This window comes from Heteronotia binoei, chromosome 8, assembly GCF_032191835.1.
Source record: "Heteronotia binoei isolate CCM8104 ecotype False Entrance Well chromosome 8, APGP_CSIRO_Hbin_v1, whole genome shotgun sequence".
In the NCBI taxonomy this organism is placed as follows: domain Eukaryota; kingdom Metazoa; phylum Chordata; class Lepidosauria; order Squamata; family Gekkonidae; genus Heteronotia; species Heteronotia binoei.
The window spans coordinates 30,678,515-30,822,693 of record NC_083230.1 but is presented as its reverse complement, the minus strand read 5'-3'; the positions used below and the strand labels follow the sequence as shown (position 1 = coordinate 30,822,693).

General features: G+C 43.3%; 1 protein-coding gene across 1 annotated transcript; it reads left to right on the top strand.

Moving 5' to 3' along the window:
- The first annotated feature begins 33,745 nt into the window (after positions 1-33,745).
- TES (testin LIM domain protein) lies at positions 33,746-89,800 on the top strand. Its single transcript, XM_060244859.1, has 7 exons — positions 33,746-34,054; positions 57,110-57,195; positions 74,157-74,409; positions 75,617-75,952; positions 77,952-78,167; positions 80,453-80,611; positions 88,993-89,800. Exons 1-7 carry the CDS (start codon positions 34,028-34,030, stop codon positions 89,182-89,184), a joined length of 1,269 nt encoding a protein of 422 aa, XP_060100842.1. The 5' UTR covers positions 33,746-34,027; the 3' UTR covers positions 89,185-89,800.
- The last annotated feature ends 54,379 nt before the right edge of the window (positions 89,801-144,179 follow it).

Genomic DNA, 144,179 nt, shown 5'->3' with positions numbered 1-144,179 from the left:
TCCAGATTAGACAACGTTCTTCTTGCTTACTGACTGCCAGCGGCCTATATAATAGTTCTTAGTGGCTATTGGTGTCATTGGCTTCCATTAATGAATCAAGTAATCTGTACTTTAGTCACTCACATTTCTAAAATATGAATCTATATAATTTTTGTACACACACACGCACACATATGAAATAGGAAGGGGGATATGTTCAACTTCATCTTTATCAGTCGCACCAATGGCTTGGAAGGGGATAATTCTGCTTAAGGACTGCATTGTAAAGAACATTAAAAACATTTCATAGCAGTGTTAGGGTCTTATCATTGCAGTTGTGACAGCTCCTACATCTTATTTCGTTTCCACTACAATTTAGCCTTTGCTACACAATTTCTTAGCGCTAGGACTAGCAGCCTTAGTGCATGCTGTGGTAATATATCTTATTACACAAAGCAGCTGCTTAGAGATATTTTGCCAAGCTTCCCAAACAACAGATGGTGAATAATAATTAAGGCCCTTCTGTATTTAATTGTTTTAAGTTCAAGTTAGCAATGAAATATAATGTTAGAAGTTACCTGCATAGTAATGTCTTTTGGATCTGATCTGAAGCAGTTATTGTCTCTGCATGTTGAACGCTTATAAGACATGACTCAGTTTTAAGTGAGCAAGGAAAGGTTAATTTGTACCACCAGAAGAGCAGTTTCCCCTTTCCAATTCATGTTCGTCTATCCAATAGGTTTGAGCTAAAATATTAAACACAGGATGACCCTGCAGTGTCAGAGGACTGACTGAAAGAACCCTAAACAGAAGTAAGTCCCATTTTAGTCAGTGGGCTTAACTTCCAGGAAAGGGTTCTGTGAGTATATCAGCATTTATCTCTCTTGGGGAAATGTTATATTTTTAAACACATTGCTCCCTTGAAGGAAGCTTATTTTGGAAAAACTTGAGGAGACTAAATCCCAACCTACCCCACTCATACATTTTGGAGCATCTACACTAAGGTTTTGAAATGACATTGAAATGTGGTCTACATCTAATTCAGCATGGAAACATACACCTGTGGCTTCATGTTAAATCCATGTATCTGTTCATGCCACAGGAAGTGGACATTGTAGGAACTGAAAAGAGGACATCTTCACAGTAGGAGTCATGCATGGAGAAAAGGAGGCACTTTCTATGTAGGGCTACCAAGTCCCCCATGGCTGCCAGCAGGGGGAGCCAGAGTTGCCAGATCCAGGTTTGGGAACTCCTGGAGATTTGGGAGTGGAGCGTGGGGAGAACAGGGACCTCAGTAAAGTACAATGTCATAGAGACCACCCTTCTCTGGACAATATCATAGAGACCACCCTCTAAAGCCAGTTTAGTGTAGTAGTTAAGAGCTCAGACTCTAATCTGGGAGAACTGGGTTTGATTCCCCACTCCCCCACATGCATCTGCTGCGTGACCTTGGGTCAACCACAGTTCTCACAACAGCAGTTCTCAAAGAGCTGTCTAAGCCCCACCTACTTCACAGGGTGTCTATTGGGGGGTGACAAAGGAAAGGAGATTGTAAGCCACTCTGAGGCTGATTCCGCACTCACCTTGGTCTGGGACAGGCTTGTTTCTGCATGGAGCAAGCAGGCGATTTTGCACCAGTTGCTCCGTGCCACCATTTTGCATGGGGCAAACCTGCAATTTGCCCCATTGCAGCGCAAACCTATTTTTTCAGGTTTACACTGAGGCGGGGCAAATCACGGGTATGCCCCGCGCAAAATGGCGGTGTGGAGCAACTGGTGCAAAATCGCCAGCTTGCTCCGCACAGAAACGGAAGTCTGCCCTGGACCAAGGTGAGTGCGGAATCAGCCTGAGACTACAAGTGAAAGACAGGGTATAAATCCAATCTCTTCTCTTCTTCTTCTTTAAAACATCCATTTTCTCCAGGGGAACAGATCTGTGTGGTCTGGAGATAAACTGCCATGAGATCTCAAGGATCCACCTAGAGATTGGCATTCCTATTACTATGGAAGAAGAAGAAAATGTTGGATTTATATCCCGCCCTCCACTCTGAATCTCAGTCTCAGAGTGGCTCACAATCTCCTTTACCTTCCTCCCCCACAACAGACACCCTGTGAGGTGGGTGGGGCTGAGAGGACTTTCATAGCAGCTGCCCTTTCAACAACAACCTCTGCCAGAGCTATGGTTGACCCAAAGCCATTTCAGCAGGTGCAAGTGGAGGAGTGGGGAATCAAACCCGGTTCTCCCAGATAAGAGTCTGCACACTTAACCACTACACCAAACTGGTACCGTACAAAGAAAGCCCCATGGTGCAGAGTGGTAAAGCTGCAGTACTGCAGTCTGAGCTCTCTGCTCATGACTTGAGTTCGATCTTGGTGGAAGCTGGGTTCAGGTAGCTGACTCAAGGATGACTAAGCCTTCCATACTTCTGAGGTTGGTAAAATGAGTACCCAGCTTGCTGGGGGGGGCGGAGTGTAGATGAAGGGAAGGGGAAGGCAATGGCAAACCACCCCATAAAAAGTCTGCCGTGAAAATGTCATAATGCGACGTCACCCCAGAGTCAGAAACTACTGGTGCTTGCATAGGGGACTACCTTTACCTTTTACGGTACAAAGGGGAAACTTACTATGAACTTCCTTCAGCTGAATAAAGGTAAAGGTAGTCCCCTGTGCAAGCACCAGTCAGTTTGGTGTAGTGGTTAAGTGTGCGGACTCTTATCTGGGAGAACCGGGTTTGATTCCCCACTCCTCCACTTGCACCTGCTAGCATGGCCTTGGGTCAGCCATAGCTCTGGCAGAGGTTGTCCTTGAAAGGGCAGCTGCTGTGAGAGCCCTCTCCAGCCCCACCCACCTCACAGGGTGTCTGTTGTGGGGGAGGGAGATAAAGGAGATTGTGAGCCGCTCTGAGACTCTTCGGAGTGGAGGGCGGGATATAAATCCAATATCTTCTTCTTCATCATCTTCTTTCAACTCTGGGGTGATGTTGTTCACAACGTTTTCACGGCAGACTCTGTGGAGTACAGTGCCATAGAATCCACCCTCCAAAGCATTCATTTTCTCCAGGGAAACTGATGTCTGGAGATGAGCTGTAACTCAGGTGGAATCCCCAGGTCCCATCTGGAAGCTAACATCCCTACTTGTTGTTTGCCCTGACCTGGATAGCCCAGGTTAGCCCAATTTCATTAGATATCAGAAGCTAAACTGGGTCAGCCAAAGTTGGTACTTAGATGGGAGACCACCAAGGAAGTCCAGGGTGGCTGTGCAGAGGCAGCCAATGGCAAACCACCTCTGAATACCTCTTGCTCTGAAAACCTAAGGGGTTTGCCATAAATTAGCTGTGACTTGTTGGCACTTTCCACTACCAAGGTTGTTGGTTGTAACGTTGACTGAAAATAATAAAATATAACCTGCCTTGAGTTCCAGAAGTGCTGGAAGGTAGGCTAAAAATGTTACACAGACACACAGATAGACAGACATTTAGAAGGAAAAGGAAATCACAGAATTCCCAGCACCAGCTCAAGATTTGCTCAAAGAGAAAGATGTAAACAGAGTTCAAACAGCTAGGATAATCTTCTTCAGAGGGGTTACATGAAAAAGCAATTTCCCCACAGTATTTCTGGAATGAACATATGTTCTGGTGTTAGACACAAGTTTCATGTGATTTATATTGCAAACATGTTACAAATTATTTCAGGCTAAATTGGAGAAAATAATGATTAGCAGATTTGATTGGTTAGTATAATCTTGAGGAAGAAAAATAACCATCCCAGAATGGCTGAATTGTCTTTGAATGAGATCACAGTTCAAAAGTTCAGAGAAGCATCATGTCTAACCACCCTAATTAATCCTATCAGAAGCAAAATCTAAAGGTTTCCCTGGAAGTGTGTCAGTTCCTCAAGCACCAGTTTCACCACCCCAGACAAGACAGGCCTTTTCACAAGATTTTCTCGAAAAGTTTGCACAGTAGAAAGTAAATTATTTTCTTTTTGATTCTATTTTCAGCTTAAAGAAACCTTGATTTCATATCAAGCTTTCATGTGCTTGATCCTTTCAGTTAGCGAGAGCTGTTGGCTCTTAAGTAGGAGATCATAGGCTTTTAATATCAAATATTTATTTATTTAAACTTTTTATGCTGTCTTTCCACATAAAAAGGGTCCCCATGGGCCATGGAAACATTTGAACACAGTATTTAAAATAATATATGAAATAATTCAAGGAAAAGCACATAAACATCAAAAACAGGGAGAAGGGCCAATGACAGTTATCGGATGTATGGCAAACAAAATGAAAAGGTCTTCATTCCATGAACAGAGGGAGATGGATGGATTTGCTCCCCCAGGATGAAATAGTCAGCTGCAATAATTGGATTAAACTAAGGGCCACTTTATTTAATTTATTAATAAACAGCAAGGGCTAAACAGAACCTGCGGCCTGGTCAGGGCCAGGAGTCTCAACAGACACCTCCCCTGTCATTTAACGGGTGAATAACCCAGCCCCAGGGCAGCTCAGCAAAAGGCAACAAACCGGGAAAGTCCAACCATGAGCCGGGCAACTCAATGAAAGGAACCTTCCAGGTAAGCCCCAAAGGACGACCTGCATTCTCCCATCCTGGGCTGGCAAACCCAAAGGTTCCCAGGCTTCGTGGGAGGTTGTTGGTCCCAGATGGGGATTTTTGCCCTTTAGGGTTCAGTGGCCTATCTGGTACTAATTAGCAGAAGTATTTGGCAACAACAGGTGGTTTTCTTATGTAACGGGGGGGGGGGGGGTTAGCCTTTCCAGCCAAAAGATGATGGAATCTGGCTTTTGGCTTCTGATTGGATAAAAGGAATCTGGCTTTCTGATTGGATAGAAGTAAAGGGGTGCTTTCTGGATTCTGATTGGATAGACGGAAAGGGGTGCTTTCTGAATTCTGATTGGATAAATGGAAAGGGGACTTTCTGAATTCTGATTGGACAGGAAGGGAAAAGGTGGATACTATGGAAAAGGTATAATTGGGTTTACCAAGGAGGGCCCGGTTAGTTAGTCAGTTAGCTAGTTAACAGTGAGTTTAAGAGAAGCCTCCTGGGAAGCAAAACCACTCCATACTTCTGCATAGGCAACCACCTGAAGCCATAGGACAGGTGAGAATGAAATGCTTTTTGCTATCTTTACAATGGCTTTGCTTTTACTAAATGTAATAGGCTAAGGAACCTAAGCATAGGAAAGACTATAACCATGTAACTAAGTAGCTATGTAACCATGGGTCATGTAACCATACACACCCATGAGTCCATGTAGTCATGTAATCATGTACTCCTGTCAGAATGCTGCAGTAACTAAGATTTAAATACATTTCCAATATATATTTCAGAACCTGAAGTCTGGTGTCTTTGTCCCTGAGGGGTGTTCTTCCCAGAGTATCTGAATAAAGATCCCCTATTATTATATAGCAGCAGAACCCCGTGTACTTTATCTGGACGGCCAGTTGTGGCTCCCAGAGGTCACGTTTGACAGTCCTGCTTTAAATCACTTCTCCATGCCAAGCGAGTTGGTGGCTTGGAGAATGCATTTAAAGTTAAAGTTGCTTTCTTTTCACCACTCCCTCCCTTCCCAGTGGCCACACCAATCCTACGGCGCTCACAGCAGAACCGAGCACCTCCTGGGTACCTTAAAGACTATGTTTGCTAACTTGTGTATATAGTTATTGTTGGTTGTACCTTACTTAGGGGGGAGGGGGTTATGTATTGTATATAGTTGCTAGTAATTAAGCATGCTTCTGCCCTCCAGGATCCTAATGCCTATGCTCCGATTGGCCATTCCCTGCGAACCGGCCAATCGGGGCTCCGGGCATGTAACTACTGTATGCAAATAATAGGATCCTCACTGCTGACTCCCAACTCCAAATTATTAGTGAACAAGTTCAAAAGCATGGGACCCAGTACTGAACCCTGCAGCACCCTACTGCTTATCACCCTCCACTGCGAAAATTGCCCATTTATACTCACTCTCTGTTTCCTATTAATTAGCCAGTTTTTGATCCACAAGAGAACTTGTCCTTTTACTCCATGACTCTGAGCTTAATAAGCAGCATTTGATGAGGAACTTTATCAAAAGCTTTCTGGAAGTCAAGGTAAACAACATCTATTGGGTCCCCTTTGTCCACATGTTTGTTCACCCCCTCAAAGAACTCTAACAGGTTAGTGAGACAAGATCTTCCCTTACAGAACCCATGCTGAGTCTTCCTCAATAACTTTTGTTCATCAATGTGCCTATTAATTCTCTCTTTAATAATGGTTTCCACCAACTTTTCCGGTATTGAAGTCAGACTGTCTGGCCTTTAATTTCCCGGATCTCCTCTGGAACCCTTTTTAAAGATGGGGGTGACATTTGCTACCTTCCAGTCTTCAGGAACGGAGGCAGATTTCAATGCAAGATTACATATTTTTGTCAGGAGATCCACAAGTTCACATTTGAGTTCTTTCAGAACTTTTGGATGTATGCCATCTGGGCCTGGTGACTTATTAGTTTTTAATTAGTGTATCAGTTGTAGGACCACCTCTCTCATCACCTCAATCTGACTCAGGTCCTTCAACACCCCTTCCAAAATTAGCGGATCTGGAATGGGCAAACACTTCTCATCTTCCACAGTGAAGACGGAGGCAAACACACTTGTGAACCAACAAAAGAGGATTTTAAAAGTTTCATGTTCATAGGAGCACAGATTACAGTAGTCAAATCTAATATTGGCAAAATAATCCAAGATTAAAGTGCCTTGTACTAGGTTGCTGCGTGCCACCCAAGAAAATTGGATCTCATGGAAGATTTCTGCATGGACAACACTCCTTACTAAAATTACTCCTTGGTCTGCTTGCACTAAATAAAAATGATTGTATTCTACTATCTTTTCAGTGCATGTGTGACAAAACACAAGTTATTTCTTCAACACAATTTCAAAGCCAAATTAAATGAAATCACATGAGCCATCTGCTGTACATTCCTTTGCTCCATATGTGTTGTTATTTTGTTAAAAATTAAATCAAAGCACCATGTGTTGCTTGCACAGGCAGAACTCTGCTAAGTGCATTTTCCTTTCCACTCCTGCATCTTGGGATCCAACTCACAGGCGTTAGATGCATATTCTTACTGCAGCGTGGGTTGTCCAATCCTGTCTCTCACATGTAGTGCCAAAGGTACAAATGCACATCTCTGTGCAAATATTGGATGTGTGCATCTGCATCCAATCCAGCAAAAAATCCAGTAGAGATCACAATCCAGCAAAAAAAAAAAAGTATAAGTGAAAGCTCTCTCCAAACCTGATCAGATTTCAAATGCTATTTTTAAATACTAAATAGAGTTTATTAGTAAAGAAGGTCTTTCTCTGGAAGATTATCCATAGATAATAAACATTACAAACTAAATTACCAGTCAAGCAGGTAACTCGCAAGGCAACTTCTGCAATGCCAGTTCAAGCCCATTAATTTCATAGCCATTAGTTTTATTTTGAGTTAACTCCAAAAATATTTATTTTTTAAAAAAAGTCTATGCCACTTCCCAGAGAATCTGCTTCTGGCACCTTACAGAGCAAGACTTTATAAAAATATAACAAAGACATAAAAGTCATGAACAATTAAAATAGTGGCAGGAAGACTGTTTAGACTGGAGACCTCCAAGCAACTTCTGTCTGTCTGGTTAAGAGTTCCCCAATATGGTGCTCACTGCTACTGTCACTGGTGCCTCCTGGGCTTTTTAGGAAGTGGGCAAAGCCATTGTAAGACAGAACTTGTTGCTGGCTGCCCTGTTTCAACTGAAAGGGTTTTCTATGACTGCAATGGCAGCTACAGCCATTTGAGGACCAAGAGGACTGGTAAGCACCCAGACCTTCCTTAGCCTGTGTCTGGTTCCATATCCACTTCAGACCTGACCCATGACCATCCTTTGCAAAGCAGAGTGGGAGTTTTGTTCTGGTCTTAAACTCCATGGAGCTGGGCTGTTCCATGAGGGAGGATAAATATTCATGAGTGAAAGGCCACCCTCTCTTTCTCCAGTTTAGCTGTGGTTGAGCCATGTTTCCAACCAAAGTACAGATAATGCTAACCTTGACAGACTAATTGTTCTACTCTGAATAAAGCAATTTCATGGGTTCAGCATGGTTGCCGTATAATTCTTTTGCAAAGCAAAGATGGAGACATTCGTATGCCTCTGCCTCCTGTCACAATCATTTTAGTTTGGGCTCTGCTTCCTGTTGCCACCATTTTGGGTTGCATTCACCACCCCCTCTCAAAATTACAAAGGTGCCTGAAGGTTCAAAAAAGGTTGGGCAACCCTGGTCCAGTTCATAATCTTCTAAGAAACGTCACATACCATTCTGAGTGTCAAGTCCCTAAGTTCACTCAAATGAAGATGCTCTCCATATTTTTAGATAAGCATTTAATAGAAGGCTATACTAGGTGTTCATAACACTGGGTCAGTGTTGAAACTGACTTGGTTCAAAATGGCAAAGGTTGTATAGTTCAGTACAAGCAGTTAAAAGCATGCCTTATTTTGGGCACGCAGGCAGTTCAAACTTCATGGGTTCCAGTCATGTCTCACACTAACAATTACTACAAAGCTCAAGCAAAAGATAAGAACATTCTAAGGTAGGAGGCACAGCCTTGGGGTTGTGATTTCCCACTCACAGAAGACACAGCAATTTAGCTTTTGTTTCTCTAGCTACATTCTACACACACATTCAATCAGATACATATACCAGGCATAGGCAGTAAATAAGGGACTTGTCCAGAAATGTGAAGGCCCGGAAAAAAACCGGAAAAATTTGGGGGGAAACTGGTTTTTTTCTGTTTTTTTCCTGAAGCCTTTTTTGGTTTTTTTCTGAAAAATTGGAAAAATTGAAGAAAAGAAAAGAAATTGATTATGGAACGTTTTATTTTAACATGATGGATAAAATATTTTAAGACAAGGTGTTCAAATATTTTCCAAATCATTTCTAAAAAATATGTATGGTATCAGATTGTTCTAATCTTTGTGCACTGAGGACAAGCAAGTCCTAGGTCACTTCCCCCCCTTCAATTCTTTTTATGAGAATGAGTTTTTTTTATTTTTATTTAACACTGTGGAGAGGAAATATGAATAATTGTCACTTCTGGATTTTTAAAAATTGTTTTATGGAGGTTTTTTTGTCTGTTCCACATAAACTAGTAAGCAGTTCAGGAGATTGTTGCTCCATTTGTTACAATTACAAATAAATATTATTTAAAAAGTAAATTCTGTTTGTAATAATTGTTTGGATACAGTATGTTTTTAATATGCTAGTTGTGATAATTTCATGCCAAGTAAAATTGTCCATGGTCATATTTTATGTTCCTAAAGTAACAGAATGACTTTCAATCTGGAAAAGGAAAAAGAAGTGCTAATGTAGCATTTCCCTCCCCGCCCCCCCCGCCCCCAATTTTTCTGAATTTTTTTTCCAGAAAAGACTGGGACAAAACTGGATTTTTTTCCTGAGCTTCAAAATTTCTGGAAATTTTACATCTCTAGACTTGACACTGAGGGGCAAGCAAATCTATTGTTCATTCTTTGAAACATTTGTGTCTGTGTCTAGTTACTATTTACAAACTAGACATGCCAAGATTTAAGACCCCAGTGTATTATAACTGACAGTGATGAATCTCAAAAGTCTATATGTGAATCTTAAAAAATAACAGAACTGATCTTAGGCATTTTTTTTCCATCTGCAGACAAGATGGCATTCAAGAAGCATTTTCCATAGAAAAGGTAGAGCTGGACCCAAACACAGAATTACAGCATTAAAAAAATACCAATTGTGGTGTTAACCAATAAAAAATGTAAACAAGAGATTCTAACTTTGTTTAGATTTTTAAAAAATTCTTATTTAACCAAAGACCTAAAGTACATTTTGCTTATAATCTTGGGTACAGTTATACAAGTTGTCAAAATAATATTTGTACAGAGAAAAGTATATGATCCATTTCGCAGCTGATATTTTAGTAATAAGAAATCAAATGAATAGCACTATCATCTTTCTTCCTTGAAACTCCAAGCACAAATCAAACATTTCTCTAAATATCCATGAGGGGGCAACATGCACTAAATAGTCATCTTGCAGAGAACTGGCATCTGTTTGAGATCTTCTGTCAAAATGATGCAACAATTCATTGCAGTCTGCAGTCCGCCCCAAGTAATAGATGCATGCCCCTGAAGGACCACTTCAGGGTTTTGGAAAGCCCTGGGCAAAGAGTGCCCCCCTTTCCTACTATCATGCCCCCCATTCACACTTCCCTTCTTACCCTCTTGTCTGTTTACAAGCCCTGTCACCACACTTAATCATAACTGCCTACACTGTATGCAGACCCTTTCCCCAATGTCACCAGGCAGTGTGTACAGCAGGGAATACCTCCATTGTGGCTTTCAGGAGTGTGCCGGCACCGTACATTACCTGCACACCTGCACCAGTGGCATCGGGCAGCATGTGCAGCCAGCAGCGCAAGTGGTGAAGAACTCACAAGCAAATGAACAGGCAAGATTGCAGTAGGCCTTACCGCCAGTCCTGTCCTGAGGCACTGACAACAACTGGGAAGATGAGGGGCATGGTTATTGTCACTTCTCAGAGGCATGCAAAGTAAGCCCTGGGATTGCTTGCATTCATCTTTTTCGCATGTGCCTGGCCAAATACAAATTTCTTCCCCCTCCCACATTAACATCTTCAAAACAGAAATAGTGGGGGTTTGGTGCCGAGACAGCCAATGATGTGGCATAGTGGTTTGACCATATTCAGCTTTTTACTTGCCATAAAACTTACTGGATGACCTTACCAGTCATCCTCTCTCAGCCACACTTGTCTCATAGGGTTGTTGTAAAGATAAAATAAAAGAAAGGAGATTCATGAATGCCAACCCAAATTCCTTAGGGAAGGGCAGAATAAAAATGCACAAAAGAAAGAGAGAAAGGCAAAATGGCTGCTTACCTTAGTTCTAAAACACACTTGAAGTTTAAAAGGTCTGGGTATGCTTATCGACTGGATGGCAGATATTGTGAGAATCCTACATCTACTGCCCTCCCTGATAAATACTCCCCCCAATAAATAAAATATTAGAAGGGTTGCGTCACTTATGACATGATTATGACATGATTACATCATAGGGTTGCCAATCCCCAGGTGGATAAACCAGAAACCGCAGTGTAATGGTTAGTAACAAACAAGGAAAACCACTGCGTAATTACACGTTGCAAACATATGCTAAACAAATTTCTTTTATATTCCGTTACACATATATATATTTTCTCTCTCAAACCAAAGTTCTTCACAAATGAAAATGACTGCATTTCTCACGTATATTATTGTAAGGCGGTACTATAGTCCACTGTCAAAAAAACTTCTTGATTTGAAAAATTAGAGAACCATTCATGTGCTAACTGAGGAGAGAAGTTGTATCATATGAGCAATTGCCTAAGCATGGGTTCCAGAATGTAAAAATGGCGGCCAGTGAAAGGTGAACGATACACAGACTGAACCTAGGACCTGTGTAGCTGCTGCACCTGCCAGACTTCGGTCTGCTACCCAAAAGGAGAAGTTATTTTCACTGCAGGACTGTCTACGACTTTCAAATCAAGAAGTTTTGTGACAGAGGAATATAGTACCACCTTACAGTATACGTGAGAAATGACTTTATTTTGATTTGTGAAGAACTTTGGTTTGAGAGAAAAATATATATATACGCATAACGGAATATAAAAGAAATTTGTTTAGCATATGTTTGCAATGTGTAATTACACTGTGGTTTTCCTTGTTGGTTACTAATCCCCAGGTGGGGGCAGGGGATCCGCCAGTTTGGAGACCCTCCCCCTGCTTCAGGGTCATCAGAAAGCAGGGGGGGAGGGAAATGTCTGCAGACCAATTTCCATACGGTATAATGGAGAATTGATCTGCAGATATCTGGGGGGGGGGGCTGTTCTTTGAGAGAGAGGCACCAAATTTTCAGCATAGCATCCAGTGCTTCTCCCCAAAATATTCTCCCAGTTTCAAAATGATTGGACCAGGGAGTTCAATTCTATGAGGCCAAAAAGAAGGCGCCCCTTTCCTTCATTATTTCCAATGGAGGGCAGAAATTTAAAAGGTGTGCGGTCCCTTTAAATGTGATGGCCAGAACTCCCTTTGGAGTTCAGTCATGCTTGTCACACTCTTGCTCCTGTCTCCACCCCAAAGTCTCCTGGCTCCACCCCCAAACTCCCCAGATATTTCTAGAATTGGACTTACTTGGCAACCCTATTACTTCATGGTCTAATGTCAGCCTGCTTCAGCTTTGCAGCCTGTATCCTTGTGACAAGAAAAACACCCACACCAGCTTTACATGGTATGTATCTTTTCATTCTGTGTAAGGGAGAACAAACACCATGTGTTAACTCTCAACTTTTAAAAGATCACATGTGAACTATCCTACAGAACAGAACAACATTCTTCTCTTTGCAGGGGATTAAATTATGGTTTCCTGATTTTCATGCAGGTGTTTCCAGCACTTTGATTTCTATTGATTTCCTGGTTTTATGTAGCTTGGAGCTCCTACTTGTGTCCCACTTCCTCCCCATCAACAAACAATGGGTGAATGGGATACAAAAACTCTGCAGGAAGACTTTTAAAAAAAGATAATAGATGTGAACCAGGGAGAGGGAGGCAAGGAGACTGAGGTGCACAAATGGTGCAAGGGCCAAATAGAACGTCATCCCCCACCCCTTCACCAATTAAGGTAAATTGCTCTTTGCTGAGAAGTGTACTGGAAACCATCTGTTTTTATTCTGGTCAATTTTGGGGGGGGGGGGTTATAATAACCATTAATTACTTTGTCATGTGCAAGGCACCACTGTTTTTACTTTACATATTATTCAATGTTTCAAAAAGAGAGAGAGATGATTATTCACATCTGCTGAAGTACCTAACTGGATAGTCCAGAACTAATTTTCTTTTTGCTGGAAAAAAAAAAGTTTATCCATTAAGATTAAAAACAATACTCGGAAGAAATATGTCTCTTGTCAAGCAATTTACAAAGTTTATCTGGATCGGAATGGGGGAAATCTACACACTAAATGTTACAGGAGAATTAGGAAATAAAATGTCTTACTTGTACAACAAAAAGAAATGTCTAAGAGCTTAAGAAGACATTCCCACCATTAACAAATATATGTATTTTTGACATGCTTTTAAACAAATAATTAAAAATGCCATATATCAACTCGGAAGTATTCTTTTAATAGTTGGTACACGAACAGAAGCAAAAAATATCTGAGAAATTGCCATCAACCAACATAAAGTTCAAGCTATTTTAAGGATATTACTGTAGTGGGGACCAGATTCCCAATTATGGTCTGTCTGCCAACAAAAGAGGAACAGAGCCTAAGGACAGGAAGTGCAACTCCTTAGTTTCATAGTGTTTATTACAAGAAACATGAGACAAAATTGCTGGCAACTGATTTAAAGTGTTATAACAAAATGACCAGAATACAGGGCATTAGTATCAGATTCTTCCATTCTAGAAAGGCAGCCATGTTGGTCTGTGCCTGAGATCAGGCATTCACCAGATCTCATCTGGGCCACAACAGGAGGCAACAGCCCCCAGCTTTGGGCTGCCAACACTCCTATGGTTACCCTCACTGCATAGCACTGCCTGACCAGGAGACACATAGCTCCTCCACACCACCAAGCGGCCCCTTCAAGGAGTTCCCCGCAGCAGCTGTGCCTTGGCCAGACCATCTCGGCTACCAGGCAATTTTTTTTCATATTTCAAAACTTTATTTATTTTCTATATAAGAGCAACAATGCAGCGTAATCATATATGTTTTTTCCACACATTGGGCGTTTTCGCACTGACCTTAATCGGCAGCGACACCCCTCTTCACCACGCAGGATCTGCGCGGATTTCGCACCAATTGCCGCGGAGCACCCGGAAGAGCCGCAAAGTCCCGCGGCTTTTGCGGCGCAAATGGAAACCGCCAAAAACCAGTTTCCGTTTGCGCCGCAAAAGCCACGGGACTTTGCGGCTCTTCCGGGTGCTCCGTGGCAATTGGTGCGAAATCTGCGCAGATCCTGCGCGGTGAAGAGGGGCATCGCTGCCGATTAAGGTCAGTGCGAAAACGCCCATTGTATCGTTAGTGGATCTTCCAAGTATAACAATTCAAAAGTAGATTAAGTCATTATACACAGGATTATCAGGTAGTACATTATGCTCTAATAGGTATGTTATAACAGGATACCATATCTCAATTACTTTCTTTTCATATGTTGTGGGTGATAAATTGTGAGGAGAGTAGGAAAGCTTACAAAGAATAAAGTAATCCCAAATATTCCTCCTCCAACAATTTATTGAAGGTGATATAGAAGATTTCCAATTAAACACTATGAGAGTTTTTGCAATGGAAAGTAAGACTGAGGTCATTTCTCTCTTTCTTTGCTCAATTTCTAAGCATGACCAGGTTTTCTAGTAAAATATTTATTTTTCTGTATTTAAAATTCCTATGTTTATTTTTATTTTCCTATATTTATTTTTCTGTATTTAAAATTCCTATATTTAAAATTTGGTTTATGTGTTATATAATGGATTTCCAGTAGTTTTGAACATGGGAACATGACCACCATAAGTGAAAATATGCAGCAATATAACCACATTGCTTGGCACAATTTGGTGATTGTGATGCATTGAATCTATACGTTGAAGGACCTCGAGATTAATTTAAAAGATTGGAATCTAACTGCAAAAATGTTAGAGTTGATGCCCAGGGCTGACCAAATTTCCCTCCAGTCATCTTTTGTTAATTGTTTCCCTAAATTCCTAGACCAATATTTTTGATATATAGTTTCTTCCTCTTCCACAATTGCAAGCAAAATTTTGTATAATGAAGTGGTTAGTTTGGGGAGATGTTCTCTGTTCTTTATGTATAATTAATTCAAACGGGGTCATTTCTCTATCTATAGCTTGTTTTAAAGGTTTAGTTTCTAAAAAGTTGGAGCCAGAGTTGGAAATAGTGACACCAATGTACTTTTTGTTTTAATTTTTGTTCTAAAGTTGTTTTGTCCATGAGGGAAGCTTTATCCCAAAAATAATTAATGCACTTAAAACCAGCTTCTTTCCAAGTTTGGAAGTGTGAGTATTTCATACCAGGAATAAACCAGGTTTGGTTAGTATATTAAGATACTGGGGAGATCTGTGGAGCTAATTTGTCCCTTCTCTTCCTCCATATGCCTAACAAGTTCTCCAAAAAGTTATTTTGTTTATTTATCTCCTTTTTCATTTGGTCAAGTTTCCAGAGGATATCATAAAGCATATTAGGGTGCATTGGGTGTAATTCAATCGATACCCAATCTGGTGGCTCTTTCTCTGTAGCTGCTGTTATTAATGACCCAATATTAATTGCCTCATAATACATGCTCAGGTTAGGTAAATCTAAACCACCTCTTTGTAGAGGTCGAGACAACGTTTTGTAGCTAATCCTAGGTCTTTTTTGTGCCCATAAAAACTTTGTAAAAAGTTTCTGCCATGGTGAAAATGTCTTTGACAATTTTAATAGGCAAGGTACAAAACAAAAACAAAAAATTTAGCAAAATAAAAGACTTTAAAATACTTATTTTATTTGCCTAGGTCAAGGTTTTGGCATTGCTTTTGTTCAAGGTGATTTCTATTTCCTTCTGCAGTCTAATAAAACGAGCTTTAAAAAGGTCTGAAAAATTATTAGAAATGTGTATCCCTAAATACCTCCATGGTTTAGTTGGTAGGTAATAATAATAGTGATTTTTTATTAGGTCCAGTTTATGTTGAGAGATATTAATTGGATGTATAGTGGATTTTTGTTTGTTAGAGGACAGGCCTGAAATTATGCTAAAACTCCTAAATACTTGATGAAGATCTGGGTAGGGGATTAGTTAGATAAAGTATCACATCACCTGCATGCAGCGCTAGTTTATGGAGTTTTTTCCCTATGCTGATTCCACCTATCTGTTTATTCTCTCTAATTAAAATTGCTAAAGGTTCTAGAGCAGGGGTGTCGAACATGAGGGGCCGAATAAGGCCCCCGGAGGACTCCTATCAGGCCCCTGAGCAATTGGCTGTCATCTGCTTCCTTCTTCCTCTCTCTTGCTTCCTTCTACATAATAGCTTGCTTTACAAGGCTTGTTCAATTGCACAGGAGCTACAGAGCAAAACCTCTATTTTCTCCATTGGCTGAGGCTCCTCCCTTGGGGAGGAAGAGGGGAGGAATAGCTTGCTTTGCCAGGCTCTCTCAATTGCACAGCAGAGCTACTGAGCCAAGCCTCTCTTCCTTCTATTGGCTGAGGCTCCCCCCAGTCCCCTGGGAAAGGAAGGAAAGAGCCTCCTTTGTCCAGTTCCATGGATCCCATGGGAGAAATACAGAGAAAGCATCTTCAAAACCAGTGAGTGCTAATGTTTTAAGTTTTTTAAAATATATATTTGTGTTTGTCTGTGTTCTTTATAAAATGTATATCTCTGCTACCTAATCTTAAATAGGTACACACATGGCCCGGCCTAGCATGGCTTGGCTCAACCCAACATGACCCAGTCCAACAAGGTCTCATTTATGTCAGATTCAGCCCTCACAACAAATGAGTTCGACACCCCTGCCATAATAAATAAAAGTGGGGAGGGGGGCATCCTTGTCTAGAACCTCTTTGTAAGAAAAAGGGATCCAAAGTTGTATAATTAACCCTGTGGCCCTGTTTAGACGCACAGTATGTTGCTGCTGTTTCCTTCCGGATTTAAAGGGCTGATCAGATAGCAACATCTGCCTCCCGGTATTAACTCATGGTAGCCCCCCGCAGTCCTTCTCAGAACCGGATTTTTTTGTTACCTGCTCCTTTGTAGAGTTTTTTTGAGTTCTCCGGTTTCACCACATAGTTTTCTCCATCTGGATAGTTTTGCTGCGATATTAACCAACTTCCGGATGTCTGAAAGCTGTCCCACAGCAAAAAGAGTCTCAGACATCCGGTTTACAGTCACCATTTTTTTTACTACTTAGCAATATGCTCATAACCGCATAACCACATAATGTTTTCACCCATGTGCATGTGAATTGGAAATTCAGGGACCAAAATGCAGTACACAACACCAGTAAACTGTCCTTGGCTCACATCCTGTGAACTAGGAAGACGTGACTGTGACCAAATTTCTAGGGTTGCCAATCCCCAGGTGGGGGCAGGGGATCCCCCGGTTTGGAGGCCCTCCCCCTGCTTCAGGATTGTCAGAAAGCAAATTCCAAAGGTATGAGGCCGTGGTGGAAAAGGCCCGTGCGCGGGTAGTCTGAAGTTTAACTTCTTTTGGCCCAGGGATGGTCAATCTGTTTTTCCTTACTGACCTCAGTGCTCTCTGGGGCTCGTACAGGGAGAGACGGTCACCCCCCCCCTTTTAAGCAATGTGAGCTTAAAAGGCTGGCCTCCCTAAAAAAGCAGTGTGCCAACCAAAGCTGGTTATACAAGCCTGAGCAAACATGGGTGGAGGACTCACATGTCCAGGCAGAGATTTTTTTTTACCATCACCTGAAAGCTACTACAGTTGGGGCACCCAAACGCATGCCACAGAACCCATCTGAACAGATCAACCGTTGGCTGGGGAAAAGCCCAGCTATCAAGCCTTGTTTTGCATACATGGCAACACGCTCCAATATTTATCTCTCTGCAAAAAGAAAAATCTGTCACCTAATTTGACTGCCATTTGCAAAAAAAACAAACAAGCCCGACGCCCCCACAAGCGTTTGCAGCCCACAGACCTTCGCCTACTCATCCTTCCAGGAATGAAAGTGGGCGGGGCTTCCTGACTCCGCGAGCGCGCACGAGCGAGCGGAGCCCTTCTTTGCCGAGGGGCATGCCGGGTCTGGTAGTCTTTTGAGCCTCCTGCCTGCTGCGCTACCGAGCGCAAGGACTACGAGTCCCAGAAGGTGCCGCGGTGGTTAGCTTGAGCTGCTTTTTCCTCGGCGCCTGGGTTTTAATCACACGTGGGAATGGTGAAGCTGGAAGGGGCTGGAGGGAGTGAGACGCAATTCCTGGCAGGGCGCGCGTCTAACTTGTTCGCTTGGGCTTTTTTGCAGTCTGGTGGGGAAAAGAAACTGGTGAGTTTTAGGCACTTACAGGGGAAAGTCCCCATTGATCCGAGGGTGCCCGACCAACAAACGGTTCTATAGAACCGATAGCGCATTAGGTAACGGTTCCATAGAACTGGTGCGAACCTGCTGAATCCCACCACTGACGGTCCCTCAGGTAGGTCGGTCCTTGGCCTTAAGTAACTGCAGGAAAATAGCTGCAATTCTAGTACAGAATAGGAGTTCAATTATGCTTGTCACAGCCTTGATCTTGGCTCCACCCCTAATGCCTCCTGTCTCCACCCCCAATGTCTCCTGGCTCCACCCCCAAAGTCCCCAGATATTTCTTGAATTGGACTTGGCAACCCTACAGATTTCTCCAGAAGCAGGCCCCTCAGGTTTGAAAGTAAGCATGCATAGAATTGCAGAGAACTATGCCAACTTTTTTTAAGAGAGTGGGGAGAGCTCACAGGAATGCTGCTTACAAGAACACAAGGGAAGTTGTTAATTCATTCATTGACACACAAGAGTAAATGGAAATATCATCTCAAATGACATGGCTAGACTAAGACATAGGCTGATAAGCAGCTTAGGCTGCTCACTGTGGAGAAATGTATCCGCTCTGGAGCCCCCAAGAGAAGCTTAATAGAACTTGAAGAATTCAATATTTCACTGAGCAGTAAAGTGTATTAACAGGGCTTACAGTGTCTGGAATAAAAAGCTGCTCTGCCTTTAAGCATCATTTCATGAGAGAGGTCTCTATTGCAAGGGCTGAGGCAAGAGAGATCCCCAGTGTCTCAGAGTGCCTTCGTGCTCAACACTTGAAATACCAGATCTTTGGTTACGTCAATACACTGGTATTTCCCATGACAACTGGAAGGCTGTTCTTTCTCCCACCATTATTTTAAACAAATGCTTTCTTGGCACATTAATGTAATCATTTATAGACATTATTACCATCTTAAACCCTTAAGTAACTGCAGGAAAATTCTAGTACAGAATAGAAATCTTTTTTTAAAAAATAAAAAACATGAAACATGAGTTAAAGGACAGTCTGCAGAAAGACCTTCTGGGGAGGGGGTTTCAGTGATGGACAGTCTGTGCCAGGCAGATTCACACTGATCCTACTGAGAGACAGTCCAATTGCTACAACTTTCACTACATTTTTTACTAAGTAAAAGATGACTGGGAGCAAGGAGTATGTTGGTGGGGGGAGGGAGTGCTCCTAAAATTACGCATGGAAAAAAAAGTAATAGGTACTACTTTTTCTCCCTTTACTCAAATATCAAATGATTATGATGGGTTCAGAACAAACAAAATAATACTTCTTGACATACGAACTTGTGGTACTGACTCAGTGCTATAGGGCAGAGTCAGTCAATCAATCTTTTTGATGGCCCACAAGTCATTCAGAAATAGGAAAAAACCCAGGAAGGACCTTTATTGGACTGTATCAATAGCAGCAGCTTCTAACTCTCAGATAGGGCCATAGCCAGGATTTCATGTTTGGTGGGGCCCACAGCAGGATTTGTTATTTTGGGGGGCCGGGGGGGGGGGCACCTGGTTTGGTAGTCTGGGCTCTCAGCACTGTAAGCTGGCTTGAGTTCCACAAGCCAACCCTGCCCCCCTTTGCTCTGCATCTATTAGTAATCCCTGGATTAGTGATCTATTAGTGATCCTCGGGCCGAGGGAGGCAAGATTTAAATCCACCAGAGAGAGGGCCTTCTCGATTACTGTCCCCTATTGGTGGAACCAGTTGCCAGAGGAAAGAGGGAAAAGCAAAAAGACCAGCAGCAATGCTACTGCTTGTTCAGAGTGGTGGTGAGCAAAGGGTCCTCTAATGGAGGGGCCATACAGTTGGAAGGGGGGTGTTGAAAGGATGAGCCTGACCCTCCCGAGCCCCACTGTACCTACGGGCCTGTCTCAAGGGCACTGACCCTGCAAACAATATTAATACCAGAGGTTTTGGGTAGCGGGTTGCTAGGTATTATCTGCAGAGAAAGAACATGAGGCAATGGGACCACTTTAACAGTAGAGGACTAGCTGGAGCAGCATCAAGAAGCACTTGTACAAATATTGGTGTTAAAGTTCATCACCAAGTTGAAGTTCTCACAAGATTGCACTCGCCAAGGAAAATATGAGGACTTATTGCACAATTGATTTCCCCCCTCACAGAGCCAAGAAATATATCTGACCTTATTAGGTATTTTTATAGCCATTCACTTGCCTTGGCACGTTTTGCCCAAATTATAATGCGTTTAAGATCTTGATCTTTGTAGGAAATTTTAAATACGTCAATGTATTGATTTTGCTCTTGGGTTCCAACTGGAATCTAAAGAAGGTGATTAAAGTCCCTAGTAATGAAATTTCATTCCGTTCTAAGGGATATTGCATCGACTGTGGTATCAAAAAAGATAGAAAGCAGAAAATGCAATGCTTTGGGGTCTGAACTGGCTTTCTGAATGCCTAAATATGCTTTCTAATCCCAAGTGAGGTAAAGCAGACGTCTGTATTTATATTACACTTAAGATTACTCTCTTTTAAAAAATCCTAACGACAGTGTTTGTGCTCTTAAACCATAACACATGAAGCTATAGGTAAACAATATAACCAAGGGAGCTGAGTTCTCAGTTCACAGGACACTTGATGTATCCAAATTCAACATTTGGCTTAGAAATAAATATCACTTTAGCTAGAAAGAATGTTAAACTTTCCCCGTATCTTATTACTTCATCTCATCTGAACTTCTTAGCAAGATTCACATGTACTTTATCTTACCGCCCCATCACAGCAATGCATCTATCCATCAGCTTCCTTAATAGGATATTCATCACCATGGCATCAGAGTTCAAATGCCACAAAAAAAAATAAGTATTTAATGTGCTTTGCAAGGGAAAGCAACAGAATCTGTAATATATTAACATTCTTTCATGTGGATTCTTATGCTTACGACAGTGCTGGGAGGTGGCTTGCATTTTATTCAAAAGTGGTAACTCAAAAATCATGCTAATATGGGTGGAAAGAGCAGAGGAGCTTGATGTGCTCCTCAGATCACAGGGCAAATAGGAGGGAAAGGGGCATTTGTCTCTCCAAAACAGCTTTTTGCATTCAGAAGAGAATCCTCAAAGTCATCAGCCACACTAGGAACCTTTAAGATCAGCTCATATGGTCTTCAAAATCAAGTGGTCAATTTTTCCTCAACTATTGTTTTACACTGTAAGTTAGGGAACTGAATATTTTTATAAGTTCATGAGTAAACCTCTTGGCACATGAAAACTGGGATGTCAGGAATAAAGGTTCAAGTTAGCCTTTTAAGGCAGTTTACAAATATGATCAATAGAATGGAATGGAACTAAAGTCACATACTCTACTTTGGGAAATCCCTGGAAATTTAGGGGTGGTGCCTGGGGATGGTGGAGTATGAGAAAGGTACCATTTCTTCCAGGGGAACTGTGGTCTGGAGATCAGCTGTAATTCTCAGAGAACATAAGGTGCCATCTGGAGTTTGGCAATCCTAAATGATAGATGACATTTTGAACAGCTTAAGAACATATCCACAGATCATTGAAAACAACACAACAGCAAAAAATTAGATAGGAATCCAGCAGAACCAGTGTTTTCAGCAACAGAACATCACAGAATTTAAGGCCAGGCTGGAATCTGTCTAGAAGGTATTACAAGAATCTTTGCAATTCACAGACATCCTGTGGCAGATGTGAAGGGGTTCCCCAGCAATAGAGTTGCCAGGTCCAACTCAAGAAACATCTGGGGACTTTGGGGGTGGAGCCAGGAGCAAGGTTGTGACAAGCATGATTGAATTCCAAAGGGAGTTCTGGCCATCACATTTAAAGGGACTGTGCTTCTTTTAAATGCCTTCTCTCCATTTGGAAATAATGAAGGATGGGGGCACCTTCTTTTAGGGCTCATAGAATTGGACCCCCAGTCCAATCTTTTGACACTTGGTGGGGCGGTATTTTGACGAGAGGCACCAGATGCTATGCTGCAAGTTTGGTGCCTCTACCTCAAAAAACACACGCCCCCCCCCAGCACCAGATATTCATGGATCAATTCTCCATTATACTCTAAGGGAACCAGTCTCCATAGAGTATAATGGAGTACCAAGCAGACTTTCTGATAACCCTGAAGCAGGGGGAGGTCCTCTAAACCGGGGGATCCCCTGCCCCCAACTGGGGATTCATAAAGGGAGAGAGGTCACTTGTAGGATAAAGACAGCACAACCGAAGTTATAGTGACCAAATAACTAAGAATATATTGAAACAAAATCATACAAATATGTATTTAGTCTTCTATTAAACATAGTTGTATGATTTTGTCTCAATACATTCTTAGTTATTCAGTCACTATAACTCCAGTTGTGCTGTCTTTACCCAACTGGGGATTGGTAACCCTAACTATTTACTGAAGGCTCCTGGAAGACAGAAGATTTGAAAATAACTTGTTCAATAGAGATTTTTAAAAAATGACTAACCCATAACCATGTGTTGGATTCAAAGATTTTTCCCTGCCCATCACAAATTAATTTTAGATTCAGCATCAATATACTCAGGAGAACTTGGGCCTCAATGACAGAGCACATGACTAGAAGAGCAGCCCTAAGAATCATTTTCCGAAGAGAAACAACTACTTAAATAGACCTGAGGAGGATTCTGAGTAGAACTGCTTAGGATGGCATTGCAAAAGCTAAAGACTAGCAACTATATTCCCAGTCCCAAGATACTAACTAAGTTATGATTTTTGGTGTTTTTATTTATCCGTCCTCCTATGATATTGTAAGGTATTTATTTACACACTATGTACATTAATCCAAATAATTTAAAAATCCCTAGGTTTCAGGCATTTTGCTAGGTGAAGCCAACAAGTGAATTAGCTATAATCAAAATAACACTGGTGTAGTCCAGATCACATTACACAGCTGTTAACAGTGCACTCCTAAACCCTACTACATCCAGTGAAACCAACAGAATGGCCCTGCAAATCCTACTGATTCCCTGCATAAGGCTGAAAACCAGTGCATGTATCCTTGGGGGTAAGCTCCACAGAACAAAGCCAAACTTTCAAGAAAACAATATGTAGGATAGACTGCAGTTCTCTCCCACAGAAAGCAGGGAAGTTTGAGATGCCTAACCACTGCTGATCCAGGCTGCTAGTTCATAGCTGTGGTGTATTATCAGTACCATGTGGAACAATGTTCTGAAACTGCTCCATCTTTGTTGGTTGCCAGTTTTTTTTCCCAAGCCAAAATCAAAGAGTGAGTTTTTGACTTTTAAAACACAATATAACTGGGGGCTAGGACAGGCTGAACATCCTCAGACTAATATCAGAACTCACCTCCATGTCCTTTCCATTATCTGACAGATGACAGGTGGACATGAAAGTTTGAGCCATTTGCTTGCAGCACCTCAGCTATGGAACCCCTTCCCAAAAGAGGCCTGACTGGTCCCGGAACTGTTTGACGTTCATGCATAGTGAATCCTGCCTATTCCAGAGGATTTTGGAGGTAATCTAAGCTACCTACTAATTTACTAGTGCTGGTATGCTTGTGTTGCTGTGCATTGCAAATAAATCTGGCAGAATGTTTTATGGCTTAAAGCAGTAACAAAAAACATGGAACATATAATCCCCAGATAGAGATACCAGTAGTGAACTGTAATGCTTTAGGTTGCTGCCAGGTGGTGGGAGGGGACTATAGCCTTGAGTGGTCCCCAATGTCCATACCCATTGTATTGGCTTCTACCAATCAGTGACAGCTTCTTTGAAGTGTAGGGCAGGTTTGGGATGCAGAGAACAGAAATGAGCAGGGAGGGAGAGAAAGACCAGAGCATTGATCTCCAGCAAGGTGTCCATAGGCAATGTGTTTCTTGGGGCCGATTTGCTCTTACTCCAAATGTTTCTCCTCATCAAAACAAAGAACACACCCTATATTTCCTCCATCTCACTTGAATGTGAGGGAACCTGGGAGACATCACCTTTATACATCTAGAACCAGGGAGACATCACCTTTGTGGATGTAGGTAGCACCTATTCAGAAATAGCAGCCTTGGGTTGGAACCTCTTAACATTTTGTGGAACCTTGCAATGTGTATGTCTCTTGTTTAGGCTTTGTACTGGGTTCTGAGAAATTTTATATGTGCCTCACATATCATATCAATCCTAAGTGCTTTCCAGTAACAGGCAGGGAAGTCAAAACAATCCTGGAAAAAAGACATAGTAGTACCCCGTTTCCCCGAAAATAAGACCTACCCAAAAAATAAGCCCTAGCAGGATTTCTATGCATTTATTAAATATAAGCCCTACCCCGATAATAAGACCTAGTGATGGGCGTGGCTATGCAGCGTATCTGCATAGCCATGCCATGCATTTTCGGCGCGGAGAGGTAAGGAAGACTGGAATACCTTTTATCTGCTACAACTCCTTTCTCCGAGCCGTTCGCACTTGCGTGGGTGTGCGAGTGGCAACCACATCACTCCTTTCGCCTAGCCGTTCGTGCATGCGCAGGTGCGTGTGTGGTAACCGCGGTCGCAGGCATCCTAGGGGAAAGGAGTTCATGCATCACTAGCACCAGCCCCACTGTATTTGAATAAATGTAGATTGTTGTATTATACTTAATAAAACTAAGATATCCCCTGAAAATAAGCCCTAGTGTGTCTTCTTGAGAAAAAATAAATATAAGGCAGTGTCTTATTTTCGGGGAAACAAGGTAGCTATCCAGCTTCCTCCCCCATGGAGCCAAGGCAGGAAGAACTCCTGGTCAGCTGGGGGAGGGTCACTATCCTCATCCTACACAGCTACAGAGATAGCATTAAAATTTCCTATATAAAATGCTAATGGCATTTTTTTAATCAATATGTTGCAGCTGTAAGGGTTGACAATATTGATGCTTGGAACTAGTTATTAATATGCCCACTTATGCAAAGACAAATTTACTTTGTTGCTTGGTAGAGTGTCATAAATCAGAATCTGGATTTTAAAATAGTTTTATCAGTTCTAGTTAAAAAGTAACCTGATGGCAAAGTTTCACTTGACCCCACCCTTTCCAAAAAAAGAATTGAAGTTAAAAGTTTCACTTCTTACACCAATGTTGCCTAAACAGGAAGTCTATAAATTGATCAACACCTCAACTGGATCCCAAATTTTGACATCTCTTGCTTGCACTTAATTCTGTGAATGCTTTTGTGATGGACTGCACTTTATAAGATGCTTAGAAGTGCTATATTAACAGCTAAAGGACCATGAAGAGTTAATTCTTCACAGAAACAGAAAGCCTTGAGTGACAGGCTGGCAATCTGCTCGGTTAGCATCAGCTGAGAACAAAAAAAAGTCTTGTGAGAGCCATAAAGTAAGATTCCTGCCTTAACTGAGAATAGAAGTGTACTGAGACTGTTTGAGTTTAGCCCTGACAGTAAAAGGGTTTAGTGCTGATGGACTCAGATTTCAGCCTTGACTGAACACAGTCTAAATTCAGTGTTAGGTGAGAGCACTTTGAACACAGGCAGAGACAGGCTGGTAGCTATGGTGGGGCCTCCTGGGTCCTGCCCACCTCCTTCTCACCCAGTGACGCCCCTTGGATTCCCATTTTTAAATTCTGTTTCTCTTGCTTGTCAACATCGCAAGCTTCATGCTGCCATCACCCTCTCTCACTGCCAGCTGGCCCATCATGCTCAGGTAGGCACGTCTGTCTGTTGCCCGAGACAGACAGGGATCGTCATGCCTTCCTGCTGCCACCAGACATGGCTGAATCTACACTCCCCTGGTGCCGGTAGGCAAGCAAGGTGCTCTTTCTCACCTGATGCTGTCACCCTGCTGCATCTCTCAACCCTTCCCCGGCCCTGCCATAAGACAAGCTTTTTGCCTGGAGTTGGACATGGGCAGTGGAGGCACCGCCTAACAGGAGCTGCAGGAGTCCTGCGGAGGATGAGAAAGGGTGCCCCCAACTTTTAAAAATGCCCCCCAACTCTAAAAATCCTGGCTATATCCCTGGACAGAGAACTGGGGAAAAGTTTTGCAATAAGGTTTGGGTAGTAGAGAAGACTCCATTCAAGTCCAAAGAAAAGTAATAGATCTTCTGGGAGAGAAGACAGTCAAACAGGGAGAGTTATCTCTGAGGAATATGGAGATCCCTGGTCTGGTGTAATTAAAAACTGCCTGTAGAGACCTTAAAAGTCAGTCAATAATTCAAGAAGAGTACTGGTGTTAGATTTTAGCCTAACCCAGTCATTCTAAATGTAGGCCAACATATAAAATTGGGTTCCAGTTCCCTGGCTGGTAAGCAGAATGACTTGAGGCAATGGGAGGAACAGCATGTGCTGAGAGGAGGCTGAATGGATGGCAAATTTAGGTTTACCTCTGTATTCTGCGAAGTGGCCACAAAATAAGCACATTGCTCAGTAATGCTATGTATTTATAAATGCTGAAGAATAGATTCATTTTAAGCCATGAAAGATTTCATGCTGGGGAGGTAGTGTGGAGTTATTTTGCAGTGGCTTTTGAAAAGTAGAATAAGTTTCAGTGCAACTTTTGTGTCATGTCATGCCAGTAGTTCTGAATCTCTTGGGAGTAATGTTCTATTGAATAAGGGACTGAGCAGAAATCAGTAGGGTTCGGTTGAAAACTGGAGGACAGTTCTATAATGTATTCATGTGGCCACGGCTGGTGCTTGGTAAGCGAGGTAGGCAGGTGATTAGGGTGCCACTTCACCAGGCACCCCTCCTTACACTGCTCTTGGCTTCCTGGGAGCCAGGAATCTGAGAGTGGGGGGGGACAGCACATCAGCATGTTCTCTCCTCCAAGCCCAGTTGTCCATGGACAGAGCTTGCACCACAGAAAACAGGGATCCCCAGCTTTGTGGCAGCACCACAAAGCCAAAACATGGTTTTGAAGCACAGATCCTTCTTGAACTTAAAGGTTTTTGCGTTGGGTCAAACAAAACTCAACATTAAACCACATGTAATGCCCATGGTCACAGCTTGCTGTACAACCAGCACACATCCACAATTTTCTTGTTCACCACGTTCATTACCCATCCAGATGCCACATCTATGGCCAGGTTTTGCAAAATACAAATTGGATTTCAAGCACTTTGTGCACTGTCATAGTGTGCAGACATACTTTGGAACCATGAATCTTAATGGATCCTTTGACTTTTCATCTTTGAATCCTTAGGCTCATCAAGTGTGGTCCCCCTGAAGTCTCCTTCACATCACACAGCATGTCCATGACCACAGAAGGAACCACAAAAGCCTCAGAACACTGCCAAGGTGCAAACACTGTTTCAAATACTTTGAGGCTTGTGCATTATGATATCACACCAATGTCCACAGAATGACCAAACAAAAAAAAATATCTGAAATGGTTCTGCCTTACCATGAACACCTCAGTAACATGAGAAATCAAATTCATGTCCACACCTTTCACTGCAAATAATTGCAATTTGAACTTTCTGATGCCACCAAGTTGCAAAACTATCCAAGGAGAGATTGTAATGGTCTTATCTTTGATATCACACCAATGTCCACAGAATGAACAAACAAAAAAATTATCTGAAATGCTTCTACCTTACCATGAACACCTCAGTAACATGAGAAATCAAATTCATGTCCACACCTTTCACTGCAAATAATTGCAATTTGAACTTTCTGATGCCACCAAGTTGCAAAACTATCCAAGGAGAGATTGTAATGGTCTTATCTTTGACTGCAAAATATCTTGCTCATGAGACAGATACCATCAAATTAATAATGAAAAGCTATCATCTCTCTTACATTAATTCAGCTGTAAATGGTTTAAGGGGGACAGTTTGTTGTTTAGGGGTGGGTTTGTCTTGTACTCGTGAATATAAGTGCAATCACAACTGTTTATGGTCAACAGATTTTGTTACTGCAAACTTCTAAAGCAGATGTCTCCAAACTAGTGATGCCTGTAGGTGCAATGGTGCCCATCAGCACCTTTCCTAGTAACAGTGGGGTGTTTTTTTGGAAAGTGGGCAGGATCAGGTGGCAAACTGTGCCCATCTTGGCTTCTGATTGGTTGTTGTACGTATGATTGGCTGTGTGGATTTTGGTAGATGTTGCTTTGGCAGCAGCTGCCTCCAACAGTACAAGAATATTCTCTGTGTGACTGAAGGTAAAATGCGACATCTATTTTCTTTCTGGCTTTGCCCCTGCAGCAGTTGTTTTGTGACAGCCATTTTGTGGTTGCAGCCACCATGCTGTATCATGATTCCAAAGGTGCAGACAGGCTTAGAGAAGTCATACACCCTCGTTCAACATGCTGTAATCTTGGCTCGCCAGGTCATTTCCAGTATTCAATACAAGGTCAATAATGTGCTGATAACATCATTTTCTAATAATTAATGTTATGATGGCCACCAAAGTATGAAGCATCCCCCCAAAAAGATTAGACAACTCTCTGGGATAAGTTGTTCTAAAAGAACGAATGAAAAATGTGAATTCAGCATATAACCCTGTTTATTATGCTTTCAGGTCTCCATATGATTATGTGAACAGAAACTTGAGAAGGCTGTGCGATGCCGGTAGCACGTAACAAGACAACCAAAGCAAAAATAAGAGTTGTGCGTGTTTGATCTTTTGGAGTGTTACGAAAATGTTCAAACTTTAGTTTTCTGATATCCATCACAAGCTCTGATTGTCTCAGCTCTCTCCTCCCCCAAGTGTACTGTTCTAGTTCAACCCATTCGTTCTTAGTATTAACACAACTGTATATAAAGGTGTCAAGGGTTAAAGCTAAGCTTTAATACTGTGTCTTTGTTTGTATCCTTTCAGCGTGAAGGATCAAAACTGTCACCAAGGAAGCACCATCAATTAGGTGGTCTCTTCGGATTGTGAAAAGAATCCGCAAATTAAATTATTGATGGGTGTGAAAGACCATCTAATCCATAATCTAATTTCACATAGTGGCCATACAACTACACTGTGTGGCCAACAAATGCAGTAGAGACACGAAGTTCTGTATCTGGTGCTGCCTCTTGGCACTGGGTATCACAGGTTTCTTGGCTCGGTATATGAAAGTGCCCTTCATTTAAATTGGCTAATAGCCACTGATAGACCTCAACTATGGCCGTTTTCCCACTGAGCTTACCTCGGAGCGACGTCCCTCTTCACCGTGCAGCGTCTGCGCGGATTTCCCACCAACTGCTCCGAGGCTGCTCCGAGGAACCAGGAAGTTCCCGACCTTTTGTGTCGCAAATGGAAACCGCTAAAAACCAGTTTACGTTAGCGACACAAAAGCCGCGACTCTACTTGGTTACTCGGAGCAGTTGGTGGGAAATCCGCGCAGACGCTGCACGGTGAAGAGGGCCGTCGCTCCGAGGTAAGCTCAGTGGGAAAACGGCCTATGGCTCCTTTTGAAGTCTTCTTCGCCCATGGATATCAGTCAATCCTCAGGTGGTGAATTCCATGGTTATGTCAGTCATGGAGTAAATTGGTGCTTGCTTTAGCTGGCTGCCCCTGAGTGCAGTATTATGGCAGGTGGAGGAACAGTTATCTCTATGCACGTTCTGCACTCCATGCATAACTTTAAAGCCTCAATCATCTGCCCCCGCTTAGTTAATTTTTTCATAGACTGAAAATTTTCAAGACTCTTCAGCCAGTTTGCTGTAGTGGTTGAGTATGCAGACTCGTATCTGGGAGAACGGGGTTTGATTCCCCATTTCTCCACTTGCAGTGTTGGAATGGCCTTGGGTCAGCCATAACTCTCGCATAGGTTGTCCTTGAAAGGGCAACTGCTGTGAAAGCTCTCTCAGCCCCACCCACCTCACAGGGTATCTTTTGTGGGGGAGGAAGGTAAAGGAGATTGTGAGCCACCCTGAGACTCGGATTCAGAGAGAAGTGTGGGGTACAAATCTACGGTCTTCTTTTTCTTCTTCTCAGCTGAAAAGTGCCACAACCTCTTAATCATTTTGTTTGCCAACTTCTAGATGTACGGTCAACAGATTTGATTTGGCTAATATGACTTGCAAGGAATGTGTCTGCTTTCTCCATCATTGTGCATCCCTCCCTAAACTGCATGTTCTAATCCCCAATTTACGTATGATTGTGCCAGATTGCTGGCAGCTGCCAGGAGAATTCATGAAAATTTTGTAAAGGAGGGACTTAGAAGTTGACCGTTTTTATCCTTTTTGTATATTTTAAATTTTTGTAAAGCTCCCTTTTTTTCGAATACTTTTATTCTACTGTAACAACCATGTCTAAATGTTTGAGTACTTTGTACATCGGACTTGAATGGATTGGCTTCTTAAATTGTTTTTGTTGGTTATGTACCATAACAATGAATAATCTGAATCTGTTCCAAACAGGACCATGCTACACAACTTTACAAGGGCATAACAACTGTGACCATTTTGTTTTCATTTTCCGTCCCAATGATCTCCAGCATGAATTCAGCTTTGTTCACGGAAGCTTCACACTGAGCTGATACCTTGTCAAGGTACCACTGCACAACCAGCCTGTTTTCACCATCCTGGCATAATTTGCATATGTGGCAACTACACAGCTCACCACTAATCCCTGCTTACAAGTGAATAAGTGAAATAATAGTGGTTCTAAGCCTTGCATGGGCCCCACCATTCACTATCTTCCAATGAGATAAATGCTAATTTGTTCTAGCTCCCTACTTGCTGTTGCTTGACCAATCTGTGATCCATCTGAGAGCCCAATATTTCATCCCATGACTCATAGGGTTACTCAGTAGCCTGGTGAGATTCCTAGCCAAAAACCCCTCTGGAAGTCCAGGCACATAATGCCTACCAGCTCACCTTCATGCACGTGCCTGTTGACATTCTCAAGGAACTCCAAAGTATTGCTGGACAGGACTTCCTTTTGCAGTGAAGCCATGGAATGCACATGTCACAGTTTGAGTCCAGTGACATCTTTGAGTGTGTATGCACATGAAAGATTATACCCGGAATCAAACCTTGAAAGACTCAGAAGTGCCACTGGACGTAAACTTTTTCTCTACTGCTTCAGACAAATATGGCTCCCCCATTGGAATATATGATACAGAGACCATTCCTTCTGAGGAAAGGCTGAGCATTTGGGAATGTTCAGTCTGGATAAGAGAAGGTTGAGGGGGGACATGATTGCTCTCTCTTTATTTCAAAGGCTATCACTTAGAGGAGGGCATGGAGCTGTTCCTGTTGACAGAAGAGGAGCAGACTTACAATCAGGGTTTAATATAAGGTTGTCAAGGTACTGGACAGACATTGGGACAAACTTTTTACCAATAACAGTTGTCCAATAGTGGAGTCAGCAACTGAGGGAGGTGGTGAGCTCCCCCGTCATTGGCAGTCTTTAAGCAGCAGCCAGAAAAACACTTGTTGGGGATGCTCTAGGCTGATCCTGCATTGAGTGAGTGTGTGTGTGTGGGGGGGGGGGGGGGTTTGGACCAGATGGAGTCTATGGTCCCTTCCAACTCTGTGGTTCTATGATTCTACGTTAGGATGCTGCTGCAAAATCAAGTGACAGTAATGTGGTGCTTCAGAAGATTAAGAAATTTATATTTTACTGTAAAACTTCAGCAACCAGCAAACTTCTGGGCCTCTCACTAGGACTGTGTGTGTGAAGTTCCATCAAGTTGTTTCCAACAGCTGACAACCCTATGAATTGATGTCCCTCAAATTGCATGCAAAGAGCCCCGTGGCTCAGAGTGTTAAAGCTGCAGTACTGCAGTCCTAAGCTCTGCTCAAGACCTGAGTTTGATCCCCGGCGGAAGCTGGGTTTTCAGGTAGCCGGCTCGAGATTGACTCAGCCTTCCATCCTTCCAAGGTCGGTAAAATGAGTACTCAGCTTGGTGGGGGGGAAGTGTCGATGACTGGGGAAGGCAATGGCAAACCACCCCGTAAAAAGTCTGCCATGAAAACATTGTGAAACATCACTCCAGAGTCGGAAACGACTGGTGCTTGCACAGGGGACCTTTCCTTTCCTAACATGCATACTTGGGTCTTGCAAACTGAAGGCTGTGTCCTCCTCAACTGCTTCAGTACAACTCATGTTGGGTCTTTCTCTTCTCCCACTGCCACCAGCATTTCCTAGCAATGTCATAGACCAGTTTCACAGTAGACCTTTAACCCTGGTTTAGCCCTGTCCCCAAACTGACATTCTACACTAGAATCAGAAAAACCAATTCTTCAATTTATTATTTTAGTATAGAATGTCACCTTAGGGACAGGGCTAAACCGGGAATAAAGGTCTACTGTGAAACTGGTCATGTTTTCCAAGACTCCTGTTTTCTCATAAGAGGATCCATGAGGATCCGTGCTTCAAAACCATGTTTTGGAGCCATGGTGCCACCACAAAGCTGTGGATCCATGATATTTGTGGTGCAAGCTCTTTCCATGGATATGACATGAGATTGTATGGTGTGCTTAGGATGGCGCAAAGCAAAAATCATAAGGATCCATGAAGATCCGTGCTTCATAACCATGTTTTTGCTCCATGATGCTGCCATGAAGCCATGGAGCGGTGATTTCTGTGGTGAAAACTCTGCCCTTGGACAAGATATGAGATTGGGTGGTGAGCTTGGGATGATCCAATGCAGATATCATGAGGATACGTGCTTCAAAACCATGTTTTGGCTCCATGATGTTGCCACGACGCCATTGATCCATGATTTCTGGGATGTAAACTCTGCCTATGGACACAATATGTGATTTGATGCTAATAGGATCCAATGCAGAAATAATGAGGATCCATGGTGCTGCCACGAAGCTGTGGATCCATGATTTCTGTGGTGCAAGCTCTGCCCATGGACATGATATGTGACTGGATGATGAGCTTGGGGGATCCAAAGCAAAAATCATGAGGATCCATGAAGATCCGTTGTCCAAAACCAAGTTTTTGGTCCATGGTGCTGCCACAAGGCTGTGGATCCACAATTTCTGTGGTGCAAACTCTGCCCATGGACATGATATGTGTTTGGATGGTGAGCTTGGGGGGATCCAAAGCAAAAATCATGAGGATCCATGCTTTGGAAACATGTTTTTCCACTGTTGTGGCTCCACGAATTTGTGGAGGCATGATTTTTCTGGTGCTGCCTATAGTATAAGACAGGATCTACAGCATGATGGTGGTTTAATTACATTTCAGCATAAAAATCATGAATTCACGAGAATCCCTGCTTTGGAACCCTGTTTTTGCAATGGTGAAGCGCCACGAATCCGTGGAGGCGTGATTTTTGTGGTCCTGCCTATAGTCTAAGACAGGATCTACAGAATAATGGTGGTTTTATTTCATTTCAATGTAACAATCATATGAATTCATGAAGGTCCGTGTAGATCCGACTTTTACTTTTTTCCCTTTTTGAAAGAGGTTATCCTCCGCGACTGGTCTTCGCTCTCCTAGCCGTCATAAACTCCTCTCCTCCAAAGACAAAAAGAAATTATTTAGGCAAATAGGGAGGAATCGGCCGAGCTGCGTCAGCAAATATCTTTTCCATGACCTTATGGGCCGCCTCATTCATTGAATGGCTCAAATATCTACCAAAAGGTCCGGGCAAAAAAAAAAAAAAAGCTCCGCCTTCGTGCCGGCGTCGCTTGACTCAAGGAGGCGCGTCTCCAAGTGGAAGGGCAGAGCCATTAACCGGGCAAAAAAACTGCTTCCACCGGGCACCTTTTAGTGCCTCGTCCGTCTGCAGGGTCTCTTAAGAGCCCTGCAAGCTGAGCAAAGGTATATTCAGAGGGCGTAGCAATTGACTCGCAGACCTGCAAGCTGCAGAGCCCTGATTGGCTGCAGGGTGTTCCTTTGTTCCTTTTTCAGGCTGCCGCAGAGAGAGCGGAAGTTTGACTCGCTTGTGCAGCAGCTGTAAATCGCAAAGGGCAGGTTCCAACCCGGGGCAGCGCCCTGAAACCCATTTCCTCTCCTGATCACATCCGACTGTTCGGGAGGGGGAGAAAAGGGGCCATCGTTGCCTGATTTCTTCCTGCATCCTGCTTGTGTCTCAGAGGGGTAGTGAATATGGATTTGGAGAGCAAAGTTAAGAAGGTAAGAAAAGAAGCTGCCGCTAACTCCTGACCGGCTATTCGGAAGTTACCTGGCCGGGACGGCGAAGCCTTGATCCTCTTGGCACGCCATTGTTCTTTTCCTCCCTCTGTAGGAAGCCCAAACCTGCGCCCACATCAGTTGCAGGCAGCTGCACATGTGCTGAGAAGTAGATCTCTGAAGGGAGAAGCGATTCTTACGGAAGTGGCTCTGCGCCCTGCCCGTCACCGGATCTGCGATTATCGGGGTTCTAATAGTCTGAATGGGGGAGTTCCGTTTGGCGCATAGCTCTTAACAGTCCTGAGTGGAGTTGTTTCCATCCACACCCACTTGAAATGAATGGGTTTCAGCTGGAGTAACTCCATATAGAATCGTAGTTTCTCTTAATCGAGCTTTATTTATTCGTAAGATTTGCTCAGGGAAGTCCGAACTGTTGCGGGACCTGGAGTGCTGAATCAAGTTTACAGAAGGCTGTGGTTTTCCACATGGTGTCCGTGGGTCCCCAAATAAGGCAGAAGATTGTGAAATCCTACTCCAGATATGCTTTAATTGTAATAATAGGTATTAATAAGTTTGTTCTACTAAATTTTAAAAAATGGGAGAAAGACGGGTTTATTATTAGAAAATAATGGAAAACTGTTTAGTCTTATTTTCCTCCTGTAAAGTTACTCTTATCTTACACTATAATCTTTTCAGAAGTTCATGGTAGATTGATCTGTCAGAGGCCTGAACTTCCATGTTCAGGAGCTCCAGAGTTCTGAATGCCAGGTGGGGTTGGGGCTTCTCTGTCACTCCTGGGCATCTACTGGCCATTCGTCTAGTCAGCTAGATTTTTTTTTACTCTTCTAACTGTAGTATGGGTTAATAGCGGACTATTGCTTTGCTGACTGGTTCCCACCCGGCTATTGTTTACAGTTACTGGGATTATTGGAAACACTGCTGTGTGGAATGGGCCTTAGTCCAGTCCAGTCACCTTATGATCTTAATCAAATCAGGATAATTTCAGATACTAACTATATCACAGTTGTGAAGAGATCGCATATATATTATTGCTTTGTAAATGTGGATTGCCTTGTAAGTATAAAACACATCAGTGGACCACAAAGGTTCTGGATACAGAAAATTGTGCAAGACTGGAGTCAGCGTATCTGATGCTTGACTTGCATCCGTATAGGAAGACTGTATGTAACAGCACAACTTATGACCCTTTGCTGATATAGTTCACTCCTCTGTTGCAGCAACTCGACTGTAGTTGAACATATGAAGCCACTTTATGCTGGGTCAGATCATTGGCCGTGATGGTCAGTATTGTCTGCTGTGACTGTTACTGCCTGCCTCGGAGATCTTTCACTTTGCTTACTTCTTGATCATTTTAATTGTCAAGTACTGAACCTGTGATCTTTGGCATGCAAAACCAATGTTCTGCCACTTAGCCACAGTTGTAGCAAAGAGCACAATTTGTGGAAGAACCTTAAGTAGATGATGCTTCATGCCTATACATGTTTTGCTCATAGGTAAGTCTTCCATGGCTCTTACTCCCAGGAAAGCAGGCATAAGATCACAGCCCCATGAGCGTCATGTTGCATTTTCACATAAATACCAAGTTCAAATCAGTGCTTTGCCCATCCTGTGATAACTCTTGTGTACAGTCCACAAACATCAACCATTACATTTCTGAACTATCAGTGTAAATAAATTGGAGTTGCAGAAGCCATCTTAAGTGATGCACTTGGTGGTAACGTACAGAGTCAGGTAATGGTTAGAATATCAGATCAGTATCCAGAAGACAGAGGTTCAATCCAAGTCCTGACTCTGGGGACTCACTGGGTGACCGTCAGTCAATTGCTGCGTCTCTCTCAAGCCTGACCCTCCTTCACACGGTAGTTGTTGTGAGGATAAAAAGGAGATGGGGAGAGCAATGCTATGAGCCCCTTCAGGTCCCCACTGGGGAGAAAAGTAATGTATACAAATCTAATAAAGGAAGTGAAATATGAATAACTTCTCTTTTCTGGTAAGAATTTAGTATCTGCAGAATTAATTAGCTTCTAAAACAAAAAAAAATTGTTTTGCATCAAGGGGAAGTATGCAGTTCTTATTTCAGGTTTTTCTTATTCTTCAAGAATGCATATTCATTGGAAATAAAATCAGGCGAGTAATGCAGCCCACTTTATACTCTGGGTTTGCTTAGTTGTTCAGATGGTGTAACTTTTCATAAAGTAAAGGTGGTGACTTAAAAGCGAAAACAGACTCCAGGAAACGTACTGATGCGGTATCATACACAGCTTTCTGTTTATACCTGATTCTGTGCCAGGTTTTGATCTGACACTTTGCTATGCTCCATGTGGGAATATCGCATTATTACAGGCCATTTTAAAAAAAAGTCCATTTAAACTGCCAGTGAAAGTGATAGTTGAGCAGCTTAGCTCTTTCTCATTTTTGCAGACATCTTATGGTGTTTAAACTTTTGGGTCAAAGCCAAGTTGAGTTTCATTCAAACCCCACTCACTACGTGTCCTTGGGATACCGTGTCTCAGTTTGGCCTATCTTACAGGGTTGTTGAGAGAATAAAATGGGAAGAGCTAAGCTACCCTGAGCGCCTTTTTGAAGAAGGCTGGAATAAAGATCAAAGTTTCTTGGTTTTTTTTAAAGCATATGCAGCTGACTTTCACATGGAAATGGGTCCGTGATGATTAAGAGCTGGTGTGGTGTCTTTGTAATAGTTTGGCCACTAATTGTTAAAGATATGGATGTGTTTTCTATCCTGTACTAATTATTATCTCTGTCATTGGGAGGAACGGTACTCTCTTCACCTTTGTGAAAGTACATTTTATAGTGAGCGGGGTTTGAATGCAGCTCGCCTTGGCTCTGACCCAAAAGTTTAAATACCATACGATGTCTGCAAAAATGAGAAAGAGCTAAGCTGCTCAACTATCACTTTCATTGGCAGTTTAAATGGACTTTTTAAAAAAATGGCCTGTAATAATCCAATATTCCCACATGGAATATGGATGTGTTTTCTATCCTGTACTAATTATCTCTGTAATCGGGAGGAACAGTACTCTCTTCACCTTTGACAGTACATTTTATAATTTTCTAGGTAATATGAGGTGTTTAAAAACAGAGACTGAGGAAATTATCCCTCTTCTGTGACTTCAAAAAGTACATTGAAAACATGAAAATTGTCTCCAGTGGATATCTTGATGTTTGTTCATAAGATGTATCTCTTGGCGGGGGGAGGGGAGGGAGAGCAGGGGGCAGAACTGTGCCATGAATAGAAATTTATGAATGATATCTTCATACAGCCATCCAAAAGGCCTTTGTTTAGAAATAAGTGGAAATAAATGTTTATGGAAGGTTTTACAAGATCCAGTTTCAGAAGAATATAAAATTCAGTAAAAAATAAACAGGGTGCCATCATGGGCATAAACAGTATGTTATTTCAAAGTAACAGTATTATCTCAGAATCTTCTAGTTTTAAATGCAGATCTGGGTAAAGAAGTATGAGTTATTCATTCTTCTGCACAATACAGTTTCTGTAATTATTTGGAATGAACTCACTTTTTTGTGTTCCATAGGACAAGAAATGTAATTCAGTTCAGTAAGTGAAGTGGATTAGTTCATTCCATCCGCCAAGATCTCTCCCCCAAGATCCACACAAGGAAAGGAGTTAAGCAGGGGTTCATTTTAGCCCCCCATTTGTTTAATCTTTTTTTAAATGATCCTACCCCCTTCTTATCTTTAGTTGGTGGCCACAGCCCTAGACTTGTTTTTGCTCACATCCCCTTGTTATTATATGCGGATGATAACAGTTCTCTTGTCTACCTCTCATGTTGGATTAAAACGCTTACTGAACCATTGTCACAAATATTGTGTGACTAACAGACTGGAGCTAAACTATGAAAAATCAAAGGTACTGGTTTTTCCTTTTTCCTGAAAATCATAAAAATTCATTCCATCCTCAGTACCTGAATGCATTCTAATATTCCAAAATGATTTCAGCAGTTCTATTCATCTCAGTACTCTTTGGTGGGGTCCTGCTGACTCCATTGACTGTAGCCTATCAAAAAAAAGTTAGATGCTCTGAGACTTCAGGCTCCCAGATGCAATGAGGGACATAAATCACAAAGGCTTGAGGCCTCCCAGTCACTTAACTCTGTGTAAAATTGGACAGCCAATGAGAAAAGTCAATCTTAAAATCTGTTTGTTTTTTTTAATTTGCTATTTTAGAGTCTAAGACCAAGCAGGCATTACATAAAATAAAATGCACATATACTTCACAAGTTGATTTTTGGCATGACTAGCCCTTGACTTTTGCTCAGAATCATTTATGTCAGGTGACTGAAGTTACACCAGTCTTTTCTTCAGTTTTATGTAGCATGGGTATTTTACAATACGACACCACAGGGAAAGATGGGTAACATTGATAAAGATAAGCTGGCGTGCAGGGTTTTTGAGCAGGAATGCAGAGGAACACAGTTCTGGTTGGCTTGGCATCAGGGAGTGTGGCCTAATATGCAAAAGAATCCCTGCTGAGCTTTTGCTACAAAAAGCCCTGTGTGAAACAATGGTGATATCAGGGGTGTGTGGCCTAATATGCAAATGAGTTCATGCTGGGCTTTTTCTACAAAAAAACCCCTGCCAGCATGCATCTCCTTTTATCCAGTTTCTCAAAATTGGCAGAAGTTGGTGGAAGAAAGTAGTATGTGTGTGGGACAAATGGGAGTGTAAGTTCCTGTCAGTCCCTTCAAATGAACAGTGAAGAGACTGTGTGGAGTCTGGAAACAGAATAGATAGAAATTCAGTAGCAGAGCAGATGACGCATGAACACATTGCATAGTTCTGATTCCCCAGGGAATCTTAAGGGTTTCTTGCACTACTTTGAATTTACAAATTATTTTATGTTCTCTGTGCTTTATTCTCAATATACATTCATCTCATTCTTTTCTCTAAATGTCTAATGATTACGGTTGCCAGGTCAGACTCAAGAAATATCTGGGGACTTGGAGGGTGGAGTCAGGAGACTTTGCGGGTGGAGCCAGGAGCAGGGGTGTAACAAGCACAATTGAGTTATGAAGGGAGTTCTGGCAATCACATTTAAAGGGACCACATGCCTTTTAAATGCCTTCCCTCCATTTGGAAATAATGAAGGATAGGGACACCTTCTTTTGAGGCTCATAGAATTGGACCCCCTGGTCCAATCTTTTTGATACTTGTGGAGTGTTTTGAGGAGAGGGTCTAGATGCTATGCTGCAAGTTTGGTGCCTCTACCTAAAAATAGCCCTCCCAGAGCCCCAGATACACACAGGTAAATTCTCCGTTATATTCTATGGGAATTGGTCTCCACAGGGTATAATGGAATGCCCAGCAGACATTCCCCCCTCCCATGCTTTCTGATAACCCTGAAGCAGTGGGAAGGCCTCCAAACCAGGAGATCCTCTACCCCCAACTGGAGATTGGCAACCCTACTAATGATTTAACATATGAAACTACATGTCCCAACTCTGACTACTCAATAAATTATAGTTCAACTAGTAACATTCCAGTCTCATTTAAAGTGCTGGTGCTGATCCTCCAAAGTCCAAAAAGGTGTTGCAATAAATGTTTTTTTTAGTTCTGTATTTGTCTTTGTCTGTCTGTTATAACAAAGGGATGGACTGGACATACTGCAGCCTCTGACACCCATTGTTGACCTGTGCCATCGTTTCCAAAAAAGTCTTCCTCAGAGAGGCATATAGTCCAAATAAAATCCTTCAGTAGTGAACAGCAAAAAATCTAGCACCAATTTTCTGCAGAGTAGTATCCCAAAAGAGAGGTTCTATTGGAAGCAGGAAGAAGCAGGAGTCAGTTACTTTAAAAAAAAAAAAACCACTAGTACTCTCTTTTAGGAGGTTTGAAGTGGAAACTGGGAGATACTCCATATAGGCTTATTTTTACCCCCTAGATGGAGGTTCAAAGCATGGAGAATGGAAAATGGAAAATTAGGGTTTCCAGGGGTGTCTACAGATAAATATCACCAGGTCTGTTTTTTTAAAGAAAAAGTTCAGCATGTACTCATTTGCATATTAAGCCACACCCCCGATGCCAAGCCAGCTGGAACTGCGTACCTGTGTGTCCCTGCTTTTAAAAAAGCCCTGATCATCACAATGAACATTCAAGGTACTGTATTTAGTATGTGGCAAGTAGGAAGAAGTATGACTTTATTCAGGATCTTGCCCTGAGATTTCCTGTAATGCATGAAAGTTGTATCAGTTGAGGACCATAACTCTGGATCTATAATATCTGAGAAAATGTTATGTATCCAGAAAAAACAACATTTTTTCCCAATTGTCTCTTAAGTTTGAGCACTCAAGAAAGACTTGGCAATTTCAGATGCTTTGTACAATAATTCCTGGAGTGTATTAAGGTGCTAGGAATTAGATCTCCCTTGCACGCAAAGCTTTACATCCCCCAGGTAACTCATTACAATGTAATAGTTAGGATATCAGACTAGGATCTGGGAAGTCCAGGTTTGAATCCTCACTCTGTTGTGGAAGATTGTCGGGTGACCTTAGACCGCTTACAAATCTCAACCAAACCTACCTCACAACTGTTCAACTTCGTGTTTGTTACATCAGTAAATCTGTCCAGCCATCTCATCTTTTGCCATCCCCTTCTTTTGCCTTCTGTCTTTCCTAGCATCAGGATCTTCTCCAGGGAGTGCTCCCTTCTCATTTGGTGGCCAAAGTATTTGAGCTTCAGCATCTGACCTTCCAGGGTCTGGGTTGATTTCCCTTAGGACTATCTGATTTGATCTTCTTGCAGTCCAAGGGACTCTCTATACGGACTTTTGTTGGCAGGCTGATGTCTCTACTTTTTACTATACTGCCCAGGTCTACCATAGCTGTCCTCCCAAGGAGCAAACGTCTTTTAATTTCATGGCTGCAGTGATCTTGGATCCCAGAAATGTGAAGTCTGTCACTACTTCCATGTCTTCCCCTTCTATTTGCCAAGGTGTGATGGGTCCAGATGCCATGATCTTAGTTTTTTTGATGTTGAGTTTCAAGCCTACTTTTGTGCTCTCCTCTTTCACCCTCAACAAGAGGTTCTTTAGGTCCTCCTCACTTTCTGCCATTAGAGTAGTGTCATCTGCATATCTGAGGTTGTTGATGTTTTTCCCGGCAATCTTAATTCCGGCTTGTGCTTCATCCAGGCCAGCATTCCGCATGATGTACTCTGCATATAAATTAAATAAGCAGGGTGAACTCTGGTGAACTCCATAAAATGTGTCACTGGGTCACAGTCTTGCCTTAGTGTTGCATACTGTGATCTCATAGTTTGCTGGAGGCAAGGAGAGGCTGGCATTGAAACATCTCACAGACATAAACCGTACAGAATTTGTGTCTCTGTAAAAATGTTCTTCTGGTTACAAAGAAGGAGGGGAAGACCTCATTGATTGGCCACTCCTTTAATAGTAATTGTAAGCATCTGTCTTTGTATGAAATATAAGTTCTGGTCTACAGCTGAATAATGCAAGTAAGGAAGTTTAGCAAGAGGCAATCTGGCAAAAAGTGTGCACTGCAACTAATGCTTAATGTGCAGAAGTGAAGTTTGTCCTTATGTACATTGCAAAATGCCATTTGGCACTGGTGTTTGTCAGTACCCTTCCTAATGCTTGGTGTTTTGCAATGGCTGCATTGGAAACCAATTCAAAGAGAAAACTGCAGTCCGGTTCCTGTTTTCATCCATGAATAACAGATGGAACTCCACAGCTTTACAGGAAGGCTAAAATGGAAAACTTAAACCAGTTTCCAAATTCTTTACTAGAAGAAAAGATAGTACAAGTAAAATTATTCTACTTTTTAGTCATCCTTGCTGATTAGCAATATAAACCTGATCTAGGCAGTCATCAGTACAATCCAGAGTAGTGTTCCGCCTTTCTAAGCCCTTTGACCGGTGGACTTGGAAGGGTGGTATTGTACAAAAGATTGTGCTGTGTGTGATATTTCTGTGAGATGGTAGTTGTGGGGACAAATAATTCCAGTAATCAGCTAAAATGGATGTTATAAAAATGTGAAATGATTCAATTAAATCTGTTTGTTGAAATAGCACTTCCTAAAGAGAAACCATGTCTTCAGTTTACAAGCCCAAGGTAACCATGGGCTGTTTAATGTCCTTAGCTCTAAGAAAATTCTTCTGCATTTTTGTATTCCTCTTGTATTTTATTAATAACAATAAATGATCAGCCTTTTCATACATCTGTTAATATTATGCACATCCTTTCAGTTATCCTCACAACAGTACTATGACACAGACAAAAGTTATTACACCCAAATTGAGTTGAGGCTGAAACAGGATGACTTGCCTAAGGCTTTCTAGTGAACTCATAGTTGACCTCAGATTTATGGAGGGTTTTTTCCCAGCTATAGTTCATGCCCCTAACCTCTATGCTATACTAGTTCATACATACAACTGCCTTACAGCATATCTGTCTATCTTAGCCTTATTCACTGTCTCTGTCTGTATTAGCTTTACAGGATTTCAGGCAGAGAATGGTCTTTCTGTTAACAGGAGATTCCAGGGACTGAACATGAGGGTTTCTGCAGGCAAAGGAAATCCAGTGTGCATCTAGAGTTTAGTTTATTTTCATTTATAGTCTACCTTTCTCATTGGGACTCAAGTTGGATTAGACGTCTGATTGACCTAATACATCGATTGTTAAACTAATTACAAAATGTGACATGATTTGAATGGAAACAATATTTCAGTCTAATAAGAAAGATTCCAAAGTGAGTAAAGGCTCCTTCACTGTCTCTCTGTGTGTATCCTTCTTGTGTGTGAGTCTGAAGACATTAGGGAAGACACTTGTTCTGGAACTTCATAAGGGCATTGGAGCACATGTGGACCATTGGGCTCAAACCACTATGCCTAAGAGAAGTATAAATGGGATATAAGCTGCCGGCATCTTTGGTGGATGGGGAATCTGTTTTGCTATTATGTGTAAGCTGCCTTGATCCACAAGGAAAGAATATAAATATTTTAATAAGCCAGTAATGAGTGAGATCAGAATGCCATGTAGCCAAAAAGCTGACACCTCTAGCCACATCAAGGGTTTTATACCTGCAAAATGAGGAGAAGCCAACTTGGCCCAGATGTTGTTGTTGTTGTTCAGTTGCACAGTCGAGTCCGACTCTTTGCAACCCCATGGACAAAGTCACGCCAGGCCCTCCTGTCTTCCACCATCCTCCGAAGTCTGCTCAGATTTGTGTTTGATATATCAGTAACGGTGTCCAGCCATCTCAGCTTTTGCCATCCCCTTCTTCTTTTGCCTTCTGTCTTTCCCAGCATCAGGATCTTCTCCAGTGAGTGCTCCCTTCTCATTTGGTGGCCAAAGTATTTGAGCTTCAGCTTCAACATCTGACCTTCCAGGGAACAGTCTGGGTTGATTTCTCTTAGGGCTGACTGATTTGATCTTCTTGCAGTCCAAGAGACTCTCAAGATTCTTCTCCAGCATCACAGCTCAAAAGCATCTATTCTTCTGCACTCAGCCTTCCTTATGGTCCAGCTCTCACAGCCATACATTACTACTGGGAATACCATCACGTTGACTATACAGACTTTTGTTGGCAGGGTGATGTCTTTACTTTATTATACTGCCTAGGTTCACCATAGCTGTCCTCCCAAGGAGCAAATGTCTTTTAATTTCATGGCTACAGTCACCATCTACAGTGATCTTGGATTCCAGAAATGTGAAGTCTGTCACAACTTCCATGTCTTGCCCTTCTATTTGGGGGGCCAGATGCCATGATCTTAGTTTTTTGATGTTGAGTTTCAAGCCTACTTTTGTGCTCTCCTCTTTCACCTTCAACAAGAGGTTCTTTAGGTCCTCCTCACTTTCTGCCATTAGAGTGGTGTCATCTGAATATCTGAGGCTGTTGATGTTTTTCCCGGCAATCTTAATTCCGGCTTCTGCTTCATCTAGGCCAGCATTCCGCATGATGTACTCTGCAATTAAATAAGCAGGGTGGCAATATACATCCTTGTCGAACCCCCTTTCCTATTCTAAACAAATCAGTTACTCCATATCACGTTCTGACAGTTGCTTCTTGATCCTTATATAGGTTTCGCAGGAGACATGATATTACTCAGTTGCTAAAATGGAATATATAATTGTAAGATGTCCCCACCTTTGTCCCCTGCTAGAAGTGACTGAGGCCATGTTGAAGAATATGGCCAGTGTTAACCTGCTGATCTATGTAGTGCATTTTTTTTCTGCCTTTCATCCAAGGAGCCCAGTATAGCATATTTCTGGCTTCTCAGAACAGCTCCATAAAGTAAATTTAAGAGAGAATGACTGGCTCAAGGCGACCCAGTTAAATTTCACGGCATGTGGGGATTTGAATCCGGGTCTCTTTGGTTCTAGTCCAGCATTTTGATTACTACACCACACTGTCTTTTTTTTTTTAATTGCCCTTTATATTTGGACATTTCTGAATGAGCAGTGTAAACTGTCTTGGCTTTGACCTGATTTGTTTCCCATTAATGGTTGGATATGATGGCACCAAGGTTAGTAAGCAGACTGCAAGTGATTCCAATGCAGAAAAGGATGGTATGTTGAAGAGAGGAAAAATACAATAGATGGAAGTAACAGAGTAAACCAACCATTGCTGTTTATCTGAAATACTGTGGTTTCTCAGGGTTTGGACACCTTGGCAGATCTGATACACACACACACTCACTTATTCTGTGGTGTGAACTATTAGTATGGCTTCCCAGTACCATCGAGTCCACGTGACAGATATTGCCAGTGGTCTTCAACAGAATTATATTATCATCATGTACTTTTGTCTCCCTAAAAGGGGCTTCAGGTCCTAACCTTGATAACCAGGCTAGTCGGATCTTTGAAGTCAAGCAGGGTGGCCCATGGCTAGTATTTGGATGAGAGACCTCCAGGGCGGTGGTGCAGAGGCAGGCAATGGCAAAACCACCTCTGAACACCTCTTGCCTTGGAAAACCCTATGGCAACATGTGACTTGATGGCAAAAAGGAGAGGAGCTTCAGACACAACCATCTAGAGAGCCAGTGTGGTGTTGATAGTCAAGGTCTTGGACTAAGATCCAGGATGCCAGAATTCCAACCTACCTATGCTGTGCAGTTCGATGGATGGTGTAATGTACTGGGGTCGGCGCAGTAAGAGACCAGAGTCGGAGAGTGATTTCAGCAAGCTTTACTTCAGGAACACACACACACGGACTGAGCTCTGTTCAAACTTCCCGCTCCTTTATACAATTCTTGCCCCCTTCTGATTGGTCCTTAACTATCTACATGGATTGGCTATTTACAGGGCCCTAAGGGCCTATCAGGGTACAGTATGAGCCTGGATGTTGATTGGCTACTTATGTTTCAATCCTTCCTCTGATTGGGCATGCTTAGGCCTTCTCTGAAACCCTGGTGTGGAGTTCAAGCTCTGGCTTGTTCGGCTTCCCTCCAAAAGTAACAGTTCTCCCATTTGAGCCTAGGACACAACAGATGGCCTTGGGACAGTCCTGCCTCAGCCTAACAGAGTTGTGGGGTTAAAGTGCAACAATATATACCAGGGGTGGCCAATGGTAGCTCTCCAGATGTTTTTTGCCTACAACTCTCATCAGCCCCAGCCAGCATGGCTGATGGCTGGGGCTGATGGGAGTTGTAGGCAAAAAACATCTGGAGAGCTACCGTTGGCCACTCCGATATATACAGATCTCAGCTTTTTTTTTCTTTTGCAACATGTCAAATGGCTTCTGAATCTTCTTTCCAGAGTTCCAGGATAAAAATGCACTAAAGAGACAATCACCTTAGCTGTTTAAATCTGACTGGGAGGGTAGGCAAATTTTTGGGTCCAATTAAAAAACAAACAAACCCTGCAGTGTGTACTTGCAAAGATGTTACTTTGCCAGCAAACAAAACAGGGAGAAGAAGAGGGGTTGTACTTAGTCAGATACACCAGAGGGGGAGCCAAGCCCAGCATTCTGTCTGTACCTCAGAGGGCTCACCTTGGTTCCTTGTTGAAAAGCTGCCATTTTCATACCCAGCAAAATATATGGCTGTGCTTTTTTTCCATGTCTGTATTTAATGTGCTGGCCACCATGGTCACCATAGATGATACTGGGTGACAGTGTCTTGGGATTTATTTTAAGTCTGTTCATTAGTTTATTTAAAACTCCAGTAACAGCACACGATTTCAGTTGATGGGTTTTTTCATCTAGCACCGTATTTTTTGCACCATAAGGCGCTCCGGACGATAGGACGCACCTTCCTCCTGGGGGGCGATCCGCTGCCTCCAATCCCGGCGCTTCCTCCGTGCCTGCCTGCCTGGCTCCAGCTCTGACGCTTACGGCAAGCGCCAGGATCGCTCCCTCTGCCCTCTGATCCCGGCGCTTGCTGTAAGCGTCAGAGCTGAAGCCAGGCAGAAAGGCACGGAGGAAGCACGCTGCCCCCTCCACAGCCGGCGCTTGCAAAGCACTGGGTTTGTGGAGGGGGCGGGTGCTTCCTCCGTGCCTGCCTGCCTGCCTGGCTTCAGCTCTGATGCTTACAGCAAGCGCCGGGATCGGAGGGCAGAGGGAGCAATCCTGGCGCTTGCTGTAAGTGTCAGAGCTGAAGCCAGGCAGGCAGGCAGGGAGGAAGCACGCTGCCCTTTTCACAGCCGGCGCTCGCAAAACGCTGGGTTTGCGGAGGGGGCGGGTGCTTTTTCCATGCCTGCCTGCCTGGCTTCAGCTCTGATGCTTACAGCAAGCGCCGGGATCAGAGGGCAGAGGGAGCGATCCTGGCGCTTGCTGTAAGTGTCAGAGCTGGAGCCAGGCAGGCAGGCACGGAGGAAGCGCCGGGATCGGAGGCAGCAGATCACACACACCCCCGGAAGGTAGGTACCGGTACCTTCGCTCCATAAGACGCGCACACTTCCCCCCCACACTTTTTTTTGGGGGGGAGTGCGTCTTATGGTGCGAAAAATACGGTATATTGTCTATGTCTAGGTGGATCTAGTATCTGTACCTCCCCCCAACACACACATGCATTTGAGTTGCTGTAGGAAGAAACTGAAATTTTACAAATTCTAATATTAAAAACCACAAAGCTTTGACTCCCCAGAAGCATTGCAAGTTGATGAGAATAAGGTTTCTTTTTCAAATGCTAGACTAGCCTGTAACCATTTAAAACACTTGGCTCTGAAGTAATATTTTAGTCATGAAGGCATTGTGAAACAGATGCCTTCAATCAGTATATTTGTAATGTCTGTACACAGGCTGCCTTGAAATCAAGCTAGGCATGTTTGAAATGCCAGACTTTTTAAAAAAAAAAATAGCCACTGACATGCAGAAAGCTCTTTTGGCAACATGTCAAACGACCTCTGAATCTTTCTTTCTTCCAGAGTTCCATTTATGGAGAAATTGATTCCATCCTCTTTTTAAAAACATAATGCAGGCCAATTTGTTACAGTTTTGAATATATTGTTTGATATTCAGTCAGAATTTGACAAAAGTCCATCATGAAGTATTATTTCTGCATTTGCAATGCATGCTTTAGGGAGAGTGAAAATAGTTGTTGTGATTATTATAAAAATAAACTGCCAGCTGAAGTCTACTAGTCTTGAGGCTTTTAAGGCAGCCAGAGAAATAGATAATATATGGAACCCATTGACTGCCTTCAGCGGGACTTGTTCTTAAACTCCAGTGCAGGATTTCAGCCCATCTCTCATCTCAAGAATGCTGACCAGATCTTTTCTACTGAATAAATCCCCTTCTAAGGCACTGTATCAAAATCTGAGTACTTAAACAAGGTACCAGTAAAGTTAATAAGTGAAAATAAAACTCTAAAGCATTTAATTTTGGTTGCAGCCCTAAGAACACTTTCCTAGAAAGTATCACTATAAATTCTATTAGCTGATTGTTCTTAATCTCAGACTGTATGTTTTGTCTGTCCTTATTTTATATTATGTCTGAGTATGCCAATAAAAGGTATGATGATGACTTTCCTAGAACTAAACCCCCATTGACAAGTTTATCCAGGTCTGCATTTGAATAATTTAGGGTTTTTTTATTTATTGGCAATCCTATTTGAGGTGTTAAATTGTGATCTTTTATGTATTTTTAATCATTGTTTCTTTATTTACATTGTAAGCCACCTTTAATCGTGCAAGGTAGAAATGCAGCTAATAAATGCAGTTTACCCTATGGAAATATAAGGATGCACCAGCTTTCAGTAGCTGAAAGCAAGATGTACTGCAACCCTAGTCTCTTTAAAAGGGAGCCTGATGTGGCCTAGTAGTCATGCTGCCTTTTATGAGAAACCTCAAATCTTTTTAAATCACCCCTATCTGGCCTAGTTGAATTTTGAAAGAAGATAAAGCCCTAAACTGGATTATTTTTTTTAATTTCAAAAAACACAATTCCTAAAAACACCCTTATTAGTGGGGCAGCCTATTTAGTGGCCCTAGCCAAACCAAAAGCACCCTCAGACTCCAAAAATAACTCTATAAAAACATGAAAGTGACCCACCCCACACAGCCCACACACCAACCCCCACACCAGCCAGAGGTAATTAAAAAAAAACAAAACATGACAGAAAGAAACTTAACTTTTAACCCCCACCCCCCCAAAAAAAACAGAACCAGGAAAAGGGACAATAGGACAGGAGGATGCAAAACCAGCAGCAACAGAGAATAGATCCAAACAGATCACTGAGAAAAGGCCAACAAACTCAACTGTTAAAAAAGTGACCTTTTTAACAATGAAAATTAGGCCAAACAGCCCTTCCCCCAAGAACCAGAAGAGAAAAGGAACAACAGCAGCACAACACAGCAGCAACAAATCAAACACAGAATCCTTTTAAAACAGTAAAAAAACTTGACTTTTAACAATACAGGAACTTTACCAACCCCTCCCCCGCAAAAAACCTTCACCCTAATCCCAAGAAATCCAAGCCACCCAAATCAGGAAAAGTAAACTAAAAGATATGGGCAATTGGCAAACCCCCCACCCCCAGCAGAACCCCCTAACCCCAAATAAGCTACCTAGTACTCACCCACCCAAATCTGGATAAGTAAAGGGACTCTGAGTCTTAAAAAGTCCTTTTACTAACTAAAATAAAAACAAGAACCCCAAGACTGTCTTACCTTATACGTCTTCTCTTCTACAAGCAGGTCAGGCAAGGCTGAGAGAGAGCAGCAGCAGCTGGGGCCAAGGGCCAACGCAGCACAGTCTCTCTCACACACCAACACAGCAGCAGTGGAATGGAGTCCAGCCAGGCAGACTCCTTAAAAAGGTTCTCTGGCCCTACACAGAGCAGTTTCAAAAAATACCACTGCTCTGTAGACTTGCCAATCCCCAGGTCCCAGCGGGGGTTCTTCCGCTTTCCCAGACTCCTTCCCGCCTCCAGTCAGCTGGCCGGCAGGGGGAAGCCCCGCCCCCAGAGGACCATGTGCCTTTCTACCTCTGGAGGCTTCAGTCTCCGATTGAAAGGCTTCCTCTTGGGATGGTGTGTCTTTGTTACTTTGAAGAAGTTGGCAGCAACTCGTGAGTAGAAAGGCCAATCCCTCGCTTCAGAGTCGCCAGAAACGGGGCGGGGGGGGGGGAGGGAAACGTCTGCTGAGCACTTCATTATTCCCTATGTGGAGATCGATTCTGGCTCCACCCCCAAAGTCCCCAGATATTTCTTGAATTGGACTTGGCAACCCTACTGCTCCATGATTGGCCAGAGAACACTGTTTACTTGGATACGCAAGTAAACAAAAAAACAAAAGAACAACAATGTTGCTGATGGCTGGGGGATTAGCCCAGCCATCAGCTACACAACAGCCCTGGAAAGCATGCATTTGCAATGCATTTTGCAAATGCATGCTTTGGAGTGGCTGCTGGGGCTCCTCTCCCCCTCCCTCCCTGATCCCAGGGAGGCTATGGGAGAGGCAGGAAAAGGCTTCCAAAGCTCCTTTCCCACCTTGTCCATGGACGTCCGTATACTTCCGAATCTCTATTCGGAAGTATATGGGGAGCCGTATACAGTTCCCGTGTAATGAGTCCCAATTGGATTCAAAAGTATACAGTGCCGCATACTTTCAAATCAGGGGTGATTCTTTGATTCGGCTGAACCGAATGCACACCCCTACCACACACCCCTGATGTAGCCAATGCTCTAAGAGCTTACAGAGCTCTTCTTATAGGGCCTACTGTAAGCTCTTGGAGGATTGGCTACATCAGGGCTGTGTGGCCTAATATGCAAAGGAGTTCCTGCTACAAAAAAGCCCTGATTATATCATAAATATGAGATTTTTTCCTTGTCTTCAGTGGAAACTAGGGTCCATAGGAGGTTGGGTCAGTGTTAAAGATGCCTCAAATATCTTGTTACTGCAAGGAACTCTGTACTTGCTCTGGGGAAAGTGTTACAACCTAGGTAATATTCTTAGGTGAGTTAGATCACTTCTTATTTGAAAGCTCTGTTATGTGTTACTGTGTGCCTTTTCTCTGTATTTTGTTTTGCCTCCTTTCCATCAGTTTTTTTTAAAAATCCAACCACCCTTTTCCTTTATTCTTTCCTGTACTTTATAATAAACTTTTAAAACAGACCTTTTTTGGTTTTGCTTAGTGCAATCTATATTTCTGGGATATTTCTCATAATATATTTCTCACAAGCTAGTTCTCACAGGCATTACCTAGTTTGCTCCAAGGGATTTTTCAGGATTTCTGCCCAGTTACTTCATTATTGGTCCAATACTGTGCTAGAAGGATGCCTTCTCAGCAGGTCAGTCTCAGGGGTGTCAAACATGCATCCTGCGGGCCGGATCCAGCCCCCAGAGGGCTCCAGTCAGGCCCTCCAGCAATTGGCTGTTGTCTGCTTCCTTCTCCCTCACCTCCTTTCTTCAATCACCATTTTGTGTTTCTTCCCTGATAAGCCAGCCAGCAAAGCAGCCTCTCCACTATTTCCCTCTTCCCCCTCCCTTTTGGGGAGGAAGGAGAAACGTCAGCCAATGAAGGAGTTTGGTTCTATAGCTCTGCTGTGTTGATTAAGTTTGCCAGGCTCAATCACATGTAGGGTTGCCAATCCCCAGGTGGGGGCAGGGGATCCCCCGGTTTGGAGGCCCTCCCCCCGCTTCAGGGTTGTCAGAAAGCGGGGGGAGGGGAGGGAAATGTCTGCTGGGAACTCTGTTATTCCCACGGAGATTTATTCCCATAAAAAATAATGGAGAATTGATACACGGGTATCTGGGGCTCTGGGGGGGGCTGTTTTGGGGGGTAGAGGCACCAAATTTTCAGTATAGCATCTAGTGCCTCTCCCCAAAATACCCCCCAAGTTTCAAAAAGATTGGACCAGGGGGTCCAATTCTATGAGCCCCAAAAGAAGATGCCCCTATCCTTCATTATTTCCTATGGAAGGAAGGCATTGAAAAGGTGTGCCGTCCCTTTAAATGTGATGGCCAGAACTCCCTTTGGAGTTCAATTATGCTTGTCACAGCCTTGATCTTGGCTCCACCCCTAATGTCTCCTGGCTCCACCCCCAAAGTCTCCTGGCTCCACCCCCAAAGCCCCCAGATATTTCTTGAATTGGACTTGGCAACCCTAATCACATGGCAAGCCTCTCTTCCTTGTAGTGGCTGAGGCTCCTTTCCTTCCTCGTACCTTGGTGAAAGAAAGAAAGAGCTTCCTTTGTCCAGTTCCCGCCATCGGGAGAGATACAAAGAAAGCACTTTTAAGACCAGTGATGTTTTATTGAAGGTATGACCTTTTTGCCTTGCTACACAGGGAGAGAGAGAGAGTTTTGTTTGGCTTGCTATGAGTGTAATTGGGTTCCTTTTCTCTTTTCACTGTATTCATTCCCTCCAGTCTTTCTCGATAGAAAAGCATGTGAACTATTTAGAAGAGAAATAACAATAAGCCAGATGTGCAGATATTAGGCCACACAACCCTGATGCAGCCAATCCTTCAAGAGCTGAGAGAGTGTGTCCAGCCCAAATTTACCCAGCAAATTTTCCTTGATTTTTCTTTCCTTTAATTGGGAATCTTGAACTTAGATTTCCCACATAGTAGGCTGATACTGACCCCTGTACATGGCTGTCTCTCTGTTCTTGCACTGCCACATAGGAGCTGTAGTTATTTTTCTGGGGAAGACTATAGTTTTGTAGACAAGCACATGCCCTCATTCTTTGCCATGGTGCCCTCACATGTTCTTGACCAGCACATGAAGCAACTTATGTACAAAAGCTCACAATGCCCAGCTGCTTCATGTTTTCCTCTGAGTTGTAAGCTCAAAGCATTGATCATGAGATCTCTGTAATGAATGTCAATAAATCAAAAGTGGGTTTGCAACTTACAGATGTGCACATCTGAACAACACCAGAACTGCGTATTAAAGATTGGTACAACACAGACATTGTCTGCAGTTTTTGATGCAATAATCCATAGCAAGAGATAGCATTTTTCAGAGACTGTAAAACAAAATATTGCAAGCATGCTAATGTTCTAAGCATCTTTTATTTTAAGTAAAAAAGCCCCTTTAATTGTGTTTGTGCCCTTTATAAATTTTATATGTCCACTACCTGGCATTACATTTTATGACACACATGGCCCAGCCTGACAAGGTCTCATTTATGTCAAATCCACCCCTCATCACAAATGAGTTTGACACCCCTGCAGAGGCTTGGTGGACAGAAAGAGCTGGAGCCAGGCCTCAGATTCAGTGGGACCTCCTGAACCTTTCTGAGAGTTCCACCTCCTCCTTCTGAGAGTTCCACCTCCTTGTCCATTGAATAGTATGTGCAGCTGCATAACAATCCCTGGATGAGCTCCACCGCCTATTTTTCTACAAAATGACCTCTGGCTGGAGCTATAGTAAAACCCAATTGAAAGCCTTGGTAAGATCACACACAGAATTTTCAAGGAGTTACAGAAATCTGTGGTGTTCCAGTATGTTCTGATAAATCCTTCCAATGTATTAAGCCTTGGTGGTCTTTTTAGAGTCTTTTATGTAACATGGTCTGTCAATAATGTCGTTATTATTGCGAAACCCACCACCTTTACAAAACCTACTACCTGTGGGCAAGGAGCAGGATTTCCTCATTACTCCAAAGGAGTCTCCATCCACCAGAGGAAACTGAAGGACAGTACATGCAAAGAACCTGGATGTCTCCACATGGTGTACTCCAAGGTTTCCCAAACTTTGCCTTCATTGAAAAGAATGAGGCTGGGTGAGTGGGCATCAACATGGCAGATGAGGTTCAATGTGGCCAAGTGCAAAGTAATGCACATTGGGGACAAGAATCCCAGCTACAAATACAAGTTGATGGGGTGTGAAATGGCAGAGACTGACCAAGAGAGAGATCTTGGGGTCGTTGTGGATAACTCACTGAAAATGTCAAGACAGTGTGCGATTGCAATAAAAAAAAGGCCAGCGCCATGCTGGGAATTATTAGGAAGGGAATTGAAAACAAATCAGCCGGTATCATAATGTCCCTGTATAAATCGATGGTGCGGTCTCATTTGGAATACTGTGTACAATTCTGGTCACCGCACCTCAAAAAGGATATTATAGCATTGGAAAAAGTGCAGAAAAGGGCAACGATTAAAGGTTTGGAACACTTTCCCTATGAAAAAAGGTTAAAACGCTTGGGGCTCTTTAGCTTGGAGAAACGTCGACTGCGGGGTGACATGATAGAGGTTTACAAGTTTATGCATGGGATGGAGAAAGTAGAGAAAGAAGTACTTTTCTCTCTTTCTCACAATACAAGAACTCAGTGGGCATTCAATGAAATTGCTGAGCGGTCAGGTTAAAACGGATAGAATCACCAAAGGGTGATTAACATGTGGAATTCACTGCCACAGGAGGTGGTGGCGGCTACAAGCATAGACAGCTTCAAGAGGGGGTTAGATAAAAATATAGAGCAGAGATCCATCAGTGGCTATTAGCCACAGTGTGTGTGTGTATATTTTGGCCACTGTGTGACACAGAGTGTTGGACTGGATGGGCCATTGGCCTGATCCAACATGCTTCTCTTATGTTCTTTTCTGCTATCATTCTTGCTTTCTATTTGTTTCAAAATTCACATATTTTACAATAATGTCAATAATTTGGTACACAGTATGATAAAGTCAGAATGTGTCTTGGAAATTTTTACTTGTATAGATTCCAAGGGTTTATCATACAGCATTTGGTTCACAACATTTGTGTCAAAAACTTTAATTGCAGGTGGTATATATTGTCCTCCCTTTTGTGTAAAAAAACCTCCATAGTGCTGTTAGACTGTTCTTTGAGTTTTTCTTTTGATGTATTTTAATTGAACAGATCAAGAGCCAGAAGAATGACTGTTCCCAAATATTTGTAGCATTTGACCTGTTCTGTGCTATTTTCTTTTAATCATCCATCTGTCCTTGGTTTTCCATCTAGAAAATTTAAGCACTTTAGATTTATTGAAGTTGATTGTTCTTCTTTGTCTCAAAACTCAGTGCTCGCTTTAAACCTCTGAAAGTTAAGGAGAATACTACTATGTCGTCTGCATAAAGGAGAGTTGTAAGGGAACGTAAAGCCAATTTGGGATGGTGGTAGTTAGATATCACCTTCAAGAGATTTCTCTATCAAGTTAAAATAAAAATTAACCAAAATAGGAGCAAGAATACATCCTTGTTTGTCGCCTCTGGAGATGCCTACGGCTTTGGTTTGTGCATGCTGGGGTGGTGTGCAGGTCATACTAGTACTCTTGTGGCTCTTTAGGAATTGCAAATTTGGCTCTCCAAGATCCACAGATGAGTTCTACTGATCTAATAATAAAGACTTAATTTTCAATTAAGTCTTTATTATTAGTAGTATATGACACCATTAGATCTCTTTACTATAGATACAGAAGAATTACTGCGATTCTGAAGCACTGCTTGTGATTAGTTTGACAATACTTTATGGATTTGCCCTCTCTTTTTAAAAGTTCGGTGCCTCTGGCGAGCTGTGAAACAATAAGACAAAGCATGCTATGTCTGATGCAGGCAGAGCAGTACTGGATATCCTCATGTACTGCATCACAATGTTAGATAGGAAAAAATCAGGTTTATTCCATAAAGCAAGCTTCTGGTAGAAGGGGAATACAGAGTATATCATTGATATGTGTTCACCATGATCAGACATTTGCCCTTTTTTAGAGAACAATAATACTCTATTTTAAGCTAATCTTTAAGCTACAGAGCCCCATGGTGCAGAGTGTTAAAGCTGCAGTACTGCAGTCCTAAGCTCTGCTCATAACCTGAGTTTGATCCCCGGTGGAAGCTGGGTTTTCAGGTAGCCGGCTCGAGGTTGACTCAGCTTTCCATCCTTCTGAGGTCAGTAAAATGAGTACTCAGCTTGCTGGGGGGAAAGTGTAGATGACTGGGGAAGGCAATGGCAAACCACCCTGTAAAAAGTCTGCTGTGAAAATGTTGTGAAAGCAATGTCACCTCAGAGTCGGAAACGACTGGTGCTTGCACAGGGGACTTTTCCTTTCCTTAAGCTAATCAGCTCTTTTTCTCTTGCTCTTCAAATTTCTCTTGCCTTTCAAATTAAGCAATATCTTGTTTATTTTGAAATCTAACATATCCTGAATCTGAGCAAGTTTATATAGATAGGGTTCCCAGGCTGAGTCTGGCAACCAACCAGAGGGGTATGTGTGATGAAATGAGTGTGGGTGTGATATCACTGACAACTGTACATCACTTCTGGGTACAGCCTGGCAATGATGGGTCGCTCTAGGAATTCCCAGAGATTCTGTGGTGAACCCAGTGCTGATGCAGAGGATGGTGGCGGAGTGTTAAAATATTTTTTTTCTCCTGCCTCCACTGTGAACAGCAGCAGGTACTGGAGGCAGGAGGCCTGGCAACCCTAGATATAGGGTTGTAAACAACCATCTTTTTCACACAATTCCTCTGCTTACTCTAGTCCCAGCCCTAAGTGGCTTTTATCCATACAGGTCCCACAATTCTCAGCATAGCCTTTTGCCGCTTGTATCCAACCAACAAAGCAAGAGTTACTGTAGTATGCTTCATAGATGAGTTGTCTATGATTCACAGTGAATTTCTGAGTCATCTGGAAATATCTTGCTCTTATTTATATGACTGGATTTGGCGAAGCCAAATCTGACTGTGTTTGTGCTGATCTGACTTGAGTGTAAACTATAGTTTTGGACAGTAGCTCTTCCCTTTTTCTCCCTCTCTGCTGTTGTTAGATAGAAATGCTGCACACCACTTTGGGGCTTCACCCTTTGCTGCGTATAGATAGGCCTTGAATGGACTTTACAAGGGTCAAGTTACATTTGATTTTCCCACCTACAGCCTAGTATGAAACTTTTTTTTGTCTTCTTGTACTCTAACCACAATAACTCTCCTTTATTAATATGCTCCTTTATCCTGAGGTCTTGAGCAATTGACCTCAGTACTAATACAAAAAACGGTGGTCTGATACCAAACTTCTTAAGGAAAGGAAAGGCCCCATGTGCAAGCACCAGTCGTTTTTGATGTCGCGTCACGACATTTTCACGGCAGACTTTTTACAGGGTGGTTTGCCATTGCCTTCCCCAGTCATCTAACACTTTCTCCCCAGCAAGCTGATGTCACATCACGTGATGTCACATCACAACATTTTCATGGCAGACTTTTTACGGGGTGGTTTGTCATTGCCTTCCCCAGTCATCTACACTTCCCCCCCAGCAAGCTGGGTACTCATTTTACCGACCTCGGTAGGATGGAAGGCTGAGTCAACCCTGAGCCAGCTACCTGAATCCAGCTTCCGCCAGAATCAAACTCAGGTGGTGAGCAGAGAGTTTAGCCCGCAGTACTGCAGCTTTACCACTCTGTGCCATGGGGCTGCAAACTTCTTAAAGGGATAACTAAAATCCATTCAGTATAGACTTGAGGAGTGAGAGAGAAGTTGGGCAAAGCTTGCATTGAGCAACTTTTAAGCCATGCCAAATTATGCGTTACTTTTTTAATTTAATTTTTGTGAGGAGTGCTGTAAGATATCACTGATGAATTATCATGTGTCTTAAAGGAGAGATGAGACTATTATAGAACTAATACTTTTTGTGGGGCTTGTTTGTGTTTTTAGATGGGCTTAGGGCATGAAGAAGGATTTGGAGCTCTGTGCTTGAAATGCAAAGATAAATGTGAAGGATTTGAGCTACATTTCTGGAGGTAAGAAGCATTAATTTGTAGATACCTTTCGTCATGTCTTTCTTTTTTTTTCACCACCCCAGTAGAATGGACTTTCTTCACTTGGGCCAGTCACTCTTAAGATACAAGACTCATGAAAAGCACATTCCATAACTGTTAAACAATGAGCTAAATGTTTGGAAAATGTACATGCACAAAATCAAGAAATAAGTCTTACTTAACAGTCCATGCATTCCTTCTATTTCTGAAGTCTGTCAAGTTCTAAATGAAAATTCAGATCCAGAAAGTATGGATCCCTCTGCATCAGGCAGTGTTATCAGTATATACAGACTCAGCAGTCCACAACTGCAAATTCCTAATTTCTGTAATCCTAGCAAGTAGCTAGTTTTTCCTGATCTCAGGTTGTCTTCAGGATATATTGAACCAAGGTCATGTTGATAGAAAGCTGATTTTGTATTCTAATACAACAAGCTGATATTGACATCCGTATTGTACAAGCTCTGCATAAATTTCTATTCTCCTCACATACACAAATTAAAAACTGCATGGGAGGACCTTAGGTTTCCACCTCTGATGTCTAGAAATTTTCTGTATTTGGAATGGTCTGGGAGAAGGCAGCATGACACATTCCTTAGCACAATGTAAGTGCATCTGAAAGTAGTCCAAGTCCCAATGCAGACCTTACCAATCAGTTTTACATCAAAGACACCTATACAGTTTAGGGTAGGAATCTGGAGCATCTGGAGATCCCAGGCATGAACTGGACTGCTTAAGTATCAAGATAAGAGTCAAAGACACGTGGGATGTCTTCGAGTGTCTGCAATAGTAGCAAGACTCACAGCCTTTGGCCTGGCTTATCCCTGGCTATTCCTTTTCAGTGGCTCTTCCATAAGCAGCCTAGCAACAAGAGGTTTCATGGTCCCATTTGCTTATGCATGGGGCACCTTGACACTCTGTTACTGTGAAATTCTGGCAAAAGAACTGAAAACTGCAATAGTGCATTGTTCATATTTGCATTAGTTTCTGCTCCTGGGCTTTTTTTTTTTTTTTAATTCTCTTTGCAGTTCCTGCAAAACTGCTAATACCAAGTCCTTTAACTTTTCCCATCAAATTTGATAAATCAAATACCGGACCAGCATGTTACCAAATAGGCATCACTTCAGTCATGGCATAGTGCACTGAATCCTAACAGTACCTTCATATTTTGAGGTTGTGCAAGCTCAGTTCTTTTATTACTTCTTATTGTTGCATGCTGTGGTTTCAGAGAGAGAGCCACATTGGGACTATGATGATTTAGGTCTGGTCTTAGTGATTCTGGGGCCCTGGGAAAAGTCCAGGATGGGGTTCTAGAATCACAGCTGCTCACTGCTGGCCTGGGACCAAACTAGGGATGGCCCTTGCCCCCTGTGAGGTGGGAGGGAGCCACTGCTGCTGTCAGAAGCCAGCTGTTCAAACTGAAGGTAGGTAGGGCAGCTGCAAGCAGAGGTAGGAGCCTGTTCTTCTTTCCCCCATCTTTGTGGACATGGGCAGTCCCACCTTCAAGCATGACGCCAGGGTAGCTGCCCCTTTTGTCCATTAGCTAAGACCGCTCCTGCTGTGGTGACTCAGGATATGCGGGCAAGCCAGATCCTCCAGCACTAAATGACTTTGAACTGAAATTTTTGATCATTGGGGAAAATGCAAGCAAGTGAGGTTTAAATATTATATTTAAACAATTTCAAAGCTTTTATTGAAATAATATTTTGTAAAATTTTACAGATTATGTAGCATGTACTTCCCTTGGACTATTTAAATTTATAGGAAAAAACCTCTTTGTCAAAAAAGGCGTTTAATATATTGACATGCTAATTCTGGCTCACCATAGAACTGTGCTTGAGACCTGGTCCAATCATCTGTTTCTAGAGACTTCTTTAGCTCTGTTCTATGGAGATCTCTGAGACAAGAGAATTTTAGCTTTGATTGATTTGACCAGTACAGCAAATCAGGTGAAATCATAGCTTGATTTTTAAAATCCATCATTATATGTGTTTGTGGCTTTCTCTCTCCACACATGGTTTACAGACCAATTAAACATTCATATGATGTCTGTAACAATTCCTAGGGATTATCCCTTAATCTGAAAAAAAATATTAATTACAACTTTGAAACAGCCAAGATTGCCTAATATATCTGCTACAACATTCATTCACTATTATTATTTTTTAATGAAACCATTAATATTTATTTTTCTGAGGAAAAAATTCCATTTCTAAAGTCTTGGAAATTTTTGGATGGAAAAAATTCTGCTCCACATCTATTGATCACAATAAATGTATATAAATTGGATTTTGCATGAGAACTTCCACTACAACTACATTCCTTTCCACTAGAGGGGAGTATAGCATTTGTTGCAATATAAAACTTGCTATAACTAAGTTGTTTTATGAACTGAGCTGTAATGGAAGTTCTCTACATACCACTATGAGTATGGATATTTCTGTTGTGTGAAGTTCCAAGATGTTAATCTCTTATTGCACATGACCCTGGAATGCTAATGGAATAATCCTAGGGTTACCGTTCCCAACTGACTACATCAAACAAGTGATCACTATGACAAATCTCATTTTAAATACCCCTACTATTTAAGCTGTGACAATTGTTACTAACTATGAATATTCCTAACTTCCAATTCAAAAAGTTCATCAGTTTTTTTTTAACATCCCCAGAGAGGATGGGTACACAAAAAAGAGGACATCTGGTAACCCTAATAACCCAAATCAAATTGTGATGAGTTCTATGCAGCACAGCAGAAGAGGCATTGGCTCAAATTCTCCATGCTAGTGGTATCAGGAGCAAGTCTCAGTTATCTTAATCATTTTAAGAGTTGTATGCCTCATTTATTTTAACCCTTTTTCTCTCTGGATCAGACATTTTGCTGATAACCCCCCCCCCCGATGAAACTATTGTCCATGACAGTTGAAGCTGCCAAAAGCCCCTGGAGGAGGGGAAATTCCCTTGACTGCCCCTCACATATTTTAAATGAACAAGATCTTCTAGTCTTTGATGGAGCAAAAAATCTCTCTAGGAACCTATATAATAGCTTATTGGTACCTTGATTTGAATTAGCGAGTGTTCTCTTGCTGCAGGAGAGCACTTGTTGTCAAGCAAAGAGTTCAAGCAGGTATAGATTCTTGGAAAGTCCTAGCTGTTGCTAGAATGACAGTAATCCCCAAAAATATCTTGCTTGGACCAAATAGAGACCTGGGGCCCTCCAAAGCAGCCTAGAGCCTGGAGATTCTCTCTTGGTGGCCTGATGACTTCTGAATATCAGTGCTGCTAAGACATTTTTATGTTGAGTCAGATTGTTAAATGGGGTTCAGATTTAGGACAGCTAATCCTATTCTGCCCCGACCTGGTGGGGCCAGGCTAACCCAATCTCATTAGATCTCAGGAGCTAAGCAAGGTCAACCTTGACTAGTACTTGGATGGTAGACCACCAAGGAAGTCCAGGGTTGCTATGCAGAGGCAAGCAATGGCAAACCACCTCTGTTTATTTCCTGTATTGAGAACCCTATGGCTGCAACTAAATGGCCAGAAACCCAAAAGAAAAAAACCTATTCTCCATCAAGCCCAGAAATAGTCTGTTCAAAAGTAAATCCTATTTATTAAGTATTCCTAGCTCCCAGGAAAATATTCTTAGTATTGCAGCCATGACCTATTAATGAGTATGACCCTGGCCTGTCATACAGGGCAGAGCCAGTTTGGTGTAGTGGTGAAGTGTGCGGACTCTTATCTGGGAGAACCGGGTTTGATTCCCCACTCCTCCACTTGCACCTGCTAGCATGGCCTTGGGTCCGCCATAGCTCTGGCAGAGGTTGTCCTTGAAAGGGCAGCTGCTGTGAAAGCCCTCTCCAGCCCCACCCACCTCACAGGGTGTCTGTTGTGGGGGAGGAAGATAAAGGAGATTGTGAGCCGCTCTGAGACTCTTCGGAGTGGAGGGCGGGATATAAATCCAATATCTTCTTCAATTTTACTAATATGAAGTTGCCTATCATAAGAAGCCACTTCAATACCAGTACTTTTTTTTGGCCATCTGGTTGCAAAACTCTTTTGATGACCCTATGGGGTTTTCAAGGCAAGAAATGTTCAGTGATAGTTTGCCATTGCCTGCCTCTGTGTCATGAACTTTGTATTCCTTGGACATCTCCCATCCCAATACTAACCATGACTGACCCTGCTTAGTTTCCAAGGTCTGTCGAGATTGAGCTAGTCTGGGCTGTCTAGGTCAGGGCTGAATCTTAACACAAGGAGACAAGAATTCATTCAGAAAAGTTGGCAAGAGATGGACAATGTTTATTGTGTTTGAGAACAATAGATTTTAAGGTGAAATCCATCTATTCATAATTTTCAGTATATTGCAGGCATATCCAACTTTGAACAGGTCATGATTTATTTTTTCCGGACAAAAGTGCTGGTGATCTACCACCATGAAAATTAAATTTCAAATTAGTTTCAAATTAGATTTTAATCCACCAAAGTTGGGTTCCACCGCCCCCCCCCCTTTTACAATTCACCTTCTGTCATTTACTGGTAAACAAAATAAGCAAAAACAAAACAGAGACGAAGATCCAGAAAGAACTGCGAACAGTTTTTCTTAAATTTTTATTGTTATAACTTTCTTTAACTGTCTTAATAACTTTCTTTAACTTTTATTGAGTAATTTGTGTTAAATGTAGGTCAAGTATTGATCCAGGCTGATCTTGCGCAATCTTTAAAACTTCGCTCTTGCTAATTAGTGAGACGTCTGAGCCTGCATTTCATCCACCAGCTTTTTGAAGTTGGGTGAATATTGCGTGAGGGCCAGTCTCAGGGAATCCTAGAGATGTTTATCTGTCACGTTGGAACGCTGTGAATTCTTTGTCATTTTCAGATGGAAAAACACAGATTCACACAAATAAGTTGAACCGAAACAGGAGTGTACAGCTTCACTGCATCTTCTCAAGTTGGGAAATTTGTCTCTAGGCACTAGCTTCCAAAACGATTCTTGCTCAGCACAGGTCTTAAGAAAAATGTCATTTTTAAGGGTTACTATTTCGTTTTCAAGAGATGCCTTGTTCAATTAGTATTTTTTACTGATAGCAGCTGCAGTTTCCTTAATGTCCATACCTGCTTTGAATGGGTATGACAAGTACTCCACAACTTTTTCAATTCTTTGGAAGTCACAGAATCTTCTTTCGAATTCCTGGATAACAGAGCAGATTTCTGTCACATACTTCTCGTTCTGAAAAACAACATTTGGATATTGTCCCAGATGGTCCTGCATATTAGGAAAATGATCAAAAGTGTTGTTTGCAAGGTCAGTCATCATTAGCTCAAATTTGCTCTTGTAGGATGAAACTGTACCCATCATCTCACCAGTGCATTTGTTTTTACCTTGTAGTTCAATGTTCATATCACTTAGTTCGCCTGTAAAGTCAGCAAGAAATGCCAGATCACATAACCACTCCTCATCTTCCAACTCTGCTTTGTCATTTCCTTTCTACTTCAAAAACCTTCTTATTTCATTCAGCAAATCACGAAATATTTGCAGAAATTTGTGCCTACTTAGCCACCTTGCATCTATGTGCAAAATGATTTCCGCTGCCCCTTCATCAAGAGTAAGACTGAAAAGCCGTCTTTGAAGTGATCTTCCACGAACTGAATTTACAATTTTGAAAGTGATGTCCATGACAGTCTTTGTATTGAGTCTCTTGCTTGTCAAAATTTGCTGGTGAATGATGCAGTGGTAAGAAAGGAAATCTGGAAAGTCATCATGCTGTCTACAGAGGCCTATGAAACCGTTAACCTCACCTGTCATTGTTCTTGCTCCATCAGTAGTGATGGAAACAAGTTTATGCAATGGAAGATTACACTTTGTCACAAAAGAATGGAAAGAGCTGAATATTTCCTGACCGGTAGCTCTCCCTTTTAAAGAAATTATTCCAAGTAGTTCTTCTTTAACACTGAAGACCTGCCTACCTGAGGGACCGTCTCTCCCCATATGAGCCCCAGAGAGCTCTGAGGTCAGCTGGAAAAAACCAGCTGAATATCCCTGGGCCAAGGGAGGCCAGATTGAAGGCCACTCGGGATCGGGCCTTCTCTATTGCTGCTCCACTGCTGTGGAATCAACTCCCGGAGGAGGTACGGGCCCTACGATGCTTAGATCAATTCCGTAGGGCCTGTAAGACCCACCTCTTCAAAATAGCCTTCAACTAACGACAAGCCAGGAAGTGCCGTTGAAAGTGCCGTTGAAAATGCTTTTAGTTACTGAATTCTATTGAAGATCTAATGTTATAGCACTTTATTGTTAATGTTAATTTTAATAATCTGTAATCTGTTTTAACTATGATTTTATAAGTATAATTGTTGTATAATATATTTTATGTTGTGAGCCGCCCTGAGCCTGCCTCGGCGGGGAGGGCGGGATAGAAATAAAAAGTTATTATTATTATTATTATTATTCAAAAACCGTCCGGATAAAGACTAGTAACTGGGCTATGTCTCTTATGTCTGTAGATTCATCCAGTTGGAGTGAGAAAGCAACACAAACTGAAACATCCTCCAACAATTGTTCAGTTGTGTCTCCACACATCTTTTCTATTTTCTGCATGACGGTGTTTCTTGACAATTGTACATCTTGAACAGCAGCTATGATCTCTTTCTTATTCTTAAATCCTTCAAAAAGATTGTCTGCTGCTTCAAGAAAACAATCTTTTACAAATTCTCCTTCATTGAAAGGTTTGCATTTCTCTGTGATCAGGTTGATGACCTTGAAGGATGCCATAGTTGCATTGACCGAATGTGACATTGACTTCGCCATCAACTGTTGCTGTGCAGCCAATTTAGATTTAAGTTCCTTGAGCTTCAGTTTATGAATTTCACTTTTGGGTGGAAAATCAGCATCAAACTTATTGCTATGCAGAGCCTTATAATGACGCTCCAGATTACCCTTTTTGGGCAAGGATACAGCGGCGTTACAAAGCAGACAACAACACTTGTCTTTCACCATGATGAAGTAGTCCATTTCCCATTCATCATGAAAGTGGTAGGTTTTGCTCTTCTTTGGAACACTCATCTTCATTATACTGAGGTGACTGGGGTGCTAACACTGGCTAAATCTGGTCCCAAACTGTCACTGTCCCAAAGTATTAAAGATCAACAGGAACTGAAGACCTCTGAATGATGCCAGAACCACACATGCAGTTCTAAAAGTTAAAATAAGAAATCATCACACTGGCACCAATAATCAAATACCACCACACCAAACAATAATAAAAAAACCCCAAACACCTGTCCAGCAAACCATGAGTCCAAGTGGGGCTGGTGATCTACCTCTGACCCCTCGGCGATCTACTGGTAGATCACGATCTACCTGTTGGACATACCTGGTATATTGTCATGTTCTTTGTGGTTTGTAAGTGTGGTAAGCTAGTAAAATTAAGCTAGTAAAAATCAAATTTACAATGGAAAAAATCTGTCAGGCTATAAATGAAACCTGTTTTGGACAACTGATAAGGTCAGTAGTAGCGTTTCCATGACTTCATTTGAGAACCCGCTCCCCCCCCCCCGTGTTTATTTTGGTTTGCTCCATAATGAGACCACTTATCATAAGAACATAAGAGAAGCCATGTTGGATCAGGCCAATGGCCCATCCAGTCCAACACTGTGTCACACAGTGGCAAAAAACCCAGGTGCCATCAGGAGGTCCATCAGTGGGGCCAGGACACTAGAAGCCCTCCCACTGTTGCCACCCAAGCACCAAGAGTACAGAACATCACTTGCCCCAGACAAAGAGTTCCATCTATACCTTGTGACTAATAGCCACTGATGGACCTCTGCTCCATATGTTTATCTAATCCCCTCCTGAAACTGTCTATGCTTGTAGCTGCCGCCACCTCCTGTGGCAGTGAATTCCATGTGTTAGTCATCCTTTGGGTGAAAAAGTACATCCTTTTATCTGTTCTGACCTGACTGCTCAGCAATTTAATTGAGTGTCCATGAGTTATTGTATTGTGAGAAAGGGAGAAAAGTACTTCTTTCTCTACCTTCTCTATACCATGCATGATCTTGTAAACCTCTATCATGTCACCCCTCAGTAGACGTTTCTCCAATCTAAAGAGCCCCAAGTGTTTTAACCTTTCTTCATAGGGAAGTGTTCCAATCCTTTTATCATTCTAGCTGCCCTTTTTTGCACTTATTCCAGTGCTATAATATCTTTTTTAAGGTGCGGTGACCAGAATTATACACAGTACTCCTACCATCTATAATAATAATAATTTTCCTATTGTGGTGGCTAAATGGAGCTCTCCCATTGGTTTATAGGTGCATTCCATGCACTTTACAAATAATTGGTCCATCATGGCTCACTCAACATCTCTGACCTCCCATTGGCTGACTCTCCTGTCCCTGCCTACTGCAGGCCTGGGAATGTTGAACAAACCACCAAAACAGTCTTACCTCAGAGACAGTCACATCTCCATTTCTCCTCTGTGTCCTCTCTGTTAACTGGCCTCACTAAAAGCATCACCAGCAACAGACCTCTGCTGCTCCATCAACAGCCCACATAGATGGCATCCCAGCACACACAGCCTCCGAAGGCCACAGAAATAGCCAGGGAGTTGCTGTAGGCTTGCCAATCCCCAGGCTGCGAGAGAAGCAGATTCTATGGATAGGTTTTCTTTACTACAGAGACCAGCCAAAATTAGACGTGAAAATATCACATTTGCATTAGATTATACACCACATGTTTTTGCCATTCGCAACATTGTTTACCGACACTGGCATCTTTTATCTCAGATACCAGGTTGTTCTTCTTCTCTGTTTGTAGGTTTCTGACAGACTTCAGCCTTTAAAGACATGCTAGTGCATTGGGACAGGCTAAAGACTCTGGTGCCATCTACTGGCCCTTTGGGACATTACAAGTGCAGAGTTTGTCAATTGTGTTCTCTAGCTTTGTAGATTAAAGTGTTTACACCCCCTGGAAGTAACTTAAGTATTAAATTACCACATTTCAGTAATTGCAACACGTCATTTGTGGTGTATGCCATCTTGTGTAGATGTAATAAGATCTACGTGGATAACACGACTTGCCCCATTTAAGATGTGATTTTTTTGTACAGTGAAAGTTTGGCAGAACTTCTATCTCCCCTCTTTGACAAAGGATTTTGAAACGGCGTGACAAGTGTCAGCCGGCTTCAGGCTCCGTTCAAGGTGGACCTGTGGAGTCTTCAAAAAATGAACTTTTGATCACTTTAGTATGCAAGCACTTTTTGCACTCAGCACCTTATTGTGGGAATTGTATTCCACCTCTGGAGGCTTCAGACTACTCTGGGAAAGACTTCCTCTTGGGATGGTGTGTCTGTGTCTTTAAAGCTGAATGGGGGCAGGGGCAGAACAACATGGCTGCTCCCTGTGGCTGTGAAAGCAGCCCAGCCCAGACCCTCTGTTGGTTGCGCAATCTTTTCAGAGGTCATTTGCATAGGAAAGGTAAACTTGAATCTTTGGTTGCTCTGTGTTACTTTGAAGAAGTTGGAAGTTCAGCAACTCGTGAGTAGAGATGCCAATCCCCAGGTGGGAGCAGGCCCACCCCCAACGGGGTGGGGGGAGGAAAATGTCTGCTGGGCATTTCATTATTCCCTATGGAGATCGATTCCCCTAGGGTATAATGGAGAATTGATCTGGGGGTATCTGGGGCTTTGCAGGGGCTATTTTTTGAGAGAGGCATCAAATGTTCAGCATAGCATCTGATGCCTCTCCCCAAAATGCTCTCCAACTTTCAAAAAGATTGGACCAGGGGGTCCAATTCTATGAGCCCCAAAAGAAGGTGCCCCTATCCATTATTTCTAATGTAGGGAAGGCATTTAAAAGGTATGTGGTTCCTTTAAATGTGATGGCCAGAACTCCTTTTGGAGTTCAGTTGTGCTTGTCACAACTTTGCTTATGGCTCCATCGTCAAAGTCTCCTGGCTGCACCCCCAAAATCCCCAGATATTTCTTGAATTGGACTTGGCAACCCTAAGTTGCTGCCACCATAATGTGACTAGGCAGCAAGGCTTGGCCCTGCCGGGAGCATTTCCTGAGAGGCTGCCGTTCCTATCACTCCCTCTCTCCCTCCTCCTCTCAACCTTGCCCCAAGTCAGAGGCTGTTGCTAGACAACCAACTTCTGTCAGTAAATGGAGAGGCCTTTGGAATGGCATGCAGTCCACCCTCCAAAGCAGTTATTTTCTCCAGGATGGGGAGAGAGATACCCTTCACATGATCTGGACATTATACTTCTGTTGGTACAGCCCAAAATTATATTTGCCTTTTTAGCACTGCATCACAGTGCTGACTCATGTTTAGTGCATGGTCCACTAAAACCCCTAGATCCTTTTCACACATACCACTGCCAAGACAGGTCTCCCCCATCCTATAATTATACATTTGATTTTTCCTACCTAAATGAACTTTACATTTATTCCTGTTAACAATCATTTTATTTTTTCTTAGCCCAGTTTTCCAGCATAGGTGAGTTTTAATCATGGGATACCATGGCTAACTAGATAGGCTATGGAAGCCAGAGAGATGGTTCTGATCAGGCAAGGTAATCTGTGTGGCTGTTGTTTTGATCCATTTGAAACTGATCTCTGGCCTCTGGGGATCAGTTGTAATTCTGGGAGATTTTCAGGTCCTACCTGGAGTTTGCAAACCCTGTTCCCGAGAAGTTGCTTCAGGTCAGCAAATCTTCAACATGCTGTGCACAAACAGGGTCAAAATTACAAGACCTGAGCCATGCCCATCTGAGTAGTCTGAGTAGTCTTTATAGGAGTACTTCACATCTGTTTATTTTTGTGATTACTAACACTGTGTTATGGGGGAAACTGGGCAGTTTATTCTGGGCTCCCACAAAGCAGAGTCTACTGTTTCCTGTGGGTAGGTACCTTTGGCTCTGACAATGTCACATTAATAATAATAATAATATTTTATTTTTATATCCCGCCCTCCCCGCCAGGCGGGCTCAGGGCGGCTAACAGACATGGGGTCCCATGATTCACATTAAACAATAAACAATATAACAGGCATGGGAGTCCCATGATTCACATAAAGCATAGCAATTTAAACATTAATTACAAATAAGTTATTTAAAATACATAAAACATATAAAATAGGTGCTAAAATAATATAGTCCTGATGTATATGAGATGGCTAAATATCTGTTCGTTCATTATCAGGTTCTGTCTCAAATACCACAAGATGTCTCAAATGCCAACTGAAAAAGAAATGTTTTGCAAGCCCTGCGGAATTGGTTCAGGTCCCGCAGGGCTCGCACCATCTCTGGAAGGTCATTCCACCAGCGAGGGGCTATCACCGAGAAGGCCTGCTCCCTAGTGGCCTTCAGCCTAACTTCTTTTGGCCCAGGGATTGTTAATAAATTCTGGGAACCAGACCTCAGTGCTCTCCGGGGTACATATGGGGAGAGGCGGTCCTTTAGGTAGGCAGGTCCTCGGCCATATAGGGCTTTAAAGGTAATAACCAGCACCTTATAGCGAACACAGTAGACAACCGGCAGCCAGTGCAGGTTGCGCAGGTTGCGCAGCCCAGGCCGTGCAGGCTCCCACCGTGGTAGTCCCTCCAACAGCCTGGCCGCCGCGTTCTGGACTACCTGGAGTCTCCGTGTTCGGTACAAGGGCAGCCCCATGTAGAGGGCATTGCAGTAGTCTAACCTCGAAGTGACTGTTGCGTGGATCACAGTTGCTAGGTCGACGCGCTCCAGGAAGGGAGCCAGCTGCCTCGCCCTCTTAAGATGGAAGAAGGCGGATCTAGCAGTGGCAGCTACTTGGGCCTCCATTGATAGGGAGGACTCCAGTAGCACTCCCAGGCTCTTGACTTTGCGCACCGGTACCAGTGGCGCTCCGTCAAAGGCCGGTAAAGTAACCTCCCCTCCCGGTCCGCCGCGGCCCACGCAAAGGACCTCAGTCTTCGCCGGATTCAACTTCAGCCCGCTCAGCCTGAGCCAGTCAGCCACGGCTTGTAGTGCCCGGTCCAAATTTGCTGGGACATCACCAGCCCGGTCGCCCATCAATAGATAGAGCTGAGTGTCATCTGCATATTGATGGCAACCCAGCCCATACCTCCGTGCAATCTGGGCAAGGGGGCGCATAAAGATGTTAAACAGCATCGGGGAGAGGACTGCTCCCTGAGGCACTCCGCAATCGAGTGGGTACCTCTGGGACAGTTCCCCCCCAATTGCCACCCTTTGTCCCCGACCCTCAAGAAAGGAGGAGAGCCACTGTAAGGCTAGCCCCCGAATTCCTGCGTCGGCGAGGCGGCGGGTCAGCAGCCGGTGGTCGACCATATCGAACGCCGCCGATAGGTCTAACAACAGCAATACTGCCGAGCCGCCTCGATCCAGTTGCCATCGGAGGTCATCCATGAGGGCGACCAGGACTGTTTCTGTCCCATGGCCCGGGCGGAAGCCGGACTGGCATGGGTCTAGGACGGAAGCGTCCTCCAGAAATTCCTGTAACTGCACTGCCACGGCCCTCTCGATAATTTTGCCTAAAAAGGGCAAATTTGAGACCGGCCGGTAGTGTGCCAATTCGGCCGGGTCTGATGACGGTTTTTTCAGGAGAGGGCGGACCAATGCCTCTTTCAGAGGTGTTGGGAAAACACCTTCTGAAAGGGATCGATTTATAATATCCCGTATAGGATATCTTAGTTCCTCCTGGCAGGCCTTAATTAGCCAGGAGGGGCAAGGGTCCAGATCGCAAGTCGTGGAGCGTGCAGTGGCAAGAACTCTGTCGACTTCCTCCAAGCTGAGCGGGTCGAAGCAATCCAGAGTTGAATCCGAAGACACGCATTGGGCTTCGAGTCCACTTACTGCCTCCAAATTGGCGGGGCAGTCCTGGCGGAGCGATTGGACCTTATCCGCAAAGAATTTCGCAAAAGCCTCGCAGCCAATCTCCAATTCCTTAGCTTTAGAATTGCCTTGAGGCAATATAGTCAAATTCCGAATTATTCTAAATAATTGGGCTGGGCGCGAATTTGCGGATGCAATCCTAGCCGCAAAGTATGTTTTCTTTGCGGCCTTGATTGCCATCTCATAGGACTTCATAAACTTCCTATAAGATGTTCTAGTCGCCTCGTCACGAGTGCGTCGCCATTGCCTCTCTAGCCGTCTAAGGCCTTGTTTCAGCTGGCGTAATTCCGGGGTGTACCACGGAGCCAGCTTAATCCGAGGTCGCAGAGGGCGCCGAGGTGCGATCTCCTCGATGGCCCTAGAGAGCCGGCTATTCCAGGTCTCAATCAGGCCATCAAGGGAATCGCCAGAGGGCCAGGAGTCCCGCAGAGCCATCTGGAACCGTTCCGGGTCCATTTGGCTCCGCGGGCGAGCCATAATCGGCTCCTCGCCTAAACAGGTTCGGGGGGGCATATTTACGCGGGCCTTGAGGGCGAAGTGATCTTAGTTCCTCATTGATCATTAAGCATTTTGTTTAATTTTTTTTTTCCATTCAAAGAGAGGAAATGGTATACGGAGTGTAAGATGACACTGAATCTCAACATATACTACTGACAGAATGAGACCCATCCCTAACCGTGATTAAGTAAATGTTATACATTGTTTATGTGTAAAACAGAACAGATGCTAAATTGAAGTTTAAGTAATTGTTTAAAGCATTAATGTGAACTTGTGCTTGGAAGATGAAAGTGAACAACGTATAACTTAATCAAGGTTCTCTGTATTAATAGAAAGGCACCAGAGACTTTAAACCACTCCTGCTTTGGATGAGGTTATATTCTCCTTAAAAAGCCAGTTTTTCAGTCTGGGGGTGCTGTTTGACACAGCAATCACCTTCGAAAATCAGGTGGCTGCAGTGGTTCAGAGTGCTCTTTCCCACCTTCATCTGGCACATCCAACTGTGTCCATTCTTGGCTCAGTCAGATTTTGTCACAGGGATCCACACTTTAGCAATGGGCTGCACTTGAGTCTATCCTTGAAGAGCATTCAGAAGTTGCACTAATGCAGGGTGCTGCAGCATTTCTGGTACTACAGAAATTACACTGACTACCAATCCACTCCAAGGGCTAATTTAAGGTGTTGGTGTTGCCCTACATAGCTTGGTACTGGAGTATCTGAAGGACAGTCTTCTTCTCCTGCCTTCCTGCCTGGGAATTAAGATCCCAGGGAGAGGCCCTATTGACTGTCCCACCAATCAAAGAAGCTTGTCTGGTGGAAGGCCCGTAGCCAGGATTTTTCATTTGGTGGGGCCCACAGCCAGGATTTTCATTTAGTGGGGCACATTTTTATGGGGGTCTTAATTATTATGCTTTAAATAAATAAAGCAAACAAGTCATTCATCACTCAAAAATATTTCAAGATCCGCATTCAGCCCAGCCTCAGTGCATTGGTTCTGCTTCTAACAAATAAATTTGCCCAGCAAAGGGGGGGGGGGGGGACAGAGAGATTGTATTTCTCATACAACTATGAGAAATAACTGGCTGGCTCGGATTCAGCTGCAATATTGATCTAAGGAGCTTAGGAGGGGGGGAAGAGACCCTATGCAATTTCTCCTCTCTCCTTTTTTCATTTCTAAGTAAATACAATAAAGGAGGGGAGAGCAAAGAAAATGACAGGACTGGCCTCTTTCCCTCCCTTGTTTTAGCTCCTAGAATGCAGGAAAACTGGAGTGATGCCAAATACCCAAAACCTTCTGACCAAAACACATTGCTGCTCCATGGGCAACCTGGGTCCCCACCCACCATTACCCCCCTGCCTGGCAGTCAGGCAGTCAAGTTCAGACAGAGCCATGCGAGGAGAGGTGAGGCACTGTGAAAAGAGGGGAAGGGCTCTTCCTTCAAGTTACTGCAGCAGAGGAGAGAGAGAGAACAAGAGAGAGGTAAGGGAGGAGAGGCCAGAACAGAGAGAACACCTGCTGCAGTTGCTTGCCTCCTGCTCAGTTTCATGTCAGGCTGGAGGGGTGTTGTGATTGGAGCTTCAAAAACAGGAAGGCAGCAGGCAGGAGAATGCAGTGGTGGTGGTGGCAGCAGCCATGAGAAGATAGAAAAAAGAAGAGAGCAGGCAGGAGAGACTGTTCATAGCAGGACCATTTGTGAGGCAGTGGTGAAGATTAGATTAGAGTGGTGCTTGATTAGGATGGCAATGGTGAGCTACAGGGGACTGATTGATGGGACCACACAGGGGATTGATTTGTGGGGCCTGGGCCCCCAATGCTCCCTAGCTATGGCCCTGTCAGGTAGGCACATGAGAGAGGGCCTTATGGAACACCCTCCACCGAGAGGTACACCTAGCCCCTCACTCTTGATCTTCAGGAAGCAGTTGAAAAAAAGTTTTATTTAGGACTGCAGATGATGATGGTAATTTATTGCACTTGATTAATTGTCCCATCCCAGCTCCTCCGGGCTCTGGGCAATGTGCAACATATATCAGATATCATAAAAGACAACAACATGCAAGATAAAACAGCATAACAAATTCAATTTCAAAAGTCTTTTAAAAACCAAATGCCGCCCTATAAATTATTTATCTACCAGGGGAGGGGAGAGCTTACAAAAAGCATTTGGAGATGGAGAAGTGAAAGGTGCCAGCTGGACAGCAAACTCATTGCCCTCAGCCAAAAGCCTGATGGAATATCTCAGCCTTACAGGCCTAGCAGAATTGCATAAGATCCTGCAGGGGGAGGGACGGTGGCTCAGTGGTAGAGCATCTGCTTGGTAAGCAGAAGGTCCCAGGTTCAATCCCTGGCATCTCCAAAAAAGGGTCCAGGCAAAGAGGTGTGAAAAACCTCAGCTTGAGACCCTGGAGAGCCGCTGCCAGTCTGAGAAGACAATACTGACTTTGATGGACCAAAGGTCTGATTCAGTATAAGGCAGCTTCATATGTTCATATGATGTTATCCGGCAGAGAGTTCCAGCAGCTTGGGACCAGGGGACAGTCGAGGACTGGCCTGCTTAGGAGCACCAGAAAGTTATTACTAGCAGAGTGTAATACTCTTCCAGGGACATAATGGAGGAGACAGTCGCACAGACACATTGGTCCCATACTGTTCAAAGCCTTAAGGGTCAAAACTGAAACTTTGAATTTGACTCAGTACTCCATTGGGAGCCAGTGTAGCTGGCACAGCACTGGTTGAATATGTGCCATCTGTGGTGTTTCCATCAGGAAACTGTTGAAATTGAAGGCACTATCAAACTTCAGATGTCGTGGCAACAGATAGCTAAATAGTCACACTGACCCTTCCTTCCTACACATATACTCTTTTGCCTCTATTCCTTTGAAGTGTAGATTGTTTTCTCAGGAAAACTTCCTTCCGCCTGCCCCCTCTCACATAATGCTTCTGCTCTTCTCCCGGTACACACCAAGAGAGACAACATGCCATCTGCTCCTGGCAGCATGAGGCAGATGGCCCTCTTGCTATCTGCTTCCATCCTAAATTAGTAATCCATCCTGTCTCTACTCTTTCCTATCCAAAGTGTACTTCTCTAATAAAGAGAGGAATATTGTCTCCTTTTAAACTTGCACCGTGGCTCTGTGTAGCTCTGTAAACTGAGTAACCTGGTTAAGTGACGCTCCTGCATTTGTAGCTTTATTTAAGCACTCTGCTAACTAGTGGGAATTGGCCTAACGATACCAGTTAATCCCAACAGAAACTGATTTGACTAATTTAGATTGTATTTATTGACAGGCCAAATTGGAAATGTTGTGGTCTTTTATGAATTTTTTTTTTATATAATAGTTGTTTTATTTATATTGTAAGCCATTGTGAGATCTGCAAGATGAAAAGGTGACTAATTAATGTTTTAAATAAAATAATTGTGCATACAGTCTGGAACAAGTGAAATGTATTGGGTTTTGTAAGGGGGGGTGTGGTAGAACCCTTCTATATCACACTCCCCCGAGGCTCCTTCTACCCTCTGGGCAGTCCTGGTGATTCCATCTTAATGTTGGCTTTCTCTTGAAACGCTAGAAAAATATGTCGAAACTGCAAGTGTGGCCAAGAGGAGCATGATGTTCCCACCAGCAATGAGGATGATCGTAAAGTGGGGAAGCTCTTTGAGGACACAAAATATACAACCCTAATTGCCAAGCTGAAGTCCGACGGCATCCCTGTGTACAAGCGCAATGTCATGATACTGACCAATCCAGTCGCAGCCAAGAAGAATGTCTCCATCAATACAGTAACATATGAATGGGCACCTCCGGTCCAGAATCAAACCCTGGTGAGATATTTATGTCGGCAAGGTTTGGGCAAATGGGAAAGCACGTATGCCGAAGGGTTGGAATGCGTCTAAAGATCATTCAGAGTCTGGTGTTGATATAATGCAGCTTCAACTTTAGCCAGGCACTTGGTAATCATAAGCCATGATTTCCACTGTAAATGTAAACATAATGGAATTGGGTCTGCCCATCTAATCTTATAAGTCTTTGAGTGCTGTGAAACTGTCAAGCGCTGAATGGGAGGTAGTAGTTGGGAGATGTGAGAGAGTTGGGGCACTGAGAGATTGGTGGTGTTAATGACTAGGATTAAACATTGGCGTTAGCAATGTTCACTGGCCACTTAGGATGATTTATGAATTCCCAAATGAGCTGTTCTAAAAAGACTTTCAGAAACCAGGTCATACGGCTGGAAAATGTGCATAATTTATGTCATTGTTTAAAAGCTAAGAAAAACACTCAGGCCTGCCACATTTCTGTTACTGTATATGGTCAGAACAAATTCAGTGTTTACATCCAAAACAAAAGCTCCCCTTTTATTAACTCTTCTTCGAGATGATAGTTGGATAGCCTTGTTGGGTTTTTATTTTTTTTTTGTTTATTTGTCTATTTTTACTGTTTTATTCTTGAGTCGCATTTATGTGCTGCTGTGCTGTATGACCCAAAGCAGGAGGCTGACAATCTGAGTGGGGCTTCTATTTGCAAGAGGTTTGCAGGGGCTTTGTTTTAAAGAAGTTCCTCCGCTGACTTGTTTCTGTTCCAGCTTTTATTATTTAATTGTCTTTCGCCTTTTAAGTTTTTGCTCAAACCACTTAAAACAGGCTGACTGGCCTCATAAACACACAGAGACATCTGCATTCGACATTAGTCCTCTGTTAAAAAGTCAAGATTGCAACTGGTAAATCTGAAACCTCCCGTGCAAGAATTTTCCAAAGATATTCAGTGTTATCTAAACAGCAACGGAGCCCGTTTATTCTACAAGAGTAAACATATGCTTTCATATTGTAAAATCTGCATTCGGTTATGCCTGCAATTAACTTCTGCCTCACAAAATGATTTGGTCCCCTGCCCATCTATTTCCACCATCCACACCTTGCCATTCATCCCGGTAACAAGTTTTGCTAAGTGCTACTGATCTGCCTTTTGTTTGGAAAGCTGGATTCTCGGGGCCATCAAATAACTTAATTCTGGCAATCATTCCTGGCTTTTTAGGCAAGACACTATATGCAGATGCTGCCGAAGGAGAAACAGCCCGTAGCTGGCTCAGAAGGCGCTCAGTACAGAAAGAAACAGTTGGCAAAGCAGCTGCCTGCTCATGATCAGGATCCTTCCAAATGCCATGAGCTGACTCCTAATGAAGTGAAGCAGATGGAGCAGTTTGTGAAGAAATACAAGAACGAGGCACTCGGAGTGGGAGACGTCAAGTTCCCGAGTGAAGTGGAAGCAAAAGGCAACGAGAAAAGTGTTCCAAGTAATGGAGAGAAGGGCACCTCGGCCACAGTAGGAGCAGTAGAAGACAAGCTGGCTGGCCAGAAGGGATCTCAGTATGTAAGTATGTATCTGTGACTATTTCTGTGCAACAAACTGCAAAGAGGAGCAAACCTAGGGAACTGATGTGGAAGCATATCAGTTTTTTTTAAAAAACTTGTGAAATTGTAAGTCATGCCAATATCTTTCCACATTTGGGGCATCACTTAATTGTTAGCTGTTTAAACTAGTGAAAGTTGCAGGATTTTTTTAAAGAGCTAAAATTAAGAAGGCAAATGTGAATTCTTCTAGGTCTCCCCACTGACATTAATTTCACATATATATTCTGAAGTGTACTGTTCTGTTACTTCTGGGGGAAAGGAGCATGGAATCAAATATTTTCCTCCACTTGATTAATTTGTCAATTAGGTAGCTGCTATCCAGACTTCAGTAGACCATGCCAGGTTCGACAGCTGCATTGAGATCAATATTTTTGCTTCTTCAAGATGGTTGGAGAGGATACTGTATTTAAACGAGAGCCATTAGTTCCCAGGAGGAGGAGTGCAGTGTGTTTATTTTTGGCTTGCTGCTGGGTTTTTTCCCCCCTCAAGGTGAACCCAGATGCATCCTTGCAAGGAAATAAAGATCCCTGTATAGAAAGGGTGTGTACGTTGTGAACAGAAGCAAAGTGAGAAGTTTGGTCATGGTTAGTCTTTCGCTGAGATCTCAGAACTGATTTCAGTGTACAGAGGACTGTGCTTGAAAAAAATGACAAATCAGAAACGCTGTGATCTCCTGATTTCACTTGTCAGTTGAAAGCAAGAGCTGGAAATGGATGTTGCTGATAAAGATGGTAGAAACCCAGTGGGCCAGGATTCTCAAGAAAACCCTTAAGAAACTCATTCCTTAGGCCTCATGGAGTCTTCTTTTTCTTTAACGCCTTCCCTTTTTCTCCATCAGTGCTCTCTCTAAGCTGCAATGTCTTGTGAGCAAAAATTCTACTTCGTGGGCTACTGGCATTAAAGTTGTGAGCTTCTGCATGAGTTAGTTTGCTCTGGGACCATCCTTCCTGAGCTAAGACAAAAATGTGTGAGCTGGAGGCTAAAAACCTGTGAGCTAGCTCATACTAACTCAGCTTAGAGGGAACACTGCTCTCCATTGGGCTACTGTGCAATGTTTCAAAAATAGTTTTAGAGCCAGTATTTGGGGGAGGAGTCAGTGTCTGTGTGGCGGGGGGGGGGGAACCACTGTTACCCATAAGCCCCTTATGCACAGTTCTGGATCCCAATTATTGTCTACAAGAACATTTAAAGGAATAAGTATTGTAGTTGACTAACCAGATTAAAGAGATGTTTAGATGCATAACGCTGATGTGATGAATGAGAGCAAAGAGAAATATCCACATTGTCATGCTGGTTCAACATGTAATCTGTTCATGGTAAGATAGCTTGATGAAGCATGAAAAGGCCTCTGTAATATGAAGGTATTTACAACACAGCAGGTATCTAAATACTCCATCAGTCTGATGGAGTATTAGTGGTGGATTTCTTTGCCCAAATTGTTTTTCTGGTCTGTAATGATGGTGATGTGATAAGAGTTCTGTCATCTCCCATTCCTCTTCCAAAGTGATAGTCATGATGTTTTTTCAGTTTCATATGGCCCAAAAAACATGTTTTTTTCTTTCATCAAAACATCAAACTCACCTTTCACTTCTTTTTTCTGAAAAGGAGCCATGCATACTATTCCTAAATAATGAGTACTAGAATAACTCAAGCATTACTAATGTTTAATGGTGGTATTGAAATAGAAAAAGTTGCTCCATGTGGGATTCAGTTTATCATATTTTCATTTTGTTGCTTCCGATTGGTTCCCTATGCCTTTTGAATGCAACACAGCATTTCTTAAGGAAGGCCTGATTATACTAGCTAAATATGTTTACTACAACAAATGTCCTCTACTGAACAACTGAGAGTGAAAATGTACCAAAACCAGTATCATTATACATTTCAATGAACTAATTCTTTATATACACATAAGTTTCCTCTAGAAAGCTGAGCATGACACTGTGGTTGTATTGCAGTCCTGTTTCCGGTGCAAGCTGAACATGAAAGAAGGAGACCCAGCTGTCTATGCAGAGCGGGCTGGTTATGACAAGCTCTGGCACCCTGCTTGTTTTGTCTGCTGTACCTGTGGGGAACTCCTAGTAGATATGATCTACTTCTGGAAGAATGGCAAGCTGTACTGTGGCAGACACTACTGTGACAGTGAAAAACCTCGCTGTGCTGGATGCGATGAGGTAAGCAATATTCCCCTTTTGTTCATCTTCCCCTAAATTCATTCCATGACATCCTTGCCTATAAGAAATGCTTTGTTGGATTAAGCCAGGGATCCACTTAGTCCAGTTCTTTAGCAGCATCCAACTAGATGCTCCTTGGAAGCTTGCAAAGTGATGGTCAGCTACAGGTAGGCTTGCCAATCCCCAGGTCCCAGCGGGGGTTCTCCTGCTTTCCCAGGCTCCTTCCCGCCCACAGTCAGCTGGCCGGCAGGGGGAAGCCCCACCCCCACAGCCACCATGGGCCTTTCCACCTCCGGAGGCTTCCTCTTAGAATGGTGTGTGTCTGTGTCTTTAAGACTGAATGGGGGCAGGGCGGGGAGTAGGCAGAAGAACATGGCTGCTCCCAGTGCCTGTGAAAGCAGCTCAGACCCTCCGTTGGTTGCACAAGCTTTTCAGAAGTCGTTTGCATAGGAAAGGTAAACTTGAACCTTTGGTTGCTCTGTGTGACTTTGAAGAAGTTGGAAGTTCAGCAGATCTTGAGTAGAGATGCCAATCCCCAGGTGGGAGCAGGCCTTCCCCTGCTTCAGAGTCCTCAGAAACGGGGGCAGGGAAGGGAAATGTCTGCTGGGCACTTCATTATTCCCTGTGGAGATTGATTCTCATAGGGTATAATGGAGAATTGATCTGGGGGTAACTGGGGCTCTGGAGGGGCTGTGTTTTGAGGAAGAGACACCAAGTTTTCAGCATAGCATCTGATGACTCTTCTCAAAATGCTCTCCAACTTTCAAAAAGATTGGACCAGGGGGTCCAATTCTATGAGCCCCAAAAGAAAGTGCCCATATCCTTCACTATTTCTAATTTAGGGAAGGCATTTAAAAGGTGTGTGGTTCCTTTAAATGTGATGGCCAGAACTCCCTTTGGAGTTCAGTTGTGCTTGTCACAACTTTGCTTATGGCTCCACCCCCAAAGTCTCCTGGCTCCACCCCCAAAGTCCCCAGATATTTCTTGAATTGGACTTGGCAATCCTAGCTACAGGCATTAGTTGTGCACGAGAGTTCAGTGCAAGTGCTGTCTGTGGGGGCTCCTGCCTAATTTAAGTGTGCCACAGTCCCATATTACCTCTGCCATTTATGATGCCCAGCAGGTTAGCTATACACAGGACTTTTTTAATAGAAAAAGCCCAGCAGGAACTCATTTACATATTAGACCACACTCCCTGGTATCACCATTGTTTCATACTGGGGTTTTTTGTAGAAAAAAAGCCCAGCAGGAACTCATTTGCATATTAGGCCACACCCCTTGACACAAAGCCAGCCGGAACGGCATTCCTGCTAAAAAAAAAAAGCCCTGGCTATACATATGTGAATTTCCTCAGTAGATGGGGTTTCTCACTAATAGACTGGTCTAGTAGTACTTCCGTGCTATTTTTTCTCTGAGGCTTAATCAAAGTCCTCTGTTGCCATGCATTGGTTTTTGCAGGTCCCTAGAAAGGGCTGACAAACATTGTCTTTAGATGAAATAAGTTCATTTTTTGCTAATGGAGCACTTCTTTTTTTGAGCACTTCTTCATTTATGGCAGGGGTGTCAGACTCATTCATTATGAGGATCTGACATAAATGAGATCTTGTTGGGGTGGGCCATACATGTTGTAAAATGGAATGATGGCTGGCAGAGACACAAATTTTATAAAGTATACCAACACAATTAACATTTTTTTTTAAAAAAATCTTAAAATAAAAGCAAGCTGTGACACATAAGGAAGCAAGAGAGAGGGAGAAGGAAGCAGGTGACAGCAAAAAGTTGCTCGCAGGCCTGTTAGAAGCCCTCTGGGGGCCTGATCTGGCCCATAGGCTGTATGTTTTACACCCTTGATTTAGGGCATTTCTAGAGTCCCTTTCTTCATGAATGGATTCGAGGCGGCTTACAATACTTTAAAAGCAAAGCCATTGAAAATGCCCTAGATCACAGACAACATTGACGATCATAAGATTATCAGCATCTTCAGCACAGATTTGGCTGTCAATTAAGACTCCTTTGCTTAAAAGCCCTTCTAAACAATTCTGCCTTATATAATTTCCTAAAATTTAACAAATTGGATGCCTTCCCAACAGACTTAGGAAAGCTATTCCAGAAACTGGGATCCTGTGCAGAAAATGACTGAGCACAGGCAGAACCTGCTTGCGCCTGTCTATGTGACAGCACAATAAACAACTCTTGGCCAGAAGGAATATTTAAAAAAAAAACCTGCAGGAAGAATAAAATAATTATGCGGGGTGATGTCTGACAACCTTATCTTGCCCCCACAGCTAATATTCAGCAATGAGTACACCCAGGCAGAAGGTCAAAGCTGGCATCTGAAACACTTCTGCTGTTTTGACTGTGACTGTGTCTTGGCTGGAGAGATCTATGTCATGGTAAATGAAAAGCCTGTCTGCAAACCATGCTATGTGAAGAACCATGCTGTGGTAAGAGAATCAACGTTTCCCAGTATTCACAGTTCTAGTGTAAATTCTAGTTGCTTGTACAAATATATTTTCCTGTAGCTTTCCTAAGCTGGCAGCTTCTTAAAGGATCTGCCAAAGTGGAGAGGAAGTGCAAAGAAGCCCTAATCACATATTACATACAGTGAACGCATGCACAGGCTGTGTACAGTGTACACTTGATTTTTCTTTAAAGATAAGTTGAGTAATTAAACACAGATACAACTGAACATGTGATTTAAACCCCAGGTTTAAATTGTAAAGTGAACATCCGTTAGCTCTTTCTTACAAACAGGTGCGCGTGTGGATTCCATGAGCGTTCACTGTGAGATGTGAACAGGACTATAGTCTTGAGCCAAACATTTGGCTTAATGGCAGTGCATAAGCTCCAGGACTACTGAGGTAAACTAACTGCATTTGTAAAACGTTAAGTTGCAAGATCTTATTATAAATGAGTGGAGTATTGCCTGCGGACATTGTGCAGTGACTGGCAAAGTAAGAGGGAGCATTACAACAATATTGTGCATTTTCTCCCAAGATTAGAGGGTGATGTGGGAGATGGTTGTATAGCCTAATTGTAGTATAGTTACAGCTCATAAAAGAGTATAAAATGTGTTGATTTAATCACTTGACTGTTATTTCCCCCAATAGAGTTTCCCTTTGATATAAAAGTACTCCTGTGTATACAAATTTTAAGTAGTTACAGTGTTGCAATGGAGTCAGCATGTCAGGTGCTAATTGTTTGTAGGAGGCAACAGGATTCATCACCGTCACTAGGATGCTCAGCGTGTGTTAAGAGAATGCGAACGAATCTATCAGATGCTTAGCAGTGTTTTCAAATATTGTCATTGGCTTGGATGCACGGGAAGATTTCCGTATGCAACAGGGGTGTCATTTGTTGTGAGGGCTGGATTTGACACAAATGGGACTTTGTGGGGCCATGCCATGCATGTCATAAAACTGTAATGCCAGGTAGCAGAGATGTAAACTTTATAAAGGATACAGATAAACACAATTAAAGATTTTTTTAAAACTTAAAATACAAAAATGCTTAGAACTCTTGTAATATTTTGTTTAAAGTGGAAATGTGGGGGACTAGTGGGATTTGACAATGCAATTTTAAAAATAAAAAGCACAAGAATCACAGCAGAAACTACTAATATAAAATGCTCTGAGTCCAGGAAAACATGAAATGGCTGGGCATTGCAAGCTTCTCCCCACCCATCCCCCTGGGTCTACTCAGATTGACAGTGTCATATCCCTCTATGGCTGTGTGTTCTCAGGTTAGAGTACTCACCAGGCACCAGTTCTCAGGTCCATTCAGCAGAGACAAGCTGGCTCAAAGCATCATCTCTTTATTTGCAAGGATCTTCAACTGGCCATAAACACTGCAAAAGGAAAACTGCTTTAGCTTCACTCCACGGAAATAAAGCACAAAGTTTGCAAGGAAAATGCAGAATGGATTCCCCATTAAGGTCTCTGGGCCCAGATGGATTATTTTATTTGGATGCAGAGACATTAATGGAAAATTCATTCCACAGTTCCTTTGCAGCTTTGCAAGTCTAGAAGAGCTTCCAAAGACAAGGCAGGATTGTGAGGACGGGAGGGGGGAGAAAATTGCCATGGGCGCATGGTCAAAGCCCTTGGTGAGCCAAGAGTTCGACAGCCTTGCGCTAGAGTCCTTGTGCAAGCAGAAGTTTGGGGAAGGAAATAATGCTACCTCCTTGTGCTAAATTAAGCATAGCATATCCCAAACTGCTTTTCCACTTATGCAAATAATATCTTTGCACCGTAAGATATAGGGGGGAAGGAGCTAGGTATTGCCAAGAAGTTGGATTCAACAAAGCTATTTACATTTCTGATCATGCCTTGCTAAATTTAAGCCATTATTTTCCATATAGTAGATACAGGTTCTAATTTTAATTTGCTTCTTTACTTCTGTCATTTAAATCCTATTATATCAGCCATGTTGTCCAACATCTACACACATTCCTTCAGGTCTGTCCAATTGAGGCAGCTGAGAGTGTCATAAGGATGCCTATGATGCTCAGCTGCCCATTTCTTGGGTGGTTGTGAGTTGGGACAGTTTTCTCCCATTCCCCCTTGGTACAGGCACAAGGGTAAATCAAACTACCTTCCATACAGTCCACTGGGTGTACTGATAAGGAGGGGAAGTGAGAAGAGGTTGTCCTTTTCTCCAGGAGTTTCCGGCACGTTAAAGGATTCCAAGTGGAATCAGGGATAGGATTTTTTTTAAAAAAAATAAGCATCACACCTGACCCTATGCCAATTTCCATTGTATTTCAATGTGATTTTCAGGATAGGCACATCAACTTGTAAGTATCCTAACTTTATGTGACCCAACAGGTGACCCATGGCCTGCTTATGCCAAGGCTTGCGGTTATGGAAAGTTTCTTCTTATAAGAGTTCCCAGTCTTTCTTAGGTGTCAAGAGTCACTCACTCCATCTTGTTCCTCTTGTCATGTGTATTCAATTGTACAATGCTAGGCAGTGCTTCAATGCTATGCTGCGCTTCCTATGCCTTTGATATAACTGTAACTTGTTGCTTATCAGGAGGGAGGATGGCATGTCCGGGAATTGGCTAGTTGCTAGGTAACCAAGGGCAAGGGCTGGAGGAGATGCGAACCATGAACTGATAACGAGCACCTGCAATGATGAGAGCTTTGCAAAAAAGCCCGCTTTTGCTTGGCGTACTTTGGCTTGAATTATAACAGTCAGGGAAAGGTTTATAAGTTGGGGGTACTGACAGAGATGTCCATTCCGACAACGCATGGGTATGCCCATGAAGCTGGAATAAAGATCTTGAACTTCAACTGTCTTTTCCTTGACTCTGGGTCTGACATTAGGTAGCTTGTAGGAGTGCTATTCAAGAGCCCTCTTAGACATGGGGAACTACTGAGGAAAGCATTTTGAATTACGTTCTGTGTGCATTGTGATTCTTACTGACTCATGCGCTCCAAAGGTAGCATAGGAAATGCACAACTCAGAAGTAATGCAGTTTGAAGAAGCTGGAGAAAGTCCATGAAGTCACCCTCTTACATAGCATACAGAAGCTCCAGTTGAGCAGTATTGTGTTCAGGTTGCATAGTGCTCCATGGCTGCCCTGCATGTAGAGGGTGGGGGGGGGGGCGGATTCCAGATACTGGCCTTTGGGTGCTTTGGGTATGTTGGAAATCCACTTGTACAATCTTGCTCTGGTGGCCAGCTGAGCAGAGACACCCCCCCCCCAAAAAAAATGGTATGCTTAACAAGTGTTACGAAGCAGTTTATTGAAGTAGGTCTAGTGGATTTGGGTATAAAATGTTCTTTGAAGGTAATTCTCTTATATCTCATTCTCTCACTGGCATCTCTCGTGCTGTTTGCCATTTGTGTAATACATGTATGTGTGGCAGTTCATTGCATTCTGCAAAGGTTGGTCATTGTATGTTTTTTGTTGATTTCTGCTTTGGAAGTGGGGGTTCTATACAGATTAAGAGATATGAGAACATTGTTTTCTTACTTCCTTTCCCTCACTATTGTTATGGTTTAAAAAAAATCAAATAAAAGAGTAATGTGTGTTGTCACATTTTAGATCATGCTGCAGTTTGGATCCCCCCCTCCCCATTTGTGTGTGTGTGTGTGTGTGTTTGCTTTGATTTAAAAAAAATTGTTTTTAATTGTACTTTCCCACCAAATAAATGATTATTTCATGGAACAGCCTGTCACCTTTTTCATTCTGACTATTCTCTGAAATGAACTGATTGGGAGGGGAGGAAATTGCCACTTCTTTATATTGCTTCACCTTTTTCAAAGAACTGAATATTGTATTAAAATGGCTTAACATGGGGGAAAAAAGAGAGGAAGCTCAGTCAAATGGTTTTAACAGAGCTTTACAGCTGGTGATAGAGTAAGTGCTGAATGTTTTGTGAGAAAAATTCAGATAGGGTGATAACAGATGGGTGGTTTAAGCTGCCCTGGGGATTGCAGGCAAATGGATCAAAAAAGCACGTACACTCTGCCGTCCCCATCCCATACACAGCCCATACTGGGCCAGATTGAAGCCACCTCACAAAACTACCACTTTCAAAGTGATACCTGCATTCTAAGGTATCACTTTGAAAGTGGTAGTTTTGTGAGGTGGACGGCCAGGAAGCACCCTGGGAGCAGCTGACAGGTGCACACATGCTCTGGATGCTCCTCCAGGGCACACACAGCCTGTCCCTGTTCTGGGGGCAGGCCGGGGCCATCTGGAGACTCCTGGCCACTCCTTTTCCAGCCATCTCACTTCTGGGGTGGCTTGATGCTGCCCTGAGCCGGCCATCTGTTCTCAGCCATACTTTTGTTTACACTAACTGACATTCATTACCAGCCATTAAGACCAACCTCCTCATTTTAATTTATACTCCTCACATAATGTGAGGGAAAACCCCCAAATGCTCCATCTTCTGGTTTAATAATAAGCCACCTTTGTATAGCTACACAACAGCAACATTAAGTCTGTTTTGACCGCCTTAAAAGGCTCAACTTCATTGGCTGTGCTCTCACAAACAGTGGATAATGTATGCAGCTTGTATCTGGACTGTATCGCTTCAGACTGTGTACAAGGGCTCTCATGGTTAAATGATTTTATTTATTTATTATTTTATTAAATTTATATCCTGCTTTCCCCATAACAGGGAGGAACCCGTCCATGTAGAAGATTAGCATGTTGGGGATACTGATTATAGCCTATTTCCCCTGACATGTTAGTTTTGTGTTTGTGCTGGAGGATGCTTCTATATTGGGTCTAATTCAGTGGTGTGATACCTCCCCGAGTGTTATGGCATCACAGATAGATCACCTTATGTATTGGTAATGAAAATGAAGCCGCTAAACTGTCTCATTCAACACCTTAAGAGAATATACTTAACTCTGTTAAAACAGTCCAAATGTTATCAAAGATAATCTGATCTCTCTGGATGGAATTTGAGGGAAAAAAAAAAAGAATGCACAGCTTCAGGGAAGAAGATTTTTGTAACAGATCTCTCTTGAGCTGTAACCAGAGTCCTAAATTCATATATGTAGAAGTAGTCACTTTGATTTTTTGCTGTGGATTGGTGTAAGACTAAAGCTTTCGATTGGGTTGACTGGAAACGTCTTCATGTGGCATTGATAAATGTCAGCACAGCATTTTAACAGTGGAAGAAGAATATGGAGTGGAACAGAAGTGTTCCCAGTACTGGAATTTGTGAAGTCTGGAAGAAGCTCCCTGTTAGATTTGTCACTTGGCTGTAACCTTTCTATTGTGGTTTCTATAGAAATCACCTCAGCCAATAATAGTTTGGGTCAGTAAAGAATGGTGCGTGTATGTTGTCATTGCCCCCCTCCCCACGGGTACCTAAATGTAGTCTACTGTGTACAGTTATTATGAATGTGCTTTTTGGATTTCAGAGCCCTTCTTGACATCCGTGTATTTTGAATACCTAACTCTTTAGGTGTATATTTTTAGCATTGTAGGCATTTCAGGGAGTCTCAGGCATCCTTATTTACTGTCGCAGTCCAACTGGTTCTCTGCATAGCTTCACATGACTGGGGCATTCAGAGCTACTAACACTTTAACTTTTTCAAGAAATACATGGGAGCCAGTTTACACACTATCACCATCAAGTGGAGGTCTCTTGAAATTGCTCCCTGTAATGGCTGTTGCTGAATGCATAACTAGTAGATTGCTGATCCCACAGATTTCACCTAGTTTGCCTGCACTGTCACATGGATAGGGATTCTTTGGAGCAGGAAAACAAATTCATTCTGTCCCTCCTGTTGTTTCTTTATTTTTATTCCCTCCTGTAGAGTGTTAGGTAACTTCTGCCAAATCACAAATGTTCTTATGAAGAAGAAGAATTGCAGATTTATACCCCCGCCCTTCTCCCTGAATCAGAGACTCAGAGTGGCTTACAATCTCCTATGTCTTCTCCCCCCACAACAGACACCCTGTGAGGTAGGTGGGGCTGAGAGGGCTCTCACAGCAGCTGCCCTTTCAAGGACAACCTCTGCCAGAGCTATGGCTAACCCAAAGCCATTCCAGCAGCTGCAAGTGGAGGACTGGGGAATCAAACCCGGTTCTCCCAGATAAGAGTCCATGCACTTAACCACTACACCAAACTGGCTCTCCTATCTCTGCAAAGTAGATGTCTTCCTAACACATTCAACAAGGCAATTTCATCAGCTGTAAGGAAGTCTTTTGGAATAAATATTTACGCTTGTGCTAAGTGCTGTGCATCTGGTAGGCCTCATTTTGGGCAGGAGCTCACCAGAGCGGACCTCTGGAACTTCTAAATTTTATTGTGGTCTTTCTTTCGTACACCTCCCCAAATACTTGCTTCTGGGCTCCATTTTTCAAACCCCCTGTGCAAATTTTCCTGAACTTTAAGGGCATTTTCGCACTCACCTTAATTGGTAGCGACGCCCCTCTTCACCGCGCAGGATCTGCGCGGATTTCGCACTAATTGCTGCGGAGCACCCGGAAGAGCCGGAAAGTCCCGCGGCTTTTGCGGCGCAAATGGAAACTGGTTTTTGGCGGTTTCCATTTGCGCCGCAAAAGCCGCGGGACTTTCCAGCTCTTCCAGGTGCTCCGCGGCAATTAGTGCGAAATCCTCGCAGATCCTGCGCGGTGAAGAGGGGCGTCGCTACCGATTAAGGTGAGTGCGAAAACGCCCTAAGATTTGACAAACTTTCTAATTTTTCCCTCACAAAAAATAGGAAAATAACCAAAACACATAAAGCAGACAGATGGAAATCTTCCATCCTGCCACTGCGGCCACATAGGAGAAAGTAATTTTAAAAGTAAGATGGGAGTAAGGCTTTACTATGACAATTAGAATTCAAGAAGCATTTTAAGGTAGATGCTGAGCTGATATAATTTAGTTCATTTTCTGGTGATGTCAGGGGAGTGCAGGATATGCAAATGAGTTGTGCTAATGAGCTCCAGCACCTCTTTTTCTATGAAATGACCCCTGGCAACTGGTAACTAGAACATGGGTAGTTGCTTTCTTGCTCTGTCTGATTTCTGTGGGTGGGATGCTTAGTTGTTTTGGTTGTATGCTGTCACAGAAAGGCAAGTTTGAAAACATTTTTTAAAAATAAATAAGATTGCCTTCAAAGGCAAATGTGGAATGAGAATGAACATCCCAGTACAGCCCTGCAGATGTGAGGCAGGTGGCAACCAGGGCCTGGGTTTTCTCAGTGCCCTTTGGAATGTTCTCCACTTTGACGCTTGCCTGAAGCCTGCTTTACTGTCCTTTGGGTTTCAAGCCAAAACATTTCTTTTTTAACCAGGCTTTTTAATTAAGAGGTTCCATTTGGTTTAGCTATTTTTATGACCTATTTCTAGCCTGAGGAACATTTTGTTAATATCACATTAGGCTGTTTTAAGGTGAGGCTTGTTTTTTATGGCCTGCTTAATGGCTGTTGATTGTGGATATCTTTTTTAAAAAAAATTCATCTATACCCACCTTTCACCACAACAGGACTAAGAGTCTGTGACTGGACCCAGGTTGCTTTTCTATGGAAGAGTGGGGATTTGAACCTGGTTCTCTCATATCATAATCCAGTACTCTGACAACTACACCATATTTGCTATAATGTGATGTGTTACTTTATTTTGTGAGCCATCTCAAGCAGGTCTTTAAAAAGGCAGCCTCTACATTTTCTAAATAATTGAGGGGGGGGGAGAGAAAAATAGCATTGTCCAGCGGACTTCTAGTTAGTCCTTCAGGTAGGGTTGTCAGCCTCCAGGTGGTGTCAGGAGATCTAGGATTACAGCTGATCCCCAGATGATAGAGATCAGTTCATCTGGAGAAAATGGCCACCGGAAAGTGGACTTTGTGGCATTGAAGACCCCTCCTTCTCAGGTTCCACCCTCAAAATCTTCAGGTATTTTCCAATCCAGAGCTGGAAATCCTACCTGAAAGTTTTGTAGTAAAGAGGCATTTCCAGCAAAAGGCATTTGAAATTTGCAGAATAGTGCTCTAAACTGATGTTCAACTAGCACAGGTGACTGATGTCCATTGTGATCTTCTGGTTTTGAGGGCACTGTGACTTTAAATGGGTGATATTTAACATGGTATAGATCCTAGAGGATCAATGCAGATGAGCAGAATCATGACTGAAGCAGCAAGTCAGTTCTGCTCATTCTAATACTAATTTCTATGCTGTATAAATAGTTAATAAGGCTCACCTTATGTTATGCTGTATCCTGGATCCTGAAAGTTATTCATAAAGAATGTGACACTGGCGGCTGCCAGAATGCCTTCTGTTGAGTGTGGAGCATATGTGAAGTGCTTTAAATGTAGGAAATAATTAATTTGGTTTGCTGGTCTGTTCACCAGGTCTGCCAAGGTTGCCACAATGCAATTGATCCAGAAGTTCAACGTGTGACCTACAACAACTTTAACTGGCATGCAACCACTGAGTGTTTCCTGTGCTCTTGTTGTAGTAAGTGTCTCATTGGCCAGAAGTTTATGCCAGTCGAAGGAATGGTCTTCTGTTCGGTAGAATGTAAGAAGAAGATGATGTCCTAAGTGGAAGAATATCCAAATGGAACAAAAGCTTTGCCTTACTTTAAAGTCCTCTGCATTTCTAATGTTCAAGTGTAATATTTTGGGACATTTTAAACAAAATCCAGCATATTAATCCAACATGGCAAATGCCAAAGATTTTACATTACTCACATGATAGCTTTTGATTACTTAAGCATTTCTGTATTCTTAATCCTCTTGATTTCTTGTTGCAAATGTAGGATGCTTAATATTTTCTGTGAATTTCACTGGGTAGCCAAATTTGGGTGTGATGCAGCTTAGTTTATTATGAAGCCTTACATGAAAAGCAAGACAGATATCATCTGTCTGCTGCTAGACTGTATCACTTCAAGCTGTATTGAAGTCGCTGAATTCAATGATCCCTTTCATAAAATTAAAAAAAAAATCTCCCAGGCTACACAGAATTAACACAAACATGTTAAATCTGTCTCTGACTAGCTATATATCTGCAGGAAATATTTAAAGTGTGGAACAGCATTCAAACTTTTGAAACCCAAATGTATTATGGAGTGGTACAGTTCATCTAGAAATGAACCATGCTGGCTTGCTCACTGTTGTATGACAGTTTTAACATAATAAAGATGAGTTATTTTAGGGGGTTTCTGTTTTCCTTGAGATCTTTAAAAGAAAGTCTTAAATGTTGTGGCACAGCCTTTAATTATTATATGAAACTGCTTTCATTATTCATTAAATCTAAAACTATAATATTTTTTAATTCTGTGCTTAGAATGTTATCTTGCTTCCTATTAGACTGAAGTTTTGTCAGGATGCAAATGTGTCCTTTTTGTCCATGATGTCTGGCTTCCCTCAGTCACATTTCCTATATACATTTCACATATATACAGTAACAGGAAACATTTAAATTTGCACATGCCCACAACACAAGAATTTACTTCTACAGAGGCTCAATATCCAGGATGTTTTTGTAGCATGATAAGCTTGTTTCTACCACAATGTGAGAATAATGCATTCAAAACAATGAAGGAACATTGTGTTAAACAGTGTTATGCTTCAAAATTCACAGAGAAGGGTGTAACTTTGTTTAGGATTGCATTGTAAGTTACAGTCTTTTCTTGGGGTAGAATATGAGGGTAGAATGACTCCTAGTGAAATCACTGGCAGAAATCAGGGGAAGACAAGTGCTCTGGTAAGGTTTCACCAATAGCCTTGTATTTCATGTAGCCCACACATCACCATTCAAAATCAGCTGTATGTCAGAACCAAATGCTGTGTGAAACTATTTAAACATGAGATCTTTAATAGATATTGTAATGCTGGAGAAGACTCTTGAGAGTCCCTTGGACTGTGAGAAAATCAAATCAGTCAGTCCTAAGGGAAATCAACCCTGACTGTTCCCTGGAAGGTCAGATGCTGAAGCTCAAATACTTCGGCCACCAAATGAGAAAGGAGCACTCACTGGAGAAGACCCTGATGCTGGGAAAGACAGAAGGCAAAAGAAGAAGGGGACAGCAAAAGATGAGATGGCTGGACAGTGTTACTGATGTAACTAATATGAATTTGAGTGGACTTCGGAGAATGGTGGAAGACAGGACGGCCTGGTGTGACTTGGTTCATGTGGTCACAAAGAGTCGGACTCAACTGTGCGATGGAACAACAAAAAATGCCAGAAACCAAAGCCATGTGTTATTAGAGGCTGCAGAAATTTTAGAACATTTCTAGTTTTCTATAATAGACACTCAAATTTGCCCCCTTGATGTGGATAGAAGGCCTAGCAATTAGGAGAAAAATAATTAACAGTGATTTGGCTCCACAATATTTTTTCCCTCCATTCTCTGTCCCTGCAGTGCTCTTATTTCCACAAATTCAGGCCCTGAGGAATAGGGGACCCTATGGAACAACATGAAGGGAGTCTGCATTGGGAAGGAAGAAATCAGTGGAAATAGCCAATTTAATTGGGATCCAGCCCTCTGCAGTCTTGAACAAATCTACAGCATTGATTTCAATGGACCTAGAAAAGCATACCGTAGCTCTTTTTAGGATTGTACTGATAGGAAGTGTATTAGATAAGAAGTGCTAATTCTTAACAAAGAACTTTAAAAGGTAAGTAGCAAATTGTAGCAGCCATGCAGACTGTGACAAGATGAATGGACAAGTTTTTGCTGCATAAATTATGCAAACTTTCAGTTCAGTTTTTTAGATAGCTCTGCTATTCTCTTATTATTGTTCTGAGGGTTTGGTTCATTAAAAATGTTGGTTCATTAAAAATGTTCATATACTATGTACACTTAGAAAGCATAGTCGAAAGCTACCTTAGATGCTTTCCCAAACAAGAAATTGCAATGCCCCTACATAAAAAACATTAAAAATAACAATGTCTAATAGAAGGATGGTGTCCTATATGCAATCTATGGGACTGCAAGAGAGAAAGAAACAAGTAGCAGTCTGCCTGTCTTCCATCACACCCAGGCTGCAGTTTCAGCTGTGAGTTCCTCTCCTAGTTTCCATCAATAGGCATGACAGGAAGCAGCCAGGCACCCCTTCACCTTTCCTGGGGCACAGCTAAGTTGAGAATCCCCTCAAAATAACATCTGTATTAAATGTTAATATAATTTGCATTTTTAACTCTTGCGAGCTGCTTTGGTAGCCAAGTTTGGCTGAGAAGGTTTATAAATATTTATTCAGATGAAGGGTTCCAATAGCATCTGTGGGTTTGTTTTGCCTTTGATCACTGTAGTGATTGTGTTATTCCAGCAGGGGGCAATAGCTTCCAAGAGATATGAAATCTGAATAATTGCTGAAATCTTTCAGCTTGACGGTGGTCAAGAAACCTGGGGCTTTCCCTTGCGTGTCCCTTGTTCAGACAGTTTGTACAAAGAGGTTCCACTTCATAAAAGAGTCTGCTGAATTTTTAGCTTCTCATACAAATTATAGATATGTATCTTCCAAAGACTGAGATCTTCCAAAGACATGATAGTATTTTACGATGAAATGTTCATGCCATATCGACAGCACAAATCTATGACCATGTTTCAGAAGTTCCAAATACACACATAGTGTGATCCCCATTTTCCTCTACGAACATGACAAATGCTTCACACTACCACTGGGACAAATCCTGTGTGCATGCAGCAAGTTTTTCTTAAGGGAAGCAGACTCTTCTATGCATAGGGTTGCCAGGTCCAATTAAAGAAATATCTGGAGACTTTGGGGGCGGAGCCAGGAGCAAGGTTGTGAAAAGTATGATAAACTTCAAAAGAAGTTCTGGCCATCACATTTAAAGGGACCACAGCTTTTAAATGCCTTCCCTTCATTGGAAATAATGAAGGATGGGGCACCTTCTTTTGGGGTTCATACAATTGGACCCCCTTGTCCAATCCACTTGTAACTTGGAGGGTTTTGAAGGGAAGCATCAGATGTCTCTACCTCAAAAAATAGCCCCTCAGATACCCCTTGATCAATTCTCCATAATACCCTATGGGAATCAGACTCCATAGGGTATAATGGAGTGCCCAGCAGACATTTCACTCCCTGTCCCCCCTTTTCTGATTACCCTGAAGTGGGGGGAGGGCCCAGCACCAATGGAGTACCATCCCCATGCCCTGCCCAGCACCCACAGCTGATTGCTTAAGCCAGCTGCTAAATTACCTTTAATGTTTCTGCTTTAGCCTGGAATTTTAGCAACTGATATTCGAGTCCTCCCAAGAATAATCTATGTATTTATTTGTTTACTTCATTTATACCACTCTTCTCTTCCCAGTAGGGGCCCAAACCAATTTACAACATTCTCCCCTTCTCCATTTTATCCTCACAACAGCCCTGTGAGGTAGCTTAGGTTGAGTGTGTGATTGGCCCAAAGTCAGCAAGCTTCCATGGCAGAGAAGTGATTCAAAACTGGGCCTCCCAATCCTAGTCTCACACTCTAACCACTACACCACACTGCCCTCATAAACCTTTGAAAAGACATTTCTGTGTCTGTTTTTAAAAATCTGGGAGGTGGTGGGCTCTGGTTCCTAAGAGGTTTTGAAACAGAGGCTAGTTTGCCATCACAGCATTGCTGATTCTGTGAACTTAGGCAGTTCTTGAGAGAGAAGACAGGACGGATTTCATCATTGCTAAGTGGTGGGGGAGGGATGGTTTGGCCATCTTCTGGGCACTGAGCAGGGTGTGTGGAAGGGGAGGTATTTGTGAATTTTCTGCATTGTGTAGGGGGTTGGACTGGATGACCTTGGGAATCCCTTTCAACTCTATGATTCTATGGTTTTTATACCCAGCTTTTTTCTATCCTCGGGAGTCTCAAAGTGGCTTACTATCACCATCCCTTCCTTTCCCATTAAGAGGCACTTTGTGAGGCAGGTGGGGCTGAGAGAGTTCTGAGAGAACTGTGACTGGCCCAAGGGCCTCCAGCAGGTTTCATGTGGTCAAATGGGGAATCAAATCCAGTTATCCATATTAGAGTCTGCTGCTTTTAACTACAACATCACACTGGCAAAAAAGGAAGCATACTTTTATTTTATTTAAAAAGCCACATAAAGAGAATCCTGCTGAGACTCGTGGGACCTGCAGGTTCAAAAGCCATGTGGAATGGTGACTGTAGTACAAAGAGGAAACAAGACTGAATGAAAAAGATAGCTGGATTCAGCTCCATGTGCATATTTTTAGTTATGTGCAGACACAGTGTTACTGAATACCAGTGTTCCTGCACCCAAGTGTCAAACTCTTTTTCCTAAGTAAACTAAACTTGTCTTTTAAAAGTTTGAGCCCATCACTTCTTATTCTGTTCTCAGTGAGAACTGCAAAAGTATATTCAAGTTAGCACTTCTAGGTGCAAAATAACTTTTCAAACCCTGGGTGGAACCACTTGCTTAACGTCTTAAATTACTAGCAGTTAATTACAGTGGAACACATTTTCCAACTACTGGCTCTCAACACTACCTTTAATTGCTGCACAGATGAGAACAGGCCACCAGTTGCTAGTAGTTTGAGGAAGTCTCTGAAGTGGGAATCAGTGCAGTGTGTGGGGTTGCCAGATGTCCCGTTTGGAACCAAACAGTCCAGTATTTGAATGTTCTTACTGGCAGAAAAAAAATGGAAAAAATGGAAAATGGAAAAAATGCCTGGTAAAGTCCCAAGCAGTCCCAGGAACACTGAGGCTGAGCTTGCCCCATGCAGAAGCTCCAGCTGGGAGTGCCCCACCATGGGTCCCCATGACCAGTGAAGCCTCCTCAGGCAGTGTTGTATGTCAACTTGAGATCAGTGTCAGTGAGGACTCCTCAGAAGAAGAGCAGCCAGCTGTAGCCAGCAGATGATCAACAACCCTCCAGAGGCAGTTCCCAGCTCACCTGGTTTCCCTACACCCTTGGAATGCCAAAGATGTCAGTGGCATACAGAGTTGCAGTGAAGGTTCTGCACACCTCCCTGCCCACCTCTGCCTGCCTGACTTTCTGGGCAGCAGCAGCCGCACGGAAGGGAAACTTTCCTGTGCTGGGAGTCAAGAGCTGAGGGCTAAGCAGAGCAGTTCAGAGGTAGGGGTTACACAGAGTGCAAGCAGCATCAAATACAGTCCAAAGAAGTTTAGAAAGCAGGTCATCCAAGCTCAGGATCAGCAATTCCAGGCAACAAGTAGTCCGGGTCCAGTCCACAATCAGCATTTCCAGAAAGCTAATCATCCACATCCAGTCCAGGGTCAGAGGTTCCAGAGAATAGATAATCAGCAAGCTTGACGGTTCAGTGGCAAGCATACTTGTTGCATCCAAATCCAGTAGCTGCTCTTGGCTGGTTTTATAGCTAGGCCTTAATGAGCCTGCTTATAAGGCTTAATAGGCCTTGCAGCCTGCTACTTGGAAGTCATCCAGCAACTACTGATCAGTCTGATCAACTGGCAGCTGACCTCAGCCCAGGATATGCGTGATCTTTCTCCTTCACTGTAACTCTGTATGCCACTGATGTCTCCACATTCTAAGGGTGTGGGGAAATCATTCTCTCGAGGTTTGTTTGCTGATTCAAACCTGCTGGGTGTTGGATCGGCCACAGCTGTGGATTGTGAGTCATGATCAGACCGTGTCAGCCCCTTAGCCAGAAATTTTGGGGTGGGGGGCCCCAGGGCATAAAATTTCGGGGGGAGGGCGTGGAGGCTTGGCTGCTTTTTTCAGCGGCCAGCTTCCCAGCCCGAGCTCACTCTCACGCTCTTGAGGGTGGGAAGAGCCCGGGGAGAGCGGCAGCAGCGAAAATGGGGCTCCAGGGAGAGCAGGGGAGGCAGGGAAGAACCCAGGGAGAGCGGCAGCAGTGAAAATGGGGCTGCGGGGAGACCGGGGGGGGGAGCAGGGAAGAGCCCGGGGAGAGTGGCAGTGGGGAAAATGGAGCCACAGGGAGAGTGGGGGAGACAGGGAAGAGCCTGGGGAGAGTGACAGTGGGGAAAATGGGGGCACGGGGAGAGTGGGGGAGGCAGGAAAGAGTGCGGAGAGAGCAGCAGTGCTGAAAACGCAGCTGCAGGGAGACAGGGGGAGGCAGGAATGGAGTGGGAAGAGCCTGGGGAGAGCAGCGGCACAAAAATGGGGGAATGTCTTTTTAGCCACTGGTTCCTGCTGGCTGACACAGGAGCCCCGTGGTGCAGAGTGTTAAAGCTGCAGTACTGCAGTCCTAAGCTCTGCTCACGACCTGAGTTCGATCCTCGGTGGAAGCTGGGCTTTCAGGTAGCCAACTCGAGGTTGACTCAGCCTTCCATCCTTCCGAGGTCAGTAAAATGAGTACCCAGCTTGCTGGGGGGAAAGTGTAGATGACTGGGGAAGGCAATGGCAAACCACCCCATAAAAAGTCTGCCGTGAAAACGTGAAAGCAACGTCACCCCAGGGTCGGAAACAACTGGTGCTTGCACAGGGGACCTTTCCTTCCTTTTCCTGCCAGCTGCAGCAGGAGGTGCGGGCCGTGGGGCGGGTGCTCTAACTCGGTGATAATTTGCGAGGGGGGCCCCAAGATTTCGACTGCCCAGGGGCCTCCACAGGGTTTAATCCAGTCCTGTATCTTTTGACTTTACTGAAAGAATCCTTTCCAGGTTTTTTTTGCAGCCATTTCTGTGCTTCAATGTATTTCAGTGCAGTCTATGCAAGTCAATGGACAATCTTCTCTCCCATTATATCCTATGGACCATCCAGACTCTGCAATTGTTTCCTATGGACAATCTTGTCATTCGTTTTAGTACATCCCCTCAACACGCTGTGTTTGCATGGAGGGAGGCATGTCTTGCCTCAGCAGCAGCCTTTGTTTGTAGGCAGGTCATAAAAGCCAGCCAGCCTTTGATTGGAGGAAGTCTTGCTGGAGCCGCTTGTTGATTGGATAGCCTCCCTCCTTTCCTGCATGCTTTGCAAACAGGAAGAAAGTGCTGCTGAATCAGAGCAGCAGCAACAGCGCCGGGCAAAATTTGCTCAACATGACGCTACGAGGCAGAAGAAATGCACGATGGTGAGCAGGACTGAATGCAGGGGCCACATAGTTGGAGGGGAGGGTTGAAAGGTGGGGCCGTGCCCCTCCCGAGCCCCACCGTGGCTACGGCGATGCTGTGTCTCAATCCCTTGTTGATCATCTGTTCCAAGAAATGTGATTTTTACCCAAGGGTCTTTCTAAATGGATGTTCATCATGTGATAATTTGAACTCAGTTGGAAGAAGAAATACCTCTTATTTATACCTCTTATTTATAATTAAGACAATGGCTCAGAACACTGCTATTGAATGAAGTAGTATGAATACAGATAGCTTCAGAGGCATTTTAAAAAGTAGAATAAGAGAAACTGCTCCTATCCTGTGGAGAAAACGATGTACCAGTCACTACACCTTGTCTCAAGAGAGATTCTTTTTATACACTATTGCATTCTCTCCTATTTCAAATTTGGTGCAAAGCTCTGTTGAGGGAGGGTACCATTCTGAGAATGAAATTTCAATTTGTGGAAATAATTCTACCTCCTGGGGAATCCTGTTCCACTAAGGAACTGCTTCAGCTATCAGGAAGTTCTTCCTAATGTTTAGTAGAAAACTCATTTGATTTAATTTCAACCCACTGGTTCTAGTTCAACCTTCTGGGGCAACAGAAAACAATTCCACACCATCCTCTATATGACACCCCCTTCAAGTATTTAGACAATTCAGTTATCTCCTCTCCAGGCTAAACATACAGCCCTTTTTAACTGCCACATCACGCTGCTGACTCGTGTAGGGTTGCTAAATCTAACTCAGAAAATATCTGGGGACTTTGGGAGTGGAGCCAGGAGACTTTCCCATTCCCTAAAATAAATTTAAAAAAATACAGCAGTGCAGTTCCCCTGGATACAGACTTAATTTCCTCATCCCCAACAGCTGCACGTTCTCTCTCTCTCTCTCTCTCTCTCTCTCTCTCTCTCTCTCTCTCTCTCTCTCTCTCTCTCACACACACACACACACACAAAACACACACACAAAGCAGCCAAAAGAAACAATTCGCAATCCCACACTTTCGTTATCTTACTTGGGCAATTTACTCACAGAGTTGTTGAATGTAACCATCTGCTGTATATTCAACCAAGCTCTTCAGACTAACACAGGGATACCAAAGGTTCTAGTTTACTCTTTACACTCCATTTTACTGTGCAAATGACTTCTAGAAGGAATGTAAAACAAAGCCTCCGTTTGTTGTGCTGGTTTCCCTTCGTTTCACTGGGAGCAGTCATGTTGTTCTGCCAGCTCACCCCATCCCCATTCAGCCTGGCTTCTACACATTTAAAGGCACACACACCTTCTTAAAAGCAAGCAATTTCCAAGCCTCCTCTATCTTTCTGAAGTGGAAAGGCACATGGTGGCTGTTGGGACAGGGCTTCCCCTCAGTGGCCAGCTGACTGGGGGTGTGAAGGAGTCTGCAAAACTGGGGATCCCCCACTGGGATCTGGGGATTGGGAAGCCTAGACTCGTGCTCAATGTAAAGTCCACTAAGACCCCAGATCCTTTTTGCACAAATCTCCCTCATCCTATAATTGATTATGCATGGGATTTTTCCTACCTAAATGCAGACCTTTACATCTATCCCTGTTAAAATTAATTTTATTTGTTTTAGCCCAATTTTCCAGCCTATCCAGATTATCCTGTATCCTCTCTGTCTCTTGCTACTGTATTTGCTACCCCTCCCAATTTAAACTTATCTGCAGATTTAATCATAGAATCATAGAGTTGGAAGGGACCTCTAGGGTCATCTAATCCAAACGCCTGCACAATGCAGGAAACTCACATACACCGCCCCCTAAATTCACAGGATCTTCATTGCTGTCTGATGGCTATCTATCCTCTGTTTAAAAACCTCCAAGGAAGGAGAGCCCACCACCTCCCGAGAAAGCCTGTTCCACTGAGGAATCGCTCTAGAAGTTCTTCCTAATGTTGAGCTGGAAACTCTTTTGATTTAATTTCAACCCATTGGTTCTGGTTCTACCTTCCGGGGCCACAGAAAACAATTCCACACCATCCTCCACGTGACAGCCCTTCAAGTTCTTGAAGATGGTGATCGTATCACCTCAGTCGCCTCCTCTCCAGGCTAAACATCCCCAGCTCCTTCAACCTTTCCTCATATGACTTGGTCTTCAGACCCCTCAGCATCTTCATCACCCTCCTCTGGACCCGTTCCAGCTTGTCTACATCCTTCTTAAAATGTGCTGCCCAAAACTGAACACAATATTCCAGGTGAGGTCTTACCAGAGCAGAGTAAAGCGATACCATCACATTACGTGATCTGGACACTATACTTCTGTTGATACAGCCCAAAATTGCATTTGCCTTTTTAGCCACCGCATCACACTGTTGACTCATGTTCAGCGTATGATCTACGAAGACCCCTAGATCCTTTTCACACATACTACTGCTAAGACAAGTCTCCCCCATTCTATAACCATGCATTGGATTTTTCCTACCTAAATGCAAAACTTTACATTTATCCCTGTTAAAATTCATTTTATTGGTTTTAGCCCAGTTTTCCAGCCTGTCAAGGTCATCCTGTATCCTGTTTCTGTCTTCTTCTGTGTTTGCAACCCCTCCCAATTTAGTATCATCTGCAAATTTAATAAGCATTCCCTCTATTCCTTCATCCAAATCATTGATAAAGATGTTGAACAAAACAGGTCCCAGGACAGATCCCTGAGGCACTCCACTTGTTACTCCTCGCCAAGAGGATGAGGAACCATTCGCAAGCACTCTTTGGGTGCAATCTGTCAACCAGTTACAGATCCACCTAATGGTAACAGGATCCAAACCACATTTTACCAACTTGTTAACAAGGAATAAGCATTCCCTCTATTCCTTCATCCAAATCACTTATAAAGGTGTTGAACAAAACAGGTCACAGGACAGATCTCTGAAGCACTCAAATTGTCACTCCTCTCCAATCTTTGGGTGCAATGTGTCAACCAGTTACAGATCCACCTAACAGTAATAAGATCCAAATAACATTTTACCAACTTGTCAACAAGAATATTATGGTGAATCTTATCAAAAGCCTTACTGAAATCAAGATAAACTATGTCTACAGGATTCCCCTGATCCAGCAAGATAATAATTTTCTTTAAAAAAGAGAGATAAGGTTAGTTTGACGTGACTGGTTTTTGTGAAGCCCATGCTGGCTGTTACTGATCACAGCCATCCTTTCTAAATGCTCAAGGACTGACCGTTTAATGATTTCTTCTAAAACTTTTCCAGGTATGCTCAGCAAGCTGATAGCTTGGTAGTTAACCTGGCCCTTTCTTCCCCTTCTTGAAGATGAGAACAACATTTGCCTGCCTCCAATCTTCTGGCACCTCACCTGTTCTCCAAGAATTCTCAAACATAATGGTCAGAGACTCAGAAATTACATCTGTGAGTTCTTTCAGTATTCTCTGATGCAGTTCGTCTGGCCCGCGGACTTAGTTTCCTTTAAAGAAACTAGGGGCGTTTTCCCACAGAGCTTACTGCAGAGCGACGTCCTTCTTCACCGCGCAGCGTCTGCACGGATTTCCCACCAACTGCTCCGCAGAACCAGGAAGAGCCGCGGCTTTTGCGCCGCTAACGTAAACTGGTTTTTAGCAGTTTACATTTGCGACGCAAATTTACATTTGCGACGCATTTGCGACGCAGTTTACATTTGCGACGTAAGCTCTGTAGGAAAACGCCCTAGGTGTTTATGTACTACCCCTATGCTGATTCTAGACTGCAATTCCCTTCCCTCATCATGTGTTCTGTTTTTGCCATGTTGAGTACCATTTCCCTCCCAAGAGAAGACTAAAGAAAAGTAGGAATTGAGCAGTTCTGCCCTCTTTTCATCACTTATTACAATTTCACTTTCCTGTCCCCACAATGGGCCTACCATATCCTTGCTCTTTTTCATACTTTGAACATAAGAAAATAACACTTGTTGTTGTTTTAGCATCTCTTACTAGCCTAAGCTCATACGTAGCTTTAGCTTTCCTAACTATCCCTATACAAGCATTGGTCATTTGTTTATATTCATCCTTGGTTAGAAGGCCCTTCCATTTCCTCAATGAGTCTTTTATATTTCTCAAATCTTTAGAAAGCTGTTTATGGAGCCACCTTGGCTTTGTTAAGCTCCTCCCATTTTCCCTTCTTATAGGAATCATTTGTGATTGTGCCTTCAGTATTTCATTTTTAAGAAAATCCTACCCCTCTTGAACTCCCTTCTCCTTAGGTATTTCTGACCATAGGATACTACCCTGCCTAAGTTTGTCAAAATTTGCTTTCCTGAAGTCTGACCTACAGTCTGACTACATACATTTTCTCTTCTCCAAGACTGTAAATTCCAAAATTACATGGTCACTACAGCCCAGGGTGCCCACCAATGTTCCCTTTAAGCTATGGAGTCCTGTGAGCAAAAATTCTACTTTGTGAGCTACTGGCATTAAAGTTGTGAGCTACTGCATCGATTAGTTTGCTCTAGGGCCATTTTTCCTGAGCTGAGACAAAAGTGTGTGAGCTGGAGGCTAAAAAATTGTGAGCTAGCTCACACTAACTCAGCTTAGAGGGAACACTGGTGCCCACTATTTCTACTTCTTCAATCAATTCTTCCTTGTTGGTGAAAATCAAATCTGAGATAGAAGATCCCCTTGTTTCACTCTCCACTTTCAGAAAATGAAGTTGTCAGTAAGATTGGTCAGGAATTTATTTGATCTTTTATTTTTAGCAGAGTTGGACTCCCAACAGATACCCAGGTAATTGAAATTTCTCATGAACACTGTGTCCCATCTCTTTGAGAACTTTGTTATCTCTTCTAGGAAGATCTCATCCCCTTTGTCTGGCTTGGTGGTCTATAGCAGACCTCCACCATAATATTGCTGTTATTTCTTACTCCTTTTATTTTTACCCAAAGGCTCTCAACTGAACTTCCATGCTCAAATTCACATATTTCCTCACAAGCATATACCTCCTTTACATATAGTTACTCCTCCCCCCTTCCATATTTGTTTATCCCTTTTAAACAAGTTGTACTCCAATTCTGAGTGTCATTCCGCCAAGTTTCCATAATGCCTATTAGGTCACAGTCCCCTTACTGCATTAAGGCTTCACGTTCCTCCTGCTTGTTCCCATACTCTGTCCATTAGTGTAGAGACATCAGAATCCATGGTTTATGTTCCCTTGAGTTTTTCATTTCTGTACTTTCCTGTGAGTTAATGTTTTCTAGAATATGTCACTCCCCTTTACTGTTCTTGACAGCTAATGGCATCATAATAGGCTTTGAATTTGTCAGTCTCCATAGGATTTTGTTTAAAGCCCTCCTTATCAGGGTTGCAAGGCTCTTACTAAACACGTTATCCTACCCTCATGAGGTGCAAACCATCTCCTGATAGAAGAGCTTCATCTCAAAAGCATAAGGCATAGTTCAAAAAACCAAGCCTTTCCTAATGACACCATCTATACAGTCAGTCATTTATTAGCAGTATTCTTCTTCCCCTTCCTAAGCCACTGTGTTTGACAGGAAGAACTGACAAAAACACAACCTGCACTCTTGGGTCCTTTACCTTTTTACTTAGAAGCGCATGGTCTCTTTTAGTACCTTCTGAGCTGTGCCAGGCAGTATCATTTGTTCCCACATGGATAAGCAAGAAAGGATAAGTCTCCCTACCCTTTCTATCACATCTTAGATGTGTGCACCTGGTAGACAGCATACCTCTCAAGATGACCAACTCTTCTTCTTCACCAGTAGAAAAGCTGGTTGGATCCAACTCATGGTTTCCCTGATCTAGGCTGTAGGTGCATCTGATCTGAGTGCTTAGGTTGGTCGTGGGAGATATTCCCTTAAAATAATATATTCATTTATAAAGAATCTCAAAAGCTAGGTGCTATACAGCAACTGAGTTCTTCCAGGTGATGTCATTGCATCAGGGAGGTCATGCAGCAACATCCCTGTTTAGGGTCAGGGTTTCCCCAGCCTGCCAGCTGCTCCACAGTGGGGAGAAGCCCCTGGAACCAGGGGATACCCCACCAGGACTTGGGGGCTGGCAACCTTATATCAACAAGATAAAAAAAAATGTACGAGTTAAAAATACACAGCCAGATCTGTCAAAACAGGTCACCCTTCACCAAACGCCCTCTGAAATTGAATAATCTTATATGCCATCCTGAGTACAGCAGACAAGGCCATGTCTATCTGTTATGTATTGAACATAAGTGATCGGGCCGCATGGCGATCATGACTGAAGGCGACCCTTGGGTCCCCGGATGGAGCTCGCCTGATGCCCCGCCCATCAAGATCTGTGGAGGGAAGTTTGACCGGCCAGGATTGGCCTGGTCGGATGAGGGGGCTGTTCCGGGTAATGTATAAAAGCGGGGCCCGGCCCGCGTGCTCCCTCTCTTTGTGATGTACTTCTGATTAAACTATGTTGCCTTCACACCGTCTCGGTTCTCAGTACATTACACTATCTTTGAAGATTTTGGTTTCTCAGCACACCGGGGGGGGGGGGGGCGGGGAGGAGTGGTACTTGACCAAACAATGCTTGATGTAAGCCTAGACACAACAGCATTGGGAGAATCTCATGGATTCAGCTGGTGGCTGTGCAGCTATGAGAGGTGATAAGGGCCATAAACATGTTGCCTTCTCCTGCACGTGCTGACACCAGCGGTACTGCCATTATTGCTTAGCTGGAGAATGGGCCCTAGGCATTAAGCAGAATGGTCTGGTGTACCACAATGGGCATGCAATTAAACCTGAGTTTACTTTTTGGTTTTGTTGTTGTTGTTTTAAAGAAGATATTGGATTTATATCTTGCCCTTCTCTCTGAATCTCAGAGTGGCCTACAATCTTCTTTACCTTCCTCCCCCACAACAGGCACCCTGAGAGGTGGGTGGAGCTGAGAGAGCTCTCCCGGAAGCTGCCCTTTCAAGGATAGCTCTGCAAGGCCATTCCAGCAGCTGCAAGTGAAGGAGTGGGGAATCAAACCTGGTTCTCCCAGATAAGAGTCCACACACTTAACCACTACACCAAACTGACTCTCTTCCAGGGTCTAGTTGAACCATAGGTTGGATCATCTCTGAACAGAGCCATCGAGTTGAAGCCAAAGGCCTGGGGGGGAAATGCATTTATGGGCACTATGCAAATGCTAGTGAGGAAGGTGTAATACAAAAGATTTGCCAACTCTATTGAGAAGTCCCTGGAGATTTGTGAATGGAGCCTATAGAGAGCAGGATTTGCAGAGGACTCAGCAGAGACTGAATGCCATGGTGTCATTTGAAACTGCTATTTTCCCTGGGGAACATATCTCTGTAGTCTGGAAACCAGTTGTAAGTCTGGGAGAACTCCAGACCCCACTTGGAGTTGGCCACCCTATCTGAGAAAGTGAGTTCCCAGAAAAGGAGATCAAATATAATTAGACAGTATTTTATTTCTGGATACCTTGGGTATTGTTACCTAAAATACAATGTTTTTCTTTAAAATCTGCATGAAACGAGTTAGTTCTAACAAATATTGAAATGACATTCATATATAACAGTCTATTTCTGACCACCAAATGAAAGCGAATTCTTGACTCTTTTTAAATATTTTGTGCCATTTTAGTTCGGAATGGCAAAGTCAGATCTGAAACTTATATTTATAAAGCTTTGTAATCATTCCATGGATTTCAAGATGTTTGGCAGGAGTCTGGAAAACTTAGGGAGGCAATAAAAGGTTACCAGCAAGAATGCAGAATGGCCTTGTATGGTAATAAAGTGTATGCTAGTACATGTTTCAATAGTACAGTTTGCCTCTTGTATCAGAAGTTCAACCTCTTTTGTATAGCTCGTACCATTTAAAAGGCACTACAATGTAAATATTCCTTTAATAAATAAAAATTGGTGTTAAACAACCTTGAAAGAAAACAGTGAAGCCTAAAGATGGGAAAAGGTTTTGTATACTTAGTAAATTCTTTGTAGATCTAAATTGTCCAAGACAAACTAGCTGCTAGGGATGGAGGGCTAGCCCTATTTAATACTTCAACAGCCCTCCTTTCCAGTTCTGTAGTTAGTTTGTGGTATACTCCTCTCCATTTTCCTAAGGCTCGGTTGGAACTCAGCAGTTCTTTTCATCTTCCACAACATCTTGCAGGACCAAAAGTAAAGTATGAGGCATCCAAGACCTAAGGACCACCTGTCCCCATATGTGGCCTTCAAAGTGCTCATTCTCAACAAATCAACATCTTTTAGTTATCAGCAGTCCCAAGGATGTCTGGCTAGCCTCAGCTAGGCCCAGGGCTTTCTCTGCCCTAGCCCCAGCCTATTGGAACAAGCTCCCACATGAGATCAGGGCCTTTGGGATCAATTCTGGAGTGCCTGCAAAATGGAGCTGTTCTGCCAGGATTTCAGATAAGGTGGCAGACATCCATATTCATCCCAGTCTCCCACATTGACAACTCTGGCTTCTATCCAGCCTAAACTGAGCATCACTATTGAGGCATTCTGCCTATCTATTGTTGCTTTGTGTTTCTACTATGATATGGATGCTGTTTTAATTGCCTGATTTAATATATTGTTATTGTTAAGATCTTATGTGACTCTGTAACCCATCCTGAGCCTGCTTGTGGGAAGGGTAGGATAGAAATCAAACCAAAATAAATAAGGATCTGAAACAGAATTTATTTATATTTATTTATTTGTAATTTTGACCTCCCTTCCCAATAGCCAGGCTCCAGGCGGTTAACAACAAAATTATAATTTACAAACAAATAAAACTAAATTCTAAACATAAAATATTACAGTTCCAAAAAAGATGGCATCTGAAACCTGGTGGTGCTGCTATTTCACTGGGGGGAGGAGGTGAAAGTAGAAGTGGGAATGCCAAGATGAAACTCTACCTGCCCTCAACCAAACATCTAGCAGAACATCTCTGCCTTACAGACTCTGTGAAATGGTAATAAGTCCTGTAGGCTCCAGATGGAATTTGGCAGACAGTTCCATAAAATTGGGGCCACTGCAAAGAAGACCCTGGCCCTGGTCAAGGACAGCCAGATGTCCTCAGGCAGGGACCACCAGCAGATGTTGGTCACCAGAGTACAAGGTTCTCTTGGGGTATACCAGGAGAGGTGTTCCTGAAGGTACGTGGGTCCTGGCTGTTAAGGAGATTTTATAGCACATTCATATGAAGCAATCCTGTAAAGTTTAGAGGAAACATGGATCTCTACTAGTGTTTTAAAATTAGGCCAATCCTAATCAACCAAAAATCAGCCAATCCAAGAGGTTTTCTTTAGTGGAGTCTAATAATGACTCCCTATGCATTTCCATCTGTACATTCCTTCACCATTTATATAAATTTGACAGCACGCATAAGAATCTGCTGATTTAAGCATGGATGTAAAACACATCTCAACAGGTAGCTTCCACATACTGGTTCCCTGTGTTGTCTGAAACATTTATGCTTCAGTGGGGAAAATATTGCCAAGTCCTCAGTCTAGGCTGCACACCTGATCCTAAATGGCTGTACACTTCTAACCCCATTGACTTGTGAACTTAGGATGGTGTGGCTCTCCTACAATTATCACACCTCTGCAATATATGTAAAACGTTTTTTCTCCATAGCACAAGTTCAGCATGCTACAAACTGTGGCCTTAACAATGAAATGTGTCACTGATGGTTTCCTTTAGTCAACATAATCTGAATATTCAGTCCAGATATTATTCAGGACAGCATATTATGACTCCGTCACCCTTGAGAATGTTGAACAAATCACTTGCTGTATTACATATATATTCCTATAGTAGTGTATTAATGCTGGTTCCTGAAGAATTCTTTGTAAGCAATTTGGAAGGAAGATTTAGGGAATATGAAACCCTAATATAATATAGTGGGTTCTATGCATGGCAGAGTCTCGGAGTAAGTGATAACAGGCTCTTTAATAGGAATCACATAGTAAAAAGTTACAATACAAGACTGGTGTTGGGGTCCACGGGCTGAACTTATATACATCTCTGGGTTCCCATGCAAGCACGTTATTGGGTCATTCAAACTGGCGGGGGCTTGTGATTGGTCCTGGGCTGCAGGGGTTTGAATTCTACAGCCCTTTGTTCCCAAGTCCCCAAGCTCAGTCCATATGGCTCCAATGAGCCAGGCAGAAACACCAAAACCTTCCCTTGAGTCCACATACATAACACCTAATCAAAAACTTTAAAATACTGACTCATCTCTGCCACTGCTACACATACACATATAACCCCCGTCCCGCATGCACACACAATACATAGGGTTGGATCCAGCAGAAGAATTCATGGAAAGAATTGTTGGCAAGGTGAATCCTTTCCTGCCTTCCCCCTCCCTAAGCAACCATTTGTCCCAAGACATCTGGGGATGGAGAGAGCCTTACCAGCAAAATGCCCCAAAGGATGGGTTGCTATGGTGACTGAGGGAATCAGGCAAAATTCCCCCCCTCTCCCTCCTCTGATGATGCAAACTGCGAGCGGACAGAGAAAGAGGTGAATTAATTAGATTCTCTATTGTCAGTGCAATGTCCTATCCTGTGGCACATTTTTTCTGCAATGCCTTCCCATCCTCAGAGAAAAGTTTTAGGACAAACAGGCTGTCTGGTGGAAGGGGAGGTAGAGAACAAGATCCACTCCATCAGCTTCTTCTGTGGGCTCTTTCACTGGGTTCAACCCATAATCCCTGATGAAACAAGATCTTGAATGAACACTGGATTGGATCCAACCAATTTTTTCTACCATAAATAAGGAAGGGGCATAATCCTGAACCATCCAAAAAATGCTATGCTTAGAATCATGGGACCTGCATGAACAGAAGCCATTGGGATGGTATACGCTACGGAGAGAAAATGGGTGAAATTGCATTGAAAAGCCGGCTAGATAACTTTCAGTGCCATAACTGAAACAGGTTTCTGCATCACGCACAAATGTAACAAAGTATGTAACAGCTCGACAATACTTTGTGTAGAATGGTAGTGTTTAGTTACATATTCATCACCTTGGCATGCTTTGGCATTTGTGCCAAGATACTTACTCCAAGAGGAGTTTCTTCTGGATATCCAGGAGAGTATGAAATGTGTTCCAGTCATATAATTGTGACCAGTTAACTAGGGATGGGCATGAACTGGGAAAATGAAGTTTGGTTCAGTTTGTGATTTGTAGTATGCCTGTGATTTGTAGTATGCCGGTTTGTGAACAACTTACTTTAGCTGGATTTATCATATTGATATTACATTGATATTACATTGATATTATATTGATATTACATTGATATTTATATTTGCAATGTTGGTATATGTGATGCATATGTTTAAATAAAGACTTTTTCAAAATGAAAAAAAAAGTTTAGCTGCCAAACAAACTGGTTTGGTTCATGAGGCTTCTGATTCAGTAGGCAACACCTTTGGCTATTCACATATTTTTGCCATGCAGTTGCAACCTTCCAAAAACAAGGTATGGAGAAAATCACTGGAACCAAAGCAGCAGCTGCTTTACACTGCAGGTTTGCCATATGGACCAGCCTCCCAGGTCATGTGTGCAGTTGTTTGTACTGTGAACTGAGCCTTATTTTATGGACATATTTTAGCAAAGGATTTGGATTTGCAGGTGTGTATGTGCTTTGTACAGTTACATATTGTCCTGGTGTTCTTTGCATTATGTCTGTGAATATATGTGCAACATGGTATGATGGCCTCTCCTCAGAGGCAATACTTTATTTCAATTTTTCTTTCCCTTTACTGACTGAGCCACCCTAGTAATGTGTTTTCTTCTTTGCTAAAGAACTCCAGACTTCCCACCCTGTTACAATACAATATTTTGACTGTTGGCTCAACTCAAGAACCTGAGGAAACGATCATGAGCAAGCTTTAACTTAAACAGCTTAAATAGCAGTCGTAGCATTTTGTGATTCAAAAATAACATAATATTTTATTTAACATAGAGGGGGAAAGTCAGGTGAAATCAGGGGTTGAAATTTCTGATGTAAAACCATTACATGCACAGACTTTAGTTCAGTCTAATGAGAGTTTCTTAAGCTTTTCACAGTCACTTAAATCTTCATGTTGAGAGGCTTTTGCTTCACTGTTTTCCAAACATTCCAGCACACTTTCTTTGAGTATTCTCTGACTCTTTTGATTTCCGAAGGCTGGTACACCCTTTCCAGTATCCAACCCCCTTCTCTTAAAACACCAGTAGTCACCTTGAGTTTTTTACTGACTCTTAAGGTCTCTAAGGGCAGTTTCTAACCACATCAGACCAGGGATCTCCACTCTTCAAAGCTAACTCCCTGTTTAACTGAATAGGAAATGTTATCCTTTCTCTCTATCTATCCCCTTTCCTTGGCCCAAATGGGAGTCTTTGTGTACTCCCTAAACTTCTTTGCCAACTTTTCCCCAGTTCTCCTGTCTGTGTTAAATTGCTCTCATTTATGGCTGAATTCTGAAACTGTCAGTACTCAACTCAGTCAAGGCAGAAATCTGACTAAATATCTCCTTAGAATGTAGCTCTCAAGACTTTCTTGCTCAGCTGATGCTAACCAATCAGATTGTTTGGAGCACCCTGTCACTCAAGGACCCCTGTTTCTAAGAGGAATTAACCCTTCACAGTCCTTTAGCTCTTTGTAGAGCACTTCTAAGCTTTTTTAAAGTGTAGTCTGTCACACATGGCTAGACATAATAAGCAGATTTGGTTAAGTGAGTGCATGAAGAAAAGGAGGGACACACCAAATCAAAATGAAAAGACAAATGGTACAAAGGAAATAATCTTTAATAATTATATAACCCCTACATGTTTTGCAATGCAGATTTGTCAGGGGGAATCAACCAAAATAATACAAATATAGAATACATTTCATATATCATTTTAAAGCAATTAAATATATATTAATAAAACATAGGGTTGCCAAGTCTAATTCAATAAATATCTGGGGAGTTTGGGAGTGGAACCAAGAGACTTTGAAGGTGGAGGCAGGAGACATTGGGGGTGGAGCCAGGAACAAGGGCATGAAAAGCATAATTGAACTCCAAAGGGAGTTTTGGCCATCACATTTAAAGGGACCTTATACCTTTTTAAGAGCCTTCCTTCCAGCGGAAATAATGAAGGATAGGGGCACTTTTCTTTGGGGCTCATAGAATTGATCCAATCTTTTTTTAAACTTGGGTGGTATTTTGGGGAGAGGCACTGTATGCTATACTGAAAATTCAGTGCAACTATCTAAAAAAAACACACACAGCCCAGAGCCCCAGATACCCACAGATCAATTCTCCATTATTTCCTATGGGAGTAAGTCACCATAGGGAATAATAGGGTTCCCAGCAGACATTTCCCTCTCCTCCCCCACACTTTCTGATGACCCTGAAGCGGGGGGGAGGGCCTCCAAACTAGGGGATCCCCTGCCCCTACCTGGGGATTTGCAACCCTAATAAAACACAGGACAATTTCACAGAGTATCCTAATAGAAGGCTAGACCCTGGTAAAACAGTTTGTGGATTTCAGGACTTTTTTTGTAGCAGGAACTCCTTTGCATATTAGGCCACACACCCCTAATATGGCACATCCTCCTGGAGTTTGCAGTAGGCCCTGTACTAAGGCCCCTGTAAACTCTAGGAGGATTGGCTACTAGGGATGTGCATTCGGTTTGGCCGAACCGTATTTACAGCCGAATCAGCACTGATTCGGCTGTATGCGGAATAGGCTGCAGCCGATCCCCATAGGCGCCCATTATACGGCAGCCGAATACGGCTCGCCGTATACTTACGAATAGCTATTCGTAAGTATACGGCTGTCAATTCAAAAGGCGGCAAAGTAGCTTCTGCAGCTTCAAAGGAGCTGCTTGCCTACTTTCGTGCCTTTAGTGGCCTCTTCCCACCTTTCCCTGGGATCAGGGAGGGGGGGAAGGGAGAAGAGGAGCCCCAGCAGCCAATCCAAAGCATGCATTTGCAAAATGCATTGCAAATGCATGCTTTGAAGGGCTTTTTAAGGAGTCTTCCTTCCTGGCTGTACTGACTCCTCCATTGCTGCTGTGTGTGAGAGATTGTGCAAAGGGCTGGCTGGCCCTTGACTTAAACTGCTGCCTGCAGCTCTCTCACTCAGCCTTACCAGACTTCCCTGGACTAGAGAAGACAAGGTAAGCCACTCTTGGGGTTCTTGTTTTTATTTATTGTTGGTAAAAGGACTTTTTTAAAGACTTAGAGTCCCTTTACTGATCCTGATTTGGGTGGTGGTGGGGTAGCTTATTTGGGGGTTTCTGCTTGGGGAGGGGGCCTGGGGTGGGGGGGTTTGCCAATTTGCCCATATCTTAATTTAGTGAGAGGACTTTTAAAAGTGCAGTGTCCTTTTACTTCTCCTGATTTGGGTGGCTTGGATTTCTTGGGGTTAGGGTGAAGGGTTTTTTTGGGGGGGAGGGGTTGGCAAAGTTCCTGTATTGTTAAAAGTTATTTTTTTACTGTTCTAAAAGTATTCAGTGTTTGATTTGTTGCTGCTGTGTTGTGCTGCTGCTGTTACTCTTTTCTTTGGGTTCTTGGGGGGGGGTGCTGTTTGGCCTAATTTCCATTGTTTAAAAGGCCACTTTTTTAACACTTGGTCTTTTGTGATTCTGCTGGTTTTGTTTTGGTTTTTTTAAATTGCCTCTGGTTGGTGTGGGGGTTGGTGAGGGTGTGTGTGGGCTGGGTCACTTTCTTGTTTTTATAGAGTAGATTGTGTGTTCTGTGGCAGGGAAGCTGGCACCTGGGTGAGAGACCCAGAACCAGCAGGTTTGTTGTGGTTGGCCAGCTCTCCCCGTGTTGTTTGGGGCAGGGCTGGAGAGCTGGCATCTGTAGATTGTGTGTTCTGTGGCAGGGAAGCTGGCACCTGGGTGAGAGACCCAGAACCAGCAGGTTTGTTGTGGTTGGCCAGCTCTCCCCGTGTTGTTTGGGGCAGGGCTGGAGAGATGGCATCTGGGTTTGCTGCAGCCAGGTCTGCAGAGCAGACCTTGAGCAGATTGTGTTTTGTGTGGCAGTGACGTTGGCAACTGGGTTTTATATTGCTTCCAGGCCTGCCTTGCAGGGTTCATAGAGTAGATAGAGGGATGTAGTGCATTTGGGTCCTATAGAGATTATCTGGTGTGAAGTTAGGTTTGGCTTTGGGTGCCCCAGGAATTGGACCCCCTGGTCCAATTTTTTTTGGCCTTGTGGGTTTTGTGTGGGACAGTGCCCTGAAGCTGCACAGCAGTTTGGGGGGCTCTCCTCAAAACCCCCTGCTCCCCAGAGCCACTTTTCCCACGACAATTACAGTGAGGAAGTGGCTAATTATCATTGTTAGCAATGGGCCTTTTGGGGAGCCCAAAGACAGGGACCCCCTGGCCCAATCTTTTGGGGACTTGGGGGGGTTGGAGGGGAGAGTCCCCTGCAGGTCCCCTGCAAATTTGGGGGCTCTCCCTCAAACCCCCTGCCCCCCAGTAGCCTCTAATTATGCCCTATGTTGCCATTGATTTCAATGGCCCATAGGGTATAATGATGGAATAGGGGCACCCTCTTTGGGTGCCCCTGGAATGGGATCCCCTGGCCCAATCTTTTTGGGACTTGGAGGGGTTGGAGGGGAGAGTCCCCTGCAGGTTCCCTGCAAATTTGGGGGCTCTATCGCAAACCCCCTCCCCTCCATGCGGCTTCAAATATACCCTATTTGCCATTGATTTCAATGGCCCATAGGGTATAATAGGGCCGTATATTCGGTAATAGCCGTGCATCTACTGTATATGCAGCTATTCCGAATGCGGTATTCAGGAGTATACAGGGATTCCGAATTCCCCCCCCCCCCCGTATACTTCCGAATCCGTGTCAATCCGAATTTTTTTTTTTTGCACATCCCTATTGGCTACATCAGGGAGGTGTGGCTTAATAATCAAAGGAGTTCCTGCTACAGGCAGCCATCCTCACTATGTTTATTTAGAAACAGGTTCCACCATGACTCAGATCAGAAAGTCTGTTTGGCATGCATTCTACATGAAGATGAAAAGGCAGCCTAAAAGATCTTTTAGTAAATAACAAACGTAGAAAAAGAATCCACCAGGACTTTTTTTTGTAGCAGGAACTCCTTTGATTATTAGGCCACACCTCCCTGATGTAGCCAATCCTTCAAGAGTTTACAGGGGCCTTAGTACAGGGCCAACTGCAAACTCCAGGAGGATTTGCCATGTTAGGGGTGTGTTCTGTCTACTTAGAGTTCATTGTATGGGTGGATGAGTCACTAGCTTTTATGTGCCACTCACTGCTTTCTGCCTCAACAGCAATCTTGGTTGTATTGGAAAACTGATTGATAATGGGAATACTTGGGAGCCTCTATGGAAGTGAAGTGGCTAGTTTGGATATATTTCTGAAGGCTTGTGAAGCATATTCTTGCTTTTGGAGCTTTTCTTCCCGTGGTTCATGTGAGGTGTTTCAGAAATTGGTTTTATAACTTCTCTAAAGGGATATATAATCTCTAGATACTTGGGCTCCATTGGACATTATATCCATTTATTCTCATAACAAATTAAATTACCTCATGCCTAATAAAGTAAAAATAAAAAATAATAAAAGTCAGATACATTTAAAAAAAAACAGGTTTTGCATTTTGGAAGACCTACCACCCCCAACTTTGCTGCCCCAGCGAAATAAAAATGGAAAGGATACAAAGAACTGAGATGCACATTAAAGGGAATTTAGCTCATCTGCCAATTTTCTCACATCTGGCTGAAAAGCACTGAGGGGTTAATGATTTCTATGCAGTCTATTCTTAGCCTCTGATAAATTCTTTTAGCTCCTTTCTCATGAAGCAATCACTGTGTAATCCCTAAATGCTGGAAACCCTCTAAACTTTGTCATTCACATTTGCTTACTGGCCTAAGTAGATGGCTGTCCTTGAACCAATTTCAACATTCTCTTCATGTCCTTGAATTTCCTTCAGAACAATTTTCCTGAGAAACATTTACCACACTTTTTTTTTTGTCTCACAGTATGTGAGCTGTTGAACCATTTCCATGGTTGGCTCTGCAACATGAACTTTAATAGTGGACCTCTGAAGGTATGACAATTGGTTTACTTTATTTTGTTTATAGTCTACCTTTCTAGCTGAGACTCAGGAAGGATTTACATAAAGAAACTTAATGTGAATAAGGACAGAATTAGATAATGCATGGGATGGAGAAAGTAGAGAAAGAAGAACTTTTCTCCCTTTCTCACAATACAAGAACTCGTGGGCATTCGATGAAATTGCTGAGCAGACAGGTTAAAACGGATTAAAGGAAATACTTCTTCACCCAAAGGGTGATTAACATGTGGAATTCACTGCCACAGGAGGTGGTGGCGGCCACAAGCATAGCCACCTTCAAGAGGGGTTTAGATAAAAATATGGAGCAGAGGTCCATCAGTGGCTATTAGCCACAGTGTGTGTGTGTGTGTGTGTATGTATATAATTTTTTTTTGCCACTGTGTGACACAGAGTGTTGGACTGGATGGGCCATTGGCCTGATCTAACATGGCTTTTCTTATGTTCTTAAACAATAAATTAAACCCAGGTTGCAAAATTAAGAACAGCACTCTCCAAACAGTGCACAATGTAAAGTGAACAATGCAGGGAGCGGCCTACAATTTCACAGACATTTCTGCAGCTCTGTTCTCTTAACAGAACAGCTTACCTGAACAACTTTGTTTTACACATTCTGTGGAATGGCAAAAGAGCTGGAGCCTTCCTGACCTTTTCTAAGGTAACCCAGGATGACTGCATCAACGGAATCACCCTTGTGAGATGGATTCTAAGGCCAACATTGATAGAAATATAATTATGACAGGGATAACTTTGGCCACGCTGCAGGAAAATGGGACTTGCAGTCATGCCTAGTTCAGACTGCCAAATGGAACAAATTCTTGTCTACAGTTTTGCATAATTCAGTTCAATTTTCTGATGCCAACAAGAAATCTGTTGTTCCCTTTCACCAGATGAAAAGGTCACAAAACAGACGGTTCCTTTCTGATTAGTCTAAATAATTCTTTTTCCAAAAAGGCACAATCTGATTCAAAGAGGAGAAACAATATTTGCCAGCTGTCAGCCTTAGTAATAAAAGGTAAATCCCTTTTTCAGCCAGATGGATGAATCATTGCAAATGTGACACAGATGGCTGGGTATAAAAAGATGTATATATATACACCTTTGTACTATTGAAATAAGACAAAATGCTTCCTACCACCACACCCCGTCAGGTGTTGATGTGGCAAATCAGCCCCAAGTTTAGGTTGCCAGATCCAACTCAGGAAATATCTGGGAACTTTGGGGGTGGAACCTGGAAACTTTGGGGGTGGAGCCAGGAGACTTTCCCATTCCCTAAAAAAAAAATAATAATACAGCAGTGCAGTTCCCCTGAATACAGTCTTCATTTCCCCATCCTCTTCTTTGCCTCCAAAAGGTTTCCTGGCAGCTGCATTTCTACTAAATGAAAATGAAATTTGGTATACCTAGGGTTGAAATATCTGGGGACTTTGGGGGTGGAGCCAGGAGCAAGGGTGTGACAAGCATAATTGAACTCCAAGGGAGTTCTGGCCATTACATTTAAAGGGACAGCACACCTTTTTAAATGCCTTCCTTCCATAGGAAATAATGAAGGATAGGGGCACCTTCTTTTGGGGCTCATAGAATTGGACCCCAGTCCAATCATTTTAAAACTTGGGGGGTATTTTGGGGAGAGGCACTGGATGCTATACTGAAAATTCAGTGCATCTATCTCAAAAAACAGCCCCCCAGAGCCCCCAATACCCGCAGATCAATTCCCCATTATCCCCTATGGGAATCGTTCTCCATAGAGAATAATTGCCCAGTAGACATTTCTCTCCCCCCCTCCCACTGCTTTTTGATGAACCTAAAGCCGGGGTGGGGGGGGGGGCCTCCAAACCTGAGGATTGGCAACCCTCTCTCTCACACACACACACTTACTGGGTCTGGTTCCTCCACAACTGACACCTGAAAAGAACAGGGGCTACGCTGCTCTCTCTCTCTCTCTCTCTCACACACACACACACACACAAACACTTAATTGCTCTGAAACAAAAGCAAAACAAACCAAGGAACTGTGTTGCTGACCCTTCCCATGAAGTACTTCCTGCTCAACTTTAAAGGCACACAGACACACACACATTTTGAAACAGACCTGTTTGCAGGTTTCTAAACCTGCCAGAGATCTAGAGCTGCATGGTGGCTGTGGGAGTGGGGTTTCCCCCACTGGCCAGCTGGCTGGGGGCGGAGGGAAGCCTGTAAAACCGGGGGATCCCCTGCTGGGACCTGGGGATTGGGAAGCCTAGTCATACCCCAAAAGTCCCTTGCCAGGCTTTGGTAGCATTTTCAAGCAGGGCTTTATTAAGTCACACACACACACACACAAAGTAGCCAAAATAAACACAGTTTGCAAGCCCACACTTTTGTGATCTCACTGGGCCAATTTACTCATAAGAGTTGTTGGATATAACAATCTGCTGTATTGCAACCAACTTCTTCAGACTAACGTGGGAAAACAAAAAGAACAGAGCAATCTAAGGGGTGGAGTTTTCCTCCATCCCATAATCAGGTTCTAATTAACGCTTTACTATCCATTTAACTATGCAAACAACTTCTGAAACAATGCAAAACAAACAGAAGGATTCTCCTTTCTTCCTTTCTCACATGCTTCACAGACTCACTGGGAAGAGCCACATGGCTCTGTCTAGTTACCCCCACCGCCATGCAACTTTCCTGCTGCTGAGATTTAAAGGCACACACACATTCCAAAACACAGTTTGCAAGCTTCTTCTAAACCTGTGGAGATTTAAAAGCACATCATGGCTGTTGGAGCAGGGCTTCCCCTGCTTGCCAGGTAGCCAGCAGCAGGGAGGAGCCTGCAAAACGGGGGGATTCTCCACCGGGACCTGGGGACTGGCAAGCCTGCCAAGTTGCTAAGAATTAGAATAAAAGATCAAATCCTGCTTTCAGAATAAATCACAAGACTACAAGACTGTTGAATACCTTTTTCATCTTTGCCTAGACTGTAAACCTTCTTCCCTTCTGAACTCAGCGGATCTGGCCACATTGAATCAAGCTTCTGTAACTTCTAGAGTACTGTAACATTTTTGTGGCTGCCCTTGAAGACAGCTTGGGAACGTTGGGAAGTGTGCCAGGACACATCAGGCTGATTCCACACTAACCTTGTTCTGCACCAAGCTTCTGTTTCTCTCCGGAGCAAGCTAGCGATTTCGCACCAGCTGCTCCGTGCCACCATTTTGCATGGGGAAAACCCATGATTTGCTGCACCACAGCGTAAACTTTTTTCAGGTTTACACTATGGCGTGGCAAATTGCGGGTTTTCCCCGCGCAAAATGGCGGTGTGGAGCAGCTGGTGCAAAATCGTTAGCTTGCTCCAGAGAGCAACGGAAGCCTAGCACACAGCAAAGTTAGTGCAGAATCAGCCTCAGTGTTACGCCAATCATAAAGCAACTTCACTGGATACCAATGAGCTTCTGGGTTTGATTCAAGGTGCTGGTTCTTATCTTCATGGCCCCAAAACAAACCACAATCCACATTTTATCTTTATTAGGACCAACCAAAATTACACAAGACAGTGTACAAGCCTTATAAAGACTAAAAGGTTGGCTTTTATTAATAAACAATGGGGACAACTTCTCAGTGCTATTACCCTGAATGAGTCCAGGCAATTCTGGGCCATAATCACTGGTGCTACCCGTTCTGAGACTCTTTTTATATCAGCTATTTCTCCTGATACATGGTTCCTGATGTATTTCATGAGGATTTCTCTAATGGAATGCAACTGGGTTCCCCCCTGGATGGTCTCCCAGAGTGGCCTCCTGTTACCCCTGAGGAAATAACAGCGCTTATACATCAACTAAAATTAGGCAAAGCTCCTGGCCCAGATGTGATAATTCCTGAGGTACTGAAAGCTGACCCAGAGTGGTGGGCCCCACCATTAGTTGCTCTTTTCACCCTGGTAAAAAAGGCCAGTCAGATGCCAGCAGCCTGGATTCAGAGCGGACGCGTCCATTAGGCAACATTCGGCAGCTGCCTTGGGCACCGGCTCTTGGGGTGTGTGCGTTGTTTCTGTGCACTGAGGGGTTGGAAGAACTCTCCCGGCCCCTCAGTGCCCAGAAACAATGTGGCACTTTCAGTCCTGGGTGCTCTTGAGAAGCTCTACCACTTCCCGATTTGCCTAACATCTTAAACCCAGAGGCGGCAGTGATATCAGCCAGCCCCCTCCTATCCCATCCCTCCTGCCTGCCTGGCCACCTCGACTCACCGCTCTCAGCCGGAGTGATGTGGCACACAGTCAATCAGGAGGCGCAACGCCCAGGTGCAAGCCAGAGCAAGGCCAACCTATCAGCAAACTGGGGCAGGGCCACAATGAGAACTATGACATTCAATTTTTTTGCCAGTCAGGTCTTCTGATCTCTCAAGCCTGCATCTCCTGGGAGAAAATGGGAGCCCCTGTGCAGGTATGGAGGGCAGGATCCCAGACACTGTTTTGCTTTCTTTTATATTTTCATGTATTATATTTTCTTTTCTTATGTGACATGCTTTCCTATTGCATTGGTTTAAAAGACATTTGTCCTCAAGGAATGATGATCGCTCCCCCATCATCCACTACAAAATCCCCAAATTAAACACACACACACACCCCTCCCGTCCGTGCGGACTGGTTTCTACAATGCAAACCGGCAGGTTTCTTTAGCGGAGAGAAGAAACACTGCTACCAGAATCGTTGCTGCGATCCTGGAGACCTTGTTGAAGCGAGACCGAAGAAAAACAGAACTTTGAAGGAGACGCACTGTAGATAAAAATGGAGAAGGTGAGGGGACCCAAGAGGCTGTCCTTTGCTGTATTTATTTTTAAGTCCACGCATGTTTAAATGGCTCATTATCAAGAATAAACAGTGCTTAGGAGTTAGTTTCACTGCCAAGATCTTTTAAAACAATCGACCACTTTTGAAAAAGTGAATATCTACTCCTCAGTGCCTCTTTGTGCGAGACTGTATGAGAAGAATCATCCCACAAATTTAGGAGCATTAATTCTGGTGTCATTGAAAATGACTGTGACGTGATTTTGGAGATTTGTTGAGCGATATCATTCCAGAACTGAGAAATAACTGGACATTCCCACCAGCAATGCAGAAATGTTCCCAGAGACCCACAATTTTTCCAACAAAGTGGACTAATATGCTGGTTTATTTGATGTAGCCGTCTGGGGTACCATCTCAACATAGTTTTAAAGAACTGAAGTTAAATGTTAAAGATAGAGGTGGAATTGACATAAGAGCACCAGATTTTCAGCCATGAAGAAGGAGGTATGTCTTTAAGGAGGTCTTCATTCCAGGCTAATTGAAAGCCAAGAGGCTGCCCACAGTCTGACATAATTAAGATTTTATATAATTTAGAGAGAAGACCTTTTATACAGGAGAAAGACAGAGCTAATAGTTGCTCAAAAGTGGATCACAATCTGGACAAAACACTGATTTCTGAGAGATGTTCAATCAAATTTTTAAGTTGTAAGTATCTAAACCAAGGAACTGAAATACCCATAAGGTCTTCAAAAATCTCTTATCTCTATTGATCCATTGTATAATAGATCTATTGGGCATGAAATACCTACTTTTATCCAATCATCAAATACTCCTGGAACGTTTCCCTGATCAAACCAGGGTTGATTAGTATATGTTGCATACAGAAAGATTTCCAGGACAAGAAGCCTTTTATTTCTATCTCGGGTCTGAAGCATTACATGCAAGAAAATATTATTTCGTGCAAGCTTAGGTCTAAACTTTGAAGTTAACCAAAAAATTTCTTTTAAGTCAAGGGGAAAAACCAAAGACTGCTCTAATAGCATCCATTCCATCATGAAGTCTGAATTCAAAATATGAACAATGTTAGCAATAATGGAATAATACACTCTCAGATTCGGCAAGTCCAAGCCACTCAAGTAAGATGGTCTGTATACTATCCGTTGATTTAAGCGTGACTTCTTATAAGACCAAATAAATTTGGTGAGTAAGCTCTGCCATTTATTGAAAGCAACCATTGGAATAAAGATTGGTAGAGCACGAAAAAGAAATAAAAATTTTGGGGAAATGAAGCATTTTACTAGATGAATACGATCTGGCAGAGATATAGCAAATTCCATTCTTTCAGTAGATTAACTAAAGTCATATACAATTTATCGTAATTGTGTTTGAAACTATCAGTCAAATTAATAGGAATGTGAACCCCTAAATGTCACCAGGTATGTGTGCACCAAGAGTAAGAATAGGAATGCTTAATAGAATAAATTATCTCAGAAGATAAGAAAATAGGATAGATTTCAGATTTAGAGATTAGCACTCAGACCAGAAACTCTACCAAAATTATCCAGAACTCTTTGAATCTTCGGCAGAGATCTACAAGGATCAGATATATAATGAAGTATCATCTGCATATAGATTGATCTTATGTTCAGTCCTGCTGAAATTCCAGAAAAGACCAAATTTCTTCTGAGTTCTTCAGCTAGCAGTTCTATAGCTAAAGCAAACACTAAAGGAGATAACGGGCAACCTTGTCTTGTTCCTCTCGCTGGATGGAAAGCGGAGGAATTACAACCACTTGTGAGAGCACTGATTCAGGAAGGCCCATTCTGCATAGACAGCTTACTTCTGATTTCCATTGAAGTCGAGTCGGTTGGATTTAATTTGAATGCTGTTCCTGCATTCTACATCTTTTTCTCTCTCTCCAGTTTCTATTGAGAGTTGCGATGTATATACATTCTACATACCAATGAGAAAAGCCGGGTAGTGTTCTGGGATTGGTTTCTCCTGATTGGTTAGTTTCACATTGGACATGCCTTTTGAAATAGGAGACTCTTCCAGCTGAATTTACTGTGGGGTTGCTCTTAGTGCCCCTCCCCCTTTATCAGTAGTCAAGGAGTTTGCTGGAGAAAAAAAGCCCACTGCCAGGCACTGCTTTAAAAATTTAGTGAGAGTCAATGTTGACCACTTGGCTGGAGAGGAGGAAGAGATGTCAGTGCTTTGTAGCCTGAATTCCCCCCATTGATATTTATAAAAGAGATGACAAAAGAAGATGTTGAGATGAACCAGTTGATGGGGAAAGTCGATGGGGAGCCTTTTTTTAAAAAAGGCTGCTGCCGCCACAGCATTATTCTCACGTTTGAAATGTTTGTGGTCAGAGTAAATTTAAAAGGAAACTTTTTTCCCAAATACAAAATAGCCCAGCATCTTAATCAACCAAGCTAACTTGATGTCAGACAAAGGCAATTGTTTTCCTAATCTCCTATTTCTAAAGACATACATAGTGTGAAATTGACCAATAAGAACAGACCAATTAGCCTGCCAGGGGAGGGGAAAAATCTGAAAAAACGTTTCCACTTTTAAAGGCTTGGAAGTGAATTAAGAAGAGGAGGGGGAAATACTCCTCTGAAAAACCACGCTTGGACACTACAGAGATTCAGTGGAGTGACAGCAGAATGCTGGGGAAAGGATGTGGAATGAATTTAAAAATCCAATGGGAGAGTGAGGTGAGTGCACATGTGAATATGGAAGCAGGTTTTTAAAGCAATGGAGGTGGGAAGTGAGACCCATAGTCAACACAAAAGCAGAAAGGGCCGAAGTCGCTAGGTGTGCTGCTTAGAGGTGCACTGACATGTGTTCGCCTCTGAGCAGGGCTTCCCTCACAAGAAAAGCCCAGCTCAGAGGAGAATGTGTCCTGCCCAGCTGCTCCCACCTTCAAGGCAAAAGTAGCCGGGCAGGGCATCGGCACAGCTTCTCCGACCTGGGCTTCTCTTGCAAGGGAGGTCCAACTCAGAGGAGAACATGCCCCACAGGGCTGCTCTTGCCTTCAAGGTGAACGCAGCCAGGTGGGGTATCAGCATGGTTTCTCTGAGCACGACTCGGAGGAGAACGCTTGCACAGTGCACTCTCAGAGGTGCTCTGCACCTCCGAGAGCACACTGCATGGGCCCAGCTTGGCCAGAGCCTGCCCCAACCCTCCTTCCACACCACTGTGCCTGCTCTCCCTATGGGTGGGGGTGCTGTGGCAGGGCAGGTACAGGTGGGGGGCACAGGACTTGTACTGGCCTGGGGCGCCCAAGGCCCTAGCACTGAGCCTGTCATGGTCCCAGGCAGGCAAAAGAGGACAGCAGCCTCCAAGTGATGGAGAAGTGCCCTGCCACCCGCTTCAGCTGCCTGGATCCCAGGCAAGTGAAAAAGGCAGCGCACGGTAGCAATGTGTGCACTGCCGCGTGGGGGGCAAGAATTCTTGCCTGAGGCTTCCTTCTTTTCAAATATAGAAGTAAAACTCTGCAAAAGGTGAGGAACACATTTTTAAATGTTGAAACATTTTGAATGAGGCAAGTTTGTAGCAGGTGGATTCAGTGCTCAGTAGATCTGGAGCAAAGCTGAATGAAGAAAGGGCCTTTCTCTCATTCTTTTCTCCCCATCTTTTTCCTACCATTCTTTGTCTCTCTCTTTCTTTCGTTCTGTTTTTCTATCTTCCTTCCTTCCTTCCACCTACACATTCATCAGCCCCCTCCCCAATATGTTTTTCTAGGGCCCGTTGTATTGCTTCCTTCAACAGGCTTTACTGCTAGTTTGATAATAATTGTATTTGGGCTGCCAACATCCAATGGGGCCTTAGAGCTGCCAGGCCTCCCAGTATGAGCAAACTAGTATGGTGAAAGGTCTCCAGATGGCTGCCCTTGTTGCCTACTGCTGCTCCAGATGGTGATGGAATAATGCGTTTGGGAGGGGGTTTTTGTCAGTGTTGCCTGCATATCACTTCCCCTGCAGGGGAGGCAGCCTGAAAGCAAGGCTGAGGCCCCATGCCACCTCTTTCCCGCACTCAAGACTTTCTTGTGCCATGGGAAAGTCGATGGGGGGAGGGTTGCATGATTCCACTTGACTTCCCTTTCCATCTGGCCCCACTCGGGTTCCCTGTGCCATAGGGAGGTCGAACGGGGGTGTGCGCATTTGCATGGAGGGCTCCTCAGGACATCCTCCTGAGGACATCCTCAGGAGCCCTCCATGCAAACAGGGCCATCCAGCCCCACTCAGCTTCTCCGTGCTGTGGGGAGGTCAGGCAGGGTGGGTGGGTGTTTGCATGGGCCTGCATTTGGGTGGGCGCTGGGGCCCCTCCTCCACGGGAGGGGTGGGGAGCAGAGCCTTGCCGGGGGCAGCAAAAGCACCAGTGCCGGCCCTGCTTCCAGGGAAAACCCAGAAATGGTGTTGAGTAGCTGACTCCATGGTTTTACCATACAGTTGCAGCAGTTTCTGGAACTATCCAACCTCACTTCTGGGTTTTCTCTGGAAGTAATGTCATGGCATAGAAAATAACACACACCCCTGTACCCACCCCTGAAACTCTTTCAAGTTGCCAGCCATGGCCTGACAACTCTATGCAGTCTGGGGAGGTCCCAGAATTACAACTGATCTCCTGATGACAAAGATCAGTTTAGGGGAGGGATGGTGGCTCAGTGGTAGAGCATCTGCTTGGTAAGCAGAAGGTCCCAGGTTCAATCCCCAGCATCTCCAATGAAAAAGGGTCCAGGCAGATAGGTTTGAAAAACCTCAGCTTGAGACCCTGGAGAGCCGCTGCCAGTCTGAGTAGACAATACTGACTTTGATGGACCGAGGGTCTGATTCAGTAGAAGGCAGCTTCATATGTTCATGGAGAAAATGGCTGCTTTGGAGGAAGGACTGTATGGCCTTATACCCTGGTGAGCTCCCCTGCTTCCCCATGTCCACCCAAAAAATCTCCAGGAATTTCCCTGTCCAGAATTGGCACTCCTACATTGTATTAACTATTTTAGAAATAAATTTAGGCTGAATTCAGACAGCCAATTTTGAGGCTTCCAGATGGATTAAAAAAGCAAGTTCAGACAGGTGCATCTGCTGCCCATCCCACACCCACACTCACCCTGTCTTCTGGCATCTCTGTGGAGGTTCAAATAGCTACTATGTTGGAAGTGGTAGCAAATTCTTCTGCTGCACTCCATCTGTTTTTCTGGGCGCCTGAACACAGGAGGGCACAAGCAAGGCAGATTGGCAGTATGAACCCACCAATCTGTCCTAGGCTGCTTCCGTTTTATTTTTTTTAACATAGCCACTGAGTGCAGGAGCACATATGTGCATGACCACTAAAATTTATGTGGGGGAAGAAACCCAAACTGTACTAAGGGGATGGTGCACAACAACTGTCTTATTGCACCAAAGCACCTCTTGGGTTTTTTTAAAAAAAATTATTTATTTCTATTTTAAGCCCACCCTTCCTGTAGAAAATGCTTAGGGTGGGTTACATCATAAAAGACAATCAACAGTTAAAACCAATTAAAATATATAAAATCTAAAATTACAGAGTAACAGTAGAGACTAAAATGGCAAATTCTGCCTATTGTCCATGTCCAACAGGTCCTACAGCCCTGGGATGGAATGAAAGTGGGAGGGGGGGCAATAACAAGTGACATTCGCTTCTTCAGCTGAAAGCCTGGTGAAAGAGCTCTGTTTTACAGGCCCTATGGAATTGATCCCGCAGGGCCCGGATCTCCAGGGGGAGCTCATTCCACTAGGCAGGGGCCAGGGTCGAAAAGGCTCTAGCCCTCATTGAGGCCAGTTGGATGTCTCTAGGGCCAGGTATCACCAAAAGGTGTTGGATCACTGATTGTAAAGACCTACGGGGTTCATACAGAGAAAGACAGTCCCAAAGATATGCTGGCCCCTGACCGTATAGGGCTTTAAAAGTAAGTGCCAGCACCTTCAACCAGATCTGGTTCTCAAAAGGAAGCCAGTGCAGTTCACACAGAACAGGATGGATCACTGCCCATACAATGTCAACATCCATGCAGCAATGTTCTGCACCAGCTGGAGTTTCCAGAGCAGGGTCAAGGGCAGCCCCATATACAGAGAGTTGCAATAATCTAGCCTGGAAGTGACTGTCACATGGGTCACTGTGGGCAAGTTGTGGGGGGGTGAGATATGGGACCAACTGTCTGACCCGGCTCAGATGGAAAAAGGCTGCTCTAGCAGTGGTGGTAACCTGGGCCTCCATAGTCAGAGAGGCATCCAGGAGTACCCCCAAGCTCTTCACTCCCAACATGGGCACCAGTGGAGCCCTATCAAAGGATGGGAGCCTGATCTCTGATCCCAGTCCCCTATAACCTAAGCACAGGACCTCCATCATTGATGGATTCAATTTCAGCCAGTGGGGGTGGGGCTGAGCTATTCAAAGCCAGCTGGCTACTTCACTAGGAGACAGTGTTCAGGTCATGGTGGGAATCCCACTGACCACTCAGCTGGGACCCCACAACAATTACATTGGTATAAATGAGGATGAAGCTATCAACCAAATGAGTCTCCAGACTCATGTTCTTATCATACAGTTACTTTCTTGTCAGTATTTTTTCCACACTAGATTCAGTTTATTTGCCCTGAATTTATGTTAAGGCATCAAAACTATAACAAATGAATATTCAAAAGAAAATGACATCAAGTAAGATGAAACCTATTAAAAAGTGGTAAGAACTGTTAACAAAGAACTGAACTTGGCTTGCTGCATGGAAATAGTCTACTATTTCTCATGAAGCTGGGGGGGGGGGGGGGCGGGAACCTTACAATTTCACCCACCAAAAAGGAGAAAGAGAGAAACAAGATACATTTGGCTAAGCTGTGCAAATAGAATCTGGTGGAGAGGGGCTGACTGGCTACTAAGGCTACCGGGAAGATTTGCAGTAGGGCACTGCCCTGGAAGGCCACAAGCAAGCTGGACTGTGGCCCCCATGGTGCTGGCAGCATTCAGAGTAGAGCTTTGTTATCATTGCCATGGCTCTGAAGTGAGCAGCTCCTATAGCACCACTTGGTTTGGCTTGCTCCATCCCAGTCTGACCCTGCTGGAGGCAGCTGACTAAAGGAAGCTGTAGCCACCACTGCTGATAAACTTGGTGTTGGCAAGCATGACGGATGCATCAGGACAACTGGAGAGGAGTCAGAAGCAACAGCAGCACAGAGGCCAAAGAGCACAGGGACTGCCAGCCTGTTGGAGTTACTTTGAGAGGGCTTTGTCAGGAGTTGCAGAAGGAGGTGCTGCAGGAAATAGCCGTGTACAGGTGTTGTCCTGTGCACATGCTTTACTGGATGAATAAACTTACTGTCCACTCACAATTTTGTGTGCATGTTTACTGGAGAGTAGATCTTGCACCTTAGGGTCATCCAGCAGAAATATTATGAAAGCATTTTTACACAAATGAACCTCATCTGCACCCTGATTTTTGCTGAACTTGCCTGTCCCCCCCCACCCCATTTCCTAAAGTATTTAGGAAGAGCATCATCAAAACAAACAATATCAGTCAGTCAGTCAGTGACTTAGAGAAGGTGGGGATGTAACACAAATTGAACTGTGGGCAGTTTTTGATTTTTAGTGTACAAGCAAATTTTGGCAATTCTTGCAGTGATAGTAGGAAATCCTGCTTTAATAATTTAACGTAATCCTTTCTAGGAAAATGGAGTGGGGATGATAGGGATTATGAATGAGGAAATATTTGGAGGTGAATTAAAAAAATCATATAAATCAACCTGTCCCACCTTCTGATATAGATCCAACCATTCTCCAAGGAGCCCTCCTCCAGCCTAAGGAGACTTCCTCCAACTTAAGAGGTTCTTCCATTGGAGGAAGAGCCACTTAAATTGGAGGAAGCTGGAACTTTGCTCAGTGGAGTGGCAGGATGATAGGGTAGGATGTAGGATGTCATTTGGATCTTGGCTGCTAGATCAAAGGATTTTTCAGTGGCTGATCTTTCGCTATGGAATAGCCTTCCTCAAGTTGTTAGGAGGGCTTCTACTTCAAGATTCTACTTGTTGGGTAAGAAGGGATTACTCAGGAGGGCTTTTAACACCACCACCTTACTTTTAATTATACGCATTTGTTAGTTCTATGGATTTTTATTAGTAAATTTTTTCTTACTGTAATTTGCCTTACTGTAATTGAGCCACTTGCACTAAGTCAAATTTATTGTATTTACATCTGTACAAAATCTTGTACAACCATATTTCTGGGCATTATAACGTATAGAGGTGAAAATGCTAGGTGCTACTCAAGTTCTTGGAAACAAGAATACCAGATGTCATGACACCAGGTGGGAATACCCATCCCCCCACCACATTTTTTCCCATAGGGGCATCAGGCTGCCAGCATCAAATTGGGAGAACTGGCATGCCTTGGCCGGATCATATATATATATATATATATATATATATATATATATATATCACATTTGGTCTATTAAGCTGCAATTCAAAGATGCCCAGCCTTAGGGATGCCAGACACATACACCCCAGTGGGGGCAGAGGTTCCCCACTGGCAGGCCCCACCTCTCCGCTGCAGATCAGCTAATCAGCAGGAGGGAATTACCCTAAAAATGAGGGCAGAACAGCCAACATTTCAGCGACATGCCTACGTGATTTCAACATGACCCAGAAGTTATTTAGGCACATCAGGGATGTCAGGGCAACTCTGATTTTGGGGCAAAAACTCTATGACAGAAGCTAATTCTACCATAGAGGTTTTGCCCAAAAACCAGAACATTGCCCTGGCATCCCTGATGTGCCTACATCACTTCTGGATCACCCTGGAATTCACATAGGAACGTTGCTGAAATGTGGGCTGTTCTGCGAAGAAACTCCCACCTCCCGCTAAGCTCACCCCCCCCCCCCCCCATTTCCTGCTACCTGCCCAGAGGGACCCGGCAACACTACCGGGTCTACATAGGCACTTATGTGTGTTCAGTATTTCCAATTCCACCCTCAGTGTTCAAACCAACTAGGTTTCAGCCTATAAAAATCATGGGTTTTAGCCCACGCACTGATTTTTAGTTGTGCTGGACCAAAGCTGTTGTTATGACTGGGCCTTAAGATAAGGTATAATATATCTTATTTCAAACTACACATAAGCCTCCAGTGTAGCCACTTGTAAGGACTTCTTATATTTTATCTTATCCCTCATCCAAGGAGCTAAGGCTAACATACATAAATTGCTTTTCTCTCATTTTATCTTTTCAATATTCCTGTGAGGTCGTTTAGGCTGAGGCAGAGTAATAGATAGGGTTGCCAAGTCCAATTCAAGAAATATCTGGGGACTTTGGGGGTGGAGCCAGGAGACTTTGGGGGTGGAGCCATAAACAAAGTTGTGACAAGCACAACTGAACTCCAAAGGAAGTTCTGGCCATCACATTTAAGAGGATCACATACCTTTTAAATGCCTTCCCTGCATTAGAAATAATGAAGGATAGGGGTACCTTTTGGGGGGGCTCATAAAATTGGACCCCCTAGTCCAATCTTTTTGAAACTTGGAGAACATTTTGAGGAGACTCATCAGATGCTACACTGAAAAAACACTCTATATCAAAGAATCGCCCCTCCAGAGCCCCAGATACCCCAGGATTAATTCTCCATTATACCCTATGGTCCAGCAGACATTTCCCTCCCTCCCCCCTCCTGTTTCTGATGACCCTGAAGCTCCGGAGGGTCTCCAAACCAGGGCTTCCCTGCCCCCATCTGGGGATTGGCACCTCTACTCACAAATTGCTGAACTTTCAGGTTTTTCACAGTAACACAGGGCAACCAAAGGTTCAAGTTTACCTTTACATTATGCAAACGACCTCTACAAGGATTGTGCAACAAAGGGAGGGTCTGGGCTCCTTACACAGCCATGTTGTTCTGCCTACTCCCCCCCCCACGCCCCTTCAGCCTTAAAGACGCAGACACAGCATCCAAAAAGGAAGGCTTTCTCGTATAGAAACTAAAGCCTCTGGAGGGGGAAAGGCACATGATGGCTGTGGGGGCGGGGCTTCCCCCCACCGGCCAGCTGACTGGGGGCGAGAAGGCGCCTGGGAAAGCGGGAGAACCCCCGCTGGGACTTGGGGAATGGCAAGCCTAGTAACAGGCCCAAAATCACCCAGTGAGTTTCATGGTTGAGTAAGGATTTATACTGAGATTTCTTTAGTCTAACCACCACGACACAGTCTCTCACTTACTACATCTGCACAAGGTCAGTGGAGATCAACACTGGCTACATATATCTACAGCAGCTATAGAAATGGCCCTTGTAATTAAGAACATAAGAGCCTGCTTGATAAGACTAGTGGACTACCTCATTCAGCATTCTGTTTCACACAGTGGCCAACCAATTGCCCTTCAGAGCATAGAGGTTGAGGCCCTTCCCTGCTGCTGTGTCCCAGTATTTGGAGGTCTGCACTGGTATTTGGAGATCTGCTGCCCCTGGATATGGAGGCTTTCTACCCTTGCATCCATCACTGCCTCGCCTTGCAGTGAATTCCACAGTTTAATCACCTGTTGAGTCTTTGTTCTGAATCAAATATTATGGGAGAGAGAGAGAAAAGTTTCCTGTATCCACTTGCTCTACCCTATACATAATTTTATAAACCCCTATAATCTCCCATTTGCCATCTTTTTTCTAGACTGAAAAGTCACTAACTCTCCAGCCTTTCCTCACAGGGAAAGTGCTCCAACCTGTTAATCATCTTAGTTGCCATCCTTTGTACCCCCCTCCTCCCCCAGTTCTGCAGTGCTCATTTTGAAATATTGAGAGGAGGACTTAACACAGTATTCCAAATGAGGTTGCACCACAGCTTTATATAAATTCAATACAATATTGTCCATTATATTTTTCAGTCCTTTTCCTAGTCATTCCTAGCATGGAGTTTCCTTTTCACTGCTGTTGCACACTGGGTTGGCATTGAGCTTTCCATAAAAACCTAAAGATATCTTTCAGTCTGAGTCTCAGCCAGTTCAAACTCCATCAACATATATTTACAGTTAGGATTTTTGTTGCTGTTCCAATAGGCATCACCTTACATTTACCCACACTGAATTTCATTGCCACATAATATTCCATTCATCTAATTTAGGAAGGTAATCCTTAGCTTTCATAACCCGCCTTGGCGTTCATGATCCTGAATAATTTGATATCAACTGTAAACTCAACTATTACACTGCTCAGCCCCAATTCCAAATAATTCGCAAACAAATTAAATAGCACCAGTCCCAATACTGATCCTTGTGGCACCGCCCTGCTCATTTCCCTCTGTTACAAGAATCTTTTCCTTTTCCTTTTCCAAGAACCTCGTGCCTTCTCTGTTGTGGCTCCACACCTCTGGAACCAGCTTCTGGAAGAAATGCGGGCCCTGCGGGATTTTGAACAGTTCCACAGGGCCTGCAAGACCATCCTTTTTCGAATGGCCTTCACTGACTAAAGAGAGAGACTGCTAAGTAAACTCACCATCTGTACAATAGCACCAGCATATTAATATTAATTTTATCGTTTTAGAATTTTAATAGAATTTTAATTAAACTGTTAAATTAGTCCTGTTTAAATATACTGTATAATGAATGTATTGATTTGTGTTGTTAGCCGCCCTGAGCCTGCTTCGGCGGGGAGGGCAGGATATAAATAAAATGATGATGATGATGATGATTTCTGCTTCCTACTATTTAACCAATGTTTAATTCTTAAGAAAGGACATTCTTTTATCCCATGACTGCTAAACTTACTCAGGAGTCTTTGGTGAGGTACCTTGTCAAAACATTTTGGAAAACCAAGCATATAAAGTCTACTAATTCATCCTTATACTAGCTCATACTTATACTAGCTTATACTAGGTTAACTAGCTCAAAGAATTCCAAGAAGGTGGTGAGGTCAGGGCCGGCCCTAGGGCACCTGGCACCCCAGGTGGACTGGCTGCCCACTGCCCCCCTCTGCAGTTGCACCCCTGGGCTGCTCCTCCCTTCTTTTCTGCAGTGCCGCAATGCAGCACTGCACTCCACCACCCCCCCAGCACACATAGAGGAGCGACGTCAGCCTCCTGCTTACCCGCTTCGGCAGGCATTTCAGTAGAGCATACTGTCTTAATAGAGAGCAGGGAGAGGCTTCATTCTTCCGGAAAAGGAAGGGAGGGGGGAGTGAAGCCTCTTCCTGCTCTCTGTTAAGAGAACGCGATGCCTGCCAAAGTGGATAAGCAGGAGACTAGCGTCGCTCCTCTGAGTGCGCCGGGGGAGAAGGTGGCCTGCCCGCCACCCCTGCCACCCCCGGCATGCTCAGAGGATCGACACTAGTCTCCTGCTTACCCGCTTTGGTGGCATTGCATTCTCTTAATAGAGAACAGGAAGGGATGGGTGAGCGAAGCCTCTTCCTGCTCTCTATTAAGGCAGTATGCTCTACTGAGATGTCCGCTGAAGCGGGTAAGCAGGATGCTGGCATCACTTCTCTGAGTGTGCTGGGGGTGGTCTGCCCGCAGCTGCCTAATTGCCGCCGCAAGCCAGCGATCACAGCAAAGCAATTGTCTTGGGTGCTGGGACAGAGGAAGAGCCCAATTAGGTGCCCCCCCTCCCGGAGCTATAGGCAAATGCCTAATTTGCCTGGTGGGCAAGCCAGTCCTGGGTGAGGTAGGACTTTCCAGAAGCCATATGGATTTTCTCTCAGCAAATTTTATTCCTCATCGTGTTTGATAATTCTATCCTTAATAACAGTTTCTGCTAATTCATCTGGATGTTAGGCTAACTGGTCTATGTAATATCCTGGATTCTCTCTGGCCTCCTTTTTAAAAATTGGAGTGACAGTGCTACTTTCCAGTCATGCAGCACAAAGAATGATTTGAGCAACAAGTTACACATACTTGTTAGTTGGTCAATAATTTTGTATTTGATTTTTTTTAAAAAAAGATCCCTTAGGTGTATGCCATCTGGATCTGCAGACTTATTGCTTTTCAGGTTGCCTCATAGTCCTGAAACCTCAACTCTTGGCACCTTCTGACACCCTTCCTAAAAACAATGGCTTAGACAGGGGTATGTGCCCCACATCTTCCACAGTAAAAACAGATGCAAATAATTCATTTAATTTCTGTGTCATCTCTCCATCTTTCTTAAGCAGTCCTTTAATTCTTTTGTCATCCAAATCACCCATAGTGATTGTATGTGGGAGTTCCTTCCTCTAATGTTTTGTAGCTTTCTTGACTTGATGCTGTCTCTGATATATAAACAACACACCCAGCACATCCTTTCCTGTTCTACTTGTAGAGTTTATATCCAAGGATAACAATGTACTATTGATTTTCCATATTCCACTAGGTTTCTGAAATGCCCACTGTAACGTACTGAGACAGGAGACGTTGGTAGGGCAACATGCTTTAATGAAGGCACCGGGAACCTCCTTCCAGACAGGCCAGTCCAATCCTGGCCTGTTGAACTTCCCGCCACAGCTGGTGATTGGCTGGGAGTTCGTGCCCTGCGCTGAGCAGCCCGGGGACAGCCCAGTCGCTCCGCGCAGGGTCGCACTGGCTGGTTTTATGTTGTTGCGTTATTGCGTTGTATCGTTATCTCGATACACTACACCCACAATATTGATTTTGTTATTTAGCACCAAGCATTCTAGCTCCCCAATCTTGGCTCAGTGACTTCTAGCACTAGCATACAAGCAACTGTATTCATTTCCATTTCTAAGGATCTCTGCCTTGGTCAGCCCTCCTGTTTCTTCACATGGCCCTCCTTTACTGTCTTACTTTCATTCTCAAGTTCTGTTTCTCTCCCATCAAAATTTTCCCAACAGGTTATCACATGATCCCTTTGGGATGAGTCATTCCAAATTTGAGGCTTTTCCATTCATGTCAGCTTTCCCCCAGAAATTAGTTTAATCTAGTAACATGCTTGTCAGTACAGTACAGTACTAGCATGTTTTCTTCTAGAAAGTAGGAAATAGACACTCAGTACAGATCTTTGTCTCAAGAGGTAGATATCCAGACATTTACTCAGGAAGAATGGGATAAGTAACAAAGATAGTCCATTTGAAATCTGAGGAACAATTAACTAAACATATGGAAGGAAGCAATGAATAAGATGTTAACAGCATCAGAAACAAGAGCTCAGTGTAAGGGAGAAAGGGCAGAGACCCAGCTATTGAGTTTAATAGCCTCAACTAAACAGGAATATATGCATTTCTAGATTTTTAAATACAAGAATACAGAAATTTTCTACAAAAAATTGTTAGTGATATGTCTCGTTAGTCTATTAAAATGTACCATGGGAAGTAATAGCTAAATATTCATTGAAAAGCTCTTGGGATAACTTGATTGCCTCACCAAATTATAGTTTGTAACAACTTTCCTAGCGAAATCATGGCAGGTCAGAAGGTAATATATGTTTAGTTACATCAAACTACAGAGCTTTTAAGCTAAAATTACTTCAGCAACAAAAGACAAATTTTCAGAACAAAGGCATGAAGTATAATGTGGTAAAAATCAGATTATTTTGCTTTGGAGCAAGAAGCAAGATGTAAATAATTAACATTGGGGATTCATCTTTTTTTTCTCATACAAAAATATAATTTGGATCTTCCTGGAAAAAAGATAGACCCTCTTTTTTGACAGAATAGTTCAGAAAAGTTTGATCATTTGCATTTGTGTCAAATTAACATATTTAAAGAGAACTGAAAATAATGAATTGGTGAATGTTAGGGTTTTATTGGGGTTTTTTAAATAACTGATGTGAAAAATATTCAACCATTTGTTTCCTTTAATACATTTATTATGAAGGACAGCATATTTATTATAATGGACTTAAAATCATATATCAAGTGCCTTGAGAAAAAGAAATATGGTATACTACTAATAGCATAATATTTTATAGTAAATATTGACTTTGATGGATCAATGGTCTGATTCAGTATGAGGCATATTCATTCTTTGCATTATTGCTGTAACTTCTTGTTTTGTTTTGTTTTGTGTGGCCTAAAATGTATATGAAATCCTGTTGGGCTTTTCTATAAAAAAAGCCCTATGTGGAATAATGGTGACATCAGGGGTGTGTGGCCTAATATGCAAATGAGTTCCTGCTGGGCTTTTTCTACCAAAAAAGCCCTGGTTGTACCTATGATCTCTACCCCACCACCAGCTGCTTTTTCCAATTAAATTACACTGTGGGTGGTCCTGTCACAGGTCCCTAACATCATGTCTAGTTTGTGTTGGAATATACAAGGTATATAGTGCAGCCTTATGTAGACAATCAGAAGACCACCTTAAAGGGAGATAGCTGAAGGACTCCTAGTATGCATAGTTAGCATACATAGATTAGGGACCGCCCACATTTTCAAATTATGTCCTTCCTGTCTCCTGATTGGCTCTTCTAGAGACTTCCTGCTCTTGCAGAGCTTCCTGGTTCTTGTTCCTACTTCAGCAGTTAGTTCAGACAGTTAAGGCTTTCTCTCTCCTATGCTCTGTAATAGGGGCGAAGCAGTTGGCCCCTTTCCTGGAGCGTCGGGACCTAGCGACGGTGATCCATGCGACGGTCACCTCACGACTGGACTACTGTAACGCCCTCTACATGGGGCTGCCTCTGTGCCGGACCCGGAAATTACAGCTAGTGCAGAACGCGGCAGCCAGGCTGCTGCTTGGTCTCCCAAGATGGGAACATGTACGGCCGGGGCTACGCGAGCTGCACTGGTTGCCGATTGTATACCGGGTCCAGTACAAAGTGCTGGTTATTACCTTTAAAGCCCTATATGGCCAAGGACCGGCCTACCTGAAGGACCGCCTCTCCCCGTACGAGCCCCAGAGAGCACTGAGGTCAGTAGGAAAAAACAGACTGACTACCCCTGGGCCAAGAGAAGTTAAACTACAGAACACCCGCTCACGGGCCTTCTCGGCTGCGGCCCCATATCTCTGGAACCAACTTCCAGAGGAGGTGCGGGCCCTGCGGAACCTTGATCAGTTCCGCAGGGCCTGCAAGACCACTCTTTTTAAATTAGCTTTTATGAACAGCTGAAGTACAATTTTACAACGAAGAAAATCCGCCATTAGCACTAACTAGAATAGCGTCAATGATAATGTAATAGTTTGTTTTAATTAATGTTCTACTGGTTTTTAAGGTTAAGTTAATGCTTAATTTAATGTTCTTAATGTAATGGTTTTAATTAATGCACCATTGGTTACTATGTTGTTTATTAATGTTTTATTTATTAATGTACCATTGGTTACTGTGTTGTTAGCCGCCCTGAGCCTGCTTCGGCGGGGAGGGCGGGGTACAAATAAAATTTATTATTATTATTATTATTATTATTATTATTATTATTATTATTATTATTATTATTATTATTATTATTTAATAAATCTACTTATTTTTCTCAAAACAGTCAGTGCTCCATTTCCTTACATATTTAAACTCTGCCAACAGTTTGGCCTACAAGTTTGTTATTTTTTTTGGGGGGGGGGGGTCTATTTATCAGTTACTACCACATGGAACAACTGATTCCTAATGCTTCTATTATTTATTTTACAATTGGAATAAAGGCATAATATTTTTGAGGACTTCCTTTGCAGGAAGGGCTTTTCTTCCTTGTTTTATTTATTTTTATTGCCATTTGTCTCCCCTCTTCTAGCTGCTTTCCCCCTTTGAATCATATCGACACTAATAATAATAATAATAATAATAATAATAATAATAATAATAATAATAATAATAAAAAAAATTTTTATTTATACCCCGCCCTCCCCGCCAAGGCAGGCTCAGGGCGGCTTACAGACATGGCAAAGCCATTGAACAATAAAACAGTTATACAATTCAATAAAATTACAATTTACTATTAAATTTTTACATAATCTAAAAACAATCTAAAAACAGTCTAAAATATCTCTATTTGGTGTTATCTCAGTATTCATATTTGTGATGGTGTGATGTTTATTTCAGGCTCCATCTTGAAAGGCTAGCCGGAAGAGGGCGGTTTTGCACACCCTACGGAATTGACTAAGGTCCCTTAGGGCCCGCACCTCTTCCGGCAGCTGGTTCCACCATTGGGGTGCTTTTACAGAGAAGGCCTGTTCTTTAGTTATTTTTAGTTTGGCCTCCTTTGGCCCAGGTACTTCTAGGAGATTTTGTGAGCTAGATCGTAGTGCTCTCTGGGGAACATAGAATGTTAATCACAAATTGGGAATTAATATTCAGCAGGAAGAGGGCAAATGTAAGCTGCAGTTTGTTATTTGTTGGTTTAACTGCTGCAATGCCAAAAATTACCTTTTTTCTGAGGGTGTAATTGTTGGCATGACAACAACAGAACTTCAAGAGAAAGCTGGCATAGTCCAACTGCCATACCACATTTCCTTTCTGGTCACCTGCATTTCTAAAGAAGTTCCTTTAACACACACATACCCAAATTTTGTAAACCTTTTTCTGTTTGGCCCGATTTGTGGTGTGTTACATTTCACTATTTTTCAAAGTAACAGTGTCTTCTTCACTCACCTCAGCTTGCTGTACCATGGAACGTTTTCTGAAAAAAAACAGCTTTCGTCAAGCCTCAAAACCCATGGTCATATAGAATGACTCAAATCAGCACTCATAAGCCTTAAATAATATGTTGTTTCAGGTTTGCTGGTTGAAAGGGAGTGAGGTGTTACACAACAGAGGTTGGATCAGTCTGCTAACGGAGGAATCTTTCATTCCTGGAAGGTGTCTTCTGTTCCATTAGTGGAAAACTGTGTCCAGGAATGGAAACCCCCTTCAGCATACAGAAAACTCTTCCCATGGTCAGAAGAATCTTCCAGTTGTTTTTGTTTTAGCAGGCCACCAATACCACTGGGCTATTTTAGCAGGCTTCAGATGTGAATTAATGCCATTTCATGTTATCTATCAAATGTTATGAGACAGAAAGCATCATTACTTGTCAGCTATCCAATACTTAAAATTTGTGTATGTGTAAAGTGCTGTAAAGTCACAGCCATCTTACGGTGACCTTATAGGGTTTTCTAGGCAAGTGATTAAGTACAGGTAGTTTGCCAGTGCCTTCCTCTGCAAAGTCTTCCTTGGTGGTCTCCCATCCAAGTACCAGAGGCTGATCTTCATGAAAGCCAACTCATACACCCTGGCCAGGTGGAAGCAGCAGGGGCTGAGAATGTCCCCCAGATACTAGAACAGTGTCACTATGGACACTGGTGGGAGGGCAGGAGAGAATGGCCATGCAAGAGAGGTTGTGCCAGATGGCAGTTTTGTGTGACCAGTACTCCAGAAGATCAGCAGAGGTGGGCTCAGGAGACTTGGTGGGTCTGACAATGCTCGAATCTCCAGAGCATCCTTCATCACTTGGTGAAGCATATGTGCCAGGCAGACAGTCTTCATCACCGCCAGCACATTGGCAACTGAGAAACCCACTAACTAAGCCCCTCTGCTCAGCATGAGCAGGGAGATGGGTGCCTCAAAGCTCTGGATCCATCTAACACCCCCAAAACCCAGCAGGGGACAAGAATCATAATCAAAGTGTGGGTCCCCCAGGAACCCACTGGCTAAACCCCTCCGCTCGGTGTGAGTCCACCTAACACCAAAACCCCAGCAGGTGAAAGGAGTTCCGAATCATGAGTTAAATGTGGTCTGCTAGTTCACTTTTAAGAAATTCCCTGCCTATCTTTGTTACTGTGAACAGCTGAGAGAAAAGAGGCTACAGAGATAAGCGTGTATATATAGCTTTCTGATTCCATACTGCAGAATAACTCTGTTACTGGCAGCCAACAGTGCTTGTTGAGCTTTGGAGGGCTCCTGCTGGTGTTTCCAAGGCTGGGGAATTCCACCCATCCCCTGTTGCCTTGGAGTTTTGTAAACAGTTTAATTGACCAGAGACTAGGGGTGTGTATTCAGATCTACCTAAACTGAAAATATACCCAGGAAAGACATTATCAATATTTTCCAGGTATATTTCTGCATCCCAAAGGTATCTGGGATTTTTCAGGACTCCACTCCCCCCCAAAAAAAAAAATCCTGAAAAAAAATCCCAGATGTATTAAGGAATTACCAAGAAATTTGGCAGATTGCTCCCACTGCTCTGCTGTTTGGGGGCTTTCTTATTCAGTCCCTTTAGATGGGGTGCATTTAAAAGAACAGTACAAGACAGCTTGAAACAGTTGAGCAGCAGCAGCAGGCACTCCCCCTCCCAGCTCAGCTGTTTTTTGGGCTGTCTTCTGCCGTTTCTTTCAATGGGGTTCATTTAAAAGGCCTGAAGAAGAAAGCCCAAAGCAGCTGAGCCAGCGGGGAGTTTGCTTCCCATAAGCTCAGCTGTTTTGGAGGGCTTTCTTCTCCGGTCTTGTTAAATATGTCCTGATTAAGAGGACTGCAGAAGAAAAAATGACGGAGCTGCAGGAGCAATCTGCTAAAGCTGCTCAGCTGTATTTTGCAGTTTTGCCACAGCTGTGTGGGTTTTTCCAGGGTTTTTTCCTACTTGTATATATTGAACCTGAAAAAACTGGGATTTCGGGGGGGGGGGGGGAACGGATCTGAATACTTTATTGGAATTGGGATCTGGGATTTTTTTGGGAATCCTTTAATACTTTGGGGAGGAATTGAATAGTTTTCTCATCAGCTAACCGCACCTCTGTATTGAGCTTCAGTTTATTGGTCCCATTCTTCCCATTACCTTCTTCAGGCATCTGTTCAGCGTTTCTACAAACCAACTGGTTAAGCCATCAAGAAGAAATAGATCTGGGCATCCATATGGCACCTCACTCACCTGACTGGATGATATTCCCCACTGGTTTCATGTAGATATTACTTATTTAGTTCGTTAGTTTTTGTATTCCTGCATTTCTATACCTCCCTCCTCCAAAGCGCTCAGGGTGGTATACAACATTGTTTAAAACACAGTTTCACAGGCATATAAAGTTAGTCTAAACCCCATTTAAATTACATTTTAAGAACATCCTGATGGCATAGATAAATTATTACTTTCTCTTATATGGGGGCAGTTCAGGACCAGATATGATGGTAAACCATTGCTATCCTCAACCATAGGCCTGGTGGAACATCTCCGTTTTGCAAACTTGAGATGGAGGAACAATTTGCACATAAATGACATGGGGCCAATGACAAACTATAGTATAAATGACATGGGGCCAAGTAGCAACCCCCCAGCACCAAGTTCTGGATCTTTTAGATAAGTAAGACTGACACTACCAAAGCATGGTGCCCCTCACCTATCCACAATTAAACCATTGTTAATGGTATCGAAAGCTGCTGACAGGTCTGGAAGAGTCAATGTGCTTCCCCATCACTTTCCTAGTGAAAGTCAGGATGAACAAGATTATTTCTATCCCAAACCTAGGCCTGAAATGGATCTAGATAATTTGCCTCCTCCAAGATGGCCTGACACTGTATCTATCACTCATGTGAGCACCTCACCTCTAAATGGAGTGCTAGTCATCAGGTGGTAGTTGTTTAGGTCAGTTGGCTCCAAGGGTGCCTTTTCATGAGAGGTCTCAAAGCCATCTCTTTCAAAGCAGCTGGAACTATACCTTCCTGAAGAGAGGAAGTTGTTGTTACCTCCTGGATCCACTCAACCAAACCAGCCCAGTATGACAACAACAGCTGTAGATTTTCGAATAATCTAATATGCTAATCTTAGAGCTGTTGACTGCTTTTAATTTGTAAGTTGCTGTAATTGCAATGGCCAATGGTTTTACGCAATAATTTTTTACTGTACTGTACTGATAATGTACACATGCATGCATCAACAGCTGTAAATGGAAAGGCTTGAACCTAGATGTGATAGGTCACACACTTCTAATTGTAAAGAGTCCACAATCCAGACCCTGCTTCCATATTCCCAGTATGAGCTTGCCCTATATAAGCTTGACATGCAGGAAATATGGCTTTGCCTTAGGCTATTTCTGACAGCTGAAACATCGGAATAAAACATGTGTCTGTCATATCTGGTACTAAGTAGAAAATGTTACCGTATATAGATAAATGAAATCTCAGCGTCAAATACTATGAAAACCATTGGACTCCTGTAGTAAAGATTTAGCTAGCCAATTTAAACAAATATGTTAAACTAGGAGCAAGGCACGTTGTGAAGAAAAATACAACAGGCTCTAGAAGGAGGGTGTGGGCAAGTGCCCGCCACCCTTGCTGTCTTCCCACCCATCCAAGTAAAGGCATTAACTTCCCCTCACCTCAAGGGGAGCTGATCTGTGCTATCTAGAGAGCAGTTGTAAATCTGAGTGATCTCCAGTGGTTCCCTAGGAGGAAATGCCATTCCATCTGTCTGAGGTCTCACCCCTTCTCAAACCCCACCATCTCCAGGCCCCATCCATTAAATATCCAGGAATTTCTTAATCTAGAGTTGGCAACCTATCTCTTTTCCCTTTATCTGAACCTCTGACTTCAGCTTTCCATCTCCTTCCCCCTCCCTTTCTCCACATTGTGGAGGGGGGACCAAAGCAGCTTGCATTGTTCTTTTCTCACAACCCTGTGATACCTTTCAGACAAACAGTCTCTCTCTGACAGAGGAGTCCTCAGCCATTACATCAGCTTATTCATCTCTCCTCTCCCTCCTTTGATCTGAATCACCCAGTCAGCTTGTACAACCCTCACCTGGAAACTGGCAACAGTGGTTCCTCGGAAGGAAAGGACTCTCCCTCAGAGGTCTGTACTGATACCTTCAGAATTTCCAACCAACCTGGAAAGGTATCACTAAAGGCCTCAGGGTGAGTGCCCACCCCCCAAGCCTTGCTGTCTTCACACCCACCCAAGTGAAGGCATTCACTTCCCTCCACCTCAAGGGGAACTGATCTCTGCCATCTGGAGAGCAGTTGTAACTCTGCGTGATCTCCACCCTTCACCTGGAGATTGGCAACAGTGGTTCCCCAGGAGGAAAGGACTCTCCCTCAGAGTCCATTCTATCATATGAGCCCACTGTAGCCTATTTGCAGGGCTTTTTTGTAACAGGAACTCCTCTGCATATTAGGTCACACCCTCCTGATGTAGCCAATCCTCTAAGAGCATACAGTAGGCCCTGTTCTAACAGCCCTGTAAGCTCTTGGAGGATTGGCTACATCAGGAGTGTGCAGCCTAATATGCAAAGGAGCTCTTGCTACAAAAAAAGCCCTGGAAAGAGGGAAGAGGATGACAGCCTGTTTATGTGGTGCTGTAACTGGCCCCTCCCTGCTGTGAATGAACATTCCTTCTGTGTCAGTTGAAGAGAAGGAACCCTACTGTTTTGTCTCATGAACACAGGCCCGTAGCTCGGGGGTGGGGGGGGGCAGGCTCCACAAATCTTCACCATTTTACCTTGGCCACTCTTGTGCCACCTTGCCCACTCTTGTGCCATGGTGCCACCTCACCTGCTCTCGTGCCGCCTTGCCCACCCTTGTGCTGCCTTGCCTGCTCTCGCACCGGTGCATTTGCTTCCTCGCTCTTGCATGGTCTTGCGCGCTCTCCCACCATCTTGCCCACTCTCATGTTGCCTTGCCCACTCTTGCGCTGCCCTGACCGCTGTTGCATTGCTCACGTGCCACCTTCCCCACTCACATGCCACCTTCCCCACTCTTGTGCTGTGGCACTGCCTTGCCCGCTTTTCTGTCACCTTGCCTACTCTCCCACCACGGTGTTGCCTTCCCTGCTCTCACATCACCTTGTCTGCTCTTGTGCCACCTTGACTGCTCTCTTCTTGCCTTCCCTGCTCTGGTACCAACTCACCCATTCTCATGCCACCTTGCTTGCTTTTGTGCTATGGCACTGACTTGCCCGCTCTCATGCCACCTTCCCTGCTCTCACACTGCAGCACCATCTTCCCCACTCTCATGCTGCCTTGCCTGGTCTTGCACCATGGCATGCCTTCCCCGCTCTCGCTCCGCCTTGCCCACTCTTGCACTGCCTTGCCCGGTCTCAGACGGACTGTCCTGGACTTCCTGCAGTAGGCCCTGAGGAGAGGCAGTACTTATCAGTAAGCCCGCTGCTAGCGGAGAACTGTCTCCCTCAAAAGTCAGTGGCCTTCTGGTGGGGTTCTTGCCTGATGAGGCCAGCAGTGGGCAGGGGAGAGCAGAATCAGTCAGTGGCACACTAGAGACAGTGTGAGCCAATCCTGTGCAGGCCACATCCAACGAATGAAAATCCTCAGAATTACCCCCACGGTTGGGCTTTTATTATCTGATGATGAAGATGATGATGATTATTATTATTCCTCTGAACTCCACCTCTTTGGTTCTATCACAAAAACATTCTGTGGTCATATGTGCAACCCAATCAGCCATACGCTTCCATCACAGCGCTTTCCTCTGCCTACTAAGGTAGAGGGAAATTTTGCCATAGCCAGTGTTCCCTCTAAGCTGTATGTGAAAGTAGCCATTCATTATCACAGGATGTCCTGCTCAGCAGCAGTTTGGAGCTGTGCAGGGTCTTGCATTGCCCTCTGCCCACTGCCCATTTTAAGATTACAGCAGTTATATTTTGCTCAAGATGTGGACTGCTTCACTCAGTAAGGGGGAAAAATTAGAGGGAACATTGGTCATAGCTGCACATCTAATGAGCTAGAACTAGGTGTGTCAACTTTGGTGGGTTCTTCTAGAGAGTTTAGGCTGGAGCCTGGGAGGGCAGAATTTGGGGAGGGGAGGGACCTCAATAGGGTATAATGTCATAGAGTCTAGCCTTCAAAGTTGCCATTTTCTTCAGGTAAACTTATCTCTGTCATCTGGAAATCTGTTGTAATTCTGGGAGATCTCCAGGCTCCACCCACAGGTTGGCACCCTTAGCTAGAACTCATAAACAGCCCATCAATTGTAGTAGGCTTGTTTTGAAAAACCGACTGTGGCCATTTTTAAACCCGTACATTCTCCATTGTGTAGAATCATCTTTTAATTATGGCATGATTCAGGGATAATTAATTTACCATTTTAAATATAGTTGCAGGGATTAACTCACACTGAGACTGTTGCTTGTCCCTGTACATTTAAAGCCCTACTGGACATTCATGCTAACTCTACAAATGAGAGATTCTTGATGGCTGTTTAGATTACCCTTCTCAGTAACCTCTTAAAGATCTTAGCTGAAAAGATTATAAAGAGCTTTACAATCTTCTCCCTTAAGGATATAGTGGGGACAGCCTGTGCAGAGTGAATCAATGCCATACGTCAAGCAGTGTTTGTATATGCTTCAATGTATCCAGGCAAAGTCTTTTAACTTTCCATTCTATGGCTGGAGCTGTACTTTCCTGAACATCAGCCAGGAAAAAATTTGTAGATTTGGCAGACAGACTGTGGGAAGCCTGGTTTAAGACCAGCCCAACTCCCGCAGCAAAGGCTTTAAAAAAGAAAGAAGACTGAAGACCTAAACACCTTCCTTTGTTTCACTCTAGAAGGAGCACAAGTAGAGCCCCAAGATTCTAATCAAGTTTCATTGTATAAGCTCTGGGCTTTCCATGAGCACACCACATTCCTTGGCATGTTGACTCATATTATTTTTTCAGATGGAAACCCAATTAGAATGGATTGGTTTTTATCAGGGTGTTAATGCTTCAGTGTTTTGAGCACCATGCTGGCGTTCAGCCATGCAGGGGTTGATTTTTTTCCTCCCTCTGGTATTCCCTTAGGCAACGCCTGACAAATTAAGATAAAGTCAAGACTCAAAGTATTCCCCGCCTTCAGTGAAAACAAAAATTGTTCCCTAGACTCATAAACTGGATGTCCATGCTAAAAAATGTGAACACTCCGCACGTGTTGCCCTTATCATACCACAACCTGGTGGTTCCTCAGTTGGAATGTGAGGGGGAGAAAAACCTGTCAAATTTCACCAATGGTTGCGAGACTGTAGCAGCAAACAAAATAATTTGCCAAGTTCATGATGTCTCTTGTCAAGGAAGCGCCTTGTTTAATAGCATGGAATCTAAAGCACTGGAATGTAGGCAAAGGAGGGGGAAAGAATGTCAGAATTTAAGGCAATGCCTCCATTCACCTTGAAGGAACACCCAGAGTGCCAGCCATTGCAGATGTATTAGTCAGTACTGTAGGAATAGGTGATGCCTTGAGGAACTGCAGTTCAAAGTGCAAAAGGTTGTCCCAGTGTTCAGAAACTTAAGTTCAAGCAGACAGTGAAGCATGTTTTCCTCACCACCCTTCAAGCATAAAGGAGCAATGGTATGTAGGGGTTTTTCCTGCTTGAAATCTTTTCTTATAACAAACAGCCTCTGCCATGGCAACGCAGTGCCACCAGTAAAGTGTGAGTAAACAGGAGAGGCAAACCACAGCATGGGAATGTCTCCAGGATGTAGCAGAAGGTTTGAAGGGGGAAACAGGGTGGAGTGGGGGGGAGAGGAGGAAAGACAGCAACATGCCTGGAGCATGTGGGTTACTGTTTAGAAACTTGTTTTAGTATCCAAGCTACAGTACAGGCCACTTGTGACTTCTAACACCCAGTGTTACAGTGCGGATTTCTCCAAAGTCATCTAATAAAATGCTTGTTTTTCAAGCAAATTTGATTTCATCAGAATCCTTGCTGCTGTGAGTGCTAGACATGCCTCCCAAGATCGTTTTTTCCTCCTTTTCTTCCTACAGGCTAGCAATTTAGAGACAGGCTTTGGCGAGGAAGTGCATCATTTTCCAATGGCTGTTGAACTTCATTATCATAAACACATTTGTCATGCTTCATGCAATTACATCACTGTAATTATTAACCATTCCAAGATCAATCCATGCCCATGAAAATACTTACCAAACACACAACTTCGCCCTGCTCACATGAAAATCATAGAAATGTGTGAAGG

Bases quoted from the DNA above. Each gene is read 5' to 3' on its own strand.
- TES (XM_060244859.1), top strand. From the start codon at position 34,028: ATGGATTTGGAGAGCAAAGTTAAGAAG. The intron at 57,196-74,156 runs GTAAGAAGCATT...TTGAAACGCTAG, and splicing joins TTTGAGCTACATTTCTGGAG to AAAAATATGTCGAAACTGCA. The intron at 75,953-77,951 runs GTAAGTATGTAT...GTTGTATTGCAG, and splicing joins GCCAGAAGGGATCTCAGTAT to TCCTGTTTCCGGTGCAAGCT.